A 106,061-nucleotide genomic window follows, 5' to 3' on the forward strand; every position below is an offset into this window, starting at 1 on the left:
GTGATGTTTATGAGAGTGTTGCCAAGGCACACAGACATGAAAGAAGTTATGGAATTTGTGGTTATAGTTTGTTTTTAACGCTAAAGGTATTATTGTAGATATACATTAACTATACAGACTTTTGCCATAAATGCATGCTAGAGCAGCGGGTCCCATAGTGGGTGTTGCCAAGGGTGCCACAAGATTTGTAAATGTCCCTTTTTGTACTGTACATTTATGGTAATTTATTTTATATTAAGTAAATGATTAAGTTTTCAAATATATCAAAACACTAACATTTGCTATTAGCAAGAAACACAAAGTACTGCAGAGGCTGATGGGAATTTCATTAGTTAAGTCTCAGCCCACAACCAAGCCTAAACTGAAAAAGAACTGAAATCAGATTTTTCAGTAAAAGCTACAGTACTTGTCTTAGGGCTTCTTGTGGAAGCTATCCCACGCCTGAATGCCTCATCTGCTGAGAAATCAAACGTTGCAGCCGAGGTACCAAGTTAGCTCAAGAGACATCTCGATACACCTGAATGACTGAAACTTTTGTTTTTTTATTCTTATTTTGGGCCTGCAACCAACACATGTAAGGTGAAATGTTTTTGTGTTTTGTGAAATGTGGTTTTGTTTTGACCCTCAGGGCCACCGTACTTTAAAGCTATCATGTTAAGGTTTGTGATACAATACACATTCTCATTGAAAGATATATACACACATATACAATTACTAGTTATGCAAGACAAGTGCGATCATCCTACCAAAAAACATAAACATACTGAGTTGATACTGAAATTTAACAATATTTTTATTAAACCATAAAAAGATGACAAAGATATATGCTGCTTTTAATCTAACAAGGTAAAATCACTACAGTAAATCCTCTTAACATTACATCTTATGCACTTTGCTCCTGTTTCCATTAACTCCTGTATACTAAACAGCTGTCAATCCTCATTGGAACTCTGTTAGAGAAACACAAGCTCTAAATCACTGAACATGAATGTTACAGAACATACATGCTAACATAAAAGCAAACCTTTAAAACAAACTTAACTCTCATTAACCCAGATAACATCATTATAAAACTGTTAAAAACCTGACGTTACAAAATATCCCCCTTACTAACCAAATAATCTGAATAACATTGTTAACACATATGTAGCAGTAGCCTACAGAGTAAATAAACATTAAGACAAATTAATTAAAATGAGGTATCTGCCTGGACATTTATTCCACCATGGAGAGGTTCTAAGAAGTATTGCAAGGGTTTTTGAAGCCGGGTCCCGGCGGACCATGTGACCATCTGCTCACAACTATTTCACTACCAAAAATGGACCTAATCCAACAGTCATTAGAAAGATAATTTGAAACTTACATATGCATATCTGTATTTGAAAGATGTGCACTCATCAGTTTAACAACGATTTTACTAGATTTTTATGGTTTCACTTTTGTGGTTTCTGTCGTCTGACCAGGACCGTTTTCGCCAGGTACACAATGTCCCTGTCTGACCAATGCTTGCTGGGATATTACAGGAAATCTCATTTGCATAACCCCTAATTTATTCACAAATCGTCATACACATTTGTAAATCTTGTTTTTATTTATGACTAATATTGACACTAATTTGACTCCATAATTCCCAATCAAACGAAAACGTTCAAACACTGAACAAAACTTGGCAGTGAAAAAGAAAAGGATGCCCAACACACTGGGTGCACATTTAACGTTGTTTCGACAAAGTTTAACTCTTGAATTGACTTGAGAAGGAAAATAAATCCAATGTGTGAATATTATTTTTGTCTTCTCATTTCTAACTGTCCACCACCCCACTGACCCCTTAGGGAAGTGGATGAGATAAGGAAAAACTTAGTAAAAAAAAAAAACCATCCTGTCCCAAAGTAAGCATCATATTTAAGGTACTACAGAGATACAGTATGTACTGTACATCCACGTATCCTCAGCTGTAGCCTGTCAGCCAAACACAATGAACTCACATTTGCCATGGGGCCGGAAACATAAAGAGATTTCTTATTTAAGTACAAGGCATTTCCTCACAGTCTGTAAAATATCACCAGCAGGTTGTTGATGCCAAGCAGAATCCCTCAGCAGAAAGACAATATTATACTGCAGCACATAAACACCCACATGCTTTATTATGCTACCGTAAGTGTGTGCCTATGCCTATGTGTGCTGCAACACCCATGATTAATAATGAGCTCCGAGGCTGAGCCAGGCCCGCTAAAAGAATTGAAATGATGTATAACAGAACATTCATTTCTTTAGATGTACCACTGGGTGTTAAACTATGTGTAAAGAGATGTTGTTTGTGTGTGTGTGTGTTTGTCACAGAGAGGGGGCATGCTTATGTTGTGAAGTAACCATTAGAGTAACATTTCCTCTCTGCCTGTCCAGTGATAATATTTCTCCACACTGAGACTGGATCATTAGCACTGAAGACACAGTCTTAACTGCCTCTAACAATCTGATACACTGCAGTGGGGTCTCTAGCTGTCACTTAACATTATTTCTTTGCACTTTTGTGTCTGAGTAAGAGATGGAGAAAGGGAGAAGTCTCATGCACATACACACAGTAAGACAGAGATAGAGTTCTGGTTGTCAAGGGTACATACAAAACAAAAATCAAAAAATGTCTCAGAAAGTGTACTTGAAATTAAATGCCCGTGATTTTCGATTTGTTGGTCCTAAGCGTTATTTTTGGTTTCCAAGGTGAAACATGGATGGACAAAATGGCAAGGGCTCCTCTCACTGAATGGCTGTGCGTCATCGCAGCAGATGCAATAGCGAGCACGCCTCCTGTCGTGCCAAATATAAAAGCTGCTCTCCTCCGACTTTCAAGAGACTAAACCCGTTTTACTCCGGCTGATGAACTCGCGCGAAAACCAACAAATGTCCACTCAGTTGAAACAATCATACTTTCTGTTTCCATGTTGTCACACATAGAGGCATAATGGATTTAAACTTCACGCTGTCAGGGTGCGACATGGGCGCGCTGGCGCAGAGACTCTTTGGGAATAACTCAATGTTTCCATTTGATAACAACACCACCGCTCCCAAGACGGAGGAGGAAGACTTGGAAGTCAACACGGACCTTTACTCCAAGGTGATAGTCACAGTCATCTACGTGGCTCTGTTCGCCGTGGGCTCTCTGGGGAACTCCATCACCCTGTACACCCTGCTGACCAAAAAGACTCTGCAGAACCTCCAGAGCACCGTGCACTACCACCTGGCCAGCCTCGCGGTCTCCGACCTGCTGATCCTCGTCCTCTCCATGCCCATCGAGCTCTACAACTTCATCTGGTTCCACCACCCGTGGGTGTTCGGGGACGCCGTGTGTAGGGGTTACTACTTCCTGAGGGACAGCTGCTCCTATGCCACCGCGCTCAACATCGCCAGTCTGAGCGTGGAGCGCTACATGGCCATCTGCCACCCGTTCAAAGCCAAGAGCATCATGTCCCGCAGCCGCACCAAGAAGCTCATCAGCGCCATGTGGCTCGCGTCCTTCGCGCTCGCGACGCCGATGCTCTTCATCATGGGCCAGGTGATGCGTAAAGGCGAGAAGATCTGCACCGCCATCGTGTCCCCTGTCACCATTAAGACTGTGCTTCAGGTGGGTGTCGGAGAAGTGTCTTGTCGCTGTTTTGTGTGTTGGCTTTGCGCGCAGATGTCTCCATAGTTGATCTTTATGCGCCGGGACGAATTAAAGGGGGAAATAGTAATATGACTGTAGTCTCCCTCCACATGTAGGACGTGAGGTGGGTGTTAGGGGGGATTTTTTCTTTACTGTGTACATGTGTGCCATAGCGCTTGACAAGCTGTAGAGTTTTACGCGCGAATGTGTCTCCAAAATTCCCCTTTGTGCTCATCTGTTGATTTTCACTGGAAAACACAAAAATAAAATAAACAGTGTACGCAGAAAGGACGCTGATTTTATCAAGCTATTTAGGCTTTAACTCAGTGTATTGAATTTAGCCATAGGGTTGTCCGTAATTCCACTTGACTGCAGGTTCATTTCTGCCAGGAAATGAACAAGGCAGACTCTCACCAACATCAACAACATGATGCTTGTTTCTGCAAAATTAATGAAACATGATGCTTAACGCACGGGAAATGATGAGATGCTCAGTTCTTAATATCTGAAAACATATTTGTTGACCTGATTATCACTGAAATCTAAAGGGAAAAGATCATAAACAGCTACTAAAAAGATGAGCAGACTTAGGCAGCATGCAGGGGGGGCTGCATGTGTGATGTTTTCTGAAGTGGGCTCAGTTCCTGCCATTTTAAAATGTTGTGCATGTAGAGCTGAGATGAGTGGAGATTAATCCATTAGTGGATTGACAGAAAATGAATCTGTAACTATTTTGATCATCAATCAATCATTGAAGACATTTTTCAAGAGTTGATGGTTCCAGCTTCTCAAGTGTGATGATGTGTTGCTTTTTCTTTAATTACATCATAGTAAACTCAGTATCTTTGGGTTTTGGGACTGTTGATCAGACAATTTGAATACAGTCACCTTGGAGCAAGCCCCAGTTTGTGCCAAGTATCAATATTACAGTTGAGTCACAGAGCCAAGCATCTAATTTTCTGAAAAATAAATACCAGGCATCACTGAAAAACCCAGAAGGTTGTTTCGACATCACTTGCTGCTATTCTACAGGTCGCTCCAGAATCCTCAAAGACTCTTCGAACCATCTGGATGAAACTCTTCGAACCATCTGGATGAAAAAATGTTTTTTGTTATACAATTTTTTTTAACACGTCTCCAAAGTTGTGACTCGGTTTCCTAATCCAAATAAAAATGGTAGCCGGAAATATAAACCTCCTCCCTCAATTTGTACAGTGTGAACCAACTTTTATTATCATTTCTACATTAGTTTATATTAATGTTATTTTCAATTTTACTGTTAAAACACAACTCTTTAAAATGGCTTTTAACTGACTTGTTTGATTTTATATGACCTGGACAATGTTATATTAATTTACTTATTCACATTTTTTTACTGTCTCTCGTGTCCTTTGTTAAAGCACTTTAAGAAAAGTGCTATACAAATAAAGTTGTTGTTATTATTATTAGTTTTATTATTACAAAAAGGCAAGGACATATGTCATTTCTGGCTGCCTAGATTACAAAAAACAGTCACAACTTGAGAAAAATTGGAAATGCCCTCAGAACAGCAGTAAGTGTTGTTAAATGACCTGTGTTTTTCAGAGATCTACGGGTATTTATTTTTTTGAAAATGTGATGCTTTAATCTCTGTGACTCGAATGGAAGGATAATAATGCATGAGAAGCACAGACTGGGGCTGCTTGGACTCTAGGAAATTATGATGGGCAATTATTAACAAATTACTGACATTTTACAGACTAAACAATGAATAGATAAATCACAAAAATAATCATTAGTTACAGCCCTGTGTGCACTTTATGGGGGCATGCAATCTGGGAACCCATAGCCTATCATCTGACGAGGATTTAGCCTCTGGGGACGATGGCCGGAGTTTCGGGGCTTGTGATGTAGCCAGGGGATATCCGGATAACGGATATCCGGGCCAAGACTTTCTCTTCCATGCGACGGTCATTGTTTACAATCCGATTAGCAATCTCGGAACCCATTGGCTATCGTCTGACAACGATTTGAATGAAGATCAATTTTAAAAAAGCTAATAAAAAGCTAATCTCTAGGGTTCTGAGATTAATAAAAAGTGAAATCAGATTTCATTTTGGCCAATGCGTTCCTCCTCTTTTGCTCTCCATACAGACTGTTCACCTGCATGTAACCAAAGCCCGCTCAAACGTGATTGGTCAATACTACTCGGACTACAAACAGACCACAAACGGAAACCAGAACGCTCACAATACTAAAATATTGTCCCTTGCCTACAGATTCTGCAGATATCTGTTTATAGTGATTAGGGGGCATGTGGCTTAAACTAAAGCCGGTGAATCATCAGCAAATGTGTGGGTGTGTGAGTGAGAAACAAAGAGTGAGAAACACACACACACACTTTTCCATAGTCTGAGCACAGCAGGAATGATTAGGTGAGGTTCTTTTGTGTAGCTCTGCAGGCACTAGGCATTAGACAAAAGCAAAAGGGAATGTGACATCAGCTAGTATGTTCCCTGTGAATGTCTGTCTTAAGTTTTTGTATGATCACCATCATTACCATCATCTGCTGCAGTGTCTACTGTCTGCTTTTACTCTCTCCTGCTTTCCTACACCACACTAGTCCCATATATTTTTCTTGCCTTTTGTTTGTCCTTTCACGTCTCATCTTCTCTCTGTTTTTTTGCCTCCTCTATTCATCGCTCTGGCATGACAATAACTAACTGAAGCAGTACCAAGGCTAACAATTCTTATCTTCCAATGCTCTCATTGAGGCTATTGGCATTCATGTGTTAGGCTAGAGGAAATAGACTGTGTCCGTGAAGAAACATTTTCCCACACAAGAGGTCTTACCCTATAGAAATCACATAAGACTTAGTTATTAGAATCCGGGGGCATTATATGACATACACTGACAAGGAGGAAACGATCAATTGCTCCCATAACATTTTATAAGTGTGCATGTTTGTTTGTGAATATGCTGTGTAGTGCATGTGTATAAAGATCCAGTATAAGCTGGTTCAGTAGGTGCCCTGCTGCTATGGAGGGTCCCCAAACACTCTGCCTGTTTTGACAACAGTGAATGACACTGAGAGGAGAGAAGGTGTGTGTGTGTGTGTGTGTGTGTGTGTGTGTGTGTGTGTGTGAGAGAGAGAGAAAACTGAAGTGAAAGGGAACGGTGAGGAGGTCAGAGGCTGAGCGGGGAGAAGAAGGGGGATGATCCTGTGTGGATTAATAGGAGGAGCATGGTCCTAACACTGCCTGGGTTAGGGGTTCAATTCCCCCCTGCAGTTAGCCAGCAGGCTTAAATTCAACTGCAGCGCTGTGAGTAAAACTGTCCTCTAAATAGCAAATATAAATAATGCTAAAAATTATTTTAACTTCTTAAAACCTTTTATAGGCAGAATCTCTTGGGTGGCAAAAATTCTTTCCGTTCAAACTCTTAAGATTTCAGTCCTGGCTGACTTGGTGACAACCCCCTGGTTACTGGTGGTAACAACAACTGGGATTTAACACTACAGGTCTGGGGGCAGCCAACTCTGGTTAAGCAGCTACTTTGTCAGAAATACATCAGAAGAGCCGCTGGTGTATGTGTTTACAGTGCAGCCAAGCAAACTCACTTTGTTTTGATAAAGCAGGTAGTCAATAATCAACCTTTTTTTTATCATGCCATGAGTAACTGCGATCTGGTGCTGCACACAGCGCCATTAGTTTTCCACACAGCAACAGCAGAACCCAGTGGAGTGGGTTATCTCGCTGCTCACTGTGGCTGCTCCCTCTTGTTCCATTACTCCCTGCAATATTTAAAACTGATCCACTGTTAAAAGACACGGAAAATGACTGTTACCTTGTTTTGCATTTTTGACGAAAGATTGCAGTCAGAGCTAAACTCTGTGATTGATCTGTGACTGTGATGAATACATTTCATTTCCTGTGGCTGCTTCACAATAAAAGCCACCCCTTTTTAATGTGAAGCAGCAGCAGCAGCAGCAGGAAATGTTGGATTAGCATTAGCAGTAACTTAATCAGAATCAGAATCGGAAATACTTTATTGATCCCCGTAGGGAAACTCTTTGTTACAGCAGCTCGCCTTTACGTCAGTGTACACAGGAGAAAGTACTAGCAAAAAATATAATACACTATAAAACACTATAAAAACAGGTCAGAAAATAAATTAAGTATCAGGTCGGTATAAGTATAAGATAAACTAAGTGTCAAGTACCAAGTGGGTTTACCGTTTGATGATGATAGTACAGTATAATAATACAATGTAACAAAATAAGTAATAAGCGGAGGTGCATGTACTGTCGAGAGTAATAGAGGTATATAATATCAATAACAATAAATAAGAAAAACTAACATGGGAAAACTAATATTGCACGGCAGTAGTACACAGAGTATTGCACAATTATTCAATTATGGCGGAGATGTAATGCTCAATGTCCAGTTTAGTGACTTACACACACATACAGACTGACACTTAGAGGGAGGAGTTAAAGAGTCTGATGGCCACAGGCAGGAATGACTTCCTGTGACGCTCTGTGGTGCTTTTTGGGGGGATGAGTCTTCCGCTGACGGTGCTCCTTTGCTTGACCAGCACGTCATGGAGCGGGTGGGAGACGCTGTCCAAGATGGTGTGTAGTTTGGCCAGCATTCTCCTCTATGACACCACCGATACAATAATACAGCTCTGACACGGCTGTAGGAGAGTGAACAGTAAACTGAACAGTAAACAGTAGGCTAACGCTGGATTACGTGTTGCATGGTTTACTGTCAACCCCCTCCCCATTTGAATCCAGCATGGGAATGGCGGACTGTGCCACAAACAATAAGAAGGAGTAGGCCTATATCGAGAGGTAATTAATCAATGTAAATACATTGTATGGATATTGCAAACAAACTGCCAACCATAAATAGTATCAAAAATGGGGTCTGATTTCATGAAAATCTTAAGGATTATAACTTGAAAATACAGACACTACATATCTGTATCTTCATAAAGCTGTTATTTTTTCTTTCTCTTTGATTTTGTTGCAATAGTTGCATCATCAAAGCAGGCCCACAAACATGGTGATGACTGCATTGGTGGTATAGTGGCTAACATAGCTGCCTTCCTAACAGATGACCTGAGTTTGTTTCTCAGCCAATGTATTGATTTATGTAAATGCTGAGTTAGTTATCCTTGAATTTGCCTGAATTTGCCTGCATAGGATCAATAAAGTATATTTTATCGTATATGTCTGATTTAGAGGTGCAATGATTAATCGTTAGTTGATTAATCGATAATTTGACAGACAGAAAATTAATTAGCAACAATTGTGTTAATCAATTAACAAAATTGTTAATTGATTTGTGTTTTTTTCGATTCAATTTTATTTATATAGTGCCAATTCATAACAGAAGTTATCTCATTGCACTTTTCCTATAGAGCAGGTCTAGACCGTACACTTTATAATATTATTTACAGAGACCCAACAAATCCCACCATGAGCAAGCACTTTGGCGACAGTGGCAAGGAAAAACTTCCTTTTAACAGGCAGAAAACTCGGGCAGATTAAGGGTGGGCAGCCATCTGCCACTGCCGGGTGGGTTGAGAGAGAGAGAGAGAGAGAGAGAGAGCAGGAGGAAAGAAAGCATACAGTAGCACTGTAGGAATTGACCCAATGGTGGAATAAGGAGACAGCGACTCAAAAATCTTCACCTGGTGCTTTCATTTTATTGCTGTCACCAGCCAAGTGCAAAGTGCAGTTGTTGAAATGTGAATTGTAGAAAAAAATTGTCAGAATTTGATCCATTCGGTCCGATAATATTTGGAACGTCTCGAAGAGCCGCAGGATTAAATCATTTTATCCCCATTCAAGTTAGCGGAGGGCTAAACCAGAAGTTAGCCACCTCGTCCGGCGGAGTCTTTAGTGCGCTTGCTCTATGGGCCCCACGATGTGGAAGAATATGCCGAAGGTCTGGGTAATTTTTTACCAGGAAGTTGAAGTTTTTTTGGCTTCATGCGCCACTGAGCAGCTTGAATGAACGGAGCCCTGCCTCCGACGCTGTATCCAGTTCTCTTTATACATCCATGGGTGATAACAGATGGATGAAAATCAAACAAAACACTTGGTGCCCCAAAAATATTTCAGGAAATGACTTTGGAGTTAAACTGTGTTTCCTTGTAGCAGGCATTTTTCACAACTTGGTGACATTTTGTACTATGAACGATTAATCAGTTAATCGAGAATATAATTGGATTAATCGATAATGAAAATAATCCTTAGTTGTGGCCCTAGTCTGATTATGGTTTTTTATACCCAGGAAAAAATTACTTTTGAATAAATTTTGAGGTACTTGTACTTTACCTGAGTGTTTCCATTGTAGGCTTCTGATGTTTCTACTGCACTACTACTATTTCAGAGTGAAAAAATGTACTTTTTACTCAACTACATTTTTACAGCTTTAGTTACTAGTTATTTTGTAGATTTTGTATAAACATACTGCACACACTTCCAAAATCTTACAAAGTGTTTTTTGTCTATTTTATTTTTATATTATTGACTTATTTTATTGACTCAGAAAAGTCTTATTTTCTTAAAACAAGAGAAAAATCTACCAGTGCATGTAGTGAGATAATTTCAACCTGTTTCCAATAGATATCAACTGGTTTCATGAATTAGAATCAGGAGTCAAGTGTCATTCTTCTTCATTCTAAAGCAGCGATCTCTTCTTTCAAGGTTCTCACACTTATTTCTAGAAAATTCTTGAAAAAAGTTCTATTGACCTTCTTCCACCACAGATAATAACAAATCTTGTAAATATGTGCATGTGTGTAAAATATCTACAGAGACACAGGAGGAGTGTATGAAATGAGAGTATGAATGAGAGAGAGTCTAAAAGATTTGTTTTTAATTTCTTCAAGGCTGCAGGATGAGAGCAAACTGAAAGTGAAGTTAACTCACTGCAGTTGACAGTCAGCTCATACATTTCCAGTACATTTACATTTTACATGCTGTGTGTTTAGCCTGGTGCTGGTGTGTGCACTTACCTTGGCCTGTATACCTGTGAGGTTGTTTGCTGTGCTGAAGTGGTCTCATGCTGCGCAGGAGTCTCTGCTTGGGTTGTAGAGGCTCATGTTGTTTGTGCAGCAGGATGAGTTTGAACTGCAAAACCGACTGATTCGTCCAGAGAAGGACTTTAAGAATGCTTCTTTTTTTTTTTTTTGATAGGCTGAAATGCAAATCTCTTTCCCTTTCTCCTGGCAGACACAGTTATTTGTGTTTGACCATTTGAAAACTGTTATTTACATCTGCGTGATGCAATATAGTCCATTTTACAGACTGCAGGCACGGTCATTCTCTTCGCTCAGGTCAACTAATTACACAACTCACGTGATATAAACAGCTTATAGAATTAGAAGCAATCCACGCATTATTAGTAGGGATAAGAGTATAAGTATTTATATTACTATTAGCATATTAATACATTTCCCTTGTAAGTAAGGGAATGTAAGTAATCCAGCATTCTCGCAAGATTAATCTGAGTTCTGTATGTTTGATGTATATATCAGACAGTTTGAAGCTTCAAGACGTGACCTTTTTCTGTTTTTAAAAGCTTATATTTCCCAATGGTGTTCCAAGGTGTTTGAGGTCACAGGATTTTAGGACTATAAGGATGTGATTAATGTTCTAACCAGACTATCACAGTTAGTTTTAATTTCTGAAATTCAATTCTAAAATTATAAAATCAAAATTCATTTAATTTCTAATAGTTTCAAAGATTGTGAGGCGATGTGGCAGACGCAGACAACAATTTTAAAACTGCTGGAATATCGTACAAGTATTATAGACCATGTTTCTTCCATAGGGCTGGAGGATCAAATAGATTACTGACAAAACACTATGCACTATGAACATACTGTTTCTCCTTAACTTTGGTACATGACAATATGTAGCATATTCCACATTAACAAGACTAAAAGTCTACAAAGTCTGCAGTGGCTCTGTCAGGCACAGCAGAGCTTTGAGCTAAATGCTAATGTCAGCATGCTAACATGCTGCTGTTTATCAGGTACAATGTTGATCATGTATGCCGTTTAAGCTTAGCGTGTTAGCATGCTTACATTTCAGAATCAGAAATACTTTATTAATCCCTGAGGGGAAACTCTTTCGTTACGGCTGCTCATTGTCACGTCAAGACGAGGAGACGGAGCAAAGGCAACAGGCAGCATGCAAGTTGGCGCATGGGCACTAACTAATTTGCCAAATAGCAGTAAACACAAAGTACAGCTGAGGCTGATGGGAATGTTATTAGCAGGTCATTAGCAGGTATTTGGTCATTAACCAAAGTGTTGGACACATTAAAACATTTGGTTAGATGATGGTGAATGTCTGTACCAAATGTCATGGCAATGGTCTCAACATTTCACTCAAAACCAAAAATGGTGTGGTTGCACTAAAGGAAAAGTCAGGGGATCCCCAAAGTCGCTAGGATTCATCCTCCGGGCACTATGGGTATCTGTATCTAATTTAATGCCAATCCATCCAATAGCTGTTGAGATATTTCAGTCTGGACCAAAGTGGTGGACCGACCGACTGGCACTGCCGTCCTTACAGCCACGCCGCTGGAGTGGCTAACAGGCAGCATTTCATTTCACAGCCTCACCGCTGTCACTCTGTTTCACTACTAGCTTTAGCTAATAACGTTACTGGTCAGTAGTTAACATGGCATAACGTCATCTGCAATACCATGAGGGGTCCATGGACAGGACCCATCAGACTAAGGGCCCGAGTGCAGCTGCACTGACTATACTGCCTATAATTCCATCACTGGTTTACACACTGTTCTTTTAGTCACGTACACACACACACACACACACTCTCTCTCTACATATACATTAAGCCACATGCCTCCTCAACTATAATAATAATAATAATAAAACTTTTTTTTTAGAGCACTTATCAAAACAAAGTACAAAGTGCTTCACAACAAGAGAAATAAAATACCACAGTGAATGATGAAATATAAAGAAATAAAATACAGAAAATACACAAAAGCAATAAAATAAACAGCCAGTTCAGCTAACATCAGGATCTGCTTTCCGATAAAAATGTGTTTTGAGACGAGACTTAAACGAAGACACTGACTCAGGCAACCTCATTTCTATACTGCCAAGCACTCAACTATTAAACCATTATAATGCGCACAGGCACCCTCACTGCATCAGGCTGACTCCAGGACTCGCACACAAACACGTACTGCTGACAGAAACTTCAAATATTCTCCCCTACAAATTCAGAACTCAGTTTGAAGATTGCACCAGAATGCCTACAGCAGCTCAGCAGGTGAAATGACAACTGATGTGTCTTTGTGGGTGTGTTAGGCTAGTATGAACTTTGTTTGTGTGTGCAAGAATGTGGTATGCATGTCCAGGGACATTTCTTGGGGCTAAGCCCAGTCCATCTGGGGCTGAGGACTACGCCTACTGCCTCTATTTCATTTATTTCATTTTTCTGCATCGTATGACTACTGCCGTTTGCTGTGTTGGATGCCTGTTCTCTTGTGTTGCTGGCTGACCTGAGAAGTTAAAACAGATACTAACATTAATAATGAAATTTAATATATACTACCTACTTTTCTCTAGACCTAGAGTCTGCTCTTGACCACATTTACTAGTCTGCTATTTAATTTGCAATATATTTTGTGGTGGTCAATGACAGAATGAACAACCATAAAACTTGTATTACTATGCTTATCTAAAGACTACTTTCTAAACCTAACACAACATCTAGGCTATACTGTATACTACACACTACAGATAAGGTCATTACAGTGCAGGGGAACTGTTACCAGAGATGCATAAATGATGACAGGCACCACAAAACTGGTATTTACCATGGAGGTATTAATAGAAGGCCTGTCTATGGAACCCGCAGAATCTCTAGTTTTAGGAGATGCCTCAAACTTCCCTCTAACAAACGTAACCCGTTAGCGCCTCTGACAGACAGTGATGTTTTTAGTCCCTTTTTTCCTGTACTTTGTACAACTTTTTTTACACTGTACAGTGTCCTTGAGTTTGTGAAAGGCGCTTTCATATTTCAAATGTATTATGATTATTGTAACACTCAAATTGTACATCATTGTACCACACACACACATGCGCACACACACGCACGGAGAGCAGCGGACAGGATGAAGTGTGCACTAAAGGAAGGAAATATTATTGCACCTATTTTATTTTAAACAGAAAAATACAACCGTATCATACACCTGAATTCAAGTTTCTCTCTTTCACTGAACTAAGACCAGCTTAATTGCCTCGTTAACTCATCCTAAAAGACATTTCATTCAAACTCGACAGAAACAAAATAAAACTCACCAAAACCATCTTGTTAGTCTTTCCACTATTTCCAACAATCACCAACTCTGGTTTGGTCGAAATAAATCCTTACAGTTAATTCACAGAGTGAGATGTGAAAATATTCTGGCTCTGCAGCTGTTTTTCCTGCTGGCCTCTTTTTGCTCGCTGAATGAGAGTCTGTCGCTGAGCAGCGTCTCTCACTCGTTCTTCGGAGGCAGGCCATTAAATCAGCTAAATAAAATGACAGAAATGACATTTACAGACGTTTTCTTAACTCAACGTGAGCGGATGTTTGTGCCACTGCTGTGAAGAACTGACAGACCTGTCAGCCAATAAGACACGAGTATTTCCATGTATTTTCCTGTAAACCCTCTCTGATTGGTCTTGCCTCCACTTCGTTACGTTCAATGAATATACAACACTGCCGTAATCTTCAGTGACAAGCCGCTCAAAGTGGACAATTATTCGTTGCTAAAGAAAGAATCCTCGGGGCTACAGCCCATAATGCCCAGGCCAGGCGACGCCCATGTGCAGTGTGTCAGTGCAAGTGCTTGTTCACCTTTATCTAGGCTGAATTGTTTTATTATGATAGTGCACACGCCAGGTCATTTCAGTTACAGCGGAAGGATTTAAGGAAAATGTCTAGTTTCTGACAATATTGGAGTTGCGATTTAAATTGCGATTATTTCATATAGATTAAAACAGCAGACCTGTATTTGTGGTTTACATAGTATTAGATATTGTGCCAAGCATGATCACATAATAATCTTTTTTTCTACAATTATTGGAATCAAACAATGCAGTTGCTTGCTGTTGAGGACCTTACAGGCCTGTTTTTTTCTGTCTAAAAGTTAACTTCTCAGTAAACTTGCCTAATTTTCTATAGAAAATTTTACCAATTATGCTCATTTAGTAAGATTTAGCAGTATACTTAACATTACTTAATAATATTCAAATATAATCACAGCATTCAAACATGGTGTTGTATTTATTAATAACAGCTGAATATTTGGCCAGTTATGGTAATGACAAACTGCTGTTAAATCACTCAGTGATCACTTATCACTAATGATATTGTTTTCAGCTCTGCTCTATAGCTACTTAAGCTTACATAAATGTTAGACTCACAGATTGACAGGACAGATTGCATCATAGTTCTGAATCCAAGAGTTCTCAATTCAGAGCTTTTAAGGTGACAAGCGCAAAAATGACATGATGTGCTAAAAACTGTGAGACTGCGATATCTCTGTTCACCAGCTATCATGTCATTTCCACTCAGCTATTGGACTACCTGCTAGTTACCTGTCTGACATTAATGTAAGGCGATCACTACAATTTCAGACAGATAGCTAGCTAGCTTGCTCACCAGTTGTCGAGTGTAAATTACACACTTGCCACTCTGTTGGTCTTTTATGAACAAAAATACATAACCCACTGCTTGTTTTTTTCAAACATCAAAAATGATACAGAGTTTGATCCAGTTTGTCTTCTTCCACAAAACAATCTTTGGCCTAAATGTACAGAGACCCAGAATGCAAGGCGGCGGCCACAAATGTCTCTTCTCCACTGCTTGACACTGTAAATTTTGTAAGGTACAGTTAAATTTGCGGCTCTTGCGATTTGAAAGAAGATTGATGTTAGGGTCTATTCAATTCATCGTTTTTATATATTATAAAAAATGCAGTCAGTGGCACATGATTTGATATATGACTGATATTTGTAATACTGATGTTAAATCTATCTCCACACTGTGAACTCTGTCTATCATCATGCAAAATAAAAAACTTTTACACATCTGATATATGCACTTTATACTAACAATAAAATGTGTTCAAGTTATTTTTCTTGTTTGGAGGGATTTTAATCAAATTCAACTTGGCCAAGCTCATCTTGCACAACAAGGATTGTGCATATTTTGTCCTGATATTCCCTCTTGGTTCTATATCAGATGCATCTGCCCTGTGGATGAAGAGAAGAGAAGCTTCTCTTGGTTATTAGGTTTGCATTCAGAGGCAGTCCCCAAATGGTCGAAAATAATCCTTCATTGTCATAATTCATGCTTCAATTACTTTAATTATATTTGGACGAACACTTCATTAATCCACATTCTCATAACTCCAAGGGCCAGTTATTTAGAAGTGCAATGTGTAACATTTTTTTTATATTTTAACTCTTAACTAATTTAGTAATACAACCTAAATCAATTAAAATATACACACAATATAATATAATACATAAATCTGTATCGTCAGCTAATGAGACTGAGGTCATGAAGGATTGGTAGCCTCTATCTCCGTCTCACAGAGGGGGATTTGTAGGTGCCACTTGCCCAAATAAACGCAACACTTCTTATAAACCCTCCTTGCGTTTGCTGAGGAGAACATGTTGGAGCTGATTTTTCCATCAACCTTTGACTCATTTCACCACCTGCCATTGCCAGAAATCCTGGAAACTTTAGCTCAAATTGAACTGGAAGAGTAGCACATTTTTCCTGATTTGTGTCAAAACTAATCCCTCTCTTTTGTCACAAGGCAATGCAGCACATTTCCCACAAAATGCAACCTGGTGGCACACATTGCATATTGCAACGTGTATGGACCAGTATGGGCAGGAAAAAGCAGCAGATGTTGCTTACAATAATTACACAGCTACAGTATACTCTTGAAATGAACATGGTAGTGATTTATTGATTTTAAAGTATTACACGTAGCACCTGCTTTGTGATCAAAAATAGAGGTGATAGACTGAACATCAAGGAAACAGGTGCTTGATAAGCTCTGAGATGGCCTTGTGCAGTATTTTAACCCCTGACTACTTATCAGTCCAAATCAAATGGTGCTTCTTGATCACAAATACCCTAATATACTCACTGCCTATTGAGTAAATAAACATCTTAACCTTTAAAACAACAACTGTTGTCTTATACATAAATCTAATAAGTAATCGTCAGTACTCTTCTTATAAACATCCTTCCTGGCTACAGTGCATCTGGTCACCTTCTGTTTGGCTTTCCTCTTCAAAAGAAACCAGTCCAGACCTCTTTGGATCACAGGCAGAACAGAGCCTCCGTTATGTTTACATCCTCACAGCAGCGGTAGCTGAACTCCTGGCTTCTCTACCACTACATTCACTCAAGTAATGTGCTTCTTTGAAACCCTGCATGTATTAGATATTTGATGATTTATTTTTCTATCTCTGTTGCACCATAATGAAGGCTCTTTATGATCACTGTTCTGAAAGACCTCCCACCACTCATACAGACGCACAAGGTACACTTTAGCGTCTGTATGAGATGCACCGGGCTTTCAATTATCTCTAATGTAAACTCATCTGTGGCAATATTAGACACCCAGAGGAACTGCGTAGGCCGTCCATTCATCCAAACGCTGTGCATATCAGTCGCATTGAAGAACTGAGGACCCACTGCCCGGAAGTATTTTTCTTCACTGTTAATTCCCATTAATTCCCATTACTCAACAACAGTCTGTTAAACAGTAAATTCATTATATTCGGTGCCCCATGTCGCTATTACAAAGCTAGCATAGCGGTCAGTAACCAGAACGCGCTAGAACCTTTTTCCCCCTGATTGGATGGTCAGTGGGCAACATGCTGATTGGCTAGTCAGCTCAGGTGTAAAAACAGTAGCTTGTGTCACAGTGTCACATACACATAATCAATTTGTGTCCATCTCTCAGACTTTGTGAAACCTCACTGTTGAAAATATTCCTGCACAAATTTTAATTACACATACACAAAATAGTTGTACAGCTACAAAAGTTCACACATGTGCAAATTATATCTGTGTGCACAAACCCTTTTTACACATGCACTAAATATTTCCACAGTTGCAAAACGTTATTGCACGTTATTACAAATTCACACACTCAGATACGTGCCTGCAATTATTTTTCACGTGCACACAAAAAGTGAAATACAACTGCAGGCTGTGAAATTCACAAGCTCAAAATATTAATGACTCTTATTTGCTTCCTTATAAATTGCACAATTTCACAGCGTAAGTATAATTTCAATATATATGTGTGTGTATACATATAAATAGATATAATTAATTGCACAGGATAATTATATGGTATACATGTAAATAATGTGCAATAATTATAAAATGTGTGTGTACATATGTGTGTGTGTGTGTGTGTGTGTGTTCAAAATGTGTATATAATATGTATAGATCTGAATAACTCTTATAACTATATAACCTGAGAATTCATTTTCACCCATTTAACATTTAACTCCCCAGTGTACTCTCAATTCAGTATTTACTTCTTCCAATTCTAGGAAAAACATTAATATTTCCTAAAAACTACTATTACGGAGTTTTGGGTTGGTAGTTCTTCCGGTTTGAAAAGTAGTGCTGCAAATACGACTGTAAAAAGATATGTCTACTAAATATACAAGTATAATATACAATTACTAGTTCAGCTGAACTAGTAATTACACTGCATCTAAATCATCTATATTAAGAAAATCTAAAAATGTTTTATTTAAGATATTTTAGCCAAAACAGGAGTCCAACATCCGTTCGACGTCACCAGCTGACACTGAAAACAGCCAATGGGAAGAGAGAAAAAGTTTTCCCCTGGATCAGGGAGCATTTCATGCCAAAAACGCTTATGTAAAAACCTATGTGGCACACTATGTCTGGCTGATCATGACTGTAAATTCATTGTACAATAAGTACTTTATTAAATAACTTAAACATTTCTACCAGACTTCAAGTTTAGTGATGGGCTGGATTCCTTTTGCAGCTGTGGCCTTCCGCTATCCAAAACTGACACCAAAAAAAAACTTGATTTCTCAGAATCAAAGGAGAAATAATTCAAACTGATGTCCGTAACATTAACCGGGTTGTTGAATTATCAAGGACACCTTCATGTTTTTTTTGTTGAGAAATGTTGAGGTTATTAGTGAAAGAAAACCTTAACATGGGAATTAACAGTGATTAAAATACTTCCGGGCAGTGGGTCATCGATTCTCCAATCGGACTGATACTCACAGCGTCATATAGCACCGTGGCCACGTTAATTTCGGATGAATGGACAGCCTAAGCAGTTCCTCTGGGTGTCTAATATTGCCACCGATGAGTTTACATTGGAGTTAATTAAAAGCCTGGTGCATCTCATACAGACAGAAGGGTACCTTGTGCCAAAGGGCGTGACAAAACGTCAGTATTTGCTACCTGCTCCACCAACATCCCGAATCAAGCACTCAACGGGCGGACCGTGTTCTGAGCTGAAGGAGCGCAAGACTCCGGCGGGATGAGGGGAGGCGGACTCTGTCTTTACAGTGATGGTGCTTGGTGCTCAAGCCCAGTCAAAGTAGATGGACATTGTTTCCAGATGTCAGACATTTTATGTGAAGATAATAATAATATAAATGTCTTTACAATCTTATTGCTGCTGGTTTGCATTCCCCCAGATGCAAATAAAAAAAAGCACTGAATTATTTCCTGGGTGTGTACGAGTATGTATATATGTAAATAACTGTGTTGTATAATGATAAACAAATTACCATGCATTAGCATTTTCAATGTGAGCATGTTAGCGTGCTGACGATAAGGCACAGCTGTGCTTTGATCTAAATGCTAAGTGCAGCCTCACAGCGTTGGTATTTTCTAAAAACTGGGATATGGGCCTATCCAGGTTTCTGAAATCAGGATACAATTTTTGACTAGGCCTTAAGTCGTCTTTACTATAAAAATGTAAAGCAATGATTCCTCTGAGGCCGCAGTTTGTTTGAGTGCGATGTAAACAGATACTCAAATTGCTTGTCTTCTTCTGTTGTATTTCTGACAGAGTAGCTGCTCAAAGCACGTTTCTTGTCCCAAGTGATTGATAAACGTGTCGTCAAATCATTGATAAGTGATAAATGTGTCATTTCAAATGGAACTATGGCACTTTTATTATTCAGACACTCTTAGCGTTCGCATCAACCTGATGAAATGATTCCATCTTTAATATCACAGTATGTATGGGTTATCTGGTAGATATGTGAGGGTAAGGGGGAGAGAGCAGATTTGAATAAAATTATAGTTCATTACATTTTAAATAGTTTCACAATTTGTATTGTAAGTGCTTGATGAAATATCTGTACATTGGAGGTCATAGTGAAAGCATGTTGGGGTTCTCCACTCTCTGGATGTTAGAGATGACAGTAGACAGGAGCCAGATGTGTTCACATCCGTGACTGTTTCTACATGCGATTATAAAACACCACATGAGATGTGGCATGTAGACCTTTGTCTAAACAATGTCACCTTCAGGCAAATATTTGGATTATTCCCTGCTGAGAGTGAGATAGATGTTTATGTAGATATGAAGAACCAGGTCATGGCAATTATGAGAGCAGTGTGCCAGAGGAAAAGATAAATAGACTCTCTACTGATTGTTAACAAGCATGCAAACACTCACTAAAAAGCAGTTAGTTATTTAAGTTATTTTTATGGAAGGGCAGTGGAACTTCTTTCCATGTCATATGGAAAATAATAAAAACAAGGACACACAGTCAGTCCATTGTTTTGCTTGTGTGTATAGCGTATAGGGGACTATATTAAAATGATAATGTAAACTTGGAAATGAAATGTGGTATGTAATTCCAGAAAAGCATTATAATTTTCCACATATGTATGTGTTATTTGAGTAAAAATGAAAATGAAATTTTCATTTTAATTTCCACATGCCCGTATAGGCGTTCTATGACCATATTAAAATGAGAATGGACAAGCTGTTTGACATTTAAATTTTAAAGTCGTACCCCGCTGTACAGTGGACAACATCCAAATGTTAATTCAAATTTGAAAATTAAAATGCAATATAAACAATGCAGCCTAATTTTCCATTTGTGCAAGCATTGTGCAAGCAAGTCACAATTTAAATTAAAATGGCATTTGACATTTCATTTTCAAAGACTTGTACAGTGGACAAAATTCAGATGCAATAAGCAAAACAGCACTCCCAGTCTATTGCATTTACATTTCTTTTGGTGTCAAAATGATAGTTGCATCTGTCAATCCTCTCATCAAGGTGGGTCTTCAGTTAGGACTTCACTTCTTCTTTAGCAACTTGGTTCATTAACATTCTACCAACAGACCTGGGCGTGCACGTCTATATATTTTTACTCAAGTAACACATGCTTATGTAGAAAATTATGATGCTATTGTGGAATTACATTTTCATTTGCAAGTTTACATTATCATTTTAATATAGTCCCCTATTGTTACGGCTGTGACAGTCTGCCTGCATTCCCTTAGTGTTTCCAAATTCCAAATGCTTTTCCCCTGCCCTGCCCTGTCTCTCCCCTGCCTGTCTGTCTCTGTGTGTGTGTGTGTGTGCATATGTGTCTGGAGGCGTGGCTACTCCTCCTGTCTCTCTCCACTGGCTCCTGACTCCACCACTCTCACTCACTTGAGATCCTTCACCCAATCACGCCGCTCAGCCGACACATCTGCCTCCCATCAAGCTCATCAACGCCAGTATATCTACTCCGGCTCTCCATTCGCTCATCGTTTGATTGTTGTTTCAACTTGTTTTCTCCTGCCTGCTTGCCATGTGTCTCTTAGCCACGCCATTGTCGCCACCATTAGCTCACCTATCTGTTCTGGATCTTTGTCCCAGTCTCGCCAAGCTCCGCCACCATACCTTCACGTCCTCTGTGCCAGCTCTGGATCCCCACCCCTGGTCTCCTTCCATTTCTCCTTTCCCGTTCTTCAATAAATCTCTTTATATTCCTACCCCTTGTCTGAGTCCGGCTCTTGAGCCCAACCGTATAGTAAAATGTAACACCTATACGCTTCAATAACCAGGTGCTCAGTCTCATTCTTTCCTTGCACGCCTGTTCACTTTCACCTCCTCAGCCCTGACATGCTGCCTGTCTCCCCGGCTGCACCTCATTGGTCTTTGTATATACAGTTGAGGTATATCCCAATTCCCTTATTTTTATAACCTCATATTACCAATATAACTGAATTTACTGGTTGACCTGGGTAGTTTAGATAGCCCTGATTATTTCTGCTGGCTGGTTATTACAATAAACCTAGCTTTTCAGCATCCTCACTAATTCTCTACAGGCTGAGAGGTTTAACTCTGCTAACTAGCTGCCTGTCTACTAACAATATACTTAACTTTTACTTTTTCAAGAACATGAAACACTGTTTAGACCCTATAGGTCACAATAAACAGCTATAAAATAACACCTCATGAACTGCTAGGGTTGGTCTACATTGACTAAACATTTGACCAGACTTTACTGACTCTCAATGACCATTAATGATAGCTGTTAGCACTTTTGCTAGCCTGTGAATTGCTTATGCTGATTGCTAACGCTAATCCCTGATGCTGATCGCTAGCGCTAGTCCCTAACGCTTCCAGCACCTACACGTATCCCAGCCTTTCATGTAAACTCAAATGTACCGCATTATTTACGACCCAAACTAATTTTTAACGTGTTTACTATATTTTGTCACCATAACAGTCCATTTACAACACTCTTACCTGCCCAAAACAAATTATAGTCAACATCACTGTTCATATCATCGTCTGGCATTCACTCAATGTGCCTCAGCTCTGCTATCGCTCCTGACTATGAACTGGGCTGTAATGCCTCGAGAGCGATGCGCACTGACATGGCTAGACTCAGAATGTCCTCTGCTGACCTTCTCCATACTAGGACAGAAATACATTGTGTGCTGTCACTGGTTCAAGTGACAAGTTTCTGGAGAGATGAAAAATGACAGACTGATGAGGAGACTGTAGTGTTCCTCAAATTAATACATGAAACAAACAGAAATGTCATACGTCGTGTTTTCCAAATGGTTTTCCATCGTTTGAGGTTTGATTGACACTCTTTTGACCGTCATCTTGTTGTGCCCTGTTCTTCTACAATGGTTTAGTGGCACCCGACTGGAGAATTAGCACCACCAGCTGTTTATCTCAATGCGCCCAACTCCTAATATTCGCATAACAGTAGTGGATGTTCTTTTTCTAGAAATTAATTTAAATTTGGATGGAAACGTGGTTAGTGACTTTATACAACTGTTTTCACAGGCCGTATAGTACTCCTCGTGATGAGGAAGCAACATTTCCACTTGTCACAGAAGGTAAAGCATAGGTGAAACTAATAACATAAATGACAGCTCTGTTCCATTATAGTGTCCCATTTAGCCATGACAGTTAGCCTGTAAGCACAATACCAAAGCCCTTGAACTGACACAATGACGGAATGCAGCTATTTTTAATGTTATTATATTAACACAAGTCAAATATTTACCTCCCACTTGAGATTTGAGGGAGAGATGCAGTAAAAGATGCTAGGGAAAAATGATAGAGGAAGCCCAGTTTTAGAGAAATCAAACATCCTTTCCTCTCAGGTGCCATCTGAAGCGATGTCAGTTTCAGGTGATGCTGGTGCAGCTAGATCAGCTGTCATTTGGCTTTAACAGCTGTGTAGTGCCTCCCGATGCCTTTTATCTGCCTTTTTATTTGCACAGATAATGTCATGTTCTTTCCAAATAATAGGTGCACTTACCAATGTCAGTGTTATCAGTTGTTGTTTTATTCTTTATTGATGTCCTCCCACAAGACAAAACAGAATGTGAAATATCTGTTAAATTGCTATGTTTTACAGGCATCTGCACATTGACATACACACAAAAGCTGTACTCTGTATTTATATTTATACACTTCTACTAATAGCAACGCTTTTTTTAAAATGGAATCAAATTTGATATACTTTTTAATTATTTGTATCAGCATTTTTTTATTAATCCAGGTTGGCATATGGTATATGGTCTCATAATTTGTAGAAATAATTTAGCAGCCTAAATGTTTTAGGGAAATTATGTAAATGTATCTGACATCATATAGTTTTTACCCGACGTGCAGGGATTTGAAGCATCACATGACTGAATGGAATGGAGTTGGTGAACTAATGTAGTTGTTAGCTAGTGAGCTAACTGCTAACATGCTAGCCAGCCAGGCTTGTGCTAGTGCTAGTCAGTCACAACAGGTCTGTGGAGCTTCTCTCTATTTCTCTGTACTGGGCTGGTTACCCCCCGTCATTTTGTCACCACTGTAATGCACTTCAGTCATTAGCTTAGCTTGGCTGCTAATGGGACAATAAGGTTACACAGTTTGAGGTTAAATAAAAGTTGATTGTGCAACAGCTAATATGCTACGATACCTTCCTCCATTTTGGGCTTTCTGGCCCCTCAAAGTTCAGCACTGTCAAGATGCCTTGCTATTGGTCAACGGCACGGATTCGCAGGTCAAAGTTCACCCAAGTTGTATTCAATGCATTCATACGGATTTACTTCGCCCCTGCGAGCAAATCCACTCATTGCAGTGATTCCATTGGAATTAAATTAATTCACTACGAAATGTTGCCATTTTAAGTACTAGTGTGGTCACACTAGTACTTAAAATGGCAACATTTCGTAAGCCTTAATATTACACCTGAGTTGTATTCGTCATGGTATAAAACTGCAGTGTTGTGGTGTTGCTGTGTGAAAGCAGACCCAACAGCTGCAACGTCCAATCACTAACAGATTTCCAATAAAGACTTTCATGAAGGCTGGTCTTGTATCCTTGTTCATGCCTCCTGGGATCCCTCCTCGCTCCTTGATATTCCAAGCTGAAACAATCTTGGAATGTCCTTCATAATGGTGGACCGGATCGGTTCTTTGGTCACGGCGAGGAACAAGGAGCGTGGCATGATCAAATAAGGAAATTGGGATGTAGCCAAAAGTTTGTGTTTTAACAAGATGAAATATAAGTATTGAGATGCAACATGTGTTGTTCTTGCCATACCTCACTGCTTATTGACTGCCTCTTTGGTAATATATTCCATTTGTAAGATTATAAACTCTGTATTTAACTACAGTAGGTCAAGAAAGCAGACATAGTCTTGTGAGGGTAAGAGACTGTGGGGCTCAATGTTAATTATTATCTATTATTATTTCTGTTTCTAGAATTGGTAACACTTTATTTGGCTAGTCTGCCTACAGATAGTTTATAGAGTATTTGTAACGTTTCAACAGCTTAATAGTTGAGATTCAACAATTCAACTGTTTCACAAATAAAACCGTTTTCTAGGTTTGGTTAGGTTTAGGCACATCTTGGTTAGGGTATGTTCATGAATTGTCACATATACTCTATTGATAATCTGTTAAACATTTACAGACAAAGTGAAACATTTGAAATGTAACAATCTGTAGGCGGCCTATGCAAATAAAGTGTTACCCTAGAATTTCCTAGATCTGGTGTCAGTGTCTTTGTGTAAAGATCCAGCAAAGTATTACTGATTGCATTTTTTAATTTGCATTGTTTCCCTAGAAAACTCAACAACAAAAGTTGAGCAGATGCATTCTAAACATGTCCTGTATCCACTTGTTTTTAAAGAGAGCGCCATGCTGACGTACATATTTTCATTGAGAGAGAGAAAGAAAGAAACATCCTGCTCCTACCTCAAACTCAACTGGGCTAGAATCAGTGTGAACGCAGAGTGGCCTTTCTAAGGAAGAAGATTGAGAAAATCTATCATTGTCAAAGAAAGAGAAAGGTTTGTTGTAATGTCAGTTGTACTGTAGTTAATTTGATGTTGTTCCTCAACCTTTTGGGGGTAAATTGGCTCTCCCTTCTCTGTTCCTATTTGATAGAAAGGTGACGAGCACAGCTGTTTCATTGCCTTGCTATTGCCATTCAAGCAATTGAATGTGTACAAGGAAAACAGAGAGAAAGAAGGATGACAAGGAAACAAATAATAGATATTATATAACCATGGAGATGTTGTATAAAAATGTTCAAGTAGTATGATGTAAGCAAGGATATAAAACATCTGAGGAATGCACAGCATGTCCTTTTAGCCAAATGCCTGTCATCACGGAAATTGCATTATTTGTGCAATGGCATTGAGTCCAAACACATGTCACAGAATGACAGAATGTGTGGTTACAGACTAAATGACAAACAGTATGAGCTTCTGGTAAACAACATCAGTCATTTAAAAGATACTTTAATTGAATGTGACTGTAGAGGTAGAAAAACCTGAATTATACTTTTGGACTGAATTTTCAGCTTTGGCATTTTACTATGGCAGAGACAAAGTAAGACATTTTGTCTAAATGGCGGTCGTGGGAGTGTGTCTTAAAAAAATGTTGGTTACTTTGTCTCAGTTGTACAAACAAAGATGGAACGGATGAATGAATTGCTATTTGCTTATAAGAAACAAAATAAGGAATTCACTCGTACGCACTTAAAAATTGGCAGGACCATGATACTGTGATCTGCACTATCACTGCTGCCAACATGTTTCTGGATCAGATTTGCAAGTGCTTTTGTCCCTAATTGTTTCCCAATAGAATCTCAGTATAGTTCTGCATTAAGTTATGACCTGATTTTTAAAACTTTTTTTACAAGCTGTATGGGCTATAAATGACAGTGTGCAATGGCACATTACCTTATACAAGGTTCACCATGACAAATAACAGACAGTTACCAAAGAAATTTAATTATTAAAGCCCAAATTGTCTATGTCATCAAAATTAAGTTTTTGCAACATGCACAAAAAGGATACATTTTGTCAAAAAGTGACATAGATGACAGCTTGCTCGCTGTCTTGAGTCACGACAGTAAACTGTAACATGAGTAGTTACACTTTATGAACACCTGCCGCAGTTTACGGGACTGTTGTAACTCCAGGTGGCGACCCGGCTATGGCTATCCTGTAGTAAACTTAACCGTCGCATCTACAAGAGGGACAGAATGAAAAAAGACTGCACACTGATCTGTGCTCTCAGTTTGTGTTTGTTGAAGCGGTATAAGCTCCTGTTATGAGAGGGGAAGCCTCGGCTGTCAACTGAACAGCGTGTGGATTCTACTTTGTTCAGTATGACCCTTTCTGCTGAGTAGCTAACAGCTAGCAGCTGCCTGCACATGTCAGGCTAATGTCATGTCAAGAAACACAAACAGCAGGTGCAAATTAATTGGTGTGCAGAATTGTTCTGTACTGAATATTAAAGTGGATAAGCTGTATGGGATAACCTGTATTTTTTGAAAATGCATAATGAGTACAGCCTTGCAGGTGGTGCAGGTTTTTTATTCTCGCTCAACTGCCTTGCACATGAAGTCGTAAAAAAATATGATGTTTAAATGATGTTTTAAGGCCTAGTCACACCAGAAATTTGGTTCTAGAAGTTCGGTGATGTAGTGACTATACTGGCAAAGTCACCAAAGATTCTGGAGATTCTTTCAATTTTCTCTATACTATTTGGTTTACTTCCTCAGGTATTTTGTTCACCACTGGCCTCCATCCACTGCATTTAATAAAAAGCAATTGAAGGGGGAAAATAAAGCTCTCCGAGCTTAGCTCGATCACTAACGGGACAATAAGTTCACACAGTTTATTCAAAATACATATTTGTACCATCGATTCCTGTCTCTGTCTGCAAACCATTCTTCTTTTGTGGAGCAGTTTATACCTCGACAAGATCAGTCTACTAATGTATTGGTCTCTCTTATTTGCTCTTGATCTGAGACACTGTTTCCCATTTTAAAGTACGTAACTCTTTTTAATTGACATTGTTGCTATGGCTGTATTTACATGTATCCACACAATGTTCCTATTTCACTTTTATTTTCTTTTACTGAAATCACTATGGTTATATTTACGTTTAATAGACTAGACATCTATCATTGTTGGGTAGCTCATATGAGTTCAGTAGCTTCCACACTTGTGCTGAAAAAGGCCGGCTCTAGCACTGGGCTCATACTTCAACAAGTATTCACAGACCATTCAAGACAAATTCTAGCTGACAGATAAATATTAAGGCGGACAGCTCACAGGCATGAAAGCAAGTCTGTTAACACCAACCAAACATCCACCGTCTCCCATGAGAGTTGTCAAACTGATAGAAGGTGAAAACTGAGCTGTGCGTGGGCAACATCTAAAGAAGGCGTGAAGTACAGTGATCAAAACACAGGTGCAGGTGGAGTTTTGGCCTTGTACTGTTTTTGTCACTGTATGTGTGTATGGTGTAATCATGTCTGTGTTTGTCCCTGTTGTCAGTACATGTGCATATATGCCAGCTAACAATTGACTGAGATGTCAACCAGACTGAACAGCAAACGTAATACACAAGGAAAATTAGCAGGGCATGAAGGCTGAGGCAAGAAATAGTTGCAAACATTTAGTAACTGTTTGGTCTAGTGCTGCATCATTAAGTGACATCTCATCAAAATAGTCATGTTGGCCAGCATGCTCTGCCACACTGTGTGCATCATTCATTATTCAAAATGAATCGCTCATTTTCTGATCTTTATAGCAATGCAGCAGCTGCCAGCAGTATGTATGTTCATCTCTGTCTGTATATGTACATACTGGTGTTGAGTTCAGGGTCATCCAGGTTCTGGTGATGGTATGGAAACAAAACAAGACATAAGAATAATTCTATTGCCTCCAGTGTTTCAATTTGTGGCACACATTGCTGTTTTTATGAGTAAACTAGAAGAAGGTCTGTTTTTATTTCCTATTACCTGCTTTAATGCATATTCCAGGTGAACATTTTTACCAGAAGGCAGACAACGTAGGCTGCTCAACATGTAAGTTAAAGCATTTGCCCCCTTGTTTGTTGTGAGCTGCAGCTGCCTCACATCCCCCTTCAGTAGTCAAATCACGTTTCCAGTTGCAGACTCTCTTGGTTTACACCCACACATTAAAATCTGAGTGGAGCATATCTGTGTAGATAACACATTATAATACACATTATGCTTTGGGGCCAAGTCACCCCAGCATTTTAATGTAAGCATGGAAATTAGTCTCAGTGGAACTGCCACGATCAATAGATTCACTCACAAGGACAAAATTAGATTTTTTTTTAAAACATCAAGTTAAACTTTGGTGAACATTGACCCGTGATTTTGCGTCGTTGACCAACTCTATATGAAAAATGCAACTTTACTGTTCTGCTTTGATGAAGAATAAAGTGAAGGTGTTTATTGGCGAGTGAAAAGATGGTGCACTCTTTAGATAGATAATGTTCAATCCCTACTAACTATAAGGTCCAAATTTACTATGTCTCAAAACTGACAATATGTCTCTACTATAGCTTCAAGTTAATTGTGAAGTCAAAAATATATTTTTTAAATTATTATGTTATTTCTTTTTTCATAATATAATATCTGGGGCAAGAATAATTTAATAAATCAGACCCTCCCTTCAGCAAAAAGAAAAAATACATTACCCTCCCCCTTTTCTGACCCCACCTAATAATTTTCTCACAGTGTTGAATTAATGTGAACTTTTAAAATGTTAATGCAGTACAGCAGGTGAATCTCACCTCGTAGTTACTGTTTTTCAGTTTCTTTTTTCTGACCTTCTGCCATACCTTTTCTGCTAAGTGCTGTGTTACGTAAAGTATCTTACAGAAGCATGACTGAAAAAATGACCTAAAAGTACAAAACTGTTCCGCCAACAAATTTTTCTTTTCCAGTTGTCATGTCAGAGCAGCTTAGCTGGATGCTGTTGTGCACATCCAAAAGCACAGCAGAACGGCTACACAAGCAGAACGGGGTACTGATGATGGAGTAGTGAGATCCACTGGGATACTTACTGTCCCCGTTCATTACTCACCATATTTCAGCCTCCAGAACGTTTCATGGGTAAAAATTATATCCAACTAAAACTAGGGTCAGGTGAAATTCTTGAAATTGAATGTGGTCGTAGAAATGACCCAGCACCAGACGTTAGTGTGAACATGGATTGTTAGCTAGTGGTTTTCTCAACATTGGAGGCACAGTAATTAAATCATATTCACATTTGTAAAAAATATAAAAGTTATTTGCCCCATCAGGTATGATGTTAATAATAACTAAATTGGCTGGTGTCTGTATTATAACAGCAGCTTAAATATTACATTGCTCTTTTTTTCTCTCACTCCCTTGTCTCTCTGTCTGTCTTTAATAAACATGGATGATACTGTCACTGACACTGTGGCAGTACTTTTTTCAACTCTTCCTTCCAGGCTACTTATGGCCCCAACAACAATACACTGTTTTCTCAACAGTGTCAACAGAATTTTAAGCTCTGCACCACAAGAGTGGAAGTTTTTTTTGTACACAGGCTTGTAGCCTACCTTTTACTTTTTGTCAAAGAATTTTCTAACATTTGTTCATCATTTACTGATGAATCAGCTGGGAGAGTTTCATGCCCATCAGCCGTGGAAGTGCTCTAACTGTCAGATACCTAACATTGTCTATGGAGAAAGTGAATAGGACTTTTACTTCCAGAATCAGGGGTGCCCGAAATAACTCCATCCATCTCACTACTCCATTGCTGCAAGCTTATAATTGATTGACTCAAATAGAAATCATCATTTTTATGAACATTTTATTGACAGTTTAGGCAGATTATAGTAAACTATAAATCAAACTGAAGCTGTAAAGGACTAGGGAGACAAAAATAGAATCTTGACAAGTGCAGGTAACATCCCCCATCCCCAGTGGAAAGCTTTCTTGACACTTTTATGTATACTTTATGTTTTTAAAAATGTATTTATTTCTAAAATATCAACATGTTGCTGATGATTACTGTATGTTTAAGATGCGATAAAGGCAATGGAACCACTTTGTTGAGGTTAGGAGGGAATCGGCACCATGGCTAGAAAATAAAAAAAATCTAGCATTGTCTGTAGGTAGGAGAAAGGATGCAATGGCACTGCATTGGCATTAAACATTGGCATCAGACTGCAGAACGGTGAATGTCATTCTCAGGAGAATGAGTTGGATCCAAAGCAGTTTGTAAATTGTGGAAGTCCAAAGTGAGCCAAGGCTCAAAATCAAGGCACCACAGTACAGCAGCACTGCACAGTCACGTGCACCTCATGCATTAAGAAAATGAGTGGCCCGCTGATGCTGCCTCTGGCAGCGTACTCCCTCACAGGACACTGCTAATCTGTTTGGAATGGACGGCTCTTTCATAAACAAGCTCCTCAGTTCAGTGTGTAGTTTGTTTATGGTAATTTTAAAACACTCATTCTGGGACAGAAACATAGAATTCTAACTTGTTCAGATGATACAAAATCCATCTCTGGTTCCATCTATTCAATCTCACTTTTTCACCAAATACAAATCATTTTGCTGGTTGAACAAAGACTGTTCTATGTACCTACAACTACATGCAGTAATGTGTGTGTTTGGTGTCCCCTGGACATGTTCATTGCAAACAAAACCAAACTGTTAGATAGATAAAGCAAAGCATTGGATACATTGACATTTTGATGATGATGGCTCTAGATTAAAAGTCAAGGGATCACCAAAGTTATTGGGATTCATCTTCTGGGCACCATGGATATCTGTACCAAATTTTATGGCAATCCACCCAAAAGTTGTCAAGGTATTTCAGTAAAGTCAAAAATGTCAACCTAATGGTGGAGCGAGAAGAAAAGTCAGCAACTAATGAACTAATGTAACATGCAAATTTAGATATAAAAAGCCTCAATTAGAATTTTCTTGTTGTTTTTAAGTCTTGATGTATACATTGTAAAGATCTAAGCTTAGTTTCATCTTGTCTCTGTTTTTGAAAAGCTTGTGTTGTTCGTTCCTTATATGCTTGCGTTCAGTCTCCTTTGTGTTATATCCCTGAACCCCGCCAAACTAGACAGCAAAATGAACAAAAAAAAAAAAATCACAAAAAAATAATACAAATAAAAGTATGCAAACCCCAAGCACACAGGCTTTCCTGCACCAACTGTTAGCAAATCTCAATATGTTCACTTAAACGAAAAGAAAACAGTATCCCAATTAATTAAAAATGTATTAGTGTTCTTATCAGGGTGGGAAGCCGCCAGAAAATAGATTCACCACCCATTTTCAGTCACATCCCACAGAAAAGACAAGCGCTACACCAGTTAATCGTAAATCTACAGTGACAAGGAGGTAAATTTGAAAAATGGGTGCTCGACACTCGATAAGAGTTATATATTGTACACAGTTGAGGCCCTGGCAGCAGTCAGCAAGGGGGACATCAAAGTCCTGTTGTCTTTGTAGACCTACAACTTAATTTTAATTGTCTTTCTGTATGCATCAAAATGTCAAAATAAGACACTTTAAAGTTTGTTTACTTTGAGTTCTAATTTTCACAGTTATTTTCTCTGTGTGTCACCTTTTCCCCTCCAATCATTCTCGCCTTCAGTCCCAACTATCCACATTAGCTCTGCCAGGTTTTGGCTGCGTTTCAGATTTTTTTCTTTCCTCCCAAGCTGGGAGGAAGCTCACTGTGAAGCTGGGGTTTGCCTTGCTGTTTTTCTTCAGCTTTCCTTTTCAACTTTAATCAGTCATTAATGTCTAGGAGGCAGGGGACCCTCAGAAGTCAGCCAGCCTGTTCATTAAAGCCATTAACATTTTTCATCTGTGATTATCCCTTGGAAAAACAACAGCACTGCATCTGTGTCTGTGTGTGTGTGTGTGTGTGTGTCGGTGTGAGTGGGTAGTAGGTGGAGAGGGAATGCTGTAGGGAAGAACTGATGTAAAAGCTGTTACAGTTACACTGATTAATCAAATATCTACAAATTAACACCTCACACATCCATGCACGTTTTCTCTCCTCGCCCACAGCTCCACAGTTACACAGTAGCTCTAGTAAGAAGTCTGCTGTCATAACTGATGTCTAGCAGCATCTCCTCTCTCTTTCTTCTTTTTTTCCATTCGCTCTCGCTCCATTCTCCTCTCTCGTTAATCTTCACCGCTCACTTTCTTCGCCGCCTTTTATGTTGTATAAACAGCGAGGCAGCGCAGTGTGAAGAAAATGATTTGTGCAAAACTTTCCATTCTGAATTTGATCAAAGTTGGCACTCAAAATGTAAAATGAAATTTCATCAAGTGTTTTCGAGTGTTTCTCGATGGAACTTTTGAATTGCTTAGAAAATGACTGGGAAGTCAATATGTCTGCTAAATTAATTTAATGAAAGGAGGACTGCATTACATTGGTTGCAAAAAGGTTTTGAAAAGTACAAAAAGTGGCCCACTCCATTTGTTTTGCTGCAGCCCTAATTTTCTCTCATAGGTGTCTTTGTATTTATCTGCAAATATTGCGGATTATTTCTTGAAAGCAACCAGTGTGTCGAATCATGGAAATCCATTAGAAAATGTTGAGCAGACACCTAGTAAGAGAGAGGGATGACGGACAGGGTACAAAAAGAGTAGTGGAGGAAAACAAGTAGGACAAGAGGACACCGTCACCGGTGAACTGGGTGACATTAGGATGAATCACAGTTTGTTTTGATATGACAATATTGATCCCCACTGAGTTCATTAAAAAGAGAGACAGAAAAAGTTATGAGAGCGATGATATACAGTTACATATATATACAGTTTTTGGTTTTATTTATATAGACTCAAACACAGGACATCATTTCTAAATGAGCCACCAGGACAAACACGTATTTTCTTTTCTTGTGTAAAATGAAGCTATGCACACTTGTGACTAGAGCTGAAATGATTCATTGATTGGTGAGTGAACAGAAAATTATTATTTTAACTATTTTGATAATCGGTTAATCGAGTAATTTTTCAAGCAAAAATGCCAATTGTTACCTAGTTCCAGCTTCTCAATAGTGAATCATTTCTGCTTTGTTTTATCTTACATAATATTTTCCTAAGTATGTTGGGGCTTTGGACTATAAGTTGGACGAAACAAGCTATTTGAATATGTCACTTTAGGCTGGGGGAAATTGTGATTGTGGCATATTTTACTTTTGTGCCTTGCCCAAAAACACTTTGACACGTGGACAGGATGAGCTGGGGATCGAACCCGCAGACTCTGTGATTAGCAGACGACCCGCTCTTCCTCCTGAGCCACAGCCTATCCTGTATTACACAAGAAAAAAGCAGCATTTTGTGGAAAACCCCCATTGGTGGGGGGCCAAACCCCCAGGTTGGGATCCACTGATATAGAAGGTCATTGTTAAAAAAAATTGTTAAAAAAAATTCTTAGGATGTGATGTTTTACCTGACCTTCACCAGTGTTTTTCGCTCTACAGTCTAACCAGTGTTTACAGCCATCTGCCTTTCCTCACAGGTAAACGCATTTCTGTCCTTTGTGATACCCATGGTGGCCATATCTGCACTGAACGGGGTCATAGCCAATCAGCTACTGCGAATGTTCCGCGAGGCAGAGCAAGACAACCGTGTCTGCATCATTGGGGGAAATCCCACCATCCTGAATGTCACCGTGGAGCCCAACCGTGCTCAGTCGTTTCGCCATGGAGTTCTTGTTCTCCGTAAGTGAACACACACACACACACACACACACACACACACAGAAGGAGTGTGTTTCCAACATAGCCCATATCCTATCCTTCTAGTATACAGAAAGACAGTTTTAACGACCAGATCGTCTACAGTATGTTGCCTTTGTGCCCTAGCGGTCCAGCCATTCCTGTCACATGTTTGCATTTTCTCTACCTGAAACCTTCCTGATTTTGAATATCTGATGCCAGTGTTCTGTGTGTCTGCCAGTTGTCTGATTGCCTGCCTGTTGCTAACTATAAAGCCCAGCTCACACCAGAAAGTTGCACAGCTAAGTTCATCTGAGCATCAGCACAAAATAGGTGGTGCTAGAAGCCTGGTGGCGTAGCAGCGGTGGAATGTAACTAAGTACATTTACTCAAGTACTGTACTTAAGTACAAATTCAAGGTACTTGTACTTTACTTGAGTATTTATATTTTATGCAACTTTATACTTCTACTCCGCTACATCTCAGAGGCAAATATTGTACACTTGTCTGACAGCTTTAGTTACTTTTCAGATTAAGATTTTTCATACCCTTCCTGTCCATTGAAAACCATGTATCTCCAAATGTGGTGATTTTGAATGTTTGTGATAAACTGAAGGATGAAGTGTTTCCTTTATGGATTGAGAAAATTCTCCTCCCTCTGAAGTTAAATCAACTCTTTAACCCCCCCCTCGGATCAGCTGGAAAACGCATCGTCACGAAGCTGAAAACAGGCTGTTTTTCTCATGAAAAGTTGACTTTTTAGAGATATGTGGTTCTCACAGGACAGCGACGCTACAAACATATGATGATCTTATAGACCATGATGCATTGCTGTAGATTAAACTACCCAAGAGTATATAAAGCAGTTAAAATGAGCTCAACCTTAAACATCTGCAGCAGTAAAATGCAACACACACATGAATGCAGCAGGAATATGAATGCAGAAACATCAGATATAATAAAACACTGACAGGGAGAAGTTTACTGCACAGTGAATACTTTTACTTTACTTTAAGTACATTTTGCTGATAATACTTGCATACTTTTACTTAAGTAAGGTTTTGAATGGAGGACTTTTACTTGTAGTGTAGTATTTTCGTAGTGTCGGATCCGAATACTTCTTCCACCACTGTGACGTAGTGACTACTCACAGGGCTAGTTGAACGACTGTAGCTGGCAAGCTAACTGCTAACACACCAGCCAGCCAGTACATGCTAGCTTTAGTCAGTAACAATAGGCTCGTTCACGATGAGCCAGGCCTGCACAGAATCGATCACCGGTGATCGCTGCACAATGCATGCGATTAGTGTCAGACTTGATCCCGACTTGCTCTGACGTCATGCACACGTGGGCAACGATAACCTCACGAAATTGAGGCGGCCACAGTTTTTAGAGCCACAGCTGCTCTCCACCAACTGCAAGACCCAGGGGATGATGGGAAACGCCAGGCTGTCGCCTGATCAAAGAGCTGATTGGATCTTAGTTTTGACCACAAATGTTTTGTAGAAAATCCAAATTTTCTGTGTAATTGTAATGATTACGCATGTTGTGCAATGAAGGTTTAATCTGTTAACAAACATATCTTGTGTGGTTGTTAAGAATAATCATAATAATAATAATATTAATAATAATAAAGGTTATTTATATAGCACTTATCAAAACAAGCAATTACAAATTGCTTTACAAGGCAGACATAAAAAGAACAAAGGATAGAATACAATGTCACATACACACATTTCCCCATATATGAAATTACTAACAAATATAAATAAAGCAATAAATAAAGATTATAAGAAAGTCTAATTACAACTTGATGACAACGTTTGTCAGCCAGAGAAGGGAATATGTTTAGTCCAAGAATTCCACAGGTTAAAACTATTGTGAAGCGACAGAAAACATATTAAAAGAATAACAAATGTTTGGAACTAAGTCTAATTATGTCACTGAAGGAAACTTATAGTCATAGCTGTTGCTTTTCCTCCCTGTGTGTAGCCTATGTATGTAGCTGTGAGAATGATTGGACTGTTGATTCAGTAGTTCAGTTTCTTAACTTTAGGGTTGTATGATTTTTAAATGACAGTGCCTTTACATAAATGGTCCATGTATGCTATACTTATTCAATAAATATGACTTCCAAGGGCTAACATCTGCCCAGTCTTTTTCTGATTCTCTACTCAATTATAACAGTGGCATCGAAAACAAATAAAAAGTTCTGACAAACTTAGACCACTGTGAAAAGTAGATTTATTGTTATTGTTTAGTGTCCAGCTTCATGGAAAAGTAGGGGGGTCTCTTCTGCTTCATCTTCATCAGCGACGGAGAAGACATATGCGATTTCTTCAGCCAGAGCTATGCGAATGTGATCTGCAAACTACAGGTAGCCTACAGAGGGATCTAACAGGATGTAAATATTTCTGTGACTTCCTGTATATTCTTTGAAGGCTGATAGAAACTGTCCGACTTGACTGCAGCTTTTTGTCACTGCCCCCTGCTGCTGCCGCCTGATCTCGTCCACTTTCCAGGCGAGGCGCAGTTCATCTTAAAAGAGCATGATTTTTGTAGATTTACTGTAAAAAAATAATACAACTTTAGAATCAACACAATTATCACAGCAAGTGAAGTAAAACACAGCAATATTTCATATGTTATCAGCTTAATGGAGGCTTCAACTTAATATTTTGGAAGGATAATGAAGCACAAATTGGTTTACGATTACTGATGCGAAAGATTTGCAAAGATTTACTTTGGCCCTGCAAGCACCATTGAAATGAACTGATTTCACCACGAAATTCTGATGGTTTGGTGTGACCAGACCTTCAGCCTAACACCTACCAGTAAAAAGCCTTTTAACTTGTCCTCAACCTTTTGTGTCTGCTCTTGAATCCACCGTGCAGCAGGAGAACACGCTCAGTCAGCATTCATTCATAAACACATTCACACATGCGCGCACTTTAGAGATAAAGACATTCATATATTAACTTGCTTGCTCCATCAAACTGTCAGTGATCTGCACTTCACTCACTCCAACTGAGTAAAAGCTCCAAAACCAATGTATCCATCACTGTTATCTAGTCAGTGATGTAGTGGTAAATCAAATGTGGATAAACTATGAGCTGCAGCTGATGATCATCATAAGCCCAAACAACCAGCACTATCATTCAACATGCTGATTTATTTTTCAATCATGTCATTTTTTATTTGTGTGTTTGCCCAAAACAACACACAAATATGTCTACCAACCTCCCTCCACAATTTTGACTTAATTTATACTGCTACTACAATTACATTTGAGATATCACTTTTGTCTGGAATTATATTATATTCATAATTACTAAATGCTAAGCCATAATCACGACAACCCCTTGGCGTACGGCATAACTTAAAGACTTAATGTCATTTAATAAGTGATACCAGGAGATCCACAGATATTTAAAACATTTAAGAGTAGAGTTACTCCAAAGAAGGACGGAGGCATATTTGCAGTTTCAAGCTTTTGGATTTACTTAAAATAAATACCAGGTGTTCCAGCTGATTCCTCAGGTGCACTGATTAGGCTGATGATGTCACAGGCCACACTGCTTGTCAGATAGAGCAGCTTATATCAACACCACATTTGCAACAACATCATGTAAATAACTTAATTTCTTTGGAAGCTTTAAGACTACCGTTCGGAGGAGGTTTACAGTATATCTGCTGATGGTAAATGCTTCTTTAAGAAGTAGGATGTCCCAACTTTGGTCAATTATTTCTGTGTTTTTGTATATTGTCTATAGATTGATGTATTTTTAGCCATGCTAACGGCATGACTCTAGGGATGGAAATTTCCGTCTGTCTTTCGATCTGTCAGTCCATCCCTTTGGTCCAGACTAAAATATCTCAACAACATTCATGGTTCCCAGACAATCTATCCTAATCACCTCGATGATCCTCTGACTTTTCCTCTAGCGCCACCCTAAGGTTGACATTTGTGGCTTTGAGTGTAATGTCTCAACAGCTGTTGGATGTATTGCCATGACATTTGTACATGGATATACACACATTCATGTTTCCCCTCGGGATGAATTGGAATAACTTTGGTGATTGATTTGACTTTTAATCTAGCACCAACATCAGGTCAAAATTCATATCAGCCTCAACCGTGCATGTTAGCATTGTTATTGTTAGCATGTTAGCATGCTGAAATTACACTTCACTTGGATTTTTCAGTTTCTAATTAGATTTGATTTCCAGTTATGTTCATTTTCAATTTTAATTCAGTGTTACTCACCAAAGCACTTTGGGTGTATCCAAACAAACGTGTTGAACACATTTATTTCCTCATAAAACAATTGCAGAGCCATTTTTTAGTTTGCTAGCTGGCAGTCTTCTTCCTTTCCTTTGATGACATGCTTCTTTGCACACTACCGCCACCACCTGTCAATCAGTGGAATAGCATGACACTGTTGGCAGGAATGTGTATAACGTCGCCTGTGTGATTTAATCTCTCCTGATAGGCATACAAATTGGCACTCAAAGTTAGATCTCTGTTGTGTAACTGGCTTATAATGCAGTGATAAGTGCCCCTTTCAAAGTTGTACCCGATTAGTTTCCTGCAATGCCTAAGATGGGACCTAGCCCCAAAATAGCAAGTTCTTCTTACAGTAGTTTCTCAGATTAGCCCGTGGCGACAGGACCATAGAGGTGTACATTTTGCATCGTTTTCTGCAGTATGTATTCTAAAAACAATTCAGTGGGGCTAGAAAGGTTTCCTTACAACCTGGCATTTGTTGCTTTGAATTCTGGGGATAACAGCAGGGTTTTTTTAAGAAGCTGCTAGAGTCCAGAGCCACAAAATACAGCTGTAGCCATTACCCCCATGGCGTGGCTTTGACTATTCAAACACATTGTGACTGAGAGGTAATACATGTTTATGTACCACAGCGAGTACCACAACTTATAATAATAATAATAATAATTATTATTATTATTATTATTATTATTATTATTATTATTATAATATGCTAATTATGAAATGTATTCCAAATATGAAAATATGTATATACAGATGTGAGGCTCATCTCCACAAAACATCACAGGCATTACCAATTTCTCCAAGAGACTTTGTTCTAACTTCCCAAACCTTCTCCCCTCTCTGTCCTCTGTGGCTGATTCCAGCCAAACTAAACTTTAGCTATAATCCTTAATTTAAACTTCTATAATGTTACCCATGGTTTTAATGACATTATAGATTGCCTGTAGATATTTGCTTCCTGGTTAGGTGTTTTCAAGGCTGTAGCCAGGAAGTAGTTGATTTATTTAAAGTCTCTGTCTTCATTAAATTTGAGCCTACGGCAGTGGAGCCAAATAGTCCAATAGATTGCTGACTCTGCAACCTGAAATAGTGTTTTTTCTAAGTTTCAGGCTGTTTCTCTTACACAGCAGGTAACCTGGACTAATTTACCTTTGCAGAGACTGCAGTTGAATTACAGATGCTGAGAAAGATACAATCCAAAACAGACAATACATGAGGGATTTGACTCATAAATTCATATATTTAGGCACTTACTTCGAAAATGCATGCTGTTCTGCCAGCATTACATACTTTTATCCCTTGGAGGCTTGTAGAAGTTACAGGTTCAGTGCTTTGCCAAAGAGCACTTTGTCATTGTTTTCACAGAGTAAGACAGTGATGCAGATTTTACACCTGGGATATTCACAGCTGTTCTGGAGAGCTGATGTTAAAATGTATTGATTGTCATCACAGCAGAGCTTTCATACAAGTGCCAAACTAGCTATTTTAACCTAAGTTGAATTTTGTGAGCCAATTCCTCCAGAAGTAATTTAAGTCCAATTTTGCCAAGAAAAAAATAATGCAGTGATAAGTGACAGTTGTAATGAAATTGTATTGACAGAGGTGTATTGACAGAAGAAACAAGGAGGACTGAGCACAGGTTGAAAAGACAATAAAACCCTCTGCAGGACAGTTTGACCTGCAGTCCTCTGATGCTGTGTACTGCCTTGTCATCCAATCACAACAGTATGGATAACAATGCAGAAGCAGATACAGAGAAGAGAAAGAGAAGGGAAAAAGAAGAGAGATGCACCTGAATAAATCTTGTTAAAGAAACACAACACAGCTTTTGAATGAACCACTCATTTGTGCCATTCTCAACTCAAACTGTTCACTGCCTTGATGAAAAGAGTTGCTATTTGTAAATCTTTCGAAACATAATTTGATTTTCTCTGTAATACATGTTTTGTGCTATTGTTGATGTGTTATTGATTTTTGTGTAAATTTAGGTTCTGTTTAAATGAGGAATGATGTGATGCATATGGGCATCTGCTCGGGATGTAAACGAATACTAATACATTCTTCAGATATGAACAAATAAAAACAGCATGTGATTTTTTTGTCAGCTGATTTTATTTTGAAACGTTCTCCTCTCCTCGTGTGTCTTGTTGTTTTACTTCCTGTCTTTGTTTGCTTTTCCCTCCAGTCTTGATTGTTTGCCCCGCCCTAATTGGTTGCACCTGTGTCTCGTTGTCTCCTCTACCTGAGTGTTTTTAGTTTTTTCACACCATGTCTTCTCAGTCATAACGCAGATATCATAAACACGCTGCCATAATTAGCTGAGCTCACTCTGCATAGTGGTGGCAGGATCTCTAATATCCACAAATCCTCTTGGAAATCATATAAAAGAAGTTCTCTTCAGATCATGTCTCATAATCATCAGATTCAGAAGTTTTCTTCAGTATCAAAGTAATCAAGGTGATTGTTGTCTGTACAGTATAAACATGAACTGTTAGTAGCTGAGAGAGCGTGACTCTCATGGTGCAGAACATGTAAACAAATAGGCTAAAGGGGAAAAAAGTTTTTAGTTAAATATTCAGACATTCAGTGAGGTTCATCCTCAGTAACGTTTCATCGGTTTTTATCAGATTTGTTGTGCAGTGCAGGAAAAGCTTGATTTATATTAACTACATAAGCTATTTTTACCTCATGATCCCATATGGCCTGGCACCTTGTGCAACTTAACAGCAGATGGAAACTGATGAGCAAAAGTTAGGGTCCATCTCAAAAGTGCATGCAAAATGGCCAAGAACGCTTTTCAGACTCTTGTTAATAGCTTTCCCATATTTTTTCATACACACATAAAACCGACTTTATTTTCATCTGGAAATCCTCCAGTTGTATGCACAACCACCCCCTTTTTTGTCTTTTTTTTTTTTTTTTTTTTTTTAATTATGCTATATGATCCAGTGTGCATTATGGCCCGCTAATTTTTTTTTTCCTTTCAGCTTTTTTGTTTTTTATCATAGACACTTCAGACCAACTTCACTGTCATCTGGGCCTCTGTAATCTTTCTTTAATTTTCCCTCTGTTAAGATCTCCCGTTCTATTTCTGCTAATCATTTTTAGCTGTTACATTAACAGTTTTATTCAGACTGTCATGGTTGTGGGTTTGTGTTCAGCTATTTCATTTTGTAATGCTCTTTTCCCCTCATGTGTCTGGTAGTGTTGTCTTTGTTTTCTTTTCCCACCAGTCTTGATTGTTTGCTCCACCCTGATTAGTTTCACCTGTGTCTCGTTATCACCCTTCACCTGAGTGTATTTAGTCTGTGTGCTTCCCTTGTGTCTTTGTCAGATCATCTTTGTCAGTTGTTGTCAAGTGTTCTAGCTGGATCTGAGTGAGTGATGCGGTGTAGAGAGGAATCAGCTCAGGATGAACTGCAGGAAAGGAGACCAGGTGTTAAGGAATCCTTTAGGTTTAATGTGAGACTTTCTAGGTTTGTGTGGTCTGTTAACAGATTGAGCTAATGGTTTATTGATAATTTCGTTCTGTCCTTCCAGTTTAATAATATTTTGTATATTATGTTGGTGGCTAAACCTAAACACATACTTCAAGGAGTATAAATGGCTGTAGAAAACAATTTAACATAAATTAAGTAATGTAGATTTCCAACAGCTTATGCTATAGACCCCACTTAAATGCAAATACTGATTTTTGTGACAAACATATCAATTTTACTCATTTATGTGGCTTTTCACTTTAAATGCATTGACATACAATTCAAATCATTTCCCTGTTGTGCTTTGGCAATTTGTGCACATTGTCACTGGGTTGTTGTGCATGATTGGATGGTGTCACATGATTTCTCTCTTTTCAATCACTTCAAGATATTTTCGCTATTTGTTTCTTCATTGCAAATCTACATTTATGGTATTTGTTCAAGCCTGATTCTTAAACATTCACATTATCTTCTGAACATGGTGCATCATTTGCAAATAATGCTTTTCACTTTCTGCATCATTTGTTTTGTTTGGTGTGTGTGGGTTTTTTTTGGGGGGGGGGGGGGTTGTATATTGCTTATCTGTGTATTTGGCTTCTGATGCTGTCTTTCTCCCTTGTGTCCAGGATCGGTGGTCATAGCCTTTGTGGTCTGCTGGCTGCCCTATCACGCTCGCCGCCTCATGTTTTGCTACGTCTCTTACTGGTCCGAGTGAGTAGCAATTCTTCTCAGCCTCTTATACAAAAGAACCTCCAGTAGTTTGTCTGCTCACTTGATCTATACAGAAACACACCAATGCTGCATATTCCGTACACACACATAGACCTTCACATGCATGATAATTTACTTATACACACCCGCACACACAAATATTGGCTATAGCCATCATTTAGAGGGTCATCAGTTAAATGCGTCTGACAGAGGAGCAGGACAGATACATCTTCCTGATTAGATTGCCTTCTCTCTCTCTCTCTCTCTCTCTCTTTTTTTTTTTTCTTCCCCAACGATTAGCCCTTCCAAACTATTGTTTCCCTAATTAAATCAGACACCATTTCAGTAAATGAATGTAAGGCTGGGAAAGCCTCTTTCTTTTACTCTATATGACGGCTGGACAAACTAAACTAAATGTGGGAACAGAAATTCATACATCTTCTTCAAACATGGTTAGTGTAAACACACTGCCTATTCAATCAAACACTCAAACCACAATGTCAACGTGAAATATAAATTCATTTGATTATATTGCTGGTGTCTGATTTTACTTGTGTACTTATTTGGTCAAAATTTGTAAACATAACTTCTAGTTCAGATTTTTGAACATTCATGCAGCTCTGTTCAGAATGTCTAACTTTCAGACAATGAAGAAGACCCACTTCAGTGCACGTGTCTCATAAGATTGTCATGTTTATTTCTAGGGTTTCCTCGGTTCCCCTCCATTGCTGCCTGAGGTGCAACACTGAACTTAATTCAATTTTATTTATATAGCGCCAATTCATAACAGAAGTTATCTCATTGAACTTTTCCTATAGAGCAGGTCTAGACTGTACTCTTTATTATTTACAGAGACCCAACAAATCCCACCATGAGCAATCATTTGGCGACAGTGGCAAGGAAAAACGTCCTTTTTAAGAGGCAGAAACCTTGGACAGAACCAGACTCAATGGTGGGTGGCCATCCGATAAACATAGCTTATCTGCCTGCTACTGTAGATTAAAGGCAATTAAACTGTTATTACTCATTTGTTAGTTACATTACTTATTCATAAGAAATTGGTATGATTATTGCATCACATCACTAAGCAACTAGTTGCCAATCGAACACTGGCTGTAAAAATGTGGGCAGCCGTTCTAATAAATGGATTATGCTAATGGTGCGTCTTCTGCATCATGCCTGCAGTGGAGGCATTGAGAGGCAGGCACTGTTATTATTCTCTCAGTAGGTTTTTTTTTTTTTATTATTATTTTATATTTTTTTGCTACAGGCACCCAAGAAACCACAGGGTGCAGCATCAGCATGGCTGTTTTTTTTTTATTTATTTTTTTTATATGGCAGGAGAGTTGACTCATGCCATTTTTAAAAGGACATTCTTCACTTCTGCTACATATCAGATGTGAAAAGGTGTTATTTTGGAAATATTTCTCTTTTACATGGTAAAAGGCATCAATTAAAATAAGGTCGCTCAGTCAAAGTCAGTTGGAAAGGATAGCCAGAAAATTAGATCTTTTTATCTCTTCTGCTCGCCTGTTGAGATCCTTAGCTATCAATTTTGTTAGACACTTATGGAGACAGTGAAGAAGTGGATGGAGTGTGTGACTAAAACAGCGGCTTGTTAGCCTGCACTTTTATCTTCATTATTTTTTCAACAATGAGACTTTACACTGGACACTAGGGATGCAAATTTCAAGCAATTTCTTTTGTTTTTTTTAATAATGCAGGTTTTAAACTACTGGTATGGCTCAATCTCTGCAAATTCAAAGTATGTAAATTAGGTATCTGAGCAAAAACGCTGTATATAAATTGCGACAAAATAATGCCTTTTATTTGAATTTGCAGTGCTCATCTCCCTTTTGTTGCTTAACACATGGCCAGACAGGCTAGCTGACATCAGGCTCATCCCTATGTTCAAAAGAACGAAGGGAGACGGACATTTCAAATGCAGTTTGACTTTAGACATTGATATCTCCACATTCAAACTGTCTTGCCTGAAAATTTGAGGGCATAGGTTTCAAGGAGTATAACATGAGTAGGCTATAAGCTGTAGGTGGGTGACGTCAACATATATACAGAGGGAAACATACATTAAACATTTGCGCTAGGGGTGAAAAACACTGCTGAGGACGTAAAACCCTTGGAGAGGTCTCCCTAATGTGTCACTAAGAGGATACTGAGCTGGGGAACATAGGACCCTGCGTGCATAGAACCCTGGATAGACAGATATGCTTCTGCTGACATGCCAGTCTTGCAGCAGTAAATTGGATTTAAACCCAAAGAAGGGGAATGTATTGCTTAGAAAATTCATGGCTTTTGTTTTAATGTTGTTGGGAAGCACTGCTAAAATGTCCAAAGTTAGCACAGTAACTGCAGCAGTGCTCTCTGCTGTCTGACACACAGCTCCCCAGCCTGCGGGGAGTTAGCAGCTGTTAGCTTACTCTGTTGAAGCCAGTTCAAACTGGTAGTTTGGCATTAGCATTTGCCTCTAGATACCTTGCTAAATCGGGCAGCCCACAACTTGGTGAGATTTCCACACTGCTTAGAGCCCAACACACATCACTGCACTGTAAGACATTTCAGGTTGGTTGAACTTGGAAAAGTTCACCTGCTACCTTTTTTTAAAAATGCAAGTTAACTACACTGGTCTAGTTGTCTCAACATTAAGTTGTCAAGGTTGATTACCTTTTTTAATCACTTGTTTCAACTTACTACTGAGTTTAAAACCATTATTTTACATTGTCAATGCAAGAAACTTTCCTAGTTAAACAAACACATTTCTGCATTATTGTAACTGTTTTATACAATTTGCCATTAAGCTGAGGCTTTAAATTCCAAATTTGGGGGTTGTAGACAGACACAGAAGGTGGGGTTGTACAATGAGGTAAATAGATAATGACAGGCTCATAAAATCTCTATATGAACAATGTTGTACATTGTAAACACCCAAAATACGTGTGTTAATCGAACTCATACTTTCAAAACTGGGAATGAGAGAATAAGAGGGAGAAAGAGATATGGTAGAGTAGGGTTGTGCAGAGGCAAAATGTGGGATAGCAAGAGCTTTGTCAAACCATACAATAAACTTCCATGTCTAAAAGAGTCTTTTAACACAATTGTAAAGAGAAATTGTTTGTTTTTCATTATATGTGAAAGTTAGTGCCTCAAAAGGTTTGCACATTTGAACTATACCAAACCTTCAGTTCGGAGCAGTATGTAAGGCTCATTTTTCATCCATACTTGACTTGCTTTGTCCATACCTGACCTGCCCTGTACAAACTATACTGCTGCAAACATGAACAATGTGTGAAGGACAAAGCCATTCCCAAATAACAGCTTCCTCCTAGTAGGGGCTTGAGATGATGTGCAGTCATTTGTTTACAGGTGATTATCTAAGCAGTTTATTTCTGAGCCCATGGATTCTTGCTGAGCATTGGTCTGGTTTAATGTTCATGATGACTCTCTGAAAGAACTCAAGGAGTACTTCATATTACGGTGGTACTCAAGGTTAAGACAGTAGATTTCTCCCCTTAACATGGCAAAGCCTATGGGCACATCTTTGACGTCATGTGGAATGATCTTCTCCTCTTCTACCGCATCCACATTAAAGACTTCCAAAGGAAATGCTTCATGCAGAGGGCCTTCGTGTCCAACCAGCATTCCTTTCATTCACACTGAGGGTTTTTCAATGAGCCTGAAGACATATAAAGACATATACATTTAACTGACATCTAAAACATCAGAATCAGAAATACTTTATTGATCCCCAAAGGGAAACTCTTTCATTACATCATATTAAAATCGTATTTGTGACATTTTTAAGACTTTTTGGACCTAAAATTCTGATTATTGCATTTTAGACTTTTTAAGGCCTGTGGGAAAACCTGTCAATGGCAGGTGTATGGTGTTTGCAAAACATAGGATATAGTTTTTACAGTAATGATATTTACACTTTCTGAAAAAAATGGGTGTTGCTTTAGGTATGCAAATACCGCTAATAACATGAAAAATGTTATCTTTAGTCACATTTCAACTTTAAAAAAGTGAGTAGTATGAAATGTGTAATAGTGTCTTATGTCACACATCCTGATTATGTCTGAGGAATCCTCTGAAAGGTAGCGCAGAAGACCAAGTAGGGCAGCTGTTGTTCTGTTTAGGTTTTATGTCCCACAAAAACAGACAGCAGGCGAATGTGATACCTAAGCTAGAATCCTAATTTTAGTACAGGAAAGTTACATACCTCTTGACGACAATGCAGAACAAGAAGTGTCTATATTTTACTTGGAATTCCAATATATCACTTACCTGCAGTGTATAACTACTAGATTATGTCCATGCTTCAGCCGTGCCATGGTTCAACGAAAAGTCCCACTCCCGCCTTTTTTTCATACTATTTTTTTTTTTGTCAGCTGATAACTTGCAAACCCAAATTCAATCCACACGTACAGATCTGACAAGTCTCAAATAGTCAACACAATGAATTATTCTAAGTTTGAATCTCAAACTCACAGCTGAGTTAAAAACCCAAAACTTGTTAGAGCCCTTTGTGTTAAAGAGAAGAAGTGGACATACCCAAACGGGGCTGTAACGTTTTACAGTGTGTAGTTAAGCGTGTCAAACATTAGAAAATGCAGATTTCTTCAAATAGTAACTTTCTGTTCCAACTGAAAAATGGGTCTGAAACTCCTCCTGTGTAGACAAGCCGTTATGTTTCAGTAGTCATCGACAAGTACCACCTGCTTTCACAGTCAGGGCAGTTAGCTGTCAGCACTGCCACAGTGAGCACAGTGAGGCGCGATGGTTTTTCAGCCCAGTGAAGCCTTATTGATTCCCTGTGTACGGTGTCTACAAGTGATCAGTACACACCTGTAACTCCCATTTTATGCAATAGACAGAGGCACCACCAAGTACTTCACAACAACAACAGTTAACACTACACATCCTCGTCTTCTATGTTAATATTTTTTGTCGTTTAAAATATTAATGGCAATTTACTCATAATTGATTCATTAGTCTATACACACTCAGAGTGTATGTATAGACTGGCTCAAATAAAAATTGCAGGCGTGTTTGTGAGTGACAGATACGGGGCTCCATTTTCCTAAATCAGTGGTATATGAGCAAATCACAAAAAAAAGCATTTCATGGGAGGTTCAGTGCATGTTCCCTGAATATTGCTGATTTCGTGCCAAGAAGCACAAAGTGTGCGGATGGATGTGGATTGGTATTAAGGGGTATCTGTTAATGTTGTAGGGGCTGGTAGCCGTCACAACAAATATTTTGCTTTTCTTTCCTGGTAATAGCAGTCCTCTCTGAAATTCATGACAGCGAGATTGGTCCTGAATGAATCTGCCACAAGAAGAAACTGACTGACTGTGCAAGAAGCAGAGTCACATTTCAAAATGCTGCACCTGTGTTCCACGGTTTGCCCAACGTCGTATGTAATTATAATGAAAAGTCTGCTTCTTTAGGGATTCCTGTCAAAGTCAAGATTTTACTCAAGTAAAGACTACGTAATGGAGAATGACGCATGAGCTACAGAGCCCACAGAATTACCGGAGTGTGTGTGTGTATAATGTATAATACTATCCCTGTTGTCCCTTCAGTCTATCCTCATTTGTCTTTAATGGTGTCTTTGTCTGCAGACAGACACATCATTGACCTTCTGCACACTTCAGGCGACTCTTGTCCATTGCAAGTGCAGAACAGATCATACACCAGATTCTAGTAACTGAGAAGATGCTCAGGAGTATCTACACTATGTGTTAGAACATATTGCTGTATTATGACTTATGACCTTTTGCTTGACTTTTTTTTAATTTTTTTTTTATTGTCAGTATTTGCATGTGTGAAGTTATCTTATCCTCTTGCTTCTGTGTCCTGGTCAAATTATCCATAAAGAGATTTCCTTACTAGCTCTGTACCCCTCCCGTCTCCTGTCCCATCTTATTTAATCTTTATATCCTTAATGTCCCTCTCCTCTCATGCTGTGTAGCATAATCTCCCTCTTCCTTCTCCTCTCCATCAGCAATCAGAGGGACAGAGTCAGATCCATCAGTTTTAAAATATAGATTTAAACCTCACTTGTGTATTGCAGAGCACACAATACCATTTTAAAAATTGGATAGAATAACCTCCTTAAAGATAAAAGGATTAAAATTTTTATAAGACATTCAAATTATTGGATTGCCAATAAAATAAATATGCTCCATTTTTACTAAGGATTTAATTCCAGCTGCAGTATTGCTCTCTTTATCCATGTCCATGCAGAGAAAAATCTGATATTGTACCCTTTTCAGACAGCTGAAGATAAGATCTGTTCCACATGGACTTCAAACGCCAGTCTTACGCTTCAGTATGTGTCTATTTAATTCTAGCATAGAAAATGTTTCTTCTTCCCTTCCTCTTACTGTGGCTTTGACAGCATTAATAAAGCCAGAGGCTGGTGGGAAGCCCACACTACAAACTTGGAGACGCTCCCTCAGTAGTTGATCTGTTAATGACATTGGAAGCATTCCTGGTAGTGGACCAGCAAGGCCTAAAATGAGCAGTGACATCTAAAGAGAAGATTATTGGGTTAGTGTAATACATGCTCACCAGCCATTAGTACTCACCAGGCATCACTCTCTCTGGTTGGCTGAACAAATCTTCTTAGCCTGTCAATTCTCAACATAAAAATTCTAGTCTCTGCCCAGTGGAATAAAGTAAGAAATGATTTCCACTCATTATACAATATGTTCTTTACAGTTTAAACAAGGCCAGCCTTAGCCTTTAAGGGACCTTAGCTGAGATTTTTGCTTCAGAGTCCCCCATCTATATCTTAACCAGCTTTAAAGTATTGCCCTGTTTTACGTCAAACTGGAAGTGCCGTGTGTGTGCGCGTGCATAGGACGGCTTTGCTACCAAAGACTTGAAATTACATAAGGCTACAGTGACATGAGGAAAATAAGGTCCAAGATGAGAAGTCACCGAATAATCCTTTTTAAAGTAGATTCAATAAAACCGTGACCACAGGATCAGTATTTATTAGACACAAAATACATTTTTAAATTGAAACAAACACTGCACAGAGAAATTCATCTGCACAACTTTGCGAAAATTATGTCAGTAGAGGCTCGTTGGCGTAGTGACTATATACCACATATCCATTATTTGGTTTCTTCTTGACAGAATAACCAATGAGAGAACTTTTTGTGGTCTTTCTATTTACTTATAAAGTCCTTACGTTGGTACAGACAGCACCTGCTTCCCTTAGCTGGCGGCCATAGTCTGACAATGGCTCTCTGTCTTCTGCTTTCTCACAGGGACTTGTATGACTTCTACCACTATTTCTACATGCTGACCAACGTCTTGTTCTACGTCAGCTCGGCCATCAATCCAATCCTCTACAACCTGGTGTCAGCCACCTACCGCCAGATCTTCTTCTCCACGCTGCGTTACTTCTGCCTGCCCTGCCGCCATACACCCAGGAGGCACCCCCACCGCCTGAATCGCCACTCAATCAGCATCTCCAGCAACCACACCCTCTCTACCAACATCATCAAAGAGACTGCGTACTGATATGGCTGCAATGGAATACGCTTCGTCATTATATAACCCCATCCACTGCCACCTTGTGATTACTTCCAGCTTCATCAATGAAATCTAGTACTGGTTCAGAGACTGTTGGCAAAGGCTGATCCAGTACTGGGGTCACCATTATTGTCATGTAGGGTCAAGTGCCCACTCTGAGACCATTTCATTTCGGATGCACATTTTATGTTTGTGTGTTGTATCTTTTATTTAATACATGAGTTTAGCATAAACAGAGTGAAAGAGTATCTTTTAAAATGGAAACTGATATGTAAATGTTTTTATACATATATTTCTATGTACATGTTTTTATTGGACAAATCATTCACTTGTTTGGTGCTGTACAGTGTAAATGTCTCTACTGTTTCAGTCTAAGTATCAACTTATAAAACTCCAAAGTACTTTTTCTATAAAAATGGCCTCTGGCAATACTTTCACCACTTTAACAGTTCTGATGTAACCTTCCATTGTGCTATTTTGCGGGAGCATATGTGGATAAACCTGGCTTTGATGTTAGAAAAAAGATGGGCAAAGAGTAAGTGTTTTCTCTTTCTTGAATCCATGTTGCATTCACAGCTGTATAGGGAGAAACAAAATCCCGTGTCTCTTTTGGCTTTGTCACGAGCAACTTTTTAGCAAAATGTTTGAACAGAGGGTCCAGATAATAAGGAGTCCTTATCACACTGCTTAGACTCTGAAATATGAATGTCCATGGGATCTGTAAATAGTGCAGACATGATTATGATTATTTCTGGTAATAGTTTTCTGCATTCATAACAGCCTTTTAAAAGTGTGAGGTAAATGCGTAGACAGGAGAAGTGGCTGTAATTGATTATTTGAATTAACTGTACATAACAGCAGTGACCATGTGGAGCAAATAACACATGTTGGAAATGAATTGACGCATAGACGCACGCATGCTGGAACGTGACGTTGGGCTTGTCAGGGCAGACAAATGAGCACAGAGCATCCGCTCTAATGCCTCTCCACCAGCTGCTGCTTGAGGAATCAGAGGCAGGCAGAGATCTGGGGACTCAACACCCCCACTCAACTGGGGACAACGTTTCCTTTAGGAGTGGCATGAAGATGTGAAACAATCTGGACTCTTCCTCAGCTCAGGCACACAAGAAGTGCTATGGAACATTAGAGAAATGCCATTGCCATCTCTTATCCATGATTCAGCAACAGCATTTTTGAAGGCCAAGAGAATGGAGCTTGTACGACGGGTCACTCTCTTCTGAATGATGTTGGGTAGTACAAAATGCTATAGTAGTCTCATTCCGAAATAAAGTTTTGACCAGAAGAGCATTTTCTACTAGCCTTCTACAAATTATCAACTCAGTATCCCTGGGAATTATGTGATTTATGTCCAGCGGCAACGTTTGGTGCCAATACAAGAAGTAGTGTGCTTTTATGTAGCAAGCCAGAACGTAAGGGTGTAGTGGTCGAGATGCTCACAGACCTACAGTTAATGTTTGCCATTTTTAACCAACTATAACCACGATCTTTCCCTAATCTTAACCATGTGTTAAGGTTGCCAAACCCTGACCAAAACTTAAACATAGTGTGTCTGCCATAAGCATGATCTTTCCCCAACCTTAACCATACCCTGACCTTAACCAAGCATTTTAGTTGCCTAAAGGCTGGATTATGCTTGAAACAAACTAGTATGTACGTAAGGCAAAAGTGTTTATAGCTGTTCCAAACAGCCGACAAGCACTTAAGTTGAAGTATACTGTCGCCTTAACCTTAAACTCTTGTTGAGGTATGGTTATTTGCTATAACCACAATCTATCCATAACCTTAACCATACCATAGTTGCTATGTGCATTGAACCTAAAAAAAACATTGTCACTGAACGTAATCAGGGGTTTTGCAGAAATGTCGACTATCGACATTCTTGTCTGGCGATAGGTTTTGGTACACAGGCATGTGCATCTACAGTACTTTCACTATTTAGTGCTGCCGTGTAATATTAACGTGTCCACCATGTTATTGACTGTACTGATTACAAACTTGACCAAATTTAAACAAATTGTGAAAAGTACCGGATTATACACACAAAATGCCACTGGGAATAGATTACATAATTATGAACAGGATCTATCGTTATGTCAAGCTAAAGTGATTCTTGTCAAGGTAAACTGAAAATTAATTCAGGGTCATGGGTGAGGCTGTTTTTAATTGGTCATCATAATCATTAGTGGAAATATTTTTCTCCGTAGAAAATGTACTTGTTGCTTGTGTTGTCAGTATTCTGAAGCATAGGTGTGTACAGTGTGTAGTGTTAAGGTAATGCTTTCTCCGCATGCATGCACTTGTATGTTCCCCACAGAGTACATGTAACTTGCAATTTCTGTTACTTGTGAATGTGCTTCTGCACAAGTCACGTATTCTATGTTTCTTTGCTTTAATATAAACAAATGGGATCAATTAATCAGCAGCACTTGACCATTTCATTCTCAAGAGGTTCAGCTGTTGGCAAGAGAACCCAGGCAGTTGCTTCATTTATAAGAGAAGCCTCTATTAATTGATTTCCATTTGTTACAAATGGAAATCAATTGATTTCATTAGGATTTCATTAGTAGGATTTTGTTACTGCAAAAGGCTGCAGTAATTATACAGTACTAGGGTCACAGCAGTTGAATCATTCAGTGTTTTCTCTGCTTATGTAAGTCCTACTTTTTCATTTTTATCTTACAGCCTCTTTTTATATTAGCCAGGTTAGGGGTGTAACAGTACACACAATTCACGGTTCTGTATGTACCTCGGTTTTGGGATTGCGTTTCGGTACATTTTCGGTACAGCAGGGAAAACCAAAAAAATGCAGAAATTTGTAACTGTTAATTAACAGTTACTCACATACTGGATTATTGTCAGTACGAAAAAATAAAGAGCTGTTGATAATTCCTGAACAGCTGCAGCTTGCGCTGGTTTATACAGGACAGGGCAGAACGGACTGACTAAAATGCACCGGGAAACCGTAATGCTGCCATACAGTAGATCTAAATGTCCCGGGAGGATTTTCAAGCTCTGGTCTCTCATTTGTGTTTGCCGTTCGGAGGCAGCGACACTACATGAGCTCACTAACCTGGCTAACCGGGCTAAGCCAACTAGCATGCTACAGTTGATACACAACAACGGCTGCACTGCTAAAACTTTCCAGGTAAAACTCGTGCTCTAGAATTTCTGTTCCACGCTTATCAGTAGTCGACGTAAATAAACTATTTTGACAGTAATTGTTTGGGTCACATGGCATTCGGGGCGAATACACGTACCGTTACACCACTATTGCCATGTAAACACCAAAGGTTATGTAGATGTACCATGAGTGTATACAAAGTCCCATGAAGGAGTATAGTCAATTTAGCAGTGATTATAAAATAGTCTAAAGAATGCTAGTGGCTCTGTGCTGAATGCTAACATCGGTATGCTAACATGCTTATGCTAAGCAGGTAAAGTTTACCATGGTCGCCACCTTAGTTTAGCGTGTTAGCATCCTAACATGTGCTAAAAAGCAGTAAACACAAAGTACTGCTGAGGCTGATGGGAATGTCATTAGTTTTGCAAGTATTTAGTCATAATATTGGACAATTTGAAATTTTAACCTGATGATGGCACCAGAGGAAAAGTCGGGGGATCACCAAATTTAGTAGGCTGTATCTTCTGGGGACCAAGAATATCTGTACAACATTTCAAGATAATCCATCCAATAATTGAGATACTTGAGATATTTCAGTCTGGACCAAAATGGTGAACTAACTGACAAAAAATGAAAACAACTAAATAAAATACTTTCACTATCAAAATACTACAGTTGTGCAAAAAGATCAGCAGCACTTCTGTGTATTCAGTATTTACCACCTTTTATGCATTACACTTACTTTTGCCCACTAAATCTACAGTGTGCACTGGTGTTGTACTGTAAAAATACTTGACACTGCTACCGCCTTCTCAATGCATATCACAGCAGTGAATTGCAAAAAAAAGCTCAACCTCTGTGTATTATTTTTATTATATGACTATTATATGTGTTTAATATAATGTACTATAGTTATTATTGGTGACAGTTACTAGCTGTGCTTTGTATTGGATATTGCTTTGTGTTCTGTACAGTGTCTGTGCTGTTGAATCTGTGGAGGCTTTAGTCACTTTATATATGCTCCATTACAACTTAACTCAGCCAAACATCCGATTCTCTAACCCACAGATCCACCAGACAACCATACTGAATGAAATATATGATATAAATATATATATAAATATTGTATATCCCTTTCTGTACTCTTGTACAGTCCTGTACATGGATATCATGACCTTAATGTGTCTCAGCCCACTGTATTTAAATCAAAGAAATATTTCTGATGATTCAGATCAGCCATGTTTGAGTGTATAATCACGTTTCTCAAAGAGAATATTATTTCATTTCATTACATAAAGAAATAAAAGAATGAAGATATAAAATAAACTGATGTACTGACTTTGCTGTTTACAATATGTCTCTTCTGTCTTATTCCTGCCACACAGGCTCTCTCACGGGTATGCAAGGATATTCAAACAATGAGAAGTGCACGCAGACACACAGATGCACACACACACTCACCACTTAGCGGAACAGTGTTTGACCTTTTGTAAAGTAGACTCATGACAAATATCAGCTGTTGGCTTGAAAAAAGAAATGTCATTCACAGAGCACATGCATTTAGGCACAGAAGCCTGTTGCCTTAACAAACAAGTCGTATGTCTTACTTAAGATGTAAACTGAGGAATAACATGGAACATTACCTTGTTCTCCTCTGTGAAGCATATGAGCAGCGGCAGGCAACAAAACCACCAACTAAAAACATGGAGCAAAGCCTCGTCGTTCTTGTTGCTGACCAGCTGGAGGAAGTCAGCTTGGAGGAATATTAGGTGGAAGCCTGGATCAGGTAGGTTTTAGATGTTATACTTGTTTTTGTAGCTGTATGTAGCTGCTGTTGATAGTTATCATGTGTGTCCCACAGCCCACAAGTGATTGACAACCGAGTACATGTTTCCTAGCAACAGCAAAACACCTGTCACTGCTGAAAAACGCCTCAGTGTGATCGAAATCCAAGCTGCAGGAGAGGAAAGCAATGCAGTGTGCCTTTAGGTATCCACTGTCACCTAAAGGCTCTGGGGAACTCTAACTCTGCCACACCAGAAAAAATAGATGTTTTTAAAAGTCCTGATTTCTCCCACACACACTGGCTCCAGTGCTGTATACAGCATGCTAATATCATATCATCCTTGCAGTCTTCTGCTAAAGCATATTCTCTTCCTGGGAGGGCATGGATAGGTGGGATATATTATGTATGATTTTACACATTTTCTGACACTGTCAAATCGGCCATAAATATTTTCAATAAAGATAGTGTTGAAAAAAGAGAGGTAGAGGTACATAAATGAAAATAAAGACATAAAAACAAACTAAAAGGAATCAATATTAGAAAAGTCATAATCATCACTGATAAACAGTCCATGTAGAAATAAAGTACCAGCATTGTTCTTGTATTGCACAGTAGAGCTAGTTAGTCCCAGTTTTATTAGTATAAGGAAAATTGTAAGATCAGACTGCTATTTTATTCGAATGTAAAACACTGTTTTGCTGTTTAACTTACATACCCATCGTATGTTTTTACTTTAAAGTCACAAAAGAAACGCTAACCGTTGCATTTAGCGATGTAACGCTATCTCAGGTAACAGGAGTGCAATCTTCCCCAAATACAATAAATGACAGGACAGCACTGCTAGCATCACCCTAAACTTGTTGAGTATCGTCCCCATAATTATGATAATGATGATAAAGACAGAACCAAGAATTGAACCCCATGTGAAGTCATGTATTCTTGAGAGCTGAACTCTCCAGCAGAGACAAAAAAGTTCCTGTTCTGTAAATATGATTAGGACTGGTGCTCAAGCCTTTTGTCATACTTGGTTGCAGGTCGGCTATTCTGCCAACATATTTCACACAGGTCGCTACGCTTTGCAGGGAGCAATGACAGATCCCTGATGTAGATATAAATTCTATATTTACATTTATTCTCAATTAGATTGTTTATCTTTTCAATACATAAGTTCACTGAACTAAAATGGCAATATGTTTTCCCCATCTGACATCTAAACGTGGCTTAAATTTCAGCATTGTTTCACAATTTTGCAAAATGTTAAAATTGCAAGTGACAGGTGATTTTATCAATTTTACCTTCAATTGTTCATTTACCCTTATTCTAGAACCTATCTACATCCAGTTGGATAAACTTGTTTCTTTTGCCATGAGGAGCTGGATGTGCAAGCAATCCATTTCTAAGAAATTACAATCCTCTCCCTTGTCCCTCCCTGTCCACTCTATTGCATTCTGCCAAATGGAAATTTAAGAAGACAACTAACCAGTCCATATATCACTTCTGAGTGGGAGAATGCTTCCTTTAATGACCAGCTGCGGAATACAAGTGGCCGCATTTGAATTGGTTTATCACAGCAGACAATCACACACACACACTTGATGCTTTGAGAAGGTGGGAGAAGAGTTTTCTATTACATCCATCGAAACAGGGATACTAATCAAACCATTTGGTCCAACTGAAAAACAGCTTCTCACTCTTTATGTTGTTGTCTTTTGCATTATTTTTTCCATCGCTTTTCCTTTCTTCCCTGGGTTACCCTGTGGTCTCAAACTTATTTAATTTAGAATTTTAAGGTTTCACGGGCAAAAATGTGTATCATGTCACCATGCGTACATGTGCATCCTTGAGCACATGCTGGTATAAATACAAGAAGATGTACTACTAGAAAAATCTATAATTTGGTTTTAGGCAATGGCGGACTAGAATTTCTTTACATTTTAGTTGCTTGTTTTGCATGAGGAGAGCGGTGGAGAGAGGAAGAGGAGAGGAGAGAGGAGAGGTGAGTCCACTGCTTCCCACTTTTACCAACTCTTCTCATATCTGACCTTCAGCATAAATTCCACCTGGCTCTCTGGAAATCATCAGTACTGGGGGAAATTCCACAAATAAGGAAAAGTGGATCAAAGCTTTGGGGTCTGGGAAGAACCTGCTTTTTAGTTAGATAGGAGGAACCATAATCCCTCCATTCTTTGTCTGTCACTCGCATGGCTAGTCCTACTCACACAGCTCTGGGCAACACCTTAACACATTCCTGCACGGGTAAGCTGCTGTACAGTAGAGACCAGTGTTAGGCCTGCTGGTCAGAATGAATGGCATGAAAGTTTACAAAGCAGCCCTGCAGGCAGTAAGCACTGCACTGCCCTTTGTAGCCTGGCCAACACTGAGGCTTATGATGATGCATCGCAGCCTGCGAGGCTGAGCGAATGTTGTCAAATGTTGTTGTTGAACCGAATGACATTTTTTCAGTCGGTCTACTACTGGGTCTATACGATCTCAATTTACAGTCATCAGTTATTTTAAAAAAGCCAACTACTAACAGCAGGGTGAGAATACGCAAAATTCGCCACACCAAATCCACATATCGACGCCATTTGGAATGTTTTTTGGTACGGTTTGTGTTGTCATTAGTTGCACAAAAGATACGTTTCTGTAAATAGCCAACGTTAGAGTTCAGCATCAAACCGCATCTCTTTACTCGGCAAGAGTTGTTTCCAGTGGTGGAATACCACGCTACTATTTACTCTTGTTCTGGTTCTTTTTATATCGCTTCTTTTCTTTGCCATCTTTGATTTTCTGTGACACCAGGTGGCTGTACCTTCAACTTGACAAGCCTTTGGGGCAGCTCTACTTCTTCATCCTCTTATGTTGGACTGAGGGCAGACCGGATGATACAGTGACTCACTATCGTCTCTTTCGAGGCACAAGTGGAATTACAACACAGGACGGGCCGGGTCTAGCAGGTTAGCATGCTAATTGCAGTAGATATCTCTGCAACACAATACATAGAGGTCTTTGACATGACGTCAGAACTGTTACTTCACATTCTGATGATAAGCTTAGTTCATTTTTTAAATGTTTTAAACTACAATTCTGGCCAAATATTACACATTGTACCTTTAAGGAGAGGTTCATTAACAAAATCCTGAATCCTACATTTTCATCTAAGTGCCTGTGTGTCCTTCACAGGTTTGTTCCTCCTGCCCACAATATGTTCCCTCATCTAATAGCTTATCACATTACCAGATAATAATGTATGTATGTCAGTCTACAGTAATTACCCAATGTTTCCAAAAAACAAATGCATTCTGATTATATAAGCAGTGTGGAAGTTTTTGGTTTTGATTTAGATGCAAAGACTATGCAGCACAACTGAGGTGGGTGAATTAATGATCCTGTCATGCAGGATACTTAGAGCATCATAATTATGGATCCAGTCCAACTAGGCTGCCCATTTTGCCATAAATTGAATTTGGGGTGAGTAGACCCAGCAACATGCCATATTTCTTGATTTCCTTTTCATTTGCCTCACTAGCAGAGTGAATGAGCCATGACTCTCCTCCTTCTCCTCTTCTTCCTCCCGAGTAGAGTTCTTCTCTGTGAAGAAAACGACACAGCCTGGCAGAAAACTGCCTTGAAACACCCACAGAAAGAGATTAATTAATGCAGAAAAACAGAGAAAAGTGTGTGAGGAAGGAGTTAGAGAAATAAGCGGCATGCGGGAGGATATAGAGAGAGAAACAGGCGAAGTCTGTGAAAAAGGAAAGATAGATGGATAATCTGAAAGGGGGGAGAACCAGACAGAGAGAGAGAGAGAGAGAGAGAGATTTGGTCAAGCGTATGAACAGCATGTTACTGCCCAGTCACTGGAGGTAGGTAAACCAACACAGGAGGTATCCAAATCCAATCTCTGGGAATTTGCACAACAAATTGTTTTTAGAGCCAACACAGGAGCTTTGAGATGGCTTTCCCACAGGTTTTCATGAGGGAGCCGTCGCTCTCATTAGCTGCATTTGGACAGAGGAGAGAAAGCAGTCAGACAGAATGGCTGGGTCACGGGCAAAAGACTCTGTAACATTCCTTACTGTTCTTTATTTCAATTCACTTTTTGTTGGCCTACAAGGTTTCCACAAATTGACAAAACTAAAGGGTTGGAAAAATCTGCTACAGAATATAAAGACTATACAGAATAATGTTACAATTAACATATATCAAATATCTGTATTGATAAATTTGTACTGTACAAAATGGTTACTGCATTTTAATATGAATACAGTGTAAGAGCGATCCGGGCCCTTGTCGTTTACTTCACCCCCCATCTGTCACAGCTTTTGCAAGTTTTAGGTAAAATTGTATTTTACAGTGTTATTATTATTATTTTATTCATTTTTCTCCTTGTACACTGTATAAATTATTGTAGAATTTTGCTGTGAATGTAAAGACTGGGTGTTTCTGCAATGCTAATTCTAAAGTGTTAAATACAGACCTGGAGAAGCCTAAGCTAATGTTAGCAGTAGTCCTAGCAGCAAAGGGTGTGTAGATGTAGCATCAACAAAAAAACTGCTTGTGGCTACCACAGCCAACTACGATGTTGACTCTAACGTCACTCATGGCCCAACTGTTGGTCAAAGGAGCAAATGTTCTACTATCATTTCAAACAACTTCCTCTCATGTTCGTAGACTAGTAAACTCGCTAAATAAAGGTGGAAACCAACAACTGGATTGGAGCTAGGAACGCCTACGAGACAGCACAACAGCCAGTGACACAGCGATCAGCAAATTGCTGTATGCTTGTAGCCTACGGGGGAGAGTGATAGATAGGAAGAAAGTGTATTACGCTTGGCCCTCAGCACTCCAGGTGTATAAAAACAGTATCATAGGTGAATTTTGAGATGACGGAGATTCCGGTAGGCTAAATCCAAGCACTTTTAAGGACCCCTTTATTACACATTACATGAGGTCATTTCATTAATTGTTAAATTCTAAAGTAGTGCAGCTTTAAGCTCTATGTAATAACACAAGCGAATTTTCAAACTTACAAAAACATGAACAAAAAGAAAAAAACAGCTTTATCTCTGGAAGATTATGTAGCTACTATTCATTTGCCCACCCAAAATATCAGTAAGTACAGTATTACATTTCTTGTAAGACCTGACTGTGAAAAAGATGTATCATGAGCTGACAGATAAAGGAGTTTATCTGTAGAGTCAGAGTTGGCAGCCTATTGGTAGCAGAGAACTAAAGTGTCACATCTTCCAAGGACTTTTAATTTAAACATTTAAACATCTTAGAATTTCTTTCAGTCCAGAGGGTGAGACACTCATTTGTTCATGGTCATTTGTTTTACAGTCTGTGGCTATAATAGAACACTGTCAACAGAAAACCAACGTCACTGCAAGTCATGAATATTTTGTAAGAGATTTTCTTTCGTTTCCTTTTCACTCTTCCCCCTCTCCTAGTTCTTCTTTGTCTCAGCAAGTGCCATGTTGCTCATAGTTTCACCCGGAGGTTTCAGGAAGTCAAGTGCTTGCAACAACACAAGATACAGGAAGCTCATCTGTCCGGAGTAATTGATGTCTTTTACCTTGGCAGTGCTGCTGAATCCATTTTATTGATGCACACATTAAACAGCTCTAAACAAACAAATTAACAAAACACACACGTTTTGAAGTTTCAATAAAACAGTTTTGCACTTGGTCCTCATCTGAATTACACTCCAGTGGAAATCAGCATATGTCACCCCCACACAGAAGTTGGGTGATAAAGTTTCACAGAGCCATTCTCAATCAGTTTGTGCAGGGGCTTTGCATTCAAATCATTACATTCACACTGCATGTCTAAAAAAGCTTAGAGGTTCCATCAACCAGAGAGAAATTATGCAATTTGTAGTCAATACAGCCTCAAGACTCCCTTCAGTCAAACAGCAACTGGACCCAGACAAAAAGTGTGTGTAAGAATCCCAAATGAGGAAAGGCAACAAGTCTTCCAAATTAAAAATAATTCAAAAAAATACTTTGGGTCTTTTTTGCTAGCTGAGCAAGCACTAGCAAGCTAATCTGCTAGCATGTTTACTGCTGGCTGACCACTTATGATCTGTGTGAGCTAGCTTATTACAATGTTATCTAATAGACAACATTGACTCTGGGTTTGACGATATTGTTTTAAAAGTTTTTATTAAAACTGTTACAATGGACACATTTCAGTAGAAATCGATAAACGAAATTTTTTATCTTTATACTACGGTAGCATAGCTGTTATCTGATATTTCTCCAATCAGAGTTGGTGGAAGTCTTGGTGAGTACGACATGGCTGCAGACAAGATGGCAGACAACAACCATGGTCTAATCGTAGGAAATTACATTGCGACAACAGGCGAACAAGTGGTTCTTCGTCACTAAATGTATGCGTTACAAGAGGACGAAGAAGCAGACAGCGGCAGAATCTGGTGCCACTTTTAAAAAGGCAGCGCCTGTTATGGTGAATGCATGCAGGATTGTGTGCTTTCTTCACTGCTGCAAATGGAGTGATATTAGGAACAGGTGAAATACAAAGTTCAAGTTTTATTAATTGAAGCCAGGTTTAAAAACTTCCATTCTCTCGCTATGTTAATTTCTGTAACTTAAACTATTAATGTTCACGTGTGAAAATGTAGCTTAGGAAGGTTCAAGCCTGCTGTTTGTTAGTTACAGCTAATGCAGCTAGTTAACTGTAACGTTGAGGGTAATAAATTTGAGTCATTAGCTAAAGCTAACATTAGCTATAGTTAAGGGTTGGGGAAACATTGTGGTTTGTGTTAGCTAATGCTAACTGTAACATTGAGGGTAATGAATTTGAGTCATTAGCTAAAGCTAACATTAGCAATAGTTAAGGGTTGGGGAAACATTGTGGTTTGTGTTAGCTAATGCTAACTGTAACATTGAGGGTAATGAATTTGAGTCATTAGCTAAAGCTAACATTAGCTATAGTTAAGGGTTGGGGAAACATTGTGGTTTGTGTTAGCTAATGCTAACTGTAACGTTGAGGGTAATGAATCTGAGTCGTTCTTTAATCAGCAGCTGCAGCTTGAAACTCAAAATTTCCCCGTTTCTCTTTAGTAAGATAGTGTACGTATAAGAGGTGGATTAACTTTAAGAAGACCACAGTAACAGCGACTTTCATTGACTGTGACTGAATGCATGTTGGAGTGTGTGGGTGGACCTACAGTTTTAAATGAGTGAGGGCAAAACAGTTAGCAAATAGCAGCTCCTGAGGGAGCATACAGTACGGTGTGTGTGCAGTGAAGAAGTTTCCCTCTGTGTTCCCCAACCAGAGTCAGGAGGACGGAGCAGGTTGTTTCAGACTCAGCAGTTTGTTATACAAGCGTGTAAAATAATGGCACCATAATGTTCAAATACTGTCACTCCATAAAACATCCGGCAGATGGAATGAGATAACAAAAGCACATTTGTTTTTCAAATCTAATTCTAATATAAATTATTTTTATAGTCAAGGGATGTAAAATAAAAACAGTAAAACAAACACTGTGTTCTTAATTGCTGAATATGTGAATAAATGTTAGTCATAATCCATGATTTTCTGCTTATTGTTGAGAGCTCCACAGTGATGACGGAGAATCTTGTCCACAGGTGTATTAATAAGATACTGTTTCATTGATCATTACTGAGGTAAATGTGACAATTAATCAGGATATTGATTTCAGGTGATATCGCTCAGCACTTCATAATTTTCCATGTTAAAGTAATTATACAAAGTATTGTAAGTATTGTAGTATTGTAGAGTCCTGGAGACCTGCGAGGGTTTCAGCAGGTTTGAATCAGAATCAGCTTTATTGCCAAGTAGGTTTACACATACAAGGAATTTGCTACAAACAATAAACATAGTAGAAATATAAGAAATATAAAGCAAGTACTGCAGGCCAAGAATTGTAAATATAAAATATGACAATAAGATATTAAAGAATATGAAAAATTATTATAAGAAAATAAAGGACATGTGCAATATGACAGTTTGTGCAGGGATGTGCAATGTGCAAAAGTTTACAGTATGAATATATTGAGGCTGAAAAAGCCACGCTGCAACAAACGTTGACACTCAGTAGAAAACGGGAAACGATCAACAGTCTCCAGTGTGCAAGTCTTTACATTTTGTGGACTCCAAAAGTCATGTATTTCAGGCCAAACTGTTGCAAATTCAAATCCAACTTGTGGCACAGCAAGAACTGAGTTTGTAACATATATCAGTATGAATCTGTGCCAAAAGCTACACTGCAGTTCAAAGTACATCCATAAGTTTACCAAGTTGACTGCAATGAATTCCACCTGCAAAATATAGTTTTTTTATGCTACAGGGCACACTATTCATCCTTACATGTAAGCAAACAGGTTATACTGTAGGTTTAGTGTTTTTGTATAATAAACCAGACAAAATTGTATTTACATTTATTCTTTTGGCAGACTATTTAGTCCAAAGTCCAAGCCACAGTAGACTGAGGAGAAGCCTTTGAGAATACGTGCCACAAGGCTGCAGGTGCATGAAGTAACATATAACAAACTATTTAGAGTCAAAGTGATTTGTATGCTAATAGATTGGAAGTACCCCCTTTAGTTCAATACAATAAACGTCAAATTATTTGTAAAGTCTGCAGTTAAATCAGCTATTCAACTCAGCATTTTAAGTTACAATGATTAGATTTTCCAGTTTAATTTTGTGTTCTTTACCAGTCATTTAAGTCAAATATTTAAGTTGAGAAAACTCAAAATGTGTCTTGTTCACTAATAAACACACATTGCAGTACATTTATTACATACAAATTTATTAGACATAAGATACGAGCAATAAAACACACATGTAGCTTGTAGTTGACATATACATAAAAACATCTGATGTTCCATTTCCACCCTAAAAAATATATATTTATATATATTGTGTCAGGGCAGGCCAACTCTACACTTGGAAGCTGATTTTTTTTTATTTTGAATTTTGGATGTCAGCTCACCTCTACCCAGGTTCAGCATCACCTGTTGAATAAAGTTAAAAGGCAGTTCAGTTCATAAAGTGGATCTTATAAATTGGGGGAGGCACATTACCTGAGGTGGCTTCTTCACTTCATCCACGAACAGTGCCTTCCAGCCAGGTTTTGGACCACATCTTCCTGAGGGCAGAGGACTCCAACAGGTCTTTGAAGGCATTCTCATCATCAATATCCAAACAGTGTGAGAGACAAGGAAGAAAGGGCATTTGTATGTACTGCTCCCATTTTACTAGTCAACCATGATTTAATTGCACGATCTGACTGGAATCACTGAGCATTAAACATCTTAAAATGTAAAATACTGCAAATTAAAGTTACTCACAGAGCCACTCTTGAAGAAGTAGGCAGTACCTTCCACAAAAATTCCTGGAAGCCCCTCTGAGACAGGGCAGCTGATTTCTGCTGGCGCAGTAATCTACAAGGCAGAGAATACCACTGCTAGATTACAGCATTAAAAAAAGAAAAGCTGTGAAACACAGCCACAAAGAAAAGGTAGTGAGTGGTGACAGTGGCTTGTCTCAAGAAATCTCAGCAGAGATGTGCACATCCTGGGTCAGTTTTCTATAATACATAACTGAGTTGTAAAATATGATTACACATTTGGTAAGAATTAATTATATGGTAATAGCAGCGGAACAATATCCAGTACGCCAGTACTGACTGCCCTGTTGTGAGTGTGTAATGTTACATTTATGAAACAGCACTTTCTGAATTTTTTCTTTCCTCTACATTCATCAGGTTTAATAATAAAAACAGAAAAGACAAAAAAGATTAACAGACCCACTCTGTGGTTATCAGGCTTGTTATCAAAGCTACCCTGCCAGGTCCATTTATAAAGAACAATTAGGGATAATTGTTTGCAACAAGACTAATCAGTCAGTCAGTCAGTCTCTACAAATGTAGACATACGTGACATCAACGCACATGATTTGTGGTGTTAACATGGCAGCAATGAAAGCTGTCACCACAGGTTTTTGTAATCTGACACGTAGTCAATAACAACTTCCACCACCTGTCAGTCTGTGTTTGTTTGTGCTTTCTTACAGACTTTTTGTGCTTGTGTTTTCTCACACTGAACACGTATAAACACAAATTGGAAATGTTGAAACTGAAGCAAAGGAACAAAAGGGCTTGTGATCAATGTGTAAAAGAAAGACAAAGAAACGAGTAAAAAAAAGATCTAAGCTTCTTAAAATCTTAAAATTATGCATGCTCGAAACTCCTATTTACTATAGCATTACATTTGCCTGCTTGCTTTCTGTCAATTATACACAACAAACAAACAGCTTTTCTGATTGGAAAAAGTTTTTTTTTATAAAGTTGACTGTTGTCTGTCTGTTTATCCAGTATTTTCCATCCTCTACCTGCCCCCTAAAGATATAACTCCTACAGTTTCTCTGTTTTCATCAGTGTTGCACCATCTTGTCATTTTCTTGGCAAACCAAATCAATACATGTACTTGACAAAAGTTAAGCAAATAAAGTTATTTACTCTTGGTTGCGTACTTAGATAACCTGGAATCTTAGGCAGGCTCTCGCGTCGCTGCTGTAACAAAGGCGTTTGGTTCGTCTGCTCCGAGCAGACTACACGGTGGAGGGGAACCTCTGTCCAGAGGTCAGAGCCATCAGAAGAAAATTAGGTTTTCTTGACCCAGTCGGGACGTAGTCCAGGGAATATGAGGTTACAGTTACGGTTACAGGAAGTGATAGGAGGAGAGGTGCGACTGTTTATGTAATGGCTTACGTTTCATAGTAAAAGTTAAGGCACACAATGAATGAATTCATCTGTAGACTTCCAATTGTACCTACAGTTTTTACTTTGAAATTAAAGAGCTAAAGTATCATAATTACATCCACTGTGATTACAATATGTAAAATAAATAAATAAATAAACTTAAAAAGTCAGGTCTTCAGGAGTAATCATTATAGGCACTGTGTACGTCTTTTGGGCTGCCTCCAATGTTTTTGTAGCTCTATCTTCCATGTACTAAATTTACATACAGTACTATTAGGGATACAAACATTTTACCGTTAGTTCATTAGTTAATATTGTTGCATGAAGAATTCTCATCTGTCTCTGGCTCAGTTCATTCTGATCAATACAAAATCTGTCCTACTGTCCCCTAGAAATCTCATCCTTCCTAAAAACCCTTTCTATTGTGCATTTATCTGCCTGTATAGCATGGAGCGCTTGAGTCATATTTGAATACTGATTAATATTCATTGTGTTTACTATATTTTGATGTTTTTGGGACATTTATGTTATTTGTAACATGGCTATATGGAAATATATAGTGTTTTAAAGTAAATGTCCCAGTAAACAGTCAAAAAGTAAACAGTAAACATGCCCAAAATAGACTGCCTGAGTATGTCTTTATAAATTGTATCATAAATGTTGTATTTTAGTGTATTTTCATCACATTTACAATTACATTTGTAGTCAACCAGTAGGAGAATACATCCAGCTGCATTTTTAGCCACTGGATCCTTGTTATGATGGTTATATTTCCTTGAAATTTAGATTTCATACTAGGCGAGGATGAAAATCATTTTTTTTTTTTTTATTGGATATCCATTTACTCTGGAATGGTAATAGAAATAGGTTTACTTACAATACATTCATATTCTTTAGCTTATTATCCACCAAAGGAAACCAGATATATGCACATTAGGCCTTATGGTTGAGGAGCTATTGCTGATTCATTTCGGGGGTTATTTAGGATTTTTTTCCCCCTATAAATAGGGCTAGGGTATAAGAGGCTGGCCCTCCAGTACTGTTGGATGAACAGTCTTCCTTCCCACTCGATTTAGGAGTGCCGGCAACACACCACTATTACACAATTACCATTAAAAATGTGACAGTGAAGTCAATTTAAAAAGTTATTTTTGTTATTTCCTTTCTCCTGTTTACTTCACCCATGCTCCGCCATCACTTTAATCACTGTAATTACAAAAAAAACTAAAACTCTGTACCTGCAGACATAGCGTCGCCACCAAAATTAGAGGAGAAGTTAGAATCCATTCATTCCTTGCTGGCAAGCTTAAGGATCTCCTCGCTGTAGACAGAAACCCAGTTCTCTGCAAGCTTTGGTGAGGCCCCTACGTGGAGAATGCTGAAATCCTGGGAAATCTGTACAAATAGGTAAAAATAGGTAAACTGAGTGGTCTAATACTTCATTTCAACGCCACAAAGTATTTTTGATGTTGGGTAAAGTTGGTGAAACAGTTCCTCAAATTGTCTTTTAAAACTGTGTTCATAAGTTCTACAACTTGTCACCCTCAGTCAAAATTCATTCCTGCCACAATTTTTTTTTTTAAAGAACCTGGGTTCAAAGCAGTGTTCATTTCATCAACGAAAACTATGACGAAAAATATTGATATATCGATGAACTTTTTTGAAGAGACTAAAACTACAAGACTAAATTAATCTACAATCCACTGAGAATTAGACAAGAAGCAGCAACAAAACAGCTGTGACAAACTACAAAAACATGCACGCCGACATTTATGAAAAGCTATGCTAACGTAATATTACGTGCAGTGGATGTGGATGCAACATTGACAATTAATGTCAGTGGTCAACCATCTAAACCTTCCTCTAGATGTTCGCTAAAGAAATATCATTACATTATCTGACGTTTTAGCTGCTCGTCTCAAGCTTAACCCACACAGAAGGGCTGGGCGATATGGTTTCTAAATAATATCTCTATATTTTTAGGCTATGCTGCGATATACGATATATATCGCAATATTTTGCAATTTTTTCCAAAATAACATACCATAAATTCTCAAATAGTGGCTGAGGCCTTTATTTCTCTCACCTGCAGAAGCCAGAGGATACCAGGCCTTTATGTTGAAGCAGGCTTAGAGACAGGTCTTTTTTTTCTAATTCCCTCTGTTTGATAGTATATTAGATTATGTTTTAGTATGAAGCCTCCTTGTTTTTTGATCTGTTCCCGTTTTGCCATGTTAAAGTTACTGCATTATGCTGTTAATACCAACAATGCAGTTTTTTTAAATATATAATTTTAATAATTTCCAGAAAAAGTGATCAAATATCTACAACATCTATGTAAATAAGTAACTGCACCCATATATTGATTTAATAGCTTGTTGCATTGGCTTTGGGAGTGATAACTGAAAACAAATAGCACCTGTTATTTGGTATCTGACATTCATTCAGAGAAACTAGAAGGTTTTTGAGCATGAACCACTTCATCATTTCAACTAGGAACAGGACTTTGACGAGGCCTCTTCAAAAACAATTTTGTAGGAATTAAATAACAAAAGACATGATACTAAGCTTTACCTACATACACAAATCTTTGTTGACCTGACAGTGATTCATATTTTCTGACACATAAAAATATTGGTGTCCAGGACACCGTGAGTTTACTACTGTCCGACACACACCTATTCTCTCTCACACGCAAACACACACACTCACACACTCGCTTCACTTCTGGTGCGACAGAGACGACGTCACTCGTGGCTGCATTCAATAGATGAGTGGCTAAAAAAGGTGATAATCTGCAGCATGTGTGAAACCAACGTGGTAAGATCATCATTAATGGCGCGCTTTATTTGATCACTTGGTAGCCTACATTACAGTAGATTGTACAGTATGTCTATACAAATCAGTTACCTGTCACCTGTAGATTCCAAATTCCATAAGTTTTTTCCCTTTGGATCTACGCTCATACATGGCCTCTCTGGAATCCGATGGACGGAAACCTGTTGTACTGACAGAGAACTTTAATCCCATGAACTTCAAATGTAGCTGCTGCCAATTTGTGGCACTTGCACATTATTTTTTATATAGTTTTATGCATTCTTCATTCTACACTGGGGGCTGCTGGCTTCAGTAGCAATCGTTTTGTGTTATATTTTGCAGAGGATAGTAATTTGTTTCACACCTGCTCTCCAAAAACTGAACCACCTCCATATGTTTAACCTGCTGTTATCTTTGTCTGGAACTGAAGTTAACTCAGTCAGGACAACGATGGTTAATTAGTTTGGGGAGTCTGTGACTATGTGGGAGAGGGAGAGCAATTCTCCTGTATGTAAACACTGCCTGCTATTAATGCAGAATACATATGTATACATACATACATACACACATACTATATATTAGCATGTTTATGCTACATCACCCAGAACTCAAACTCACAACCTTAAACACTAAGATCAAGTCATGATCTTGCTGAGCGACCTGCCAAGCAAGAAACCATTTGTTAGTTTGGTGTCAATTGAGCAAAAAATGTGAGCGGAAGCAGCTAAAGCTTGTCAAGTGCTGGATAACGAGTTAATAATTAGAATCAGGTGTGAGAGTAGGGCGATACAGGGTTGATGACCACCGATATAAGATGCTCATTGTGAATCACCCAGGTCTTGAAATCACAACCTTTGTCACCAATGGCACGTCGTGATCACGTTGAGCTACACGCAGAAATTCTGTTATCAAGACAAAATTCTGACAATTTGTGGATTTCATCTAGACAACAAAGACATTTCAGTAATTTACTTTTACGAAGATTGATTGCTCCATAAATGACAAACTGATCTTTAAAGATGCTCTATTTCCATTGACTGCAATGGTTTATGAGGATAGAATTCAAAATACTGTCAAAAATTCAGTTTTTGAGATACAATTCTGAAATTTACCACACTACATCTACCATAACTACAAAATGTATTTTATTTGATTTATTGTATCATTTGCACTAGCTGTTTACCGTACTGTTTACGGTAAAACATTATGATGCACTGTGGGCTCAATTTTGAAAATTTCTAAAATCTGGCTGGATAGTTTATGAAGGACAGTCTGAAGATGCAGTTTGGCAAGTTTGGTGTCGATTGCGTAAAGAATGTGGGAGGAGATAGGTTTAATTACTTTTACAGTTTTTGAGTGATGGACTTCATAATTCCTGGCAGCTTGAATCATGTGAACTATTCTGCTCAGTTGGGCCTACATTTCGGTGAAAAGTGGTAGCACATATGACTGATTTGTTATGAATTTTTTAAGTTTTAAACTTTAGACAGTTTTTGTAGCCCCACCATCAGGACTATTGGCCCACAATTCCTGTTGAGGACGTTTGGCATAGAACTGGACCTATGTGCAAAATTTTGTTCAATTTCATGCATGGGAAGGCAGATTTCCTGGGAAGAAGAAGAAGAATAACATTGGCAATTCCAAGAGGGACCAGCTGCAGAGCTGCATCCACAGATCTTTTGTGAGCAGTTTCATGTAGGAACATTGCTGTTGAGTTTTTCAAATGTATTTTTGGCACTTTGAGAGTGCCATATAGTCCCATTATATTCAAAAAGTGCTGACATCTCTACGGCCGATCTCTCCAAAACTCAGCAACTTGCACCAAAACAATCTAGATGGATAAATAGCACTACAGGTAGAAAAAAATAAGAATTTTTGAATTTGGTGAACTGTCCCTTTAAACATTGCTACAAGCAACTACACTGTAAATGTTACAAGCTGAAACATGTCTTTAGCAATCAAATGAGAAGGCTTGGAGTGGAGGAAAGGTTGGACAGTATCTAACATAGTAGTTGCATGATGCAGGCTTGACATTCAGAATCATTTTAAAGTTTACATGAAAATGTCTAGAAGTTAAACTATCAATGGGGCCGCATCATCTACTTACCAGGTCATGTCTATTATTTAATTTGAATGAGTTAGTCATGGGCTTTGATTGCTAAACATGCACCAAGTTTGATTAAGATTTGATATTTCTATGCCCCCAAATAACACTGATACAGATATTGAGAGTAGAAGACGCTGTAGTAACGTTACATAAGGGACTTTTCATTTGGATTTCTCTGTGTCTCTCACCTACTTGAAATACTCTGTTGGTTTAGCCGAGGGGTGCAGGAGGCAGGACATGATGCGAAAAGTATGCTGTGGTTGTAATTCAGAGTTTTTAAGATTTTCTCCATAAATAAAGTGGCTTTTATTTTATGGGAAATCACAGGACGTTTCCTGTCCCATTAGCGCCCAGTCAAAACAATGCAGCTTAGCTCCAGGAAATAAATAATATTAAAAGACATACAGTCAGACATTACTATGCTTAGAGCTCCAATGAGCCGGCCTCCAGCTTTTCCTATACAGAAGTAACACCAACTGCAGTAGGATTTCACATGTCAAATAGGCCTCATTCTGACTGTTGATTCTTTATTGATTTGACCTTTGCACCTCATTTAATTTTAATTAGTTCAGGGAATCCTTGTTGTGCGCCCCCTGTCAGGCAGGCTGTGTCTTTCTTTATTTGTGTTCAACCAATGATTTTTTGTTTTTATTAAATTATACCTTCACAGCACACTATGTGGTTAGAATTCAGTGGTAGACTCACACTTGTTTTTCACATGAGTTATACAGACAACAGATATACAGATACAAACAGTATAATATATAACTGTTGATCAGTGTAATAGCCTGAAGACTCCTGAGAAACATATTTGCTCTTTAGCCATGTTCACCAGCTAGCTGCTAACTTTGTCTTTGGTTTGGTGCTGGGCTCGTAGTGTACAGTGGGTTTTTAGAGCTTGGTTGGTGAGAGTGAACCAAATCAGTAAAGTTGTGGGCCATTTGTTGCCACAATCAGCAGACAAATCAGATAAATGTAAATGTCACATGGCGGTTCCTTGTGCATTCTCACTGCAGACATACTCCACCAGACCAGACCGACCTTAAAGAAAGTCTGCGTGGTTGTTTAATTCACACCAAAATTCGTATCCTAAACAAACTACTGGACTAAACAGCCAAACACAGAAGAGTTGATTTAAACTGTAACAAACAAGGTTGGGAAAACACAATCTAAAAGAACAAAAGGTGATATAGACTTTCCATCACTCTTAAACCAGACCCATACACACATCCAGTCAAATAAATCTGCTGAGGAGAGCATGGCATGAATAGAAGGATAAAGTGGTTCAGAACAAACGCAAAAAATCAATGGGTCAAAATGGACTCACTTTGGGTCAATATAGCAAGAACACAATACTGAGTTAACTTTACCCAGTACCCATGGGTAGAAAACCATTGAGTCACCAATCAAACGCAAGACAATGGGTTGTTATGATGACCCACTGCTAGTGTTATTTTCTATATTACTGTTGGGTCATTTACCCAAACTAATATATGCTTATTTTGACCCAGTGTTAGACACAACAAGCTCAGGTTTTACCTTAAAACTGTCACAAATTTATATGACAGTTTTACATTCAAAACTGCAAAGGATACTCATATTATTAACAATTAACAAGTAACAAATATTGATATGTAAGTTTTGTAAAAACAGAGTACATTATAGATAGACTTATGGAGATATAGATGTTAACTGATTATTTAGAAAAATATAGAGTGACCGACTTTTGAATTGAGCATAGGTTGCAGTGAGGCAAACTTTTGGCACACGTCAGTGGATGTGCCGAAAAAATTTCAGCTCTGTAGGACGTCTGGGTGATTTTTTTTTTTTCTGCTTTGGAATGTGAAATTTCTAGAAATTTAGATTTTTTGTAATAAGCCACACCCACTTTAATCAATCATTACCAAATTTCATGCATCAGCTGAGTTATGACCCTAGATCTTGCAAACCAAATTTCGTACAAATTCATTCATCCGATTATGAGATGTAAACTTTTTGCATTTGTGGCGCCCCCTAGTGTTTAATATCCCAAGACTACATAGCGAAGCTCAGCCCTAGCATCCGAACATATGCCCCAAGTTTGTTTACAATCGCATAAGCCAATTTTGATATATGAGCATTTATGTAAAATTTTACTTAAAGACACAGTTTCACAACGGATTTATGTATGTAAATTTCCTTAATAAATTTAGATCAGCGAAGTCCGTAGATTATCCTGACAAAGTTTCGGGACGATTAGCCCAACAGTTTCTGAAGAGTTGTCAAAAATAGGATTTTGATAAAAAATTGAGATAAAGTCGAAAAATTTGACATTTTAAGTGCATCAGACTCTTCGGAGCAAAGATTCAGATGAATTGAGAAATTAAAATGATGAAAGAATTTTGACTCTAAGTCAAGCCGTTTTCAAGATAATTGCGATAATGGAAACTCAATTGTTACAGCACCACCTTGAGGTCAGTGAGTGTCATTTTATGTGTCTGAGTAGTGGGTGGAATTTGCAACCCACCTGCCAATTTTGGAACATCGAATTTTTACGCCACGCCCGCGGACACGCCATTCAACGAAAACTAAAATTTTTAACAGCTTTTCATCACAATGGTCTTTAGATTGCACTGTCCAAATTCGAAGTCGATCCGATTGTTCAAGTACGGAGCCTGTAAATGGCGAAAAATGCTCAAAAAGTGCACAGTTAATTCAAAATGGCTGACCACCTGTTGGGTTGAGGGCATGGGTCCACACGGCTTTTTTGTATGTCTGGGAGTGACACATCTACCACCCAGATTTCGTGCTTCTACGTGAAATGTCGGGCGGGGGCTACTTCGTTGAAATTTTGTAGTTGGTGCTATGGAGCCATTTTGCCACACCCATGGCCAAGACCCATCTGAGATGTACATTTTTGCTACTTCTGACATGTGCAAAATTTTGTGAGTTTTCGAGCACCGTTAGCCCCTCAAAAATGCGATTCAGTGGTGGAAAGGAGAAAAAGGAAAATAATTCCTAAAGTTTCAATAGAGTCCTCGGGCCCCAATAATGAGAATAAAAACAATAATAATTATAACCAGTGTTGTAGTGGATGCAGATTTGTTGTAGAATATGGAAAGTAAAGCTATGGAGCATGCTTTTCAAAAAGTCCAATGAAAGAAATGCTGAATGGGAGATTGCATATTACAGAAGCTAGTTGAACAGAGGCTAGCCCAGACAAGATGCCAGGACTTCAGCTCTCTATAACAGTTGGCAACCATCACATATTTTAATTTGGGTAAATAACCTAACACTAACGTAAAAAATAATATATATATATTTAAAAAAAAAACAGACAAAACAACCCATTGTCTTGGGTTTAATTAGTGGCCCAATGATCTACCCATGGGTCCTGGCTAAAGTTAACACAGTATTGTGTCAATGCTATATTGACCAAAATTGGGTCAGTTTTGACCCAGTGATTTTTACTGTGAAGCTAGAGCTGCAGAAAGAGAGAGGGAAATTCATAGAAATGAACAGATGGGCATGAAGGCAGTGAGTATGAAATAAATCACAATCAAGTGCAGTCAAACTGAGCAACAACAGGCAAACTAACTGTGTAGCGATTGGAACACTGCAAAGGTTCGATAGACAGAAAAACAGATGGAAGAAGACTGAGGAATCAATGATCCATCAATCAATTATAGTGGCCCATTCATGTCAAGTCTTGTCTAACCCTTGGATATGAAATGCCTGGTTGACCTTCACTATGACAGTCTGCCTCACATTCATATGGCACTAATAAGACAGCGACTGGGTGTGATGGATTGTGTGGCTCAGCGTTGTTTTCCAGGCTATATTTTTGGGCCTCACCACACCACGTGTGGAGAACAAAGAAAGCGGCCTAGTTGGGAAGAGCAAAGCCTTGACCAGAGGCCTGAATGGGAAACCCCGTTACTACAGGAAGGCATATCACGTGAAATTTAATTTTCCTAGGAAAGTCTGGACGAGCAACAGACTGCTTTGTGTTTGCTGAACACAAAGGATCCTGATCGTTATTCCCCATAATGATCCCATACCTGTGGAAGGAAAAGTCAGGTTTTACCGCTTGTTCACGGAGAGAAAGACCGCCGCTGAGCCTCTCTCTCTCCCCACCGAAAGTCGACTACTGCTTTCCTCCACTGCCATTCGACGGAACTTTTCGAACTATTCGAACGTGGCGTGGACCCGGCTCCGTCAGCATCCGAGCCCTGAGAGGATTTCACCAGACAACCAGACGGACTGACTCATTAAATCGCTATCACGTAAGAGGCTTGTGTCTGGGCAGAGACAGATTTTATATATGTGTGTTATTTCATCTAAGCTTCATTGTTGTGAATTGTGCATATTTTATTTTGTTTTTCTTTGTGCGTTCCATTTTGTGTCGGTACCACGCCGTTGGACCATTTAACTGTGTTAGTTTTAGCCACTGTGGAAGATAATAATTGTGCTTTATCAGACCAAAGTCCAGTAACACGGCTGTTGAATGAACGTTTGCTGCTAGTTTCCTGTGTGACAAAAGAACAGCTATTGTGCTCTGCCACGGCATTTGAGATTTCTTGTGCCTTACTCTGTGTGCTTTTCTTTCTCTTTCCTCTCCACTAACCCACAAACCTTTACACGTACATATACATTTACACACATCTCAAACGAACCAGATAGCGTGGTAGCAATACTAGCTACGCTCCACGTTATCTTGAGGACAAATAGAGCGCATTCTCCATTCGGGCTCTCCCCTTTGTTTGAGTTTTGCAGGTCTGCCCGCCATTTTGGGTCTGTGCGTGGCGACCACCCACGTGGTCACATTCACCATCTTCCTTGCACCCCCCCCCTCTCTGTTGCCCCACACGCACACACAAACACACAGACCTTTTATGCTTGCTGATTGTTGTATGTTTATTATGTTTAGATTAGACGATAGTGGTTGTTGGCTGAAGTTATTGATTGATCAGTGCTAATGTTAAATAAATGCTATTGTATCTTTTAAAGAGCAGTTACGTTCACCCTTCTGAAAACTAAGGGGGACAGAGCTTTTGCCATCAGGACCCCGAGGCTCTGGAACAACTTGCCCAAAGAAATGAGGTTGTCTGAGTCAGTGTCTTCGTTTAAGTCTCTTCTCGAAACACATTTTTATTGGAAAGCAGATCCTGATTTTACCTGAACTGGCTGTTTATTTTATTGCTTTTGTGTATTTTATGTATTTTATTTCTTTATATTTCATCATTCACTGTGGTATTTTATTTATTTTTTGTGATGCACTTTGTACTGTGTTTTGATAAGTGCTCTATAAATAAAGTTTTATCATTATTATTATTATTATTTAATATTCACTGTCTACCATTATTAATGTAAGATAAATATCAGTATTTTTAGGGGGACAGCCACCTTTGAGACTGTTTTTCATGTTTGGTTATTGGTCCCTTATCCCATTAATCCATATTAATAATTTTGATAATATTAATACTTTTATTAATAGTCATACATTTCTTTGATATTTTGCTAATGACCAAACCTGCCCTACCTGAATTCCAACAATATCATAGGCAAATAAAGAAAACTGTCCAGCTGAGCAAAAACATGCAGTAAAAAACAACAAACGCAGATTCATAAATGAGTGAATTAAGAAAGATAAACAGCATGCACGGTTGCATGAGTCAAACCGATGAATGAAAAATTTATGTTTGTATGAAGTGGGTGAAAGCTGTGTACACAAGCAGCAGTGAAGAGTCAGTAATGGGACTCGTGTTGAATTCCGGAGGATACAGTGTCACATTTTCCTTCAGGTTAAACGTACGACAAACACTCACTTGTACAAAATTAATCTGTTGTCAAAACGGATTCTCTAGACTGCTAAGCTGGGAAGCCTCCAGTTACACTGGGGAAAATAATTGGTTATCAGTCACTCATAAAATGGTCACAGACGCTCTGGAAGGCCTTCTGAATAAAAGATTTATTATTTGGCTTTAATGAAAGTAGAAATTATTATCCGTATCCTTGATAGAAGAAGGCCATCCACAAGCAGAGCTGTGTGATAATCTATTCAATTTTCACTGACATAGACATGGACACAGAATAGTAAGTGGATTCATTTCCATTTGGTCTGACAGATGATTATTACCAGCTTCGATAGTAAAATACTTTATAATTCACAAATGGATGGTCAGGACTCTGATGAATAGGACAAGACTGCACTGTAATTTTAGAGCAAGCAAGCAAGCATTATTTAGATAGCACAAAAAGTTACAAAGTGCTTCTGATGGAAACTCATGACCATTTAAACATAAGTATTAAGTATAACAATATCATTATAATATCACCTTTATTCATGTGCATTGATATTCTTGACCTTGTGTGATGCAGCATATTGATGACCGTGCACCTCTCCCCAGATCATTGTGCTCCAGAGTTTTGTTTGAAGACAGACAAACCTCAGGTCTGCCATTGCAAAGTTTAGACTTAGACAAACTAACAACCAGCAGTTGTGCTCTTAATTTGGACATGACAAATAGAGTAAAGCAGGCCACGGCATGACATCAAATAGATAATCAGAAGAGGTGTACGATCAGGATTTGCTGTCACTGGTGCGTGAGAGTACTACCCTTTTTGACGAGATGTACAAATACTGTATTGTTTGCTTGTGTAACTTCAGTCGCTTTCCTAACCGATTCAGGTCTTTATAACTTTTAAATAAGATCTTTAAAAACTCTGATGACATTGCCTCCAACCTTTTGATTTCAACCACATGCTTTACAGGAAGAAGAAAAAAGAAAGAGGGAGATGAAGGAGACAGAGAAAACTAAATATAAAAAGGGATAACCCACAGAGTAAAGGTTATAAAATCAAGAAAAAGCCAAAGAAAACAAATAGGTTTAAACATGGGTATGGATTTGGATTCTCTGAGACTTAGAGGAAGGCTGGAGACCTGAGGCTCCTCCCAACGGTAGAGGGCACAACAGCTCCTCGTTTAGTTTTTCTTTAAAGCCTCGCTGCAGAGTTCTGGGACAGCTGGAGTCGAGATGGTAGAAATTAGCTGAGGCTGATGAACAAGGCGTTACAGTAGTCAAGGGGCAACGTAATAAAAAAATTGACTTTTTCCAAGTCTTTAGGCTGAAGGCAATGTTACATAGTTATGAAGAGCAGTTATAAACCACAAATTTCATATGGAGCTCCAAGTTAAGGTTGAAATCAAAAATAACACTAGATTTAACATTTTGGGCAAGCATGTCAATTACATTTGAGTGACTGTTTTGTTTTGTCACAGTTAAGTTGTGAAAAAAAATGTTGAGACATCCATTTTATTGCACTAAAGCGGCTGTCACACCACTGAGTGACATTCACTCATCCAGGTGAAAAAGGTGGGGCTGGAAGCTTGGTAACGTAGTGCTTACTTGCAAGGCTGGAAGGTGAACTGCTGTAGCTGGTGAGTTAACGTTAACTCGTAAGCTGGTCACAATGGGTCCCGGAGCTTCTCTGTTCTGTTTACTTCCCCCTGGCATTTTGTTTACCATGACACACCATTTCATTCAATAAATGTTATTGAAGAAGGAAAATAAAGCTCTTGCTTTATTGCTAACTGATGTTAGGGAAGCTTGTTACCTTAGCTCAGCTGCAAATAGGCCAACAAGTTCACACAGTTTAAAAAAAGACGTATTTGTACCATCGACTCCTGTGTCATAACTTTCTGCAAACTATTGCTCTGTTGTGAAACAGTGAGGTTAAATAAAAGTGATTGGTGCAATACAGCTAATATGGTAAAATAGCTTCCTCCATTTTGGACTCTCCAGCTCTCCATTCCCTCAAAGGTCAGCACTGTCAAGACGGCGCAAAATTACGTGTCAAAGTTCACCAGAGTTGAATATTTGCACAGATTAATTTCACCTACTTGAGCAGATCCTCTGATTTCATTGTTTTAAACCCTGCTGTGAGCAGCCCTTAAACCAGATTTGAATTGAATCTAGCGTCATAAAGTTATTACAATTAAATAAGACTTACAGTGTGTCATCAGCATAACAATGATAAGAGATTGCAAATCAACTATGAACTATGTGGCAAAGGCGCAGCATGTCCACAGAGAACAGGACTGGACCAAAAATTTAGGCTTGTGGCACACCTTGTGGCATATTAAAGTAAAATTTTGCTATATTTCAACCTGCCGTATTTCCTATAAATTGTGACTCTATGGGGTAATGCTAACTTTGCACTCTCCACTTCTGGTGGAAACAAAGACTTGCGCAAAACAACTTAAATTGGGGGAACTCTGCAAGCCGTTCCGAAAGTAAACACAGAAAGTAGCTGCCTACAATGGCCATTATGATTAACTACATAGGGATCTACATCTGGGTCATCAGGCGGTATACAATATTGGAAGGAATACAATGTCTAATTGTTCATAGACACATTTGGATAGATTAGTGTTGACAATACATCACATTCTTTTATCTTTTGGATATTTTTTACCTTATTCACACAATTATAACACAATTGTGACTTTTTGTCTCAGCTACCATCATAATTGGTCATAGTGGGTCAAAGAAAATGTATAACCAGATGTTAGTGTTAATGGCTGGTGGCTCACACACATTACACAATGTTACATTACAAATGCATACATCCTCACACCTCCAAAGAGGCACTGTTGATTGTCCACCAAGAGAAGGTAGAATACATTTTGTCAGCCTGTTCTGATTCTCCAGTCCCCCGCTCACTGAATTAACAGGTATAGAACATATTTTAGCAAGAACGTCGTCCAATGGTTGATTAAACTGCACAGCACAATATAAAAAATGCTGATCTATGCATAGATTAACACACACACACACACACACACAAGCTGTGATGTTCTATTTCAGTCCATCTCCCACGGTACGTCATTCATGAGGAAAACTTAATTATCGTTATCAGCGAGCGCTGTTGCTTCAATTGTTTTCAAAGACTTGGATGGTATGTCAGGATTTTTTACAAATTAATGATATGTTGGACTAATTATTTAGGGCAATTTTTGAGCATTTTGCCTTGGGGAAAAGAAAGAAACCTCAGAGTAGAGTTAGGAAACTAGCAAAGTTTTTATTGCTCTGTTTTTTGTGCTGTTTTTATATATTATTTTTATTGAGATATTTTGATAATAACATATATACCACACAAAAATCAATGCCCAAAACCCAACTTAAACATACACACACGTTTGCTCGCGCACACACACACACACGGGGGGGGGGAGGATATAAGTAACTAAAAATTCATCTTAAGCATGTATCAAAGACACAGAAGCTCATATCAGTACATATCATCTATATGTGATTGTTAAATGCAACCCAGAAGTATTAGAAGTATACATGAAAAAAACACACAAAGAAAAAACCCAATCAATAAATAGATACAAATGTGGTCAAATTGAGTCCAGATGTTGCAAAAACGGACCCCAAGATTCTTTGCATTTATGTTGACATTTTAAATTATTCAATCGCAGTTTATCCATGTGAATAACTGAAACAAGTTCCACCGTTTATACTTAAATTACCACAATGTAACAGGCAGGCACCTTCTAGCAACAGTACCATTTTAAATGCAAATGTTAAAGTCTGTAACATAAACATAAAATGCATACATAAAATGTAAATAAATGTGTGTTTTGTCATTCTCTATAGACTAATTTGTGGGCTGATTTATAGATTGTGCTCTCTAGTGACGCAGCCATTACTGTAGTGACAGAGTTTAACTGAACGTGTAACTGACAGTGAAAGCAGAATGGTGAGGTGAAGGTTGCCTGTTGGAATGTGCAAGTTATTCAGTCTCAAAACACTGGTGTGAAACTGGTTCTAATGCAGGCTTTGGCAAAAAATAACATAAGAGTAACCTCCATAGTCTAGATGTGCTTTGTAGAGAAATTAAACCCAGCAGGAATTACTTGCAAGCTTATGATTATGAATCCACACGGGACAGGATTTTAAGAAATAATTCATTCTTTTGTTTTTATTATTATAAGTCATTATATTTTTTTCTCTTGTAATGTAGAGAGAAAAAAAACCAAAATCAAAAATAATGAAATAAATGACTCAATAAATAAATAAATGCCATTAAATGCACCAAAGATAAAAATAAATGTAGGCATTAAGTGATTAAATTTGACAATATTGATATTTCTGTTTTAATTTTCTTATGTATTTATTAACCTTTGTATAAATTCCCCAATGTATTTACTTTCCCATTTTATTTTCCATTTTTTTTATTTATGTATTATTTTCCCTACCAGCGGCTGTCTGGCAGCTTAGCTTCCTTGTCTGATCTTTTTTCCCCGGGACTGCAAGCTCATCTTGTCCTGCAAAAACCATGTCCCACCTAAATCTGGTATGATCACGACCATGTCAACACTGTCAATAAGGAACAATATTTTCAAGTGGACTCCCAGTCGTATTCTCAAACAACTGTATTCTATTTTGGTTATGTTTTTACCTTACATTTACTTGGTAGAATACAACAGTGTGGAAAACTTCCTTTAAAGAGGCAGAAACCTCGAGCAGAACCAGACTCAGGGTGGGCGGCCATCTCCCGCTGCCGGTTGAGAGAGAAAGAGAGAGAGTAGTAGGTAAGACAGCATACAGTAGCACAATGCAAGTTCCACATAATTTTAAAATAATAATAATGGTAGTGGTAATATTAATAAAATAATAATAGTAATAATAATAATGATAGGAATAATAATGACAATAATAATAATAATAATTGTAGTAGCGGTTGTCGAGCAGGAACATTGGGGCAGTAAGGAGCCCACAACCACAGATCCAGACTCTGCAGCTCCGGAGGCAGAAATACCTGCTGAAAGAGACAGAAGGAGAGAGGAGAGAGACGAGAAAGCACAGAACTACGGGAGAGAGAAGATGTCGAGTTAGTAACATGCAGTAATGGGATAAAAATGCATACAGATGGAGAGGGAGAGGAGAAGAGAGGAGCTCAGTGCATCATGGGAAGTCTCCCAGCAGTTTAGGCCTATAGCAGCATAACTAAGGGATGGTTCAGGGCTCACCTGAGCCAACCCTAACTATAAGCTTTAACAAAGAGAAAAGTCTTAAGCCTACTCTTAAATGTGGAGATGGTGTCTGCCTCCTGAACCCAAACTGGGACCTGATTCCACAGGAGAGGAGCTTGATAGCTGAAGGCTCCGGCTCCCAGTCTACTTTTGGAGACTCTAGGACCCACAAGTAACCCTGCACCCTGGGAGCGCATTGTTCTAGTCAGGTAATAAGGTATTATGAGCTCTTTAAAATATGATGGTGCCTGACCATTAAGAGCTTCGAAGGTGAGGAGAAGGATTTTAAATTCCATTCTGTATTTTACAGGGAGCCAGTGCAGAGAAGCTAATATTGGAGAAATATTATATTTAATATTTCCTAGCTCTTGTCAGTACACATGCCGCAGCATTCTGGATCAACTGGAGAGTCTTAAGTTACTTATTCGGGCAGCCTGATAATAAGGAATTGCAATAGTCCAGCCTAGAAGCAACAAATGCATGGACTAGTTTTTCTGCATCATTTGAGACAAAATTTACCTGATTTTTGCAATATTACATAGGTGAAAATTAGTAATCAAGTATTCTACCGATTATTCCATCAATTAATCGAGTAATCGGATAAGAAATACTTTATTAAAGAGCAATAGTAAATATGCAAAAGAGAAAATAAGACAGGTCTCTTAAAATTAACAACTAATTGGTTTCTTTTATAGAAAAATCTACATTTTTATGGCTTAAATAAAGTGACCTTGAGGGGAGTGGTCCGCAATAAAAAATGTTTTTTATTGCAAATATGTAAACAAATCCAAGGTTCCCATCAAATTCCATTGAGAATACATACGGGTAATTTTTGACCCGCATTTTTGTGGTAGTGATACAAAATGACATTTTATTTTTATGCAAAAATAAAATAACATTAAAATAAGTGTTTGTAACAACTTAGTTGAGGAATTCATTAGATATTGAAGAATAAAATGCATAACATGCAAAAATATAAAACAAAGTCATTGGCTCGAGTCGCTTTTGACCCATGTTGTGCATCAACAACAGGAAGTTAGTTATTTTTGTATGGCTGCTGCGTTGGCCCTCTCATCAACACAGTCGGCAGTTGGAGCTGCAGCAGAGACTGTGACACAGCTTGTTGAGGATATTAAGGTACTTAAAGACTCTTAGCGCCTCAGTGCTGTAATTTCAAATCACACTCGTTCTCTGAGTCATACTCTGAACACACAGAAATTATACACATATTTTTAGATTCAGATGTAGATTAGTGGCTTACACTTTCTGAGGATATCACATCACATATTAACATCATGATGGCTGGGAAAGAAAGATGCAACATTAAATGTTTGAAACAGGACCTCACAATTCTGGAAACACTATTTGATTACATGTACAGTATGAAGAACAGTTTTCTGTTGACATGATTCTGAATAGGTTGAACTATTTAAAGAGGAAATGTCACTAATTCTCTGGCCAAAAGGCTAACAATATTTAAGTAGTAGTATCAGAATTCCATGAAGTTGTTATATTACGTCTGCAGTGTACAACAGGTCAGATGTTTGGGCTAACTCTGCACTGACTGTGGTTTGTCTTGTCACATGGCAGCACTGCTGTACTGCCTCTATAAATGACGTGTGTTAATTTATCATTTTTCTCTCAGATCGCAAGACAGTAGGTCCGCACACTCACACACGCTTTTGCACGCACACCAGCACACACACGTACAGTATATATGCACTTACAGACTGGGTTTGTTTCTCAGAGTGATTAGAATTAATTAATAAATTAGGAAGAGTGTTGCTGAGCTCTCACTTGCAAATCACACTCAGGTAAATGGCATTATTAGTTGCTGTTGTGCGTATTTGTAACCATGCACACACTTGAATGTAATTATCTGGCATTATCATTCATTGCTAATTAGAATCATACTGCATTCAAATTTTGCTTGAGTGAACATTAAGGGAAATGAAGTGGGTGGGGAAAATGAATCAGTGAGATACCGCACTGATCAAAGACAGAGTTGAACAATAATACAGGCTCTGAATTGGTTCCTTTAAGGACATTTTGAACAGTAGAGCATGTAGAAAATGTGTTATTATAATGGCAACTCATTGGGAAAGGTACATACAGCAGGTGGGTTAAAATGGTTCCCGGTGGCCACCTGAAATTTCTTTTTCAATTCTTTAGATTTCTCTTTCACTTCTCTGGTATCATCATCTCTGGAGAGTTTAGATTTACCATACAGATTTACATGACAGCTTAGAATCTGAATCAGAATCAGAAAGACTTTATTGATCCCCGAGGGGAAACTCTTTTGCTACAGCAGCTCACTGTCACGTCAGTGCACACAGGAATAGAAGTACTAAGCAAAAAATATAATACACTATAATACAGGTCAGAAAATAAATTAAGTACCAGGTGGGTATAAGTATGAAATTAAAATAAATGTGAAGTACAAAGTGGGTTTACCGGTACATCATTCAGTACCAGTACATTATTCAGTACATCTATATGTATGCTTTGCACTGACTGTGGCTTGTTTGTTTGGCGTCCCTGCTGAGTACCTCAGCTGAGCCTGGTCAGGCTGGTCTATAGCAGCAGAGGTAAGTACTGTGACAAATGCTCAGTTTTCATTTCTGATTCCACCAGTGTGACAATAATGTGACAATCAGTCACATGATGCTGAAAATCACTGCGTGTCAGGTAGAATTTTAATGTGAGATATATTCACAGAATTTTCACTTTCCCTCAAACATGCAGACCACTTAATTTCTGAAAATTATGAGACATTCTCATCAGAACCTGTTATTAAATTATGATTTTACAAACAGAATATCAATAAATGCAGACACAAATAATTAATGGCATTGCTGCCAGTATAAATATCTCCTGGTCACAGGATAAATAGAGAATACAGTTTTTTCATGCATGTGTGGATGCTTGTCAGACATTTCATTTTAAGGGGGAAACATGTACAGAACTAATACTTCCTGTTCTGTTGTCATGTGGGTGGACATCAATAAACACTAATAGCACTGGCAGTGGTAACTGTGTGTCCTTGTTTTTATTTGGATAACATCACATTATCCATGCAAACACAAACTCCAAGGCATCAAAAGACACTACGGAGCTGTTAAAGCTAACTTACAGCTGCTCCAGCTGTGCTGCTGTCATCAGAAACTGACGTCGCAGATGACGTCTGAAGAGAAAGACGTCTCATTGCTCTAAAAACGGATTTCCTTGATTCCTCTTTCCTCACATCTTTCCCTTGCATCTCTCCTCATGTCGTCAGTGGGAGGGACTAAGACACAAGTAAAGCAAATCCACCACAAACATCCACGACCACAGCCCTCCCAGTCTGCTGATATCCATGTCCAGTATGATACTAGTATTCCTGCATGAACACCTGGGCTGCTGGGTCTCCACAGTCTGCAGCCTAAAGACTGCTGGGATGGACAGATGGGTGGACCTCAGTGCTTCTCTACCTGCTGAGAGAGTTATTGCTGGTCACCTGTGGGTGCTGTGGGTTGGAGGGAGATTGGCTGGGATTATGGGGCTGCTGTGGTCTCCAGCTGTATCCCAACTTTATCTCCTGATGGTGACAGCCACCATTATTGGCTGCTGTACCACACTGCTGCCATTGGCCGCTAATGTACTGCTGTGTCTTGACTTTCCGGCCGGCACCCTGGTTGATGCTGGCCATTTCTCCAACAGAGCCACCAGAGTGGCTTTGGACTGGGCTGTTTGTTTATTTCCGCACACACAGATTTCACCTACAATGTTTAACAACTCATTTAGCTAGAATGAAAAGCTTGACAGGTGATAAGTAATAGGCAATAGTAGCTGTGGGGTTTAGCTAAAGGTCACCTCAAAAAATTAATTATTTAACTAAACACGGTCACTGCATACAATGCCCACACTGCAAAGGGCTGAAGACAGTATCAATAGCTCTTTATCTCCCTATCGCTTCGAAATCAGTTAACCTGACTTGGAAGGATCCAGTTTCCTTCTCCACGCCAGCGGCGCTCCAAACATGCCAGGGTTGTTATTAACATGCAAAGCAACAAAGCAAAAAAAGGCTGCTACAGCAAGGGTCAGGTTGAACCATGATGTCCTATGTGCCTAACAGGAACACAGCAAATTGGGCTTACTCTTTGATATTTTCATGTTTTCCTCCAAAATGACAATCATGAATGAGACAAGGGGGAGCATTTGGGAGGAAATGAGCGATATAATGAGCAACAGATGAAAATGAAAAGGTTTTGAGGGCCGCTTGGGGAATAAAAGCTAAAATCTCAGCCAGGAATTCTGCCAGTCACACCACGCTCCATCTCAGCTTCTCTAATCTTATTACTCTCAGACAGGGAAGGGGATTAAGATTTTATCCTCTTGCTGAATCAAGGATGTCCGCCTGATGTGAAAATTCGCCATCTACTTTACTCCCTGCAGCTAAAGTTCATTCTTTAGCTATCAACACCTTTTAAAAGTGCTCAGCTCCACGGCTATCAAGAGTGCCTGTGCTTGTTTCTACACTGAGCCAGTGAGCCATATATATTATGACACAAATTATCAAAACAGAAACCAAATTTCTGGTGTCTCTATATTAAAATAATTGTGCCTATCCGGACTGTTGTTCAATGGAGCTGATTGAATAAAAGGTTTCACTGTTAATAAGGTGTTTTGTTTTGTTTTTACTTTGTGTCTAGATGACATCTTCTCAAACCAGTGCTCAGAAAATATTCTTTACTGCATTACAGGCTCTTCAATAAGTTTAAGGCTACTTTGGTATCTCTATTTTAAAAGTTAACATCAGAGCTTTGTAAAGAATTGTTTTGGATCTCTCAAGTACTGTACATTCCCTCCACCTACTTACTCAGTAGTAGTTCAAAGATTGCTGCAATTGTATTCCTGATGATTGCCATCCCACTTATTTTGCATTTTATGCTTTTCTGCAAATGTATCATTTTTATTATCATGTAAATTAAGACTTTAAAATGCCTCATTATGTACTCACTGTCTGTTCTTAATTGCCTATCTAATGAAGTTTTATTCACCTTATATTGTCCATTTTCTGTTTTATGACCACAGATAAATTCCCAGGAATAAAGAATGACTGAATCATCTGTTCCATGAACTGAGTCATCTCAAACTTTGAGAAGACGTCATTGAGTAATGTCTTTGCTCTAACAAAACCTCCATACTACACTTCTTGTTTCAAATGACAAATATAGAATATGTACTCCCGCACAAATATGGTAGGGAGGAATCTACATGCACTCTAGTTTCACAAATACAGCTGTTTCATACCTCGAACAGCTAATACATCCATCCTGGAGAATCTGTGTAAGCACTTGCTTGTTGATCAGCTTTACTGCAGGTACGTATTTGGCGAAGCAGGTCATGTAGAGCCAGTATCTCACTGTAGTTTTTTTTTTATCGTAGTTGGAATGAGTACAGGATTAACATAGGCTGTCAGTCATCTAAACCTTCCTCTAGATGTTCGCTAAATGAATATTATGGCATTATCAGACATTTTAGCTGCTCGTTTCAAGCCAAGACAGTGAATAGTACTTTAGTAAACAAGTGAATGAATCCAGCTGCTGAATGATCACGCTGCAACATGAGTATTGTATGTCTGTGAACCATTACAATCTGGTACACAGGTAAACTGTGCATTTTCCACTCACCTCGCAATAGACAAGAACAATGCATGTAACCATGGCAATGTACACATCAAAGATGGTGACAGCTGTAGCCTCAGAATGCTTAGAAGACATAAAAGTTAAAAATGCATGACATAAATCAGACTAAAACTTAAATGAACTTAAAACTTAACTTGACAAAAATTTGATTAAAAGTAGTCACATAACTATCCCAGTGCCTTGTGTACAAATATCCCCATATGAACAAAAAAAAGGGTTAAAGCCCACAAAACAGCAGGGCGACCGTTTGGGACTGGCGAGCACAGCAGTGGTCTCCATTATCCTTCACTAGTTACTGTATGAGGCAACATCAAGTCCAACAATCAGAGTTTAAAAAAAGCTAAATAAAAAAAATATTCTGCCACAGTCAATTTTATTAGTCTGGTACATACACATGGAAATGCACTGAGTTTGAAACTCTCACTGGCTATTTACAAGACTACTGCTTAGGAAGTGACTTTGATTTACCATGGTACAGTGTGTGTTTGTGAGTGTGTGTATCTGTATGTGATGTGTCTGAAGCCACAGTGATTTCCAGACATAATGAGAAAATGTTGATTTTCTACACACCTCCCTCCTTTTTTTTTTTTTAAATAGTGCCGGACAAGTGATTGACAAGAAGAAGAACAATAACAATGTATATAGATAAGCTTAAGTTAACAGCTTCTTATTGTACTTTGCACGTATCTACGTGAGTGTGTATGTATGTGTGCATATGTATTGGGGATGCAGGAACCCGGTTACAGCAGTGAGAAATATTATAGTGGGAAGGACGGAGGAGAAAAGAAAGGGGAAATACAAACACAAGTACAATTCAAAAGAAGGAAGAGAGAAATGTTGGACAAGGGTTGGTTGATCTCTGGGCGGGCCCCAGGGACAAGGAGGCGCTGAGGTATTCAGGAATTCACTGATCTTTTCTAAAAGCCTCGCTTTGATAGAGTCTTGATTTTAGGTGATTTTATTATTTTATTTTATTTATTTACAAACATGTATGCTGCCCCTCTGGTTACTCTTTTACTATGTTTTTTTTTTTAAATAGTGAATTATTTTAATCTCAAATCCATAAGTAACCCTCCTCCTAGTCAACAAACCGAAGCCTCCCCCATAATCTGTGAGCAATTTTTTCTTCACAAACAGATTGGTCATGTCACCACTGATCCATCTCTACACTGCGAGCCCTCTGCCTTGCTCAACCATTTTGAAGCCCTTTCATTATACATTTTAGAGGACACAATTGTACACTTTAAAACGACAAAATTGCCAAATTAAAGCCTTCATCATGTCCTTTAGATGTTATGCCTGTCAGACACTGTTATTATTCATTGTAAATAGCTCTCTGTCCACTGGCTGTGTTCCCTCCTGCCTTAAACACACAGTAGTGCACCCACTTCTCAAGAAACCAAGCCTTGATTTCTAAACTACCATTTTTGTTGAAAGTTTTCAGAAGGTTGTTTACTCAGTTTGTCTTTTATGAATAATCACAATATCTTAAAATATTATATCTTAAAATAATATTTGGCTGTGTTGGAACATGTAAATAATAATGAAAAGGTTAAAAAAAAAAAAAAGGTAAAATGAAATAAATAAGAGACTGTGCTTCAGCATGATAGTGAGAAATGCCACTTCATCTGTGTCATTCAGCCTTTAAGTAATAAATAAATAACTAATTTGTTATGCCCCATACCGCACACCAAACACCCCCACATACACAGGCAGCCTTTTATTTCCAACTAGGTTTGCCTGAGATAGCCGTGAGATATTGGGTTGATTGTTTGTAAAACAGAAAACTCTCTCTGCTGTTATGTTATCTCTCCAGACATCCAGACAGACATTTGGAAACTTTACAGGGAGCATTTGATTGTAACATAGCTAACAGTACCATGAACACAGATAACTGATGATATGTAACCAGTGATAATATTAAACTGTCAGGGCATTTATCATAAATCCATTATCTCTCAGTCCTTGCATACTTTCTCTGCTGTAATTAAGTCATGGTCCTATATGTTATATGCGGTGCCACAATGTCTCATCAGTTTGGTTGAAAACAAGGTTCTAGATTTTTTTCCATTTTTAAACTTGTAGTCTTCAGCCCCAACCAACACTGACTCAAGTGACATCACTTGAGCAAGTCAGGAAGTCAGGTGACACAGCATAAAGAGTAAGAAAGCCTGCTTATCGAGGTGGTAGGGTGAATGGTAGGTACAAACAACCAAAGGACTTTCACCCAGGAGACTGGGGTTTGTGTCCCGAGTCAAACCAAAAGTCAACGTTGACTTATTTAAAGTTAAGTTACGTATGTGACTTGAGTAATGTACTTATTTTACAATAGTTGCGTAACTCACGTAACACACTTATTTTAACCCAAACCATGATGTTTTCCTAGGCTTAACCAAGTAGTTTTTTTGCCTAAACCTAAATGCAACTGTTTCACAACATTAACCACTTGTTTAGAGGGTAAGAACAAACGACCTATGTGGTCATATGGGTTGGACTTGCTGAAAATATTCCAAGTATTTTGTGTTTTCCTCACACCTTGAATAACAGGATTCAGTGAAGGGAGAAAAAGCCATTAAAATTAATTATGTTGGTGCTGCATTTGCTGCTGTGCTGTCCAGTTTGAATTCTAATCTTGCATTAATGCCTGTAGTTAGTATATAGAGTGGAATGTGAAAAATAACAATACCTACACATATTACAATTATGTAATATGATGCAAAAAGAACTCCAATAAGTAGCAGTTATCACTTATAAATGTTCAATTTAAATAGCAAACAGCCGCTTACATACATTGAATGAAAACGTTACAAACTGCAAAGCAGTAAAAACGCTCCAAATGATGCTCCTCTTTTGTTCAACCATCAGAGTGGCCAACTATTGTGTGTATGTTCCCCGTCTCTCTCCAATCTATAGTTCGGCTATCGGCTCTGAGTCTGAACTAATTGGAGGTGTACGCTGTGTGCACAACAGCAGCAGATAGTAAAGTGCAGTACATGCAAGTAATGTGCACAGATCATCATCTAATGTCTAATACATCCATGATGAAAGAACGTTGGCAGAGATAGTGAGGTAGAGAGGCTTATGTTTGGGGGATTTTGCATCGATCCTATTGATGCTAGAATCGACACGTAAAACAAGACGTGGTATTGGCTGTATCGATAATTTTTTAACATTGTATAGGTGTTTCTAGTTCATGCTTTGTTCTAGAACTTATCATGCATCAATCCTCTGTTTACTACTTAATTCTTTTAAAGTGTGACATGGGCCGTATGGGTGGTGCGGTTTCTCCAGGTGTGTTTTGGTGGGCCAGTCTAGGTCCAACGTCCAGTGCCAGTTTTAATTCCCACTCCACTCCTGGTTGAAAATCATGTTTTATATTGTTGTGATACGTTTCAAGCAGGGTAGCAGGAAAAACCAGCGAATGGATCCAAATGCAGACGCTGAGACTGAGCAGGTGCAGTTCAATACATTTTAACGGTAAAGACAAACGTATACAGGTTACAGACAGGCAGTAGTCGAAACCAGGGAGCAAGTTCAAAGTCCAGAATCCAGACACAGTCCAAGGAAGACAAAGAATAAATCCAACAGAACTCACAGGAAACAACTGCCTTGACGCTTGACACAGGGACAATAACGATCTGACAAAGAGACAAGGGAAACACACAGCTTACACTCAGGTGAAGGGAGATAACGAGACACAGGTGAAACTAATCAGGGCGGAGGAACCAATCAAAACTAGTGGGAAAAGCAAAAAAAGACAGGAAGTAGAACTACCAGACACATTAGGGGAAAAGAGCATTTCAAAATAAAACAAATACTATACATAAACCCTCAAACCATGACATACATGGCATCTTAAAAGAGAGCTGGTTGTGTGCAGCCTGGAATAATGCAAAGGGGCAAGGAGAGAAGGCAGAGAATTGCAAGTAGCCCAGCTGAGAGACAGATAAAGAGGGAGAGAGACAGAAGAAACAGAGAAAATAAGCTGAGGTTCAAGGTGGCAAACAGAATAGATATCAGAGAAATTGATAGAAGAGGTATTACATACTGGGAGATGAAAACACCTCTCAATTTCTGACATTTGTTTAATGGAATATAGAGACAGCAGCAAGATGAAGACTATGATGGAGCTCCAGATTTCTACCACTTTCTGTCATCAGTCTGGGTGAGGAGTGAATGTGAGTCAGCAAGGAGCACCTAAAGATTTAAAGTTTTGGGATTCACAACACCCCTCAAGCAAAGGGCCAGACACTGAAATTGAATAGGGACAGCACTTGATATTGTCAACACATAGATCATTGCCACAGCCCAGAGCTGCACTGCTGACAGATCCATAAAAGAATGGATGCTCCTTTGTCTGATCTTCGAGCCCTCAGCTGGCTAATATATAGAGGGAAAAAAGAGAGCAGGTGTGCTTTTGCATGCTATGTCTGTAGCCTGTCAGTCCATATCTTCTTTTGTGTGTGTGTGTCCGTGAATGTGATTCATAACTTGATGTCATTGGTCATTGTCATCACACAGACCTCGCACATTTAAAGGCATTTCACTGCTCTATGTTTGATTGTACCTCAAAACAAAAGTAAGGCTGTCAGTGTGTCAGCTAACCAAGCTGCAAATAAGGATGTAAAATGACACAACAGAATGTGAGAACCTGAGTAAGTAGAGCACGCTTGAATTGCCATTCATGGCTTGTTCAGCAGAGAAACTGCTGAGTGCTGTCATGAAAATCAGACAACGCTAGAGATCAGCTGTGTTACCTTGGGAAAAGCATTATTTGGCTTAATGTTTGAGTTAGAGCAGTAGCTACTGATTCTTTTTAATAACAGATATACTATCAAAATGTGCCACTGGTCACATTGAAGTCAAAGCTATCCCTCCACCAACTGGCACCTTTTCATGTTTTGATGTAGTTAATCTGCACATTATCAGCATCTCCCTTCAAACTGGCTGTTTTCCAGTGGCCTTCAAAACTGCTTTGGTACGGCCTCTTCTGAAGAAAAGCGCTCTAGATGCCAGTAACATGAATAACTTTACACCCATTTCCAACATCATGTTTTTGAGCAAAATACTATCTTCAGCTATCTGAATATCTACTCTACATCTTTCAAAATTGCTTTTTCCTAGAAACTATATTCTAACCTCACCTACAGTATTAATTATCATTTTATTAACTATTAATTTTGTTCTTTGATTTATCTTTTTGAAATGTTTTCTGCTATGTTTTTAATGTTCCTCTTGTACAAAAACGTGATATTTATTAATATTACTATGTAAAATAATCAATAAATAATCAAAGCAATAAACAGCAGGGAAAACAATAAAAAAAAAACATCATAAAAACAGTACCTACAACAACCAGCTTAAGCCTTTCAAAATTGTTGCAACATATTTGAATGTTATTTCAATGGTAATGTCACTGCAATTCTACTGGTTATAAATGGCTTGGCACACTTGACAGATACCGCTTTCCACCAGTACAGGGCTCCAGACTTTATTAGAGAGACAACAAGAACTGCCTTTTCCTTGCTGTCTATGATTACTTCTGTAACTGTTGGAAAGATGTCACATCGCAGATGAAGAGACTTCCCATCTCAAAGCTTCTGTAAATCTTCCTTTGTGTAGACCTTTGATCAATCTGTAGACACAAAAATGCATTAAGGTTTGCATTCAGTTTTGTATTTGTATTCAGTTTGTATTCCTTCCCCTTACTATCCACTTGTCACTTTAATGATCAGTCCAAATAATGTTTTCATTTCAACATGCAAAGGTGTGCAAATACATCATAATTGATCAAACCAAGCATTAACATGCAGAATTGTTGATGCAACAGGTCCATCAAGAATTCCATTTCAGTTTCAATTTAGAAGTTTCAGGAGGGGAGCGACTTACCAGAAATATGTATTCGTTTTTGTTTTTTCTGTTAAGGTTACAGAGGTGGCAAATGAAACTGTGAGAAAATCATGTTCACTGTCAATAAACACCCAGCAACATACAGGCTGTGATGCACATGTCAAATGGGCCTGCACACACAAACATACACAAAAGACATCATGTACCACTTCATGCACAAGACTACATTAAGCTCAGCAGTGCTTGAAAACAGCTCTCATATTTTGCTCAGTTGGCAAAAATGGCAATGGGAGTTTAAAAAAGAGACAGGCAGACAGACAGACACACACACACACACACACACCAGAAAACCTGAGACGAATGAACTTCTGTGCTGCCTAAGCAATTGAGAAGCTGGAGAAAAGAGCTGAAAAGAGTTGAGCATTGAGAGAAAAGACTGAGGGTGATTATCAGTTTGCTGGGAGTATAAACATAACCTGTTCTCCTGAATGATGCCTTTATGCTTACATGACCCCTCTGTTTAAGTTCACACACACACACACACAGTATATACAGGCAGATTAATACATGCTCACGATTAAGCTCTGCTTTCACTTCTCATCATCAATTCAGCCCAATTGTTGTGTGTTCAGGGACACTGAGGGAAATAAAACTTTTTGGGGCGTTACCATAGAAACTGATTTCCTGTGACAAGATGTCAAAATTAGAGAGTCAGAAGCCACATATTGATGACAATCATTTTGAAGGTTAGCGTGCTTACAGCGTCGCATAAGGTTTTATCTTTTACATTTCTATTGCATTTCCATTACTTTCCTGTTGCATCACAGGAATTTGTATTGCTGTCCTTGATTTCATTTTGGAGTGGTTCATTATTTTGTATTAAAGTGTTGTATAAATCTAATAAAGAAACGCCTGTCAAGGTTGTGCTGAAGTTATCTGGTAGGCAGCAATAAGAAAGCATTTTCTCCTTCCTCCTGTTTTGAAGCAGCTTCTAAAGTAAATTTTCCATTGAAAAACACGTCAAAACCTTCATGAACATTGTACATTTATACTTATACAGTAGAGTAATGTGAGGTATTTATTATCCTGTGGTTATAATATTTAGGCGACAGTGTCTGTCTGGAGGTTGCTGTCTTGTCATAATTTCCTGCAGTGACATTTCTTACCAGAACATTTGATGCAGAGAGTATCCCATCACCTATACAGGCTTTCTCAGTTTCTAAATTAATTTTGGAATTAATTTTATTACTTTATGACCCGTGGCTATATCACAGCCTTTTGAATCTCTGTTTAGCTGCAAACTTTCCAGGTATCCACAGGCAGATTAACTTTTGTTGTTCCAAAGTCTGCACTGAAAATAAAATGTTATCAGGCTCTTTTCATCAGAGCCTCTTGACTTTGTAATAATGTGCTTCATGGACTGAAAGCAATTTCATCTAAAACCTCAGTTTATGTGGCCTAACCTGTTTTTCCTCCCAGCAATGTTGGTGCTGCTGATTTGCCACTTACTCCCGTCTGCTCTTTCTTAATTCAGGTTCTGACCATTTTTCATGAAACAATACCCTGTTACTTTTACTTTATCTATTTAGTAATAAACATTGTCTTTCCCTCAATGCACAGTCTGTAACAACTCATTCTCCAGCAGGTAGCTGGTCAAGTTCAAAATGTAATTTAACATGAAAAGTGGCTTCTCATCTTTGACAAAATTAACAAGACTAAAAGTCTACAGCCACGCTAGTTATGCTATGAGGCTGTACTTAGGTACAGTGTTGCTTTGAGCTAAATGCTAATGTCAGCATGCTAACATGCTGATGTTTAGCAGGTATAATGTTTACCATGTTCACATTCTTAGTCAAATGTGTTAGTATGCTGACATTTGCTAATTAGTACGAAACACAATGTACAGCTGAGGCTGACGGGAAAGTCAGTAGTTGCAAGTATTTGGTCATAAACCAAAGTGTTTTTTGACTTCATGGTGGCGTTAGAGGAAAATTGAGGGGATCACTCTGATTCATCCTCTGGGCACATATTTCATAGCACCTAGCAGTAAAAGACACATTGTTCTCAGGAGTGGAAAGAGATCAAAACAGAAAAGAAAAGAAATTGTAAATACTGGCATCACGTTCACCAGGTGGTTAGAGACACTCCAGTGGCATGATGACAATGTACCTTATGGTATGGTGTCCTATAAATTTAATTTATGTTGGCTACTACTAATTTGCAACTGCAAATACATGTAGAGAGAAACATTATGTCACCTGAGTTACGTTTTTTGTCACCATAATTAGAAAATGTTTTTAATGAACATATCTGCCAAGTCGCAAAATGATTATATCTGCAAAACATTCTCTGACAATGTATTTCATTTGTTTTTGTTTTCCTATCATATCCACTCATAGCAACTAAAACATGTGTTATGGTTATGTTTAGTCAACAAAAGCACTTGAGTTTGTTTGGGAAAGATTATGGTCTTGGTTGACTATTGAAAATTCGACAGTGACTTGACTTGAGACGGGACGTGTTTACTTTATTAACATGTAACCAAAATCACAATCTTTCCCCAGCCTTAACCAACGTGCTTTTGTTGCCTGACTCACAGGCCAGACTCAGGATGTGAACCACGGTCTCTGGTGTCTTGGAACTGGAATCTCTTGGAATTCTGAGTGTAACATTTTTGCACTATATAGTGCCCTCAAAAACTTCACAATGGAACAAAATCTGTATTGTCCATAGCATGTAGGCTACATTACGTTTCACTGAAAATCCCATAATGCAATGCCGTAACTCTGGTTGTGGGAGATGCCACTATCAGAAACATAAGCTCTAAGACAGTTAAAACATACTGCATTCCAGGTGCTATGGTGCGTGACATAATAGATTAAATTACTCAACTGATAAATAAACACTCCAAAATGAATCATATTATTCTACATGTGGGGGCCAATGATATTTGCAGAGGGCAATCAGAAGTGCTAAAGCAGGACACTGCCAACTGTCGACAGAGGAATCAACAGGTTCAGCAGACTCATCACTGAATACATGGCTGCTGTGTCTTTCTCCTATTGGGTATGGACCAACTGCCTCATACAGTGGCCCCCACCAACACCCAGAAGCAGGTTCTTCTTCTGGACTTCATGTAGCTATTCCTGTTCTGATAAGTAGTAGAGTGATCAAAATGTATTCAACTAAATCTGCAGATTTATCAAATTTTATATCAATTCCTTGTCAGGCAAATCATTTTTAATTAATCATTTAATTATCAAGCACAATTTTGATTTTATGTTTTTAACTGAAACAACAGTGCAACAGTTCTTATTGAATCAACCCCTCTTCAGTTTTATGAGCGAAGCTAGCAGTCTCATGGAAAATTACCTTCTTTTGATATGTTGCTCTTCAGTTGAATTCCTCATGCCCAGCTGTATTCTTAAACATCACTGAAAAAAACAGTGAATTATTCATTTTCAAAAGTGTTTTTCACTGCATGGCATCAGATCCTCTGCAAATAGGCAACTCTACTCTCAGGCTATTTCTAACAGGCCCTGAAAACTGCAGTTATTAAGCCACGTTTATATAATAATAATAATCCAGACACCTCAGTAACGAACAATTACAGACCTATATCAAAACTCCCATTTCTAAGTAAAATAATTGAAAAGGCTGTGTTACAACAGCTTACCACCCTCTTGGCCCTAAACAATTGTTTTGATGTTTTCCAGTCAGGATTTCGACCACACCACAGCACCGGGACTGCTCTTGTTAAGGTCTTGAATGACACCCACTTAAACACAGACAGTGGAAAAGTTTCAGTCTTAGTATTATTAGATGTCAGTCCTGTATTCGACACAGTCGACCACCACATATTACTAGACTGGAAAACTGGGTTGTACTTTCTGGCACAGTGTTAAACTGGTTTGAATCCGATTTGAAGGACGGGTTCTACTTTGTGATGATTGGTAATTACACATCTGAGCGTACAAAAATGACATGCGGAGTTCCCCAAGGCTCCATTCTCGGGCCCCCCACTAACGCAAATTATGGAAAACAGCAAAATATTTCATCATAATTGTGACCTTTACAAGTCTCTCATAGAAGTCGAGAAGACAGCTACATCTGATTCAGAACCTTGCTGCCAGAGTCCTCATTAAGACCAGGAGGGTGAATTACATCCAGTTCTCAGATCTTTGCACTGGCTTCCTGGTTGACAAAGAAATTATTTTAAAGTACTACTGTTGGTTCATAAAGCACTGAATGGTTTAGGGCCAAAATACATTTCTGCTGCTTACTGTCCCCAGAGTCAAAACTAAACATGCAAAAGCAGATTTCAGTTTTAATGCTCCACATATCTGAAACAAACTCCCAGAAAACTTGAAGTCTACTCCAACGCTCAGTTCTTTTAAAGGGATTAAGACTTTTCTGTTTTCCACTACATTTTATTAAGTTCAATTTGGGACTATTTATTCATATCTTGCACTGCACTGTAGCAGCATTGTAATTGTTATTCTACTGTTTAATCTGTTGTGTTCTTTTTAGCTTATTTTTCATCTTTTATTATGTTTTAATCCTTTTAAATCCTATTTGTGTGCCTTTTTATATTTCCTTCTGTTTCTTTTATATCTTGTCTTAATGCCTTTATGTCTTATGTAGAGCACTTTGAATTGCCTTCTTGTTGAAAACTGCTATGCCTTGCTCTATCTTTGATAATTGTGCAAATTATATGGATGTATTGAGGCCACATTCAGACCAATTTTAGCCCTGCATGAAAAAAAAATGCAGCCCTGTTGAATGGAGCCAGTCCATCAGCACAGTGGGGGTGCAAACACAGGTGGCCCCCGCAAAAAAAGTAGAACCAGGCAGAACGCAAGGTGCTGCATGGGCAAATCACATACAAGCAAGCACACATTCCCATGAATGCCATATTTATACTGTTTACCTCATAATCATCGCAACAAAAGATTAAATATTTGCCACTGTGATAACTTTCAGGGTTACAAAATCATGTCTGTGAGCATTAAAAACCGCTGTGCAGTGTTTTGGCATCCAATAAACCTTTAAATGCATTCATTTTGATTTAGGTCTGAATCCTAAGACAGCTGGATACAGCACCACCACTCAGCCTTGCTGCCAATTTGCCACAATCCCCTGAGGCCTACAAAGCATTTTCCCCATTATAAAAGAGGCACCTGTAAAACTGCTGACAGGACCCCTGCATTACTCCTGTATTATGATTTTTTAAACCATGGATGTCTGGGGAGGTTTTCCCAGAGCCTAGAAAAGCTATTTTTTATGTGCATCCCAATGTAAAGTCTATGAGCTCAGCGGGACTGAGAAGCAAACACAGTGGGAAAACTTTTTTGTCTTATGCACTCAGCCAGCAGTTTTCACTCAAGTTAATGGGCGCCATTTTGGAATCCAGTATCCAGTTCTTATAATACGTCCATGGTAAATTACCATTATGAAACACTGCACCTGTCAGTGATGGGGCAAAATGATGATGATTTGTAAGTGTCTGAAATCTCAGTTTACTGCTCACTATAGAGTAAACTATTGTTAGGGCTGCACAATTAATCACAATATTATCGAAATTGCAATATGGCCAAGTGAAATATCCAAATCCCACAAGCTGCAATATTTTGATAAAGGCAAAATGTGTGACAAAACAGCATTATCATGAAGTACTGTAGTGCTGCAGATATGCCCTGGTCTATAAATCTTGTTCTCCAGATGTAAGAAAACATGTTTGTTTGGTACAGACCCCAAAAAATGTCATGTCATTATGATTTTAATAGTTTTCAGTGAAAATTGTGATGTAAAATGATCATTCTCACTAATCATGAATCATATCATAGTTATATTCTTTTTGTTCATAGACTACAATACTTCTCGACATAAAGACTCAAAGATGCAAAAATCCTGTAGGATATTGTTTTACTATCCCATTTTTCATTTTTTTCATGCTAAAAAAAATATGTGCGATTGAACTTGTGCACCATAGCATTTCACACCTGTTCAATACAAATATAATGTGTTCTGACAATGTAAAAGATTTTTTATTATCGCCACCACATCATATTCACACACATTCTCTCTCTCTCTCTCTCTCTCTCTCTCTCTCTCTCTGCAAACGTTGACTGAGGAGGACACATTGCATGTTCAGAGAAAGGGGTCAGTCAATACCAACTATATTTATGGGAACTAACCATCACCAGCATCTCACAGGCCATCTGAATGCTTGCACAATGCAGTGAACTTGCACCCATTCTTTTTTGGTGCTTGTTTGTATTACAAAGTCAATCATTTTCTTTCTACCATTTTAGTGTGTTGACAGTAGATTTATGGCAGCTGACTGCCACACGGAGAGTTGACATTGCAAACATTATGAGCAATGGTTTCTGTTCAGATTACACAACTGAGATTGTTACTTTTTTTAATGCCTTTATTGGATTGTGAAGCTGAAGACAGATTGGAAAGGGGGGAGAGAGAGGGCCCCGGGCTGCTGTGGTAAGGACTCAGCCTTAGTATGCGCTCTTGTCTGTTTTAATGCCAAAAGGTGACAGAGCTAAACATTAGAGCATTGTCTTATGAAATACAAAAAATTAAATATGGTCTGTTAAGCACACTAGTCAAACTGACCTGCTTTAAATTTTAGAACTGCAATCGTGCATTTTCCTAGAGTCCCTTCCTGTACAAGTACGTGATTTGCTGTTGATTTACCCACTTTAATTAACAGCTTGTTTGCCTTCTCTTTAACCCACAAAAACTCCTCAGGTGTTGTAAACCTGCATCCGACTGATAAGTCCTAATTGCTCTCATTATTGCTGCCATAATGTTGTAGTAGGATTATTAATTTGTTTGAATGGATGGATGTTAAATTACTGTTAAAACCGCAGTGTAAATTCTGTTGAATCAGTGTTCCAATCAAACACTTGCAGCTTGAATTAATGCTTAAACACTGCAAGTAAAACAAAAAAAATAAAGGAAAAAATCACTGCTATCTCAAACACTCCTTTTTAAAATGACTATATATGTATATTTTCAAATCATTCTTGGTGATAATCTACAGGATTAAATTAGTGAAAAGCAAGGTGATAACATGAGCGGCATTTGAAAATAGTTTATCATCGTTTAAATACAGTCATGTGTTTTAATAATTCACACTCCTTAGGATTAACAGATCCTCCAGACCTCAAAGCGACACCAACTGCTGATTTGTGGTACACCCCCAGAATAATCTCCTAATACCAATCCATTCAGTATGCCTGTGGAGCAGAAGTAAGCAAATACCTGCCCGTGGGCCAAATGCAGCCCTCCAGCAAAAAATGTTTCACTTTCATAGTTTACATCAAAACTTCAACACGATTTTTCACAAATCTACTGTTGATAATGTAAATACAAATCTCATGTAAATCCCAAATATGACCTTCGTAACGTTCAATACTACACATGAAGAGAAGCGCCTCGTTCTGAACTAGACTGTTTGAACAGTGCATGGTGCTGATATGAAGTCTTTTTTCCCCATAACTATGTTTATCGGCTTTTTGTTAATTTTGAATAAACATAACAAACATTTACCAAATGTAGTCAGTCCCTATAACACGACATCCTTGGTAAAAAGATTTACTTATCAAGCAACAAATGTGAAAATATATATAAAAATAATAATTAATTCATTAAAAATCAGAGGTGTACAATAAAGTCATCATCCTCCCTATTCACAATCATGTTACTCTTGCTGTGACACAAATTACAAGCTACCTTGAAGTTGGGTGGCACCAATCCTTTTCTGATCACTGGCATCTACATAGTCAGATGTGAGAAAGGCACCCATATCTTATAGAAATTTTCAACTTTGCCTGGACTTAAAGAAATGAATTAGTTTACATTTATTAGAAAATCTTCAGGGTATATATATGCATTAAACATATTTTAGCTTCCACAGGAACAACACTTTGTGTCAATTTGGAAATCAGTTCAAGAACCTCTTTCCAGAACATCTGGAGCTTCTGACATATACAATTAAACAGGAGACCAATTTCTTGATTACATTTAATACAATTGCCAGGAATTATGGGATTAAAAGGGTGTCATTTAACAGGTGTAATGTAAATCCTGAGCAGCAGTTTGCATGTAGCATTGATAGTTTTGGGCCAGAAGGCATGTCTCCTCCCAGTCCCCTATTTGATGGATTGCAGTGATATTTTGTACAGATGTTCATGGTCCCCGGGGGATAACGTCTGTTGACTTTGGTGATCCACTGACTTTACCTCTAGCGCTACCAGCAGGTCAAAGTTTTCACTTTTCCTCACAGAGCCACAGCGTGGCTGACACTACTCTTCTGTCATCAACCATAAATGAAGCAAGCCACTGTTGATAGCGTGTGGATAATCAGTGTCATCTCTTGTCTCGTAGTAAAACACAGAACATACATTTGTGTATATGAGTCATTTTTTGCCAAATGAGTACTACCAACTGCTGTAACTCTGTAAACCTTCACTTACTAATAGGAAAATAACATCTGCCCTGTTCAAATGTACAAATCAATTTATTTCTTAAATGAATAAAAAAGGGATGAAGGATGAAGCCACGAAGGGATCTTAACTAATGCTAAACTTACAGATTTGAAAAGTGGCACGTACATGTTAAAGGAAAGAGGGTTTTGCTGTAAAGAATATATATATTCCCTGTCTATGATTTAGTAGTCCAAAATATGAAACTTACAGTAGAGAGAAAATCTCGTATGCGCACAGGAATGCACAACTCCATCAAAGCTCAAAGACATGAAGACATTTGAGTGCCTACTGATCTCTGGACTCTTTCGGCAGTTTTTTCTCAAAATCATATTTTTTTGTTCCTGTGTAAGTCAGGGTACATGTGATCTCTGTAAACGAATGTCTCTAAGCACGAAAGGCATTTAGTCATTTAACAGAATAAATAACCGGGTGGTATTCTGAAGGCATTTCAGCAACAATAAAGCCAGTGAGAACAAAAAAGAGAAAAATGGAAAAAATTGTTTAAAGAAGTGAAACTAGACATTGTTGTTACTTCCTTGCTGCCAATAGCTCAATGCCCTTAGGTAGCCCCTTAAGGCCCCTTAGGACAACATAAGGAAGTTGAATGAGAAAGTTAATGGACACTTGGTGTAGGGGAACCTGTGTCCATCTTTTGTAATGGTTCTGCTATTTCCATCACACCTTTGATAGCCCCTTTAACCCCATACACAGAGGGAAGATCACAGAGTTGTTCCTCAGACTCCTATCCAACACACATCAGCCATGAAATTGAATCCTGCCATCACGTGGTGGGATACATCAAAAAGGTGTGCAGGGATGAAAAGAAACCTCGGCTGTTGATGTCAGACATGCCAGCTTGAATGCACGCACCCACAGACTGATGCAACATCATATCAAACCCTAAAAAGATGAAACAAGAAGAGGAGGATGCTGCAATAAAGACATGTTAAAAAGTGGCTGAAACACTGACCCTCAGAGGAAATGTAGGATATTATTGCTGTTTCCTCTCATCCAGTTAAATTCCCCTTTAATTTATTATCTTCTCTACTGTTTCATTCTCATTCTTCTAAGCAGAGCACCACATACCCAAAACAGATGCCATGGATGAACAAGGAGGTGCGCCTCCTGTTGGAGTCACTGCCTTCAGATCAAGTGACGCACAGGACTACAGCACTTCCAGGGCAAATCTGAAAGGGGGCATCAAAAAGGCCAAGCACTGCTACAAGCTAAAGTTAGAGGAGCACTTTTCCAACTCCAACCCTCGATGCATGTGGCAGGACATCCAGGCCATCAGCAACTACAAACCCAGACATTCCACCCCGGTAGCCACAGATGTCTCCTTCCTGAACAGTAGGGAAACTGCCACCAAGCTCACACCCTCAGCTGACCACCTGACCATCACACTCACCTCCACAGATGTCTATACACCACTGACCCGGATCAACGAGCGCAAGGCTTCTGGACCAGACGGCATCCCCGGTCACATACTCATGGCATGTGCAGAGCAGCTCGCTGGGGTCTTTATGGACATTTTCGACCTGTCCCTCGCCCAAGCAGCTGTGCCAGCATGCTTTAAATCCACCTCCATTGTGCCAGTGCCGAAGCACTCTAGTCCAACGTGCCTGAACGACAACTGCGCTGTAGCATTCACACCCATTGTTATGAAGTGCTTTGAGCGGCTGGTCCTGGCACACCTAAAGGACTTCCTCCCATCCACACTGGACCCACACCAGTTTGCCTACCGCAGCAATAGGAGCACAGAGGATGCTGTCTCCATGGCACTGCACTCTGTACTCACACACTTGGACAATAAGAACACTGATGCATCCCTTCCAAGTTAATCACCAAACTTGGAAACCTGGGCATTAACACCTCCATTTGCAATTGGATTATGGACTTCCTGACAAACAGACCTCAGCTTGTTAGGTCAGGCCACAACTGCTCCACCACCATCACACTGAACACTGGCGTACCACAGGGCTGTCCCTCTTCTTCCTGAGGACACTGAAGAAGACCCAACTGTCCTCAGCTGTCCTGGTGAACTTCTATCGCTGCACAGTAGAAAGCATCCTAACCAGCTGAGTCACAGTCTGCTATGGGAACTGCTCTGATGCAGAGCACTGGGCACTGGAGCGGGTGGTGAAAACTGCCCAGCGCATCACAGGGACTCCACTTTCAGCCATTGAGGACGTCCAGAGGAAACGCTGTCTGCGTCGAGCCTGCAACATTCTTAAGGACTCCTCTCCCCCCGCCCAGAGACTGCTTTCTCGCCTCAGGTGCCTCCAGACAAGGACCAGCAGACTGAGAAACAGCTTTTCCCAGAGCTGTCTTCCAACTGAACTCTGCCCCCCGCTGACTCCACTGTCCCCTCATACACCTTAACTCAAATGCTGCTATATTGTTTTTGCTACATGTACCACATGTTCATTTGCACTACCGGACTATTTATGTATACATATACTGCATCATTTGCACTCCAATACTGAATACTGCAATAACTCATCTACTGCACTGTTAACTATTTCCATAAATTGCACTACTTTATATTCATTGCACTACTGTGCTGCCCAGTCCAATTCATTATTGTACATACAGTATCCATCAGTATACTTCTGTTTATAGTAACGCCATCTGTATATAATGTCCATAGTACCACTTGTAAAATATTGTCATAATACTGCTCTATCCTGCACATACTTTATATCCTGCACTTATTGCACTTCTGGTTAGACCTAAACTGCATTTCGTTGCATTGTACATTACACTTGTACATGTGTAATGACAATAAAGTTGAATCAAATTTAATCTAAGAAGGTTGACCTGCCTAGACCTGAACTATGTTTTTGCTTCTTTGCAGGTCTAAACCCAATAGATGGCCTGTCCTTGTTTTCACAATCTTCATGTCTCACAAGAAAAACATACAAATACACAAAAGAAATACGGCAGACATGTTGTCATATACACATATACATTCATGAGCCGTCTCCTGTACCCCCACATATGCTTGAGTGACTCAATTCCACCAAATCATTTCATGTTCATATTTCCTTTGCTATTTAGTTTTAAGTCTGTTTTATATGTGAGGAAAAGGCTAATATTTTTCTGTAGGGTGCATCTCCTCGCTAGCTTTAATGCCCGCTGTTATTGCTGCTTGTTTTTATTGTCTCGATTTTGTGTATTTTGCTGTCAAGGGAGCCGAGCCTGATACCACGCACACACAGCTGATGATTTCTGTGCTTTGTATATCTTAACCAGAGTGCCAGTAAAAGGTCCACAGACCCAGCATTGTCTCCTGACTCTTCATCTGCCCCACCACAACACAGTGCAGATCTACAGTACATGTACAGTACACACACTCACGTGTACAGTATACAGCATGTACCAATTCATCCATCTATATTCAGCAAGGTATATCATTTAGGGCTGTTATGGCAGAAGGGGCAAAACTAGGCTTTTCTTTGTAAGAGCTTTTAATATATATTTTCTTAGAGGACAGTGGCAATAGATATTTTTGATAGTTAAGATAAGTTAAGATCAGTTTTTCAACATTTTGTGCACGTGGAGATTCATGTATAGATGATACTGACTGGGATGCATTATCGTATTATTTTGTTGACATTTTTCTTTATATATATGTATGTGTGTGTAGATATATATATATATATATATATATATATATATATATATATATATATATATTTAGCAAAGTTTTTCTATTTTGTAACTTTTGCCTCATCAATTTTAATATTGTAAATGTATTTTTCATATAGTGACATGAAAGAATTCATTTAGCCGTCTTCATTTAACCTTCAGTCAGATGAGCTTAAGTAACCCTTCATCAACACCTCCTGTCATGTTTTCAAGCACTCTCAATTGTCAGGTGGTGTTCAGGCGTTACAGCTGACTCAGGTTGGTGGGAGGCGTGTGTGTCCTTTGCAGTCGGTCTGCATTAATTTTCGTAGCTATAATGAAACGAAAAGTATATGAGAACTGCCTCCTGTCGTAGCTGGTAGTTAGTTGGTTATTGTGATATTAAATATACTAAAGATCAGCCTCACACCAATCTCTTATGGTTTCCCTTTTTCCTA

At 38.7% G+C, this 106,061-nt stretch overlaps 1 protein-coding gene and 2 long non-coding RNA genes across 4 annotated transcripts; 1 reads left to right on the forward strand and 2 right to left on the reverse strand.

Moving 5' to 3' along the window:
• Positions 1-443: 443 nt before the first annotated feature.
• ntsr1 (neurotensin receptor 1 (high affinity)) lies at positions 444-54,763 on the forward strand. The gene is made up of 4 exons (XM_044212256.1): positions 444-3,619; positions 34,047-34,248; positions 42,642-42,726; positions 50,028-54,763. Exons 1-4 carry the CDS (start codon positions 2,960-2,962, stop codon positions 50,281-50,283), a joined length of 1,203 nt encoding a protein of 400 aa, XP_044068191.1. The 5' UTR covers positions 444-2,959; the 3' UTR covers positions 50,284-54,763.
• On the reverse strand, positions 44,533-55,288 carry LOC122883496. The gene is made up of 2 exons (XR_006379646.1): positions 55,081-55,288; positions 44,533-46,417 (listed from the first exon to the last, which is right to left on the reverse strand). It is a non-coding gene; the product is annotated as an uncharacterized LOC122883496 (long non-coding RNA).
• Positions 55,289-64,153: 8,865 nt separating this feature from the next.
• Positions 64,154-68,148, reverse strand: LOC122883497. Of its 2 annotated transcripts, none has more exons than XR_006379647.1 (3): positions 68,069-68,148; positions 67,221-67,377; positions 64,154-64,663 (listed from the first exon to the last, which is right to left on the reverse strand). It is a non-coding gene; the product is annotated as an uncharacterized LOC122883497 (long non-coding RNA). The 2 variants fall into 2 exon arrangements; XR_006379648.1 differs by lacking the exon at positions 68,069-68,148 and adding an exon at positions 67,571-67,686.
• Positions 68,149-106,061: the final 37,913 nt, after the last annotated feature.

This window comes from Siniperca chuatsi, linkage group LG10 (genome assembly GCF_020085105.1).
Source record: "Siniperca chuatsi isolate FFG_IHB_CAS linkage group LG10, ASM2008510v1, whole genome shotgun sequence".
Lineage (NCBI taxonomy): Eukaryota > Metazoa > Chordata > Actinopteri > Centrarchiformes > Sinipercidae > Siniperca > Siniperca chuatsi.

What these genes read in the sequence shown, in the direction of transcription:
- ntsr1 (XM_044212256.1), top strand. Translation starts at nt 2,960, where the DNA reads ATGGATTTAAACTTCACGCTGTCAGGGTGCGACATGGGCGCGCTGGCG. An exon ending in CCATGGAGTTCTTGTTCTCC is followed by an intron (nt 34,249 to 42,641) that starts GTAAGTGAACAC and finishes CCTTGTGTCCAG; the next exon opens with GATCGGTGGTCATAGCCTTT. An exon ending in TACGTCTCTTACTGGTCCGA is followed by an intron (nt 42,727 to 50,027) that starts GTGAGTAGCAAT and finishes GCTTTCTCACAG; the next exon opens with GGACTTGTATGACTTCTACC.